Source organism: Pipistrellus kuhlii, unplaced genomic scaffold, assembly GCF_014108245.1.
Source record: "Pipistrellus kuhlii isolate mPipKuh1 unplaced genomic scaffold, mPipKuh1.p scaffold_m20_p_5, whole genome shotgun sequence".
Classification (NCBI taxonomy): domain Eukaryota; kingdom Metazoa; phylum Chordata; class Mammalia; order Chiroptera; family Vespertilionidae; genus Pipistrellus; species Pipistrellus kuhlii.
This window is the reverse complement of record NW_023425551.1, coordinates 79343189-79487064: the sequence shown is the minus strand read 5'-3', so window position 1 is coordinate 79487064 and position 143876 is coordinate 79343189. Positions and strand designations below refer to the sequence as shown.

The following is a 143876-nucleotide window of genomic DNA, read 5'->3' as shown; positions in this document are numbered from 1 at the left end:
CGGCTCGCCATGCCATGTCCCCCCCCTGGGGGGTCGGCTCGCCATGCCATGTCCCCCCCCTGCGGGGGTCGGCTCGCCATGCCATGTCCCCCCCCTGCGGGGGTCAGCTCGCCATGCCATGTCCCCCCCCTGCGGGGGTCAGCTCGCCCTGCCATGCCCCCCCCCTGCGGGGGTCGGCTCGCCATGCCCAGGAGGCTGGCGGGAGGAAAGGGCCTTAGCAGGGGCTCCAGGATCTCTGGGGATTCACACCCCGTGTCCAGCCCCACCCCCAGGCCCTGCTCCCTGAGCAACTGATGTGCTTCCTCCCTCCCCACCCCACCCCACAGGGTGAGGTCACCGGCTGGAGAGTGTGATCACATGACCAGGGGGATTCCCTCTCTGACAGACTGCTGGGATTTCAAGAGTCACCCGTGGAATTCTGGGGCTTTCCGGCCGGAGCACTGTCAACAGCACACGGCACGCCCTGGCGCTGGGTGCTGAGGTCTGTCCAGACTGTGATCTCCTCGGCCCCAGCTGTGGCTCCCCCGCGGGCAAAGGACAGGCTCCGGGCCCGCTGGTCTCCCTCCAGCCTCCTGCCTGGAGCCACCCCCCTGCACCTGTCCTTGTTCATGCCCATTACGGTCGCACTCGGTCGCACAGAACAGCAGTGCTATCAGGCGGGCACCACAGCCCGGCAGGCGGGGGCGGGAGGGGGCAGACAGGCGGCCCGGGGTGGGCGGGAGGCGGGGGGAGGTGGGCTGATGCGGGGAAGGGGACGCTCCTGCTCTCACAGGCTTCTCACCTCTCTGCAGCTCCACCGGACACCGGCCCCTTCACACGCCTCTTATCTTTCTCCATGGCACGTATGCCGTCACGTGTTGTTTACTTATCTCGCTGGGTTACCGCTGTATTCCCCAGTTTCTACAACACGGCCCGGCATACACAGGGTGGGGCAAACGCAGGACTAGAGCGGTGAGTACACAGAACAGCTTGGTCTGGTATCGTTGTTTCTTATGGTGCTGTTTCCCCCTGGAACAGCGGTAGGCCTCCTTTGGCCCCGCAGATGCTGAACAAACATTTGTTAGACAGAAGCACACGCTGCTTTATTGGAAGGTTCTCGGCAGCTCCGTGTGGCGCGTGGGGCAGCGGGCGCTGCCAGATGTGCAAACAGCGGCCCTGAAGTCAGCTTCGCTGCGTCAGCAGGGAGCGGGGGAGCCTCGGCCTGAGTCCTGACCAGGGGCTGCGTGGGGGGCGGCGGGAGAGGCCCACATCCCCTGGCCTGGGTCCCAGACACCTGCAGTCTCCCTGGCACATGCAGATTCAAACCACCGGCGGCGTCTCCTCACACCTGTCAGAATGGCCGCCATCGGCACATCAGCAAACAAGTGCTGGCGAGCGTGTGGGGAAAAGGGAGCCCTCGTGCACTGCAGGTGGGGCTGCAGACTGGGGCAGCCGCTGTGGAGAACAGTGTGGCGCTACCTCCAAAATCTAAAAACGATTCAGAATCAAAAGACTCAAGAGAATGGGTGCACCCTGGCAGCTGGTTAGAGCATCGTCCCAAAATGCCAGGGTTTTGGTTTCAATCCCCAGTCAGGACATATACAAATAGCAACCAATGAATGCATGGATAACAGATCTATGTTTTGCTTTCTCTCTCTTAAAAAAAAAAAATCAAGAATATATTGGATACATTGAAGAGTGATTTACAATGCCAAGATTTGAAGGCAGCCCAACTGCCCATCAGTGATGAGTGAATAAACAGCTGTGGTCCCTGTATACAGTGGGTTACTACTCATGGATAAAGGAGACCTGACTTGGGGTGATAAACACACAACATGATATACAGACGATGTATTCTAGGACTGCACACCTGAAACCTATACAATTTTATTAGCCAATGTCACCCCAATAAACTCAATAAAAAAAATAAATGAAAGGTCTCATTGGGGCCTCTGCTCAGAGAGTAGATAAGCTACTCAGAGACGCAGTGGAAAGGAGGTCAGTCATTCCCAGCACAGGGTCTTGGGAGACAGGCATTTCAGAAAACACTGGCCTGTGGGTGGGAGAGGAAGGGTGACATCAGGCGGCTTTTCGGTGCCTTCAGTTCCACCCTTACTCACGCTGTTTGCCTGCCCCAGAGGTGGTGAGCTCCCTGTCCCTGGAGGTGTTCAAGCCACGGCTGCATGTCTATTTGTGGAGTTTGCCTGAGTTGGAGAATAGTGCTCACATCCTAGCAGAGGCAGGCATGCTCCATCACCGAGCAGGCACTGTGCACAGACAACAGTCCCAACGCCAACACAGGAGGCTTTTCGCCACCTGGTGGACATGGTTTTGAACTGCAGACCCTTCCATGGACCGAAGCACCGGTGTCCTCAGGAACCAGGGCTGTGAAGCCAGAGCAGAGCCCCTCACAGTGTCAGGAGGAGGCACAGTGTGGAGAGCTCAGCCGGGCCCTGCACTGGGCAGGAGCCAGCAGGCGTCAGAGAGGCTCCACAGGGAGGGTTTGTGAACGGGACGCGGGTTGCTGAGCGTGCCTTGGGATCGGAAGGGACACATCCTTCCCAACTTCATTCCAATGGAGGAGGGCGGAAGGCTCCTTCGCTCCTCCTGCTCATCTCTGTACCATGGAGTGACCTGAGCTGTCTCTGCCCAGAAGTAAAAGTTCCCAACATGTTCAGTTCTGCAGGAACCTCCAGCGAACCACACCCACAACCCCCAAAAACGACCACCACAAAAAAACTCTCCTAGTTTTTGCCCCACGGACATCAGATTCTGAAAGATACTGTCTAGCATGGTGCATGTTTTCATCATATTGTCATCTGTGTTTATTATCTTACTGTAGGCCCGTTGCATGGAGATTCGTGCAATAGGCCTTCCTCTCCCTGGCTGCCGGCACCCGTGTTCCTCCAGCACCTGGGACCCAGGCCTGCTATCTGGCCAAAGTGGAGAAGACAAGCCTCTTCAGTCTTCACTCATCCTCAGTCTTCATTCTCCATGGTTCGCTTGGGCCAGAGCCTTCAGTCTTCGCTCTGCACCTGTGAATGCAAATTAACCTGCCATCTTTATTGGTTAATTTGCATACTCACTCCTAATTGGCTGGTGGGCATCTCGGACATACAGTCAATTTGCATATTTCTCTTTTATTAGTGTGGATTTTGTCATTTGCTGTCGTTGAAGGCCTTTGCACTGCCAGGAGAGCACAGTGAGCTTCGTATGTGAGCATGTCCTCACCGAGTTCGCTTCATTTGAGGGAAAACAATAGCACTGACAGCCCAGAGGGCCTGGGCGCAGCTGAGGTGAGAGGGTGCTGCCGCTCCTGCATGGCCAGGCCTCAGGGCACCCTGCCCTGCCTGCCTGAGCCTGGCCAGCTCAGCTGCTCCTCCCTCCAGTCCTCCTTCCGGCTTCATGTCTTTCTGAGGAAAAGGGCCTGGTTGCAATCACCCCACGCCTAGACCTGGGTGTCATGGCAACCAGGCTCCCGGGAAGGCGCAGGGAGCTTGCAGCACAGGCCTGGCCCGGCTCCCCAATACAGCTGTGGGGTGCCCCACTGCTCCCCGAGGTTTCCCCCAGAGTTGCCCCGTGATGTGGGGAGGTGCGGGGGGGGGGGGCTGCTGGGTCTCCTGCTGCTGCTCCTCACGGGTCCCTCTCCCTGAAGGCTCCTCCTCTCCCACAGGAGGTCCCAGCCCTGACTTGGGGAGCCAGGTCCGCAAGCACAAACCTGAGGAGCCCTTCGCCCCTCAGGGACCTGCCTCCGCCATCGGGAACCCCTCCCGGTCCCACCCCCAGGGGTGGGCAGTTAGGGGTGATCGGGCCCTCAGGGGAGCAATTATGCATCAATCAGGCTGGCAGGGGAACAGTTAGGGGTGATCAGGCTGGCAGGCAGGTGAGTGGTTAGGAGCCAGCAGTCCTGGATTGTGAGAGAGATGTCTGACTGCCAGCAGTCTGATATCTTCCTAGGGGTCCCAGATTGGAGAGGGTGCAGGCTGCACTTCCTTGGCCCCTGGTGATGGTGAGACCCACCACCTGCCACACCCCCCACCTCACCCCTCCCGAGGGAAGGGGGAGGCAGAGCAGCCTGACGCTCCTCCTTAGGGACGCTCTCCCTGGCGCCTGCCAAGCCGGATCCGAACGCACCGTGCCACTTTGTCACCAGCACCGGGTGCCTCTCGCCCTCCCAGGCCTGTGCCAGCCGCCAGGGCCTGCTCTCCTCTGCATGCCCCTCCCCCATCAGCCGGTAACTTACCAGGATTTTGGAATTTAAAAAATTAAGATTATGATTAAAATATGTTTAAAATACGCACAGACTTCAGGACAACCCACTTTAAACTCCTCCCCCTAGCTGGGGGCCGGTCCCAATGGCCATGGAGCCAGGGGTCCCAGCAGTGGCCAGCCCCTTCTCCCCCTCCCCACCCCCCGCCAGCACCTCTGCACCTGCCTCAGACTCCGGGTGCTCTGCAGGCCCAGCCCTCGCTCTGGGACAAACGTGTTTTCCCGGCGCCTCTGAGGGCGCTGAGAGCACCTGAGCAGAAAGCACGTGGGGAGCGGCCGGGAAGGAGTCACGAAGGCTGGCACCACGAGCGTCCGCACAAGCACGGTGGGTGTCACACCGCCAGCCCGGCTTCCTGCTCGGACCCGACCTGGCAGGCCCTGGGGGGCGGAAGTGCTGCTCACGGTCTGCCGAACCCTCCACAGTGCTCCGTGTCAGTCGTAGCCCCGTGAGGCTGGGGCAGGGGAGCCCGAGCTTCTCTGTGAGGGAGAAAGACCCTCTCTGCGTTGTGCTCAGACACGGAGAGCGGACTGGGTTCCCGGGGGAGGGGCGGGGGCGGGGGCTTCGTGGAAAGGGGGGGGGGGATTAAGAAGCACAAGTCGGTAGTTCCAGAACAGTCACTGGGATGTGAGGTGCAGCCCAGGGAGTCAGTGTCAATCACCCTGTAATAACTAGGCCTGCAGGGAGGGAGGCTGGCCCAGCAGGCGGGCACTGGGGATACTTTGCAGAGTGTACAATTGTCAACCACTATGCTGAACACCTGGAACTGATACAAAATAATACTCAATGTCAACTGTCATCGAAAAATAAAAATTTAAAAATAATCCTATAAAAAGGTAATATGCAAATTGACCTTCATACCCTCGCATCAAAGATGGCCCCCCAACATCATCACAAGATGGCCTCCCCCCGTCATCACAAGATGGCCACTGCCACAAAATGGCCATCAGGGGTGGGCAGTTAGGGGTGATCAGGCCCTCAGGGGAGCAATTATGTATCAATCAGGCTGGCAGGGGAACAGTTAGGGGGTGATCAGGCTGGCAGGCAGGTGAGTGGTTAGGAGCCAGCAGTCCTGGATTGTGAGAGGGATGTCTGACTGCCAGCAGTCGGATATCTTCCTAGGGGTCCCAGATTGGAGAGGGTGCAGGCTGGGCTGAAGGACACCCCCTCCCCAGTACATGAATTTCGTGCAACGGGCCTCTAGTAATAATAATAATAATAATTATTATTATTATAATAAAGAATCTGTGTCAAGAAGTGCAAGGATTAATGCTGTAAATGGCTTGACTGAATAGACAGTGACTTGTATAATTTATTTCATGAACTTCTTAATATACCACTTTTTCCCTAAACTCTTTACTGTTGACATTCATGTAATCCAGCCCCCAAAAAAGGACAACACCGTCTACTTTATCAAACCGTGACAATGTGCTTCCTGCTTGTTAAGATCATGTGTGAGGAAGTCCCTTTGACAGGTGTTTTTTCAGTGACCCATGGCCTTTCAGGAGTCTGATTTGTAAAAAGTGGCGGGAAACCCAGAGCCTCGCCTGATGCCAGGTGCTCAGTCACTGCCCCTGGAGGGAAGGGCTGGGAATCCCTGTTCCTGCCCCAGGCGTCCGTCCCGGAGCACAGCCCCCGGGCCTGGGCGGTGGGGGAGGGTGGAGCTGAGCACAGGGCTGTGTGGAGAGTCCAGGGACTGGGGTCTGGGGTGGTGAGCCCTGCCCAAGCCCAGGGCCCACTCCTGGCCCCGAGAGCCCCGGGTGCGGTGAGAGCCGTCGCCCTGGAGGAAGACACAGCCCCTGGGACGCGCGGGTGTTTTCCACCAGGGACACACAGCAGGCCGATGTCAGCACCCTGCCTGCGGGAAGTGGCCATGACTCCACTCTCTTGTCTAAACCTCTGCATCGTAGGCCCGTGGAGAGGATGTGGGACCAGCCGTGAAGAAATGAGGCAACACGAGGGGCGGCCGGCGCTGGACCCTGCGCCTAGGGCACGTCCGTCCGTGTGTGTGTGTGTGTGTGTGTGTGTGTGTGTGTGTGTCCCGTCTCCGGCCTCAGCTGTTACCTACAGAGGGAGCGGCTGGGGGATCCCTCCCCTCTGGGTGTGCAGTCTGGTGGGGGGATGAGAAAGGCTATGGGATGAGCCCTTCCTGGGCCGGTGGAGGAGACAGCAGTCCCAGGGGAGATGGGGGGGCAGGACCCCCTGCCTGGCCCTTTGGGGGTGACGCTGTCAGAGCCCCTGACAGACTCAGCAGGCTTTTCCCTGCTCCTGAGCGGCCGCAGCTTTGAGTCCCAAAGGCCAAGCAGCCTGGCCCCTGCCTCCGGCGGTGACGGCTCAGCAGACGGGAAGGGCGTTCTGACCGGCTGGAGGCCAGAGGCTCCGCGGTCTCCGCCTCCGGAGGAAGAAGATGTGGATCCACGCTCTGTTTTGTGTGTGTGTGTGTGTGTGTGTGTGTGTTTAATATATTTTATTGATTTTTTTTACAGGGAGGAAGGGAGAGGGATAGAGAGCTAGAAACATCGATGAGAGATAAACATCAACCAGCTGCCTCCTGCACCCCCCCCCCCCCCACTGGGGATGTGCCCGCAACCAAGGTACATGGCCTTGACCGGAATCGAACCTGGGACTCTTCAGTCTGCAGACCGACGCTCTGTCCACTGAGCCAAACCGGATTCGGCTTTTGATGAAGTGAAAGGGGCTGCGGGGAGGGAGGCTGGCCCCGCGGGCAGAGGCCGTCCTGTGCTCAGAGCCGCTCAGGGTCGGGGAGCGGATGGCTCCGGCGGAGAGCGCTCTGGAGCCGGCGGCCGCTGGGACTCCCAGGCCGTGTCTTCAGGAAGCTTCCCGCTGCCCGAGGGTCCGCCAGGCAGCGCCGCCTCACAGAGGGGAAGCCTGCGGGCCGGGGGGACGGCTGCCCACGGCCGCCTGCAGGCGCACGGAGCCACGGAGCCACGGCGGGAGGGAGGCCGTCTCTCTCTCACCCCGGGCCGCGGTCACGGTCACCAAAGGACTCCGCACGGAGACAGGGATTGTCCGCGGAGACCGGGCGGGCGGCGAGGAGGCCCTCGGAGTCCCTGACGGGAACAGCAGCACTGGCTCGGGGTCGTCCCGCTCTGCAGCTGCCGAGTCCAGACCTGACAGCCTCACGGGGGCGGGGCCGGGGGGAGGGGGCGTGGGAACCGAGCGAGATGGCTTGTAGGTGGGACCCTGAGCGCAAGGCCGGCACCGTGAGCGCTTACACGCCGGGGGCCGTCGCTGTCACTGTCACAGAGGTGGGCCGAGCAACAACCCTTTCCCCGTCCACAGAGGAGCCCGGGGGCGAGGGGGCTTTCACAGCCGGAGCCGCTGGAGAGCGAGCTGAGGCCGAGGCCGCTGCTGCTGTGGCCTGGAGGCTGGGCTGGATGCTCTCAGGGCCCAGCCACCCCCGCCCCCTCGCTGGGCAGGAGAGCTCAGGCCTGTGCCCGCGTGGCCCAGGGCTGCCCACCACGTCCTGGGCGAGCCTCCCGGTCCTCCCAGGGCAGGTCCTCAGGCAGCTGGGGTCCCGACAGCAGGTCCCGAGGTGCCCTGGCCGGGATCCCTGCTCCGGGGAGGAGGGCGGAGGGTGCAGCTCGCTGCCCTCATGAGAGACTCGCTCTCTGTCCGTGGTGCCTCGCGGAGAGACTGCCAGCACGTCCGCCTCGAACCCCGAACCCCGCCCGGCCCTGCTCCCGGCTCTGCAGCTGCTCCGGGGCGGCTTCCCGGGCAGCCTCAGGAATCCGGAGTCAGAACCCAGTCAGAGCCCCACCGCAGGCCTCCCTCCCACCCAGCGCCCCCCACCCCCCGGCCCCCGGCCCCCGGGCCCAGCTGCTCCCCGGAACAGCAGCTGCTGCCCGGCTCCTTCCTGAGCGTGTTCCGCTTAGGATGGTGGCGCAGGGCACGTGACACCTTCTCGTAGGTCATGGTCACGCGGTTCTGGGGGCAGAGCAGCCACATCACCCGCACCCCACCTGGTCCTCCCAGGCCCCGGTCGGTCCCCACCTGCAGCCCGGGCTCTGAGGTCTCTCTGGGTTGGGAGGAGAGAGGCAGGGAAGGTGGGAGACCTGGGGCGGTTCTCCCCTCTGCCTGGCTGAGAGCCGGGGCAGGAGCGCGCACGAGCTGCTTTTAAAAGGCTAATGTCACTGCAGTAACAAATAATAAACACGCAGTTGGCAACGTAACCATAGCGATGGCCTGGCCAGGGGCCACGTGACCCCGGCGGTGACCTTCTCCTCTCTCGGCGGGGCGGGCGGGGCGGGGCGGACAGAGCCGCTGGGGTCAGTGTCAGTTTAAACCCCAGCTCTGCCCTTGGACGGGGTGCGTTACCTCTGAGCCCAGTGCCCGCTATGACGTGAGGACAAGGACACAGATTAGCGGCAGGAGGAACTGCTAATCCGTGAATACTTAGCTCAGCGCTTGGCCTGTAGTCTGCGCTCTGAGCCTCAGTTTCTCCCCGGCGCTCCGCAGGGGTTGGGCCAAAGAGGCACATCCTAACGTGAGTCATTTGCACCCCTCCAGCCTCGGGCGGTACCGAGGGGCCAGAGACAGAGAGGGGCGCAGAGCTGCGGTCCGAGCTCCAGCCCCTGCTCTGCCACCTCCTGGCCGCAGACTCCCGGACACGTGGATAAACCAGTCAGCGCCTCAGTTTCCCCATCCGATACCTACCTGCCCTCACGCGGCTGCTGTTGTGAGGAGTAAAAAAATGAGTTAGTAAGTATAATATAACCCCAGAGCAGTGCCTGCCCATCAGACGTTATACCCTTTTAAGAAGTGCTACATATTGCAAATTATTGTCATTATTAATCGTTTTCTTTAAAAGACTCATTTTCCACCCTAGCTGGTTAGGCTCAATGGATAGACTATCAGCCTGCGGACTAAAGGGTTTGATTCCAGCCAAGGGCACATGCCTGGGCTCGATCCCCAGAAGGGGGCATGCAGGAGGCAGCCAGTCAATGATTCTCATCACTGATGTTTCTCTCTCTCCCTCTCCCTTCCTCTCTAAAATCAATAAAATATATTTAAAGAATAAAATAAAAGACTCATTTTTCAGGTAAGTGAACTAATTTATAGACAAGGACACTTGCTTTGTGTCACCACTGTCAATCATGAGGCGGCCAGGATAGGTTTTGTAACCCTAATTCTTACTGAAATGAGTACTTGGCGCCCAGAATCCCCCGCAGACTCCCGTTTAGTGTGGGCACTCCTCGCGCTGAGAATGCTGGTCTCAGCCCTTCCCCGGCCTTCCCAGCCCCGAGGGCAGATGACCCTGCAGGGCCCGAGACCCGGCTTCTGCCCGGCCGCCCCCAGGGAACCCGGTCCCATCTGGCCCCCACCCCACGGCGTCCGAGAGGCAGCTCATGTAAACGTGCCCTGACAGGTCCCCGTCTAAGCCGAGGGGGGACCACGCGGTGAGAAGGACAGATCCCACCTCCAGAGGCAGTCCCCTCCTCCGGACCTCCCAAAGGACAAGGCCCCACACTTCCTGGAGCTGCTGGGAAGCCCCCGTTAAGGACTGTGCCCTAGCGCTGAGGGCTGCACTCTGACCCCCGCCCGGCCGGCTTCTGGGTAAGCTGAGGCCGCCCCGCCCGCCGGCCGAGGCTCACCTTGTGGCTTCCCCGGAGTCTGGCCAGCCCGCTGGGATCCACAGCGCAGAAGGTCCTGGCGTTCTCGTCCTTTCACAGGATGATGGGCAGGTACCTGGTGCACACAGTCCCCCAGCAGCCGGCCGTCTGCAGCGGAGCACGGGGGCGCGGGCGGCTTTCCTGGCGCCATGCGGGCAGCATCAGGGAGGCACTCGGGCCTCGAGGCTGGGCCCCGGCGTGCAGCAGGGTGGAGATGGCAGCGGCATTAACAGAACTGGGGGGCTGTTACTCATCCTCTCATTCAATCACCCAACTCTAGGGGTGTTACCTTTATCCCCAGGAAGAGATGCGGCAATGAGCTCGGAGAGGCGGGCAGAGTCTGACCCAGCTCTGCAGACATCAAAGCCAGGGCCCCACCCTTCTGCCCCTGGCCCGGTCACTCAGCCCCTGGACCCTGGTAAGTCAGGCGTTAACATCCACCCTCATTCTGAGAGAGATTCAGGACACCCGTGTGCCATTGCGGGGGGCAAGGAGCAGAGGGAGCCCAGGAGCCTAGGCCTCACGGAGCCTGACGGGAACATGAACTAACACAACAGACAAAACCCTGCACACTGCCTGGCACAGGGTACGTGCTCAGAGAATGGTAAGCCATTAATTATTATTTTAAAAATCAATAATTGTGGTCAGGCCACTGTAGCTCAGTGGTTGAACGTCGACCTGTGAATCAGGAGGTCACAGTTCGATTCCCGGTCGGGGCACATGCTGGGTTTTGGGCTTGATCCCCAGTAAGGGGAGTGCAGGAGGCAGCCAATCCATGATTCTCTCTCATCATTAATGTTTCTGTCTTTCTTCCCTTCCTCTCCCTTCCTCTCCCTTCCTCTCTGAAATCCATAAAAATCCTATGTAATAAAAGCCTAAATGCTAAGTGTCCAGTCATTGGGTCATCCATTCAACCAATCAAAGTGTAATATGCTAATGATATGCTAAGGCCACTCAACCGCTCACTATGATGTGCACTGACCACCAGGGAGCAGGCACTCCAACTGGTAGGTTACCTTGCTGCTGGGGTCTTGCTGGTCAAGACTGAACGAGAGTGGGTCAGACATGTCCTGGAGCCCTCCTGCAGTCCCTCCCCAGCCCTGATTGTGCACCGATGGGGTCCCTTAGCCTGGCCTGCACCCTCTCTCAGGAACCCTTCAGGGGATAATGGAGAGCTGGTTTCGGCCCAATCCTGCAGCCTAGACCAAGGGACCCCACTGGTGCACAAATTCATGCACCAGGCCTCTAGTATATATATATATTTTTTTTTTTAAATAAAACAATTGTGTTTCAGTGATTCCCAGTCATTTCCAACCCAGAAGCCATGCTTCTTCTGCCTCAGTGGTGTCTTAGAATAAGTATAGTGGCCCCTTTGGTGCTTAACAGTCAGTCTGTCTGCTTTCCTGTCTGTTAGTCAATCCTTTAACAAGTGTAAAGTGGAAGTGTGTCACCTGTAGGCCCAGGCTCTGGAGCCACAGCCTGCTTCACATCCAGCTCTGCCACCTGCTGCTGTGCAAACGAGGGAGAGTCACTCAGCCTTTCTGTGCCCCGTTTTCCTTGTCTGTGACTGTTGTTAAATAATAATAATTCTGCCCTCAGGGGCTGTTGTGGGATTAAATAAAGAGCCATGGCTGGCACATAGTAAGTGCTCAACTATTTAAAAGTAAATACGGGTTTTTTAAATAAAGTTTTATTGTTAATAGTATTACAGATATCTCCCAAATTCTACCCTTTACCCCTTCTTCCCAACCCCTATCCACCCTCACACACACACCCCTCCCCCAATCTTCAGCACCCTATTGCCCGTGTACATGGGCTATGTGTGTAAATATGAGTTCTTTGGTTTATCTCTTCTCATCCCCCTAAAAGTAAGTAAGGTTTCTGATGCTAACTGACGAACTCTCTGACTGCGACTGGCTTAACTGTCTCTGCTCTGGAGATGGGGTGGGCGTGGCCATCCCGGGCAGCACTGCTCTCTGTGGCCCGAGTGTGGCCAGCACACAGGACAGTCACCCACACCCTCCTGCCCAGCACAGACAGACCCCTCATCTCCCAGATCAAAGCTGGGCGCCTGTCTAATGCCCACCCTCACCGCCTCTCATCCCCCAGAGCACAGCCCCTGCCCACCTGCAACCCTGCCGTCCGTCCTACCGTCCGTCCTGCCGTGGACGGGGGCCTGCGGCCGTTTGGGGAAGGAGCAGACTCCTTCTGCCCTGCAGCTGGGGCCTCCTCCCTGCGGGGGGCCTCCCGGGGCTCCAGGAGTGGGTGAGCTCCCAGGCAGGTGGCCGCTGCAGGAGGCCTCTCCGGGCCCCTCTACAAGCCAACGAGCCCTGTGATTCTGTGGACAGAGCCTCCGGCCAGGCCTCCTTCAGGACATGCCGGGAACCCCGGTGCCAGGGGGCGTGGGTGAGGACAGACAGCCCGCCGCTAACCCCAGCCCTCCATGAGCAACTCGTCACTCAGACCTGCTCCCGCACCTGGAAGACCGTTCACAACACCAAGCGGGGGGCAGCCAGGCCGCAGCCCAGGGGCCCATCTCAGTGATTTCTCCACCCACCCAGTCAACACTGACTGAGAACCTTCCATGCGCCAGCATTGTTCTAGAACACATGTGTCAAACACAAGGCCCGCGGGCCAAATCCGTCCCGCCAGGCCTTGCAATGTGGCCTGCACCGCGCTGTCATCACTGCACTCCGCTGCGTTTCCATCACAATGACAGTTATGACTGTTCAGTAAACCATTCGGCCCGCGATTTAGGCTGGATTTTAGATTTTGGCCCCTTCTCTGATTGAGTTCGACACCCCTATTCTAGAATCTAGAGGACACATCACTGAGCCCCAAGAAACCCCTGCATCAGGAGCTTACCTTCTAGTTGGGGGTGAAAGGAGGTAGATGATTAAAATAAAAAGGGAAGCCGAGGCCGGTTTGGCTCAGTGGATGGAGCGTCGGTCTGCAGACTGAAGGGTCCCGGGTTCGATTCCGGTCAAGGACATGTGCCTGGGTTGCGGGCACATCCCCTGTGGGGGGTGTGCAGGAGGCAGCTGGTCGATGTTTCTCTCTCATCGACGTTTCTGGCTTTCTATCTCTCTCTCCTCCTCTCTGTAAAAAATCAATAAAAAAATATATTTAAAAAAATAAATAAAAAGGGGACTGGAACAGTGTGTGACATGGTGTGTGTGTGTGTGTGTGTGTGTGTGTGTGTGTGTGTGTGTGAAAATAAGAAAATAAAGCTCCGGGAGGCAGTAGGACACCCTGGGCAGGTGCAGATGCGTTCTGTCTGGCCTCCCGGACACGCTGGCACCTGAGCAGACACCCAAGGAGGCAGAGTGGGCCCCGTTGGCACCCGGAGAGAGAATGCCAGGCAAAGGGAACACCGTGGGAAGGCCCCGCAGCTGTGTGGCTGGAGCAGCGGGAGCGAGGAGGAAAGGGGGCGGCAGGGGACGCAGGGGGTCAGGAGGTCAGCTAAGGACTGTAGCCGGGGCTCCCAGTGAGGCGGGAGCCATTGGGAGGTTCTGAGCAGAGAAGTCACATGGCGAAGGTAACGATTCTCTCCAGCTGCGCTGTGGAGAGCAGATCACAGGATGTCGGGAGTAGAAGCGAGGAGACCAGGAAGGAGGTTCAAGGTCGGGAGAGAATGAAAGCAATCACGGATGGCGTCCAACCTTCCAGCCAGGGCAGAGGAAGGCGCAGGAGGCCGTGGGGGAGGCAGGGCTGGGGGAGGCGGGGGTCGGCGTTGGCTTCGGGAGCGGCGCTGCTGTGGGAGGGGACCTCCCCGTGGGGGTGGGGCGGGCAGGGTGGGTGCTCAGGTGGGGCGTTCAGAGAGGTCCGGGTGTGCATGGGGGTCGTGGCCACTAGATGGCGTTTCGAACCGAGACGAGGGACGCCCCCCGCCCCCCCAGGTCTGGACGTGGGCAGGGAAGAGGCCCCCTCAGCCCGGGACCCACGATGGTTAGGAACCAGGGGTGTCCTAGAAGCCAGCGAGGGGTTCGGGGAGGAGGGAAGCCCACTGCAGGGAGGCTGCGAGAGGTCACGGTGAGTGGCTGGGTCACCCCTGAGCTCAGGTCCCTGGAGACAGACAAGAACGGTTTCCCGGGGAGCCCCGCAGCACCCCCCGCAGGGAGGCAGAGCAGCACGGAGAGCGCCTCGCCTCGCCTCCGGGGCCGGGCCGGGCCGGGGGCACCTTCTCCTGAGGCCCTCCGAAGAGCGGGCGCACACCCGCTGGCCGCCGGTCCGGGTGGGGCGTGCGGGCAGATCGGGGCCCTCACTTACTATCAAACGTCACCTCCTCCGAGAAGCTCACCCTGAACTTACCTGAGCAGGTGTCCTGCTCCCACAGCCTGCCACTGCCTGTCACTGTGCCCTGTTCTCCCCTCCTGGCCCCTGGCCTTCTCTGCAATGCACCTCACACCTGACATGATTATATATTGATCATCATCTCTGCACTTTTTATGTTTCACTCATTTACCTGCGCTGCCCCAGCCCGCCACCCCAGTGCTCCAAGTACTCATTCAGCAAATGTGCAGGGAGGCCAGCGCTGTGCCAGGCACTGTGTGCGCCTCGTGGACTCCGGGCAGGCCTGCACATGGCAGGTGCTCAATAAACACGCACTGCACGATGGTATGAACGGCCCACCGGACCCACAGAGAAGGCGTTAGCATTGCTGTTTCCCAATTAGGAACCGGAGGCCCCAGAGGGTCAGTAACGCAGCAGCACGAGGCCCAGCCGGGCAGAGCCGGGCCGTGTGGCTGCTGTTCCCGGCCCCGCCGTGGAGACGGCTCAGATCTGGGTTTGCTCAGGGAACAGCGGGGGCAGAGGAGTCTCCCCCACCTTCCGTTCGGGTGTCTCCCCCCGGCAGCCCCCAGCGAGCGGCTGCCCTCTCCCCCCGCACTCCGCCTGCCTTGGCCGGGCTGCCCCTGGGGGGACAGCACTAAAAACTGTTGATATGTTTTATGGCTGCATCGGCATAAGGTGAGTTTGCTGTTATTATTAAAACATTTTCTTCTACCTAAAAGTTTTTTCCTTCTGATTTCAAAAGAAATTGGCATATTCTCACGGGCCCCCGAGAGTGCTGGGCCAGCACTGTGCCCGTGATGTGCCTGCGATGAGTCTGCCTGGTGTTTCCCTCTTCGTCCCTCTGGTCCCCCCTCCCCCAGGCCCGCCCACCCCCTCCCCCCCCTCCCCCCCCCCCCCCCCCCCCCCCGCAGCCATGGGCGTGGGAGGAGCTCGGGGCTCACCAGGTCCCTGTACCGGTAAGAAAATGGAGGCAGAGGAGAGAAGCAACTGTCCCAGGCTGACCCACACCCCCCCCCCCCCCCCCCCGCCCCGCCCAGGCCCCGGCAGGGACAAAGGCGGAGCCAGCCTCTGGCTGCTGCTCCCTAAACAGCAGGAGGGATGAAAGCAGTTTTCACGTGAAAAAGAAAAAGAAGAATGTGCATCACCTACTGGTTCATTCATTCATTCAGCATCAAACCAGCACTGCGGGGCGGGCACAGCGCGGGCCGTAACTGTCACATAACAATCCCAATCTCCGGCCGTGTGGCCCACTGAGGACGGACAGAGGGACAGCCCTGAGTGTCCTTTGTGAGCTGAACCGCATCCGTCCGCCCAGCGGGCCTGTCAGGACGGCTGTGTCCGGAGCGGGCTGCCCGCGCTCCAGGCAGAGGCCTCAGCGAGTGCGACTGTGTGACTCACCTCCGCTCGCCGGCTGGTTGGTTTGTTCTCCTTCCCGCCGAGAACATCAGCTGCTGGCGGCAGGGGAGGCGGAGGGGGGACGGGCTGTGACGGAATGAACGTCGGGGATGCCCAGCGATAGGAACCCAGTTTCTGGAAGTGTAAGCACCGGGTGGCGTCACCCCGGGCCTGAGAGGTCAAAGCCTCACAGGAGTCAGCGGTTTGCTCACTGGGGACGCTGCTGGCGGGAACATGAGTCATTTCGTGTGCTCTGTCTTGGAAGACGGTCAGGTGTTACTAAGGGCCAGACTGAGATGTTTAGGAGGAAGTGTGAGTCACGGAATCCACGGTGAGAGATACAGAAGGCCTCTGCTCTGCACCTGACTCAGCCTGTGTCGGGGCAGCTTGAAAAGCTGGGGTGAGAGGAGGATCAAGGGGGAAGGGGGAGGCCCATTCCCAGGAGGCAGCCGCCGTCCACCAGGATGAGAAGGGAGCCGATGGAGACCAGCGTCCTGCCCCCTGGCTGGGACAGCTCGGCGAGTGCTCCCTCTGTCCGGAGAGGTCCCCATTGCGCCCCAGGCTGGTGGCCTGAGAGGACACCGAATTCCCGCCCCCGGTGAAGCATCGTGTCTTCTGGGGACTGTAACCCAGGGCACAGGCCTGTGACAGGAGCTCACCACGGGTCACGTGAGTCACCAGCTGGTCAGGAGGGGGGAGGGGGAGACTCCTGCCCCTGGAAATGCTCAGGGAGACCCCACCGAAGGGGCTTCGAAAAGTGAAAAGACGAGCATGACTGCTCTTACCAACGCAGAGACGAACCTGGCTGAGGGCCCACTTGTGCGCCCGCTCACCAGCAACCTTGAGCCAGGCACAGCGGGAGGCGGGGGCTGAAGAGCACTTGACCTTGGGCAGAACAAACTCCGAGCCTTGGTTTCCTTATTTGGAAATGAGGGAGTTTGAAGGTGACATGGGAGCCTCTATCAGCTTTGACACCCTAGGACTTGCTGAGCCAGGGGCTTCTGAATGCGGGGAGGCCCTGGGGGACAATCAGAGGGCCGGGCCTGCAGGGAAGCCCTCCGCGGAGGCTCAGGGTCCTCGCTGCCCTGAGGGACTGGGTCGGGTGGCCTCCCAGTCCTGCTTCCAGCAGCGCTCAGGGTCCTCCGGTCTGACCCCGGCCTGTTCCAGCACCAGGGCGTGGGCTGGGAACGGAGCCCTAACCCTGCCCCCCGCCGCTGCTGCCAAGTATCTCCCCGGAGCAGCCCTGAGCCCAGGCTGCCGGTCAGGGTTGGCATCTGAACAAAATGAAACGGAGGTTCCTCACGGAGCCCCTCCCCCTCCTCCCCAAACACAGGGCCACGTCCCCCCACCGCTGCTCCTGGCACAGAGGCTCCTCCAACCCGGCTCCTCCCCTGCCCTCGCGCCCAGGCCTCCGTCCCACTTCTGCACCCTCCCCCTGGAAAGGCAGGCCTGCTCCCCATTGCGCATGGCAGGCAGCAGAGGAGAGGACTCGGGGGCAGCAGGGTCTTCCCACCCCACATCCTGGCAGCGCCTGGAACCGAGGGTGTGGAGCCCACACAGCATGTGCCAGCCCTGGGCCCGCCGAGCAGGCCAGACGGGCCTCCCACAGCTGCCCCGACCCCCGCCCCCCACCCCATCGAAGAGCCCGCCCGCCTCAGCCAGCGACTCTGCATTTAAACGTCTCTTAGGAGATTATCAGCCCTGACGCGGAGAGCGGTGTGAGCCTCAGCGTGCGCTGGGCTTTTCTCCCTCTCCGCTCTGCGATGGGAAATCCAGGCGTAAGGAACGGCAGCCGCCGCCCGCTGCGGCTCTGAGCTCCTCCGGCAGGGACAGCGCCCAGAGGGTGGGATGAAAGGACGCGGCCAATGCTTCCCTGGGCTTCCTTCGGGGTGGATGTGACTGTCCTGTAGATCCTTATGCTTCTCCCAATTTTTGATAATAAGCAGATGCTTCTTTTGTGACAATAAAAAGTAGACACAGTTATTTAAACAGGATCCTATATACACACAGCTGCCCACTGGTTAGCGCTGTCTGGCTCCCTCACCGGCAGCATCTCCAACTCTGTCTTTAGGCTGGAAGGGACCCAACTGCCCATCGGACCCCAACCCTCATCTTCCCGTGAGGAGACTGGCGGCCCCAGCTTGGTCCCGTCAGCTGTGTTCTCTGCAGGGAGGATCCACATTCACCTCCTCTGTCTTCCTCGCCAGGGAAGAAAGAAAGCCCTAGGGCAATGGAGACTAAAGAGAAAATAAGCTAATGGGACTACATCAACACAAACGGCTTCTGCACAGCAAAGGAAACCATCACCGAAACAAGAGAGCCCACTGCGTGGGAGAACACATTCGCCAATGATATTTCCGATAAGGGTTTCATCTCCAAAATTTACAGGGAACTCATACAACTTAACATAAGGAAGATAAACGATCCAATCAAAAAATGGGCAAAGGATCTAAATAGACACTTTTTGAAAGAGAACATACGGAAGGCCAAGAGACATATGAAAACATGCTCAAAGTCACTAATCACCCGAGAGATGTAAATCAAAACAACAATGAGGTACCATCTCACACCTGTCAGAATGGCTATCATCTACAAATCAACAAACGACAAGTGCTGGTGAGGATGCAGAGAAAAAGGAACCCTCGTGCACTGCTGGTGGGAATGCAGACTGGTGCAACCACTGTGGAACCCAGTATGGAGTTTCCTCAAAAGGTTAAAAATGGAACTCCCATTTGACTCAGTAATCTCACTCCTAGGAATATATCCCAAGAAACCAGAAACACCAACCAGAAAGGATATATGCACCCCTATGTTCATAGCAGCACAATTTACAATAGCTAAGATTTGGAAACCGCCTAGGTGCCCATCAGCAGATGAGTGGATTAAAAACTGTGGTACATCTACAGAATGGAATACTACGCCGCTATAAGAAAGAAAGAATTCTTGCCGAAGCCGGTTTGGCTCAGTGGAAGAGCGTCGGCCTGGGGACTGAAGGGTCCTGGGTTTGATTCCCGTCAAGGGCATGTACATTGGTTGCGGGCACATCCCCAGTGGGGGGTGTGCAGGAGGCAGCTGGTCAATGTTTCTCTCTCATCGACGTTTCTAACTCTCTATCCCTCTCCCTTCCTCTCTGTGTAAAATCAATAAAATATATTTTTTTTAAAAAAGAAGGAATTCTTACCATTTGTAACAACATAGATGGAAGTTATTATGCTAAGCAAAATAAGACAGTTAGAGAAAGATAAATACCATATGATCTCACTCATATGTGGGATATAATGATCAATATAATTTAATAGATCCAGAGACAATGGTGGGGGGGTTGGGGAGAGAGCAAGCAAAGGACTTGTATGCATGCACATTAGCATATCCAATGGACACAGGCACTGAGACGTGGGGGCTTGCCTGGGGTGGGAATGGCTGGGGGGGCGGGGAGGGGGGAGTCAATAGGGGAAAAAGAAGACATATGTAAAACTTTAGACAATAAAACAAACAGAAACAAGGATCCTATTTAGAAGCCCCTGACAGAGAAAGAAAGAAAGAAAGAAAGAAAGAAAGAAAGAAAGAAAGAAAGAAAGAAAGAAAGAAAGAAAGAAAGGAAGGAAGGAAGGAAGGAAGGAAGGAAGGAAGGAAGGAAGGAAGGAAGGAAAGAAGGAAGGAAAGAAGGAAGGAAGGAAGGAAGGAAGGAAGGAAGGAAGGAAGGAAGGAAGGAAGAGCAAAGGCAGGGACATCAAATCCTTAAATAAGAAAAGTCCCTGCACTGCACGTATGCCCTTTGCAAACATGGCCCTCTCTCCTCCCCTCTACTCACCGCGTCTTCTTGGCAGCCTGCAGGTGCCCGCTTGCCCAGGAGGTCCACGTGGGCGTCACGTCAGGCCTGGGCCTGGGTGCCCGGAGGTGGTGTGGCTGCCGTAGGGGTCATGGGAGGACCGGCCAGTGCTCCCTCCTAGAGAGGAGAAACCAGGAGTCCGAGGTGAGCGCCCTGGTGTAGGCTCCGCATCCCGAAACGTGTGAAGGATTTTTTCGAAGGGAAAGGGCATCCATCTCCGTGTGTGGGACCACATGTGCCTTCACCTGATGCCCTCACATCCCATGCACAGTGGACACCTGAGAAACGCCATCTTCCCCAGTCATGCTTTCCGTGCCTGGCCTAACCCACCAGAAGGCCACCCTGGGCCTGACCTGTAAACTGTTCGTCTGGAGGCCTAGTAATACTCAGTGGAAGCCTGAGGGGCCAGGGTAAAAGGCCTTAAATCAGGAATAAACAAACAATGAAATGCTATTTTTAACAGAGAGAAAGTCAGGCTGCATTTCTGCACCCCAGCATCCCAGCAGGGATGTCTGAATCTTTACAATTTTCCAGTCTCCTAGTCCCCAGGGAGGCTGTGGCTCACTCCTCAGGATGAGGGGATGAAAAGTGGCCCTGGCTGGTTTGGCTCAATGGATAGAGCGTCGGCCTGCGAACTGAAGGATCCCAGGTTCAATTCTGGTCAAGGGCACATGCCCCAGGTATGGGTTTGATCCCCAGTAGGAGGCTTGCAGAAGGCAGCCGATCAATGAATCTTTCTCATCATTGATGTTTCTCTCTCTCTCCCTCTCTCCCTCTCTCCATGCATACAAGTGAGATTCCAGCCAGGATCTGATGAAATGAGTGTGGAAACGAGGTGGAGAGGGGCTGGGGCAGGTGGCTCCGAGGGCTGCGGTGGAGGCTGGGGGCCGAGGTCCTTCCCTGCCCTCCGAGCCGCACTGCCATGGACAGCCTGTAGGCAGTCTGGCCTTGGCTCCCAGAGGGATAAAGGGGGAGGGGGGGTCTGCGGGATCTGGGGAGCTGAGGGACCCCTGGTCCTGAGCTGGGGACCAAGGAGGACCAACTTCACATTGGTCATGTGCGCCTTCGCAGATGGATAGGAGGGCCTGTCCGTCAGGACCAGGTGCTTCCCCTGGGGCTGGGTCACTTTGTCCGCCTGCCACATGGTGCCCCCCTGACTGGGACTCAGAGCTCAGCGACAGACTGGCACCCATACCCAGGCTCGGGCTGCCCCGGGTGAGCGCACCTGCCTCAGCTCCCTGGGGCCTGAGGGGAAACAGAGGTTGTAAGCACTAAAGCAAACCAACATCCCCGGGAGAAAGGAGGGAGGAAGCCCAGGCACCCTCCTGCTGACAGCCGCCCGAGGGTGGCCCTGCGGTAGAGGTTTAGCACCGGGAGCCAGTGAGAACAAGCGGATCGAAGGAGCTGAGCGGAGGGTGCGAGGGCGTCCACAGGAAGCAAAAGGCTGGAGGCCCAGGGACAGATGCTCAGAGTCACTGGTTAATAAAAGCCGTCAGATCAAAGCTTCTGAGAGATCCTTTCCACCAGGAACTTAACAAAACCCCAGAAGTTTAACTACATCCGCTGGAGAGGCTCAGGCACTCCGCTGGCTGCATGGCCCCACCCCAGGGAGGCGGGGGCAGGATCCAGCACAGTTCCCAGTGCATCTACCCTCCACCCAGCACGCCCGGCACCGCGGAATTACACACTGCTGTGTGTGTGTGTGTGTGTGTGTGTGTGTGTGTGTGTGTGTGTATGTGGTGAGTGTGTGTTTATGGGTATGTGTATGGTGTATGTGTTTGTGGGTATGTGTGTGGTGTATGTGTTTGTGGGTGTGTTTGTGTGGTGTGTGTGGTATGTGTATGTGTGGTGTATGTGTGGACTGTGGTGGGTGTGTTGGTGTGTTTGTGTGGGTGTGCTTGTGTGGGTGTGTTTGTGTGTGGTGTGTGTGTGGTGTTTGTGTGTGGTGTGTGGGTGTGGTGTGTGTATTTGTGGGTGTGTGTGGTGTGTGTGTGGTGTGTATATGGTGTGTGCGTGGTGTGTGTGTTTGTGGGTGTGTTTGTGTGGTGTGTGTGTGTGTGTGTGTGGTGTGTGTGTGTGTGGTGTGTGTGGTATGTGTGTGTGTTGTATCTGGAAGGATGTGTAACAAACAATTGAGATTCAAGATAGAAAATAAGAAGAAGGGTTTTCATTGCAAACTTTTTAATATCGTTTTCATGTGTAACCATCTGATTACATACCTGTTCAGAGTAGTAAAAGGAGAAAGAAGTTCAGGGTCTGTTCCATGTCAGCAAGCCGAAGCCACCGTGATGATGGAAAAGCAGGCGCTGCATGAGGCAGCCTGAAAAACGGGCGTTCCCCTTCGGAAGGACAGAGTGGATGCTGCATTGTGGGAAGCTGTGTTCCGTGGGGCCCGAGGGCAAGGATGGAGCATAGGGTAGGGACGCCTACCTGCACTCCCATAAGCCTTCGGGGTCAACTAGGGACAGGGCAGACCATAGCCCCATTGTTAGGGAGTGCGCGTGATGCACGGCTTATCTGGATGTTCTCAGCTAGGCTGTTCTCAATGATATCTAACCAGACGCTTGCTCTACGTATTTTCCAAGAATGTCTTGAGGAGCTGTCGGGCTGCCTTGTCCTGGGAAAGGGGCACTTGGAGAAATGCCCAGAAAAGCCTCATAAATGTACGCTTGCAACTAATAAAGTTACTGCAGTCTCATCGTGGACTAGCAGTCCTCCTGAAGTCTCGCTTTCTCTTGTCTTTATTTCTCTTAAAACCTCCTAGCCCTGCCTCCAGGACCTGTGATGCCGGCTGGATCCGGTAATTGGCGCCCGTGAACAGGGACCTGGAGACACTGGGTCGAAGTAGGAAGGTCGCCGTTGGTGAAGGTCACGACGGAACAGTGAGTAACGGCGGATTGAGTTTTTTTTACATTCAGGAGTAATAAAATGGGGCAAGTACAGAGCAGGGATCTTTTTATACAGGTCCTGCACAGCATGCTTGTGTCTCGCGGAGTGCGAGTAGGGAAGTCTCAGTTAGTAAAATTTATACAGTTTGTACATACAGTTTGTCCGTGGTTCCCTGAGGATGGGACAATTAGTGTTGAAGTATGGCTGAAAATTGGGCAGAAAAATAAGGAATTTTTTAGTGCGCATGGGTCAGAAAAAGTGCCTGTAGATGCTTTTACGTTGTGGACGTTGATTTGTGATTGTCTATGTGTTGATTCTGAGCTAGTAAAATGGCAGAAGGCCAGGAGGGAGAGCTTTCGAGCCTGGTCCTGGTCACTTTCATCCTTAAAGACCCCACTTTCTGCACCGCCTCCACCAGTGCCTAAGGCTCTACCTGATATTCCCTCACCTCCACCCCCTGTGTCAGCAATTGAGGCCATGGCTGCAGAGCCTCCTAAGTGTGGGCAGCCTGAGGGGATAAAAGCGGAGGGGGCACTCAAACTTAGGAGTTGTTGAAAGAGGTGCAGACGGCAGCAACTCAGACTTATGATCAGTTTCTTCAGGCCTTAGGCCAGGTCCCCAAAATATATCCTGAAGTGCCTAAAGCAGGGTCCATGGCCATGAAATCACAGTCTGGGGGAAGCGGCCTGGATCCGGGGGAGTGGGATGGTTTAGAAGAGCAGGCTGCGAGATATCGCCCGCAGGATGAGTATCCCCTTTTAGCAGCAGTCACCAAACAGGAAGCAGTGTGTTCGGAGCTGAAACAGATACAGCAGGACTTGAATGGGATGGCTGACCTTATGCGCCAGCTGATGGGGGAAAATGTAAAGATACAGAGGACACTGCTTCCCGCACGGAGGAGGTAGCCCCTGTTGCTACTCAGCCACCTCCCCTGCCGGAGCCGAATGTGCCACCAAGGTTCTCGTCCATTATAGCAAAGGTTGGGGTAGATCCTCACAGGCAGACTATACCCTCTGGCGGGCTATCTTCCCACCTGGATGATGTAGTGTCACCTTTACAGCTGTCCTTGAGAGAGGCCCGTAGGGCTGGAGAGATGCTAGAAGGTTTTCATACATACCCTGTTGTGCAGAGAACAGACAAGTAGGGCAATGTAAGGGGAGACATGAGGCGATCCAATATAGAAGCCGCTCTCCTAGTATAATAAATTAAAAATTTCCTTTCTCGCCATAAAAAAGTTTTAAAAATTTAGAAATGAGTCTGGGATATCTGTACACGTGTAAAGAGAAAGCTAGTATAAGACAGAATGCACACACGTCCGATTTCGGATATTAGATAAGTCTTGAACTAGCCTTAACTCTTTACAAGAGCTACAGAAATGAAAAACCCAGAACTGATTCTTTTTCCTGAGAAAAAAAGCGAAAAAAATCTTCTTGAAAGAAATTCAAGCTAATTCCAGCAACAAGATTTGCATTTCCGTAATAAAGAGTAGTTTTCAAAATGCTAGTGAACCTTATTGAAAAGTTAACTTTTAAGGCCTTCAAGAAAATAAATAAATTTGTCTCTGTCATAGAATTTGTCCAAAGTAAATACTTTAAAATAATTATAATTGATTCTAGAATCTCAAAGAAATTATTAAAATATAGATGAATAAATAATGCATTAATACTAAAGATCTAAGTAGCCCAGGTAACTGGCTACATCCTTTGTTGAGGGAGGAAAGGGTAAAGGCCCTTCCCCCAGCAGACAGTTAATATAGTGTCCTGCCAGTAGCCATCTGAAAGAATGTGATCATTTACAGTCGAATAAACAAAACCTAGATTCCCAGAGCCACTGGCAAATAAAAATTAAAGTTTAAATTTGCCTCATAAAAAACCTAGAGGACAAAATTGAATCTATCAATTGATTATGTCTTGTATTTTTCTTAGAAATATAAAGTGTTATTAATCTAAGAATTATTAAATATATTTGACTTGCCAGCTTTAAAAATTCAAAGTAAAAAGTAAATTAGGAGAAATTATAGAGTTGTAGTAATTAAATACTTAAAGCATAAAAACTTATTTTTAAGAAAATAAAATGTTATATTTCCTCTAATAATTAGGAATTCAAAATAAGTTACTTATTATTGATCTAATTAAAAAGAGGATTAATTCTATGATCTCAGCCAAAAATTTTCTATACAAAAACTAGTCTAAATCTAATTGATATCTTAAGATAATAATAGATAATAATAACAAATATTAAAATATTTAAATCATATATAGATATTTATTTGATGGTTTTTTCCATGTTAAAATTTCAAGGCATTAACAGAGATGATTCTTGGAAAGCTCCAAGGGCCCGGAGTAATACAAGAAATTTATTCTCTCTTCTTATAGGAAAACTTTTTAAAACAGATCTCATATACTTGAAATTGCATGGAAAGCCTTATCAAATAAAAATTAAGAGATATATATTAAATATTATAAAAGTTTTCACCTGTAAGAAAGACAAAAACAATATATCTCTTAAATATAGCCAAATTTTTTCAACAGCAGTGGAATTTCAAGAAAGACAAAAGCCATGCTTTTGGACCAGACCAATAAAGTATCAAACCTATGTTTTACTGAATAAGTTTCTTTGCCATTTTTTTTTAAAATTAAAGATACCTACTTAAGTTACTTTATAAATTTAGCTTTTACAATATAATCAGTATCATATAAATTAAGTTACATGAGAAGCCAATGTTTTATAAATAATTGAATCCTGACTGTATATGGCCGCCTACATTGTAATTAAGCTAAAGGCAAGGCATTGTGGTGCGAGCTCATCAAGAACTCAAAAATCAGCTTTTTAAAATTAAAAAGGGGGAGTAATACCCCCTAACTCCTCAAAATATACTTAATCATACTATATTCATTTTAAATTTTCTGCAAGTGGATAACGAGGGCCGGTCGGCAGCCCAAAGGTTCTGGAATCCACAGGCAAGGACATTCCCTGAGGTGTATTGGAGAGACCCATTGACTAATGAAATGCATGGTCCTGACCCCGTACTAATGTGGAGGAGAGGCTATGTTTGTGTTTTCCCAACAGGAGACGAGAACCCTCGGTGGCTACCCAAGCGGTGTGTGCGCCATGCCTCGGAGTCAGGTGGCAAAGCCATCTAGAAATGAAATGGGACTAATGTAGCGGACCTGCCACAGTAATGTGACAGTGTACCAGGGAAAGCTGTGCGACTGGGCAGACACTGATAACGACTTTTGCCCCCAGAACCTGGTGACTGGACTTTGGACAATGGACAATGTTACTTACCAAAGAGATTTGTGGAAAATGGTGGCTGCCATGGACTACATCACTGTCGGGAAGGAGAATGTGACGGTGCAGCCGCAAAGGGGAGTCATTAGTGGCTCGGGGAGCAGCTGGAATGTGAGCGTGTCCGCATGTGTACCTGAACCTTATGCCTTGTTACTGGGCAATTTTAGTATTAGTCTAGATAATGAAACTGGAATAACCAGCATCGCTTGTAATAATTGTAGTCTAACTAATTGCATTATTGGCACTACCCCTTCCTTGTTAATCTTGTATCAACCTGTATTTGTTCTCCTGCCAGTTAACACTACCCAAGAGAGGTACTCTGACACGGGGCTTGCTGTACTTCAGACAGCAGAAAAAGCCTTAAACCGAACGAAAAGATTTGTAGGATTGTTAATAGCAGGTATCACGGCCTTAATCACTTTAATTGCTTCTGCCACTGCTTCTGCCATATCGTTAACAACTTCCATTCAGACAGCAGACTATGTGAACAACCTGGCCTACAATGTAATGCAAGCACTACAAACCCAAGAGAACTGGGACAAGAAAATAGAGCAAAGGGTGAACGCTCTCTATGATGTAGTACAGATCCTAGGCGATGAGATTGTAAGCTTGGAGGTGAAAAGCTCTCTAAGATGCCACATCGCATTCTCATGGATTTGCATAACACCAAAAGAGTATAATGATTCTAGGTTTCCATGGGAAAATGTCAAAAGGCATCTTCAGGGTATATGGCATGATGCAAACACCTCCCTTGATTTGAGAATGTTGCATGGAGAAATCCAAGATTTGCTGAGCGCACCAAAGCTTGATATAGATATAGCCAGAGAAGCCTCGGAGTTTGTATCCCGGCTAAGGGACAACTTCCCAACTATAAGTGCTTTCCTTCATGGAGTAATAGGCCTAATTGCAGTAGCAAGTTTCCTGGTACTTTTATGCATGTTGTTGTCTTTCTGTATAAGATTAATCTGTAAGCAAATGTACAAGTTAGCCATGGACATCCGCCTGCTTCAGCTGCATCGAGAGAAGGACAGCATCCTGCTTGAGTTGTAATAAATTAAAAAGGAGGAGCTGTGGGAAGCCGTGTTCCGTGGGGCCCGAGGGCAAGGATGGAGCATAGGGTAGGGACACCTACCTGCTCTCCCCTAAGCCTTCAGGGTCAACCAAGGACAGGGCAGACAATAGCCCCATTGTTAGAGAGTGCGCGTGATGCACGACTTATCTGGATGTTCTCAACTAGGCTGTTCTCAATGATATCTAACCAGACGCTTGCTCTACGTATCTTTTCCAAGAATGTCTTGAGGAGCTGACGGGCGGCCTTGTCCTGGGAAAGGGGCACTTGGAGAAATGCCCAGAAAAGCCTCATAAATGTACGCTTGCAACTAATAAAGTTACTGCAGTCTCATTGTGGACTAGCAGTCCTCCTGAAGTCCCGCTTTCTCTTGTCTTTATTTCTCTTAAAACCTCCTAGCCCTACCTCCAGGACCTGTGATGCCGGCTGGATCCGGTACTGCATGAGATCTGAAGCCTGTGGCCCTGGCTGGCGTGGCTCCGTGGATAGAGTGTCAGCCTGGGGACTGAGGGGCCCAGGTTCGATTCTGGTCAAGAGCACATTCCCGGGCTGTAGGCTAGATCCCCAGTAGGCAGCCAATCAATGATCATCATTTTTGTTTCTATTTCTCTCTCCCTCTATCTTCCACTCTTTATAATTTAATAAAAATATATTTTAAAAAATAAGACTATGCTGAAACCGGTTTGGCTCAATGGATAGAGTGTCGGCTTGGGGACTGAAAGGTTCCGGGTTCGATTCCGGTCAAGGGCATGTACCTTGGTTGCGGGCATATCCTGAGTAAGGGTTGTGCAAGATGCAGCTGATCAAAGACTCTCTCTCATCAGTGTTTCTAACTCTCTATCTCCCTTCCTCTCTGTACAAAATCAATAAAATATATTTAAAAAATAAAAATAGCCGAGACCGGTTTGGCTCAGTGGATAGAGCGTCGGCCTGTGGACTGAAAGGTCCCGGGTTCGATTCGGGCAAGGGCATGTACCTTGGTTGCGGGCACATCCCCAGTAGGGGGTGTGCAAGAGGCAGCTGGTCGATGATTCTCTCTCATCGATGTTTCTAACTCTCTATCCCTCTCTCTTCCTCTGTGAAAAATCAATAAAATATATTAAATAAATAAATAAATAAATAAAATTTAAAAATAAATAAATAAATAAGAGACTATGAAATTATGAACCCAGGAATAAGTGGAATCCCTTCCTCACAAAAGACATACGCGAAGATGTTTCATGCCTCAATAAAATAACAACATTTATTTCATTTAAATAACAAATAACTCAAACATATACAGAACTTAAAATTTATAACAACGAACGTCCTTAATACCCGTAATGCCTCTAAAAGGGGGGAGACAGGGAACATGAGGTGGACAGAGAGGAATGAGAAGAACGGGCACCCAGAGTGGCCCACAGGTGGCTGAAGTACCGGGCAGGGCCAGGAGAAGCGTCCACCTCTGTGACAGCTGGTCTGAGGACGAGGCTCGGGCTCCCTCAGGGGAGGGGAGGCTCAGGGACCCTCGCAGGCCTCCTGGGTGCGCCTGCGGCTCTGCCACGCGGTGAGACACGCAGACAGCGCACCGCGGCTGCGCCGAACGGGCAAACGGGCCGCGAGTCTGCAGCTCTCCAACGGCGCCGGGAAGGACAGGGGCAGAGGAGGGCTTCCCCCGCCCGCGAGGGGCTCGTTCTCAGCGGGAGGGCGGCAGAGCCTGGCACGGACGCTCCTCTTACAGCCAGTGGTTGTTCCAGAGGAAGCGCAGCAGCGCCTGGCCTCCCGCATGGAAAACCAGGACGAAGGGAGCCTGCGCCTCTCTGCCTTCCCGCTGAAGATTCTGTTAAAGGAGAGAGGGGTGCTTTTAAGGCAAAAGAATAATCCCAAGTGGGGAATTCAGCATTAATATTCATTCAACCAATGCCAAGAGCAAGCTGGATGGGGTGTAGGAGCTGCAGGAGGCTATCTCGGGGTGAGTGATGGCCACGCCCTCCGCGCCACCCCGGAGCGCTCCCCTGCACCTGTTCTCCCATCTTAGCCCCCAGCAAACGGGGACCCTCTCTTCAGGCTGATAACCGCCTCCTCTGGCTTCCCAGAGCACTTTCTTCGTCCTCTCAGGGAAGCAAGGAAGCTTGCTTTGGGGTTGGAAGAACTGATGGGACTCCGATGGGTATAAACGCTTAACACACCTCCTCCTCTTCCTTGCTTTATTTTTCTCCAAAATATTATGACTGTCTGATAAGCTATATACTTTATTTATTTATTACTTTTTCTCCCTTGAGAATATAAGCTCCCTGATCTCAGGGAGTGTGTCTGTCTTGGTCACGGCCCTGTCTGCAGTCCGGGAACAGCCCGACACACCAGGTATCAGCACCCATTAGCTGGCTGAATGAATGATAAATCATTAGCAGCAGGTTAAGGACTTTAGACTTTGTCCTGTCAGTAACGGAATCACTAAAGGATTTTTCTTTTATAATTTATATCTGCCAGGAAGATGAATGAATGTCCTTCTGGCCAGGCAGACAAGAAAATGAGCGCTGAGCCAGGTGCTAGGATAGTGACCAGATCTCTCTGAACCTCAGCTGCTTCTCTTGAAACACCTGAACCACGAACTGATAGGGTTCCTGTGAGAATTAAATGAAAGGAAAAGCTGTTTTCCCTCTGCCCTCTGAGAGTGTTTGCAAAGAGTACCTGGAAGAAATCCTATATACTAAAACCCTAGTATGCAAATTGACCAAACGGCCAAACGACTGGTTGCTGTGATGCACACTGACCACCCACAGAGGTGCGCTCCCAGAGGCCGGGCCAGAAGCCGGGCTCACAGCTGGCGAGTGCAGCAGCGCTGGCGGGAGCCTTTCCCAGCTCCACAGCAGCACTAAGAACCCCTGGGGGATGTCCAACTGCCAGCTTAGGCCCATGGGGAGCAAGCAGTCATACATCCCCCGAGGGGTCCCAGGCTGCTAGAGGGCACAGGCCTGGCTGAGCGACACTCCCATAGCCCCACCCCCAACCAAGTGCATGAATGTCGTGCCTGGGCCTCTAGTTCTTTAATAAATGTTAGTTTCCTTCCCCGCTTTCTTACAAACTAAGAGGTTCCCTATGATTACTGTATTAGTAAGGGTCCCTGAGAAAACAGGTGGCACCACAAATTAGGATAATTGAGGGCGGTTTAAATAAGGAGACGGTCTACACAGTGGGAAGGGGCCACAGGGGGCTGGCAATCAGAGTCGGTGCCACTCCTAGGCCTATAGGGACATGGAGGGGGCAGTTTCTAGAACCCAGAGGGAAGAGTCATTCCTGTAGATAAGCATTTAAGAAGACTATTATAAAACATACTTTATATCTAGGAAAACGACATGCCCTGGATAAAAAATAAAAAATAAAATTAAAATTAAAAAAATACAGTTCCTTGAATCAAAACCCTATATAAATCAATAGCAAAACATGTTATTTTGAGGACCAGGCTTTTTGAAAATACAGAATGCTTGCTTCGGTGAAAAGAACAAGAGAGCAGATGTGTGGCAGTGCAAGGGCAGTCAGTTCAGCAGACAAAGCATGGCCTGCTGAGCCCCTTGCTCGGCGGTCCGAAAGCAGAATGAAAGTTTCTGTAAATATATCAAAAGCAGGAAGAGGCCTGGTGAGTCCGTGTGACCACTTGATCAAACAGAGTACAAAAGGTGAACGGATAATGACTACCCATAAAGGAAATGAACCGTGCCAGGTTTGAAATTCTGTTCAAGTTGCTGGATTTAAGCCTGGAGGCAGCAGAGAAAGGGCTCCAGCATTTCAGAACCAAACTTAGGAGACATTTCTAAAATTATTTTAACAGTATGATGTGGTCTATTTAAAAGTGTTCTAAAATGCAATTTTGTGGTACAGGACAAGAGATCTTTAAAAGTCTAGGTCAAAGCCCGCTTTGTAAAATCCTGCATGAAGAGCTAGGGCAGCAGCAGGATAGGATATAGACAGATGGAGGAGAACTGAGAGACCAGAGATAAACCCCCCATTTACACGCCATTGGTTTCAACATGAGTGCCAGGGAGAGGATGGTCTCAACAGCCGGTGCTGGGCCGACGGGATGCGGCATGCCAAAGAGTGAAGACAGACTTTTAACTCACATCACATACAAAAGTTAATCCCTAATAGATCTGACACCTGAATTTAAGAGCTAAAACTAAAAACCTTTTAGAAGAAAACATGGGTGTGAAGCTTCATGACATTAGATTAGGCAATGATTTCTCAGACAAGATGCCAAAAGCACTAGAAAGGAAAGAAAACTGAACTTCCTCAAATTAAAAAAAAAAAAATTGTGCTTTTCAAAGAACACCACCCAGGAAATGAAAAGACAGCCTACAGACCAGGAGAAAACATTTGCAAATAGTATTTCTTATAAGGAATTGACATCGAGAACGCATACTAGTAAAGAACTCCTACAATTCAATAACGAGAGACCAATAACCCAATTTTTTAAATGGGCAAAGGATCTGAACAAACATTTCTCCAAAGAGATACGCCAATGACCAATGCACCTTGAAAAGATACACGTTAGCCAGCAGGGAAGTGCAAATTACACCAGAATGAGATAACTCCTCATGCCCCCGGCTGGCTATGAACAAAAGACAGTGCATAACTCGTGTTGAGGAAGATGAGGAGAGACTGGAGCCTGTGCGCTGCTCCTGGAATGTAAAGTAGGTCAGCCGCGACGGGAAACAGCCTGGATGCTTGGATGCTCCTCCAACCGTTAAACATAGAATTCTCATCCAGCACAGCAATTCCACGCCTAGGAATGTACCCAAAAGAACTGGAAACACATTCTACACAAAAAACACGTGTAGACGTGTTCATAGCATCATTCTTCATGATAACCCAAAAGTGGAATCAACCCCAATATCCATCCAGGGTGACTAAATAAGCACAATGTGATCTACACTGAGCGGCCAGATTATTACGCTCTCTGAATGCATAATAATCTGGCGACTCAGTGTGTCCGTGTGTATCCGTGTGTGTGTGTGTGTGTGTGTGTGTGTGTGTGTGTGTGTGTGTATTAGAGGCCCGGTGCATGAATTCATGCATGGGTGGGGTCTTGAGCGCCTGGCCAGGGGGAGAGCACATGGGTGGTTGGCCGAACTGCTTGCTGGTCGAACTCCTGATCGAGGGGGCAATTTTCATGTTAGCCTTTTATTATACAGGATATACACTGAGTGGCCATATTATTATGCGTTCAAAGATCATAATAATCTGGCCACTCAGTGTATACAGACAATGGAATATTATTCAGCAATAAAAAGAAGTACTGACATGTGCTGCACATAAAACAGAAAGAAAAGCTGGGAACCCTTCAGTGTGACTTATGCAGCTGCAGAGGCAACCTTAAGACTTCTGAGTACATTACAAAGGTAACGAAAAGGAGACAACGTGGAAAAGGAGGCTCACTGTGTCCCAGCCTGGTCTCTCCTACTCAGAGAAAACATTAGCAGGACCAGGAGTGTTCGAACTTAGCTGATCAGGAAGCAGGAAAGGTGAACTAAGGAATTCCTGGAAGGAAAAGTGAAAACGTTCCTACTGAAGAACCTGGCCTAAGAAAGGAGAAGACAAACAGCTGAAAGAAAAGAAATATTCACCTCCACGTCCTGGAAGGGCAAAGGCAAAAAGCACGTTAATTTTTTGGTTTAGATAACATTAATTGGCCATTTTCTGTGGGCAGGCTCTGTTCTAAGTGACTATACAGGTTTTCTCACTTAATTCCACAACAGCCGTATGTTTGAGGCAGGTGCTGGCGTGACCTCCAGGCTACAGAGGAGACACAGTGACAGTGGGGAGCCGGACTCTGGATCCAGTACTGGGACCCTAGAGCCAGCACTTTAACCCCTTAGACCACAGGAAGACTCGGTGAGCAGGCAGTCCATGTGAGTGTCCCTTCTGTGTACGTTAAGCTTCTGGTGTGGCACTGGGACATGCAGTCCAGTGAGGCCACAGAGTGAGGCTGTGGGGTGAGGTTCTCTTTGAAAAGGGTCCTACACAGAAAATGGATGGAGGTCAGGAGGGAGTCCCCCTCTCTCTGCGCCTCAGGCTCTTGGGTCCAGATGTAAAAAAGAGGTGACTCCTGGGGGGCAAGGGGGGCGTATAGTAGAGACAGTATTGGGGTGGTGCATGTGTTTTGGAACCAGCAGACGTAGTTCGGGTCCTAATTCTGAGATTTACCAGCTGTGGAACCCAGGAGAAGTTACTTGACTTCTGGTCATCAATTTCCTCATTTGAAATGTGAGAACAGTAATACTCCCAACTTCGTTGGTGTTTGTAAGAATTAAATAAAATAATACAGCCCTGGCCTGTGAGCTCAGCTGTTTGGGCAGCGTCTCATGCACCCAAAGGTTGTGGGTTCAATTTCCACCCAGGACACATGCCTGGATTACGGGCTGGATCCCCAGCCAGGGCTCGGTGGGAGGCAACCAATGTTTCTCTCCACCCTCCCCCCCTTCCTCTCTCTCAAAATCAATAAAAACGTATTTAATAAATAAGTGAAACTGTTAGCATGGTCCCTGGCAAACAGCAAGCCCTCAATAAGCACTAGTTATTGTTACATAGCTTCAATTTATCCTCCAAATAGGGTTGAGCTGGGAGCACGGTCATTATTGAGGCTGTGAGCCAGGGAGAAAGCAGCACTTTATAATCCAAATTCTTTTTTTTAAATAGATTTTATTAATTTTTTACAGAGAGGAAGAGAGAAGGATAGAGAGTTAGAAACATCGATGAGCGAGAATCATCGATCGGCTGCCTCTTGCACGAACCCTACTGGGGATGTGCCCGCAACCAAGGGACATGCCCTTGACCAGAATCGAACCCGGGACCTTTCAGTCCGCAGACCGATGCTCTACCACTGAGCCAAACCGGTTTCAGCATGATCCAAATTCTTATCTCGAGCTTCATCGTCTCCTCTAACTCCAGACTGGCTTACAACCCCTGCACAGCTTTACAACGCCTCAATCTGCATGTCAGACTCGCGTGTCCCAAATCAAACTCTGTATTTCCCCCAAAACCTGTTCTTCCATTTCCTCCATTTCAGTAAACGGCGCTTCCACGGATCCTCCAGAGGCTCAGCCAAAACCACTGACTTACCGGTTCCTTCCCTCTCCCTCCGCACACCCAGTGCATCGGCCAATCCTGCAGGCTCTGCTTCTAAATGCCTCCGGAGTCTGACTGATTGGCCTTTACCACCTCCATGCTGCACTGGCCCCAGCCTGCGGAGTCTTCTCTGCCTCTCTGGCCCCGGATATGGCGCACTCTGCATGGAGGCCAAGTCCCAGACCTCACTCACTCCAGCCGTTCTGGCCTCCTTACTGGTCCTTGAGCCTGTTCCTGTCACAGGGCTTTGCGCTCACTGTTCCCTCTGCCTGGAACACTCCCCCCCAGAGTCCCATGCCTCCATCCTCACTCCCAGGCTCTGCTCAAACATCACCTCCCCAGAGGTACCGCCTTCCCCGATCGTCCACCCAGTCAGTCTCCATCACTATCTTCCCATGCTGCTTCCAGTCGGCATCCTGCCTCACGGTCTGCTGCCTGTGTGTCTCCCCCCTAAACTGAGACCTGTGAGAGTGGGCTCATCTGCTCCAGCTACCAGCGCCTGCAGCTGAGCCTGGCACATAGTGGGTGTCCAATAAATATTTGCCTTAATGAAATCGGTCTATCAAATGGCTTATTTGACTGTCTCTGTTTATTTCATCTTTGTTTCCTTCTTGCTTTTAGGAGTGTCATTGTTGGACCTCCCATTCATGTTTTGTCTCAGAATGTTCTATTGGAGGGAAAAGCTGTCCACTGTCCACATTTGGACACGGCGCTCCCTGAGCCGGCGCAGTGGCGGCAGCAGTGATGAGAAGAATCCTCACAGGAGAGGGGAAGCGAAGGGCAGGAAGTTGAGCCCGAGGGGCAGCCACCCTTCCCATCCCAGAGCCCACGTGACCATTCTCTCTCTGCTGCCAACTCCAGGTGGTTCGAGGAAAACTAGTTGGCTGTGAATTTCATTACCCCTAAGATTTCAAATGGCAATCATTATTCTTTCCTGTTCGCCCCCAATATCTTTTATAAGCGAGAGAAACTAAGAGATCAGTGAGCGTGGGACTTACTGCAGATCATACCTCGGGGTTGGTTCAGGAGGATTAGTACAGTCTAAGGTAGAGGTTGTCCTCCCTGACTGAGCATTCAATTCACATGGGGAGCTTTTAAAATGCCTGTGCCCAGGTCACACCTCATGCCAATTAAACCAGAATCTCTCAAGGTGGGGCCTAGGCATCTGTAATTCTATAATTAATACACACACACACACACACACACTAGGGCCCAGTGCACATATTCTTGCACCTTGAAAGGAACTGTGGCTGTGAGGCTGCGGTAGGCACAGGGCGGGTCTCAGCTCATCCTCTGCACCCCCGCCCGGCCCCTCCTGCCACGCCCCCTGTACCCCCCACTCCTGCTGCCGCCGCTCCCACATGCTAACAATGCCAGTCCCACTCACACTCGCTGACGGCACAGAGCGATTGGGACTGGTGCCATCAATGGATGCAAGTAGCAGCGGCTGCTGCCCTGATCACCCCTCAGGAGCAGGGGGAGGTAGAGAAGCCTTCAGGGGTGATCAGGGCCCGCAGCCGCAGTTCACACCCACGGATGGCACAGAGTAATCAGGACTGGCACCAGGCACCTGCAGCTGTGTGAACAGCGACTCTGATGCCAACTGTGGGTCCAAGCGGGGCCTGCGCTTGCAGTGAGTGTGAGCAGAGCCAATGCCGGCAGTAGGTGTGAGTGCCAGGTGGATCCGTGGCATATGGGAGCAAAGAATTTTCAGTAACCACTAGAGGCTCACCCCGATAACCACAGCCGGCGCCCTGCCTTGGTCTGGCACCCCTGCTCACCTGCTCCACCATCCCACCACAGTCAATGCCTGCCATGTTCTGCACACGCCCCCTGGTGGTCAGCACATGTCATAGCAACTGGGGGTTCAGTTGTTGAGTTGTTCCAGTTGTTCCACTGTTCCGTCTATTTGCATATTAGCCTTTTATTGCATAGAATTTTAAAATATTTTTATTTATTTCAGAGAGGAAGGGAAAAGGAGAGAGAGAAACATCAATGATGAGAGAGAATATCTGATTGGCTGCCTCCTGGAGATCAAGCCCACAACCCAGGCATGTGCCCGGACTGGGAGTCAAACTGTGACCTCCTGGTTCATAAGTCAATTCTCAACCACTGAGCCACACCAGTCAGGCCAGCATCTGTAATTCTTAAGATTCTACTAGGTGATTCCAAAAGGCATCCTAGTTTAAGGGTGTGCAACCAAGTTTCTCACATGCTAATATGCACACAAATCCCCTGTGCAAAAAAGTAGATGGTGTCCTAGCCAGTGTACTCAGTAGTTAGCATGTTAGCCTGCACACCAAAGGGTTGTGGGTTCTATTCCTGATCAAGGGCACATACATTGGTTTCAGGTTCACTCTTCACCCCCATTTGGGGTACTTGTGGGATGCAACCAGTTAATGTGTCTCTCTCACATCAATGTTTCTCTCTCTATCTGTGGCCCCGACCCCCATTCTACTCTCTCTGAAAAACAATGGAAAAAGATATCCTCAGGTGAAGATTAACGACGACAAAAAGGAAGATGGTGATTCAGCATGTGGGCTGGATTTTGCACATAAGACCCACTGCTGAGTGATGCTGAGGCTCCCAGTCCATGGACCACAGTTTGAGCAGCAAGTGTGAAGTCGAATCCTGACCTTGAGTCAGACTCACAATTTTCAGATTGAATACTTGGTAATCTAGACATTACTAATCCATGTGTTCTGCTATTTCCTGGGCATCCCAGACACTTAGCAGCCATTGTTCTGCCTGCTCTTTCTCCTTCCTGCCAACCCTTCCTGGACAAACAGAGGCCTCACCTCTTGAGCCACCCAATGATCAACGCTGTCTCCAATGTTCTTCAGCTGCATGGCCAACTGGTGGATCGTTTCCTCCTGGTGACGGTTCTGGCCAAGGCTATTTTCCTTGGGCTGAGAAGGTGAATTGTGATCTGCATTAAGAGAAGAGAGTTCAAAAGAGATACTCCATTAACTGTCTGTGAAATTACTCACCACTAGTTACTAAAAAGCATCTTAGACAATGAGAGGGATGAAAACCCATCATTATAATGATTATCAAAAAACATGCCCTAGCCAGTGTGCTCAGTGGTTAGAGTGTTGGCCTACGCACCAAAGGGTCATGGGTTCAATTCTGGTTTGATCCCGGCCCCAGTCAGGACCCATGCAGAAGGCAACTGATCAATATGCCTCTCTCACATCGATATCTCTCTCTCTTTCTCTCTATTCTCCCTTCCTCCTCCCCTCCCCTCATTCTCTCTAAAAATCAATGGAAAAAAATATCCCTGGCTGAGGATTATAAATAATAATTCTCCTTCTTATTATCAAAAAAACAAATCCTTGAATTGAAATAGATTAGTTCTGTTCAATAGAAATATAATTCAAACTATGTATTAATTTTTAATTTTCTAGTAGTAAAATCAGATACAATCAATTAGTAATATATTTTATTTAAGCAAATATATTCAAAATATTACCCTTACAACATATAATCAACATATATGAGTGTGGTAGGCAGAATTTAAACCCAGGTATGGACTAGCAGTACGAACAGGGGTGGGATGGTGAGAACAGCTCCTATAAACGTTTAGGAAGCATAATCATCTGGAATTTGGTAATAAATTAGATGAGAGCCGAGACCGGTTTTGCTCAATGGTTAGAGCGTCGGCTTGGGAACCGAAGGGACCCGAGTTCGATTCCGGTCAAGGGCATGTACCTTGGTTGCGGGCATATCCCCAGTAGGGGGTGTGCAAGAGGCAGCCGATCGATGACTCTCATCGATGTTTCTAGCTCTCTATCTCTCTCCCTTCCTCTCTGTACAAAATCAATAAAATATATTTTAAAAAAAAAATTAGATGAGAAAAGTGAGGGAGACTCCCACTTTTCTAGCTCCGCAGACTGGAAGGGTGATGGCACATCAGCCTATCAGAGAAAGGGGGTCAGGGGAGCACATGTATGGAAGGCAGAAGAGGTGCGTAGGGAGGAAAAAAGCTTTTCCACTGCCTGATGTAATAAGAATGTTTTGTTTTCTCATATGGTGGCCATCCTTTTATAGTCCTGATTGTGTTCGCCAGCTGGTGTGGCTCAGTCGACCTATGAACCAGGAGGTCCCAGTTTGATTCCCAGTCAGGGCATGTGCCTGGGTCTTGGGCTTGACCCCTGTTAGGGGGCCCCCATGCAGGAGGCAGCTGATCAATGATTCACTCTCATAATTGATGTTTCTATCTCTCTCTCTCCCTCTCGGAAATCCATTTTTAAAAATTATATATATATATATATATATATATATATATATATATATATATATATTTATTTATTTATTTTTCCCCCAAAACAAAGAGAGATCTAGGGACTTCTGGCTCAAGTCTGAGACAAGCAGTGGCCTCTCCAATCCTTCTAATCTCTCCAAAACCCCTCCAAAAGTAAAAAATAATGAAACCACACGATGAAGAGAAAGGACAGCCAAGTCAACAGCAGATGAGAGGTCTGTACGTGTCTGTGAAAGGCAGAGGGAGATGAGACAAAATACGGTCAAATGAGCCAGGCGAGGAAGCACCAAGAACCTACCCCGGTGGGTCTGGAGCCTGGAAGTGGGTCTACCCACCAAGACGGAGAGGCTGGGAGAGGGAGACACGCCATCCACTGGAGGTCTGATGGAGATCAACTGCACCACGTGGTGCCCTGGACACCCAGCCCACTACCCCCAGCACAGATGTCAGGCAATCAATCAATCAATCAATCAAACCCAGACCACTCTTCTCTAGTGGAAGAGAACAAATCTTATGGAGGAAGCTGAATCTTCTTTATGAATGCTGCTACCTCAGATTACATGTCTCTTTGTTGGGGTATTGAGGAACCTGGGGCCAGAAAGCTAGCCCCCTAACTCATCTCCCCAAAGCTTTTCCTCCCCACTTCAGAGCCCTCCTGTGCATGTCCCCGCTCACCTGGGACCTGGAGGAGAGGCACAGGCACAGCAGTAAAATTCTGAAGCCAGATCACTTGGGTTCAAATGTAAAATCCACGACATATAAAACTAGATGACCTGGCCTAAATTATTGAATCTCTCTAAGCCTCGGTTTCAACTGTAAAAGTGTGAATATTAATGTGTTATTTCATCAATCCTATGGGGTTTTTTAATGCCTCCAAAATCAGAATGTGATTTATATCATATTTTAACTGCCTTTTTTAGTAGTAAACAAAATAATGGTACATCTTACAATTGCTGAAAAATTAAACTTAATGAAAGACCATGGTAACTGCCTCATAGAGGGGTTGTTGAGATGCTGTTTAGCCTGCTCAGGACAGTGCCTGGAGCCTGGATAAACAGGATGTAAATGTTAGCTACTGTCCCACCCGGAAACCGTGCTGCTCACACAGCAGCAGACAAAAACCTCACCCAGTCCATATTTCTTTAAAATAACAAAATATCACCAGGCAATTGATAAGAATCCCAGAAAAAGAGATGCCAGATAAACAAAACAGTAATCCTGAAGATGACACACAAAATTCAGGAGCAGAAGAGAATGTGTGCAAATTCTAATGTATATGTTTAGAGAGATTTTTAAGAACATACCACATCCATGAAACAAAAAAGGATGTGCTGAGAAAAAGAATAATTCCAGAGCAGATTCTTTCAGATTTACCAAATATAATTGCCAAATTAAAGTACAATTGATGTCTTGCAAAAATGAAGTCAAGGAAATCACTCAGAAAAATGTGAGAGAAAAGACAGGTGATGCAGAGTACCATTATGGAAAGACCAGCATCTGCTTCAGAGGCGTCCCAGAAAGAGAGGAAACAGGAAGTTATCAGAACAGCCTCGGACAGCCTCCCAGACCTGAAGGACACCAAACTTCAAATTAAAAAGTCCCATTAAAAAAAAAAAAAATCCCACCAATGTTTTAGGACAACAAACAGGGAAATAAAAACTTCACCTCTAGAATTTATTGAAATATCAAAACTCCAAGCATAAGGAGATGCTAAATATCCCCAAAGAAGAGCACAGATTAGTTGGGTGCTGACTTCCCATCAACAATGGATACTAGAAAGACAGTAATACTAAAAGAATGAATAGCCTCTAAAATTATTTTCAAACTAGAATTCTATGCCCAGCTGCACTCTCAATAGCATGAGAGATGTGAATAAAGACATTTGCAGATATGCACAGACTCTGAACGCTTTTCTCCCACACACAGTTTCTTAGGAAGTCTTTTGAGGAAGCATTCCGGTAAAACATAGTAAACAGAGGATGACTAAGCCCAGAAAAAAAGACGGGAGATTTAGCAAAAGGTGGATCCAGCCCACGTGAAGGGAAGTCCCAAGGAGGTAACGGCGCAATAGGCCTAGAGAGCAGCTGGACGGGAGCGCAGAACAGCTGTGGCTGGAAGCCCCGGGAAGGAGATTTGATAGAAGAGACGGTGTGGTTGAAAATTTGGGGAAACTACAAAGGCAAAGAGACAGTCCAGGAATCAATAAAAGGTCACACAGGAAGTTTATGGTCCATGTGAGAAGCACATTAAAATGTGGCTTACCTTTAGAAATTGATTTTACGTGTGTTCTTTTTCTAAAACGATACTGTGTTAAATCTCGTGGCATTTGACCTATACGACTGGGCATAATTTAAGCAATCGCAGCGTAGGTCCCTTGTTTACGGGGAGACGATTATTCTCGGGGAAAATCATTCCGAGACACACAGTCTGTGTTGCTGGTAGCCACCACCCCTGGTCCCGGGGCGTTCAGGGAGTTTGCAGGACCTTTTACTGTTGGAGCATGATGCCACAGTGGACAGAACTGAGGACAAGCGTCCTAGAAGTCCCTGCCTCCCCACCCGCGGGACCCTCCGCTCCCAGACTGGAAACGCGTGCCTCCAGGCGGCAGGAGGGCCTCTGCTTGTGGCTGAGGAAAGGGGCTTCTGTCAGCAGGGCTTCTGGGCATTAGCTGGTGCTTCAAATTCAATCACTCTGAGTATTAAATCTTTCAAATACAAAATCAACCGTAGTGGCCCCGTCTCGAAGGAGATGCCCTCTCATAATCAAACATTATTAATTCAAGGCCCACGTCTCTTAGCTGGGACAAACGGATTAAAGGAGATTGCTGGCGTAGCCGGGATTGAATTCGGTGCAGGAAGGGTAAAGGGAGGTTTGCAGGGCAGTGGAGTGTGGGTTTGAGCTACCAGACCAGGTGAGGCAGCACAGGGTAGACTCCTCCTCCGAGGGAGGCAGGAGAGAGAAAGGCTGTAGCAGGAAGAGGTGTGTGGCAGGAACTTCCCAAGTTGAGAGCCTTGAGCAGGCTTGTAGGTCGAGCGAAATTAGAGCAGGAATAAAGAGTAGAAGATAGTGTAGGTCAAATTTTCGAGGCAAAGTCCTGAAGGTTAAGGAGGAACAAGAATGAGAACTGCCCTCGCTGGGAGGTCCAGTTGGTTGGAGCGTCTCATACACCAAAAGGTTTCAGATGCGATTCCCAGTCAGGCTCGTACCTGGGTAGTGGGTTTGTTCTCTCTCCTCTTGTCTCTCTGGTCCCTTTGGTTTTGCTTCTGCCCGTGTTCCCTCCACAGCCCATGGCCCACGGTCCTGTGGACCCCACACGCAACAAGCTGATGAACTGCGGTGGGAAACGCAAACCAAGCCAGCCTGGTGCTGGCTGGACCCTGCCCTAACGTGGAGCAGGGACTCTGGACTCTGGCTCTGATCTTGGCCCCGCCGAAGGCAAATGGAGCCTCCTCCTCGGTGGGACCCAGGGAAATGGGGCCTTGGACACTCAGGGGGAATGCCACGGAAACAGAGCTTTCTCCAACACCTCCTCTCATTCCGGCGGCACATCCCGAAGCCACTTCCACTGATCACTGATAACACTTCCACCCCTGTCAGGGCATGGACGGCAGGCAATGATGGATGTTTCTCTCTCACATCTCTATCTATTAATCTATCTTTTATCAATCTATCTATCTCTGTCTGTACCACTCTATCTCTCCCTTCTTCTCCCTCTAAAAATCAATAAAAACATTCCTCTGGTGAGGAAATGAAAGAATGAAAACACGTGGAAGAATGAGCTTTGACAGGATAGGAGACAGGGTGTGATGCTCACACAGGAAGTCTGGAGCAAAGGGGAAGGAGAGCCACATGTTGCCCATGATGACAGCACCTCCATACATGGAGCAGAAAACGAGGCCTCTGCTGAGCCAGACGGGGATGCCGAAGAGGCTGAAATTAGTCACTAACAGGAATGGAAGAAAGAAAACGACGGGAGTTGTATAATAGGAGCTAAAGACAACCATCACCCCCTCAAAAAAGGAGGGGAAGCAATGTATTTGACCTTGATGTGCACCGTCTCTTCAGCTGGCAAGGGGACTAAGCTTAGGACCTGAAGAAAAAGAAAATGTACCGTATCCTCCCACGAGGAGAAGTCAAGCCTTGCTCCGTTTGCTCCTAATTGCCTGTTCTTGGGCAAGTTACTTCACCTCTTTGTGCCTCCGTTTCCTCATTTGCTGAAGGGGAATTTAATATTCTTATAACTATTAAACAGTGGTATTCAGAAAGCGCCTGGATTTACAAAAAGCCTTACATTATATGTCTCAGCTACTACTACTGGACTTGGTGTTAGGAATATTTACATAGATACAGCGATGTAAGCCAGGGTTATTGCTTTTTAACTTTAGAATCAACTGATGGACAAAGTATGGGAGAGTTGGTTGTGAGTGGAGGGCAGAATGAAAATATTAACAACTGTGGCCACAGAAAATTAAAATGTAAACAAGACCAACAGCAGGCTGTGGTAGGCTGAGTGAGAAGAAAGCAGGGACGCTAGGATCTTCACTGTATAAAACACTGGGTCCTGTGATATTGCTGAAAATATATGAAATAAAAAAATAGAAGTTTAAATTATTTAAGTTAAGACAAAAAGCAGAAATATTAAAAAGAATAATTTAACTATCAAACATGAAATAGAGGGTATAAGCTGAACTTCACTGTCATGCCAAGGAAACGATGGATGGCATCAATAAGTGAAGAGATAGCCTTAGCTGGTTTGGATCAATGGATAGACTGTTGGCCTGCGGACTGAAGAGTCCTAGGTTCGATTCCGGCCAAGGACACATACCTGAGCACTCCAGAAAGGGGTATGCAAGAAGCAGCCAATCAATGATTCTCTCTCATCATCGATGTTTCTATCTGTCTCTCCCTCTCCCTTCCTCTCTAAAATCAATAAAATATATTTTTTTAAATAAACGAAGAGACAGAGGAATAAAACAGTTGTTCTCAACACTGCTGCACATGACTATCAGCTTAGAGACCTAAAAATAAAAAATAAATTTAAGAAGACAATCTTGTTGGTCTGGAAATCAAACAACATGGAGCTATTTTTTAAAAGCTCCCCAGGTGTTTCTAACACACAGCCAGGGCTGAGAACCACTGCCCCAGGAAGCTGGAAAGCAGCCAATTAAAGAGCTGCCCTCCTAGGAATGGGACAGTGGGATGGGGTGGGGTCAAAGGGAGAGGCCAAATACTGACCTTGCATTCACGCAATCATGCAATTATTCATTCATTCGTTCAACAAATATTTACAGAAGCCCTTGTGTGTGCCAGGCGCTTTAGGCCTTTTCATCATAAGCTCTCCAGTTCATGTTTCCAGGAACATGTAAGTTGTTTTGATTACATTTTTTAATGCAACACAAACGCAGCATCATTACCTAATCCACACTTTTAAATACACTGAGCAACTAGCAAGAACCACGCAACCTGAAAGGGCAACCACTTATGCGAGTTGATACAGTTGGGAGAAAAACAAACTTGTACACTGGGGGAGGGGCCAGGACAGCCGGGTTGCAAGCTGACTGGGAGAAGACAATGGGAAGAGTGCCTAAGTCACAGCACCCCCTCTCCCCCACCAGATGCCACCGAGCCAGGGCTGCCGGCTGAGTTTGAAAGTTAACTCTGAGGGCGATGGTGTCCGAGCTCCCGGACCCTACAACAGAGTGAAGAGTAGGAAGGAGAGGACAGGAAGGAACGAGGTCTCCATGCATTAACCCACCCCAGCCGAGGGTAAGCCCCTAAATAGGCGGCTTAACTATTGTAGTAGGTGAGATATATGGCCTGTGACCAAAATTGCAAACTGATTTACTGCCTGTCATTGCAGGGTCTATCCTTGTTTTCAAGAGGACCTTGAAACAGACACATACTCTCTCACCTCAAGCCATTTTGAAATGACACATTAACGATTACTTAACACCCCAGCAAGGATTATTTGACAGTTAACCTGAGAAAGGGTGAGGCACCAGTGAGGGCTGAGAACTCACCCAGGAGAGAAGGTGGCGGAGAGAAGGTGGCGGAGAGAAGAGGGAAGCAAGTGGGGAGACCCTCCCGACAAACGTCACCTAATTCAAAAGGAGTTTAGGGCCAGCCCTGCTCGTGCCCAGCAAACCAAAAAGGATTTGCAACCAGTTAAGTGATGAACTAACAGTCATCTGGGAAATACAAGCCTGGTACATTATTTGCATTAGAAAGATGGACTGCAAGAGAGGGGAGGCGGGGGAAGGGCAGAGCAGAGAGGAGCTGGGACTGGGATGCAACAAGGGACTGAAGGTGCCCCACGCGATTGGTGTGTTTTGCTTTCTGGAACTCAACATAATAACTATTTGTAGTTTGTGCACGTCTGACCAAGCCAAGGATGAAACCCGGGAGGACGTGTATCTATTTCAGAACTCTGGGGCCCAACTCAGTGCCCTGTACGTCTGTGATTGTAAACAAGCAGCTGCAGAGAAGAGAGTAGCAGTTGGGTGAGAAGTTGGCTACTCTGTGAGTTCACCTAAGGACAGCCCCACCTTTTAGTTTGTTTTGAAAACAGCTCTCCTTTCACTTAAAGTTGTGAAATGGCAACAATAATGCACATTCCCGTGTTTGGCACAGAGCCTGGAACACGCAAATTGGTACAATCTCTCTAGGGGGCAAGGTATGTTTTTACCTAGTTTTACAGATGCAAATACAGGCAGGGTTCTTTGTTGTAAACAACCCAAATACACATCAATAGGAAACTCTTTAAATAAGTGATGGTGTATCCACACAGTGAAACATGGGTGCCTGGGGTGGCTGGAGCGTTGTCCCAGACACTAAAAGGTTCGGGTTCGATCCCGGGTCGGAGCACATATTTAGGCTTTGGATTCAAGCCCAGGTCAGGGAGGCAACCATCCATGTTTCTCTTTCCCCCTGCCTCTCCCTAAAAATCAACTAAAATGTTTTTAAAAAGCAAGAATGAGGAAGCTCTCTAAAAATTAATGTCGAAAGATCTCCAAATCATACTGTTACGTGAGAAAGCAAGCAAGAACAAGGTAATAGTCTACTAAAAAGTGCGAGTATAAAAATCTATATTCACAGTTGTTAAAATTGAATTAAAAAAAAAACACAAAACAAAATCCTCCAGAAGGATATCCAAGGATGTAAGGACAATGGTTGCCTATGATAGGGTGTGATGATGGTGGGAACTGAGCAAATGGGAGACAAAAATGCCAGAAAGAGTTTTCACTAATGCTTTTTCATAATCTTTAGTTTTCCAACCATGAGAATGTATTTTTAAGCAAACACTTAGACAGCTCTTTGTCAGCCACTGTTGCAAGCCATTTAGTAGAAACTCATTCATTATAATTGCTGTCTCTTAGATGCCTTTTTGAATCTTCCAAAATAATGTGATCTCTCGGCACTTTGAATATCTATTTTCTTTGACTTCTATGAGCTACATCACATTCTAGATTTTGTTGTAATCGCTGCATGTTTATAATATGTAAAACATAAATGATAATGCATATTAGATGTATATGTAAGTATACTTAACTCCTGGATAAAACGTTGTCTATAGCGATAATGACAGGTTACAAGGTTCTTCCTGAGAAAGTGGGTTGGGAGAGGAAAGTGTGTGCTCTGAGACCAAGGGGCAGGCTAATGTGTGCTCAGCAGGGATGGCTGAGACAGGCGGTGGGCGGAAAGGGAGAGGCACCAGCTCGCCTGGCCTCTGCCCAAGCTGTCCCCTCTGCCGGTAACTCCCCCTCCCTCCGCCCCTCCAGGTGTGGGTCGGGAAAGCCCTCTCTGACCTCCCCGCTCGGTCAAACCTCGGGACAGCATCTGGACCTCTTGGAACTGGGTCTGTGCCAGGAGCTGCGGCCTGCCTCCTGGTCCAGCCTGCAGCTCCAGGGAGGGAAGGGGCTGTGACGTTGCTCAGGTTGTCACCCCAGAACCCAGCTCAGTGCCTGGAACAGAGGAGGCCCCAGTGCGCTTCTGAATGAATGAAAAGAGAATGCTTCCTGGAGAGGCAGAAGGTGGTGAGCCTTAGGAGGAGGAGGAGGCACAGGGAGCCTCTCCAGAGGAAAGCGGCCAGTGGCAGACTCCACTGATTCTACATCACACACCCTTCCACACTAGTTGTGCACGAGCATACGTGCACCTGTAAGTATAGATGCGGCTTTCTAAAATTCTTCCCTTTCACACGAATAGGTTATTACATTTTTATCGGTGGGTGAGGTCTCTTTTGCTTTTTCTCATTTTCATTTTCCCAAGAGTTTCTTACTTCCCTTAAATCAGGATGGTTTCTCTGGGCTTCCCTGGACTTTTCTAAGAAACCGTGGCTCTAAGTTCCTCATACAAACATTCTGCCTTCTTTCCCCAAGACTCGCTCAGACGCGTCGACTTCCCCAAAGCGTCGGGCACAGTCTGATTTCATGGCTTGTGGCTTCCATTTGTCAGTCCCTGAGGCAAAGCCACTGAGGCGGATACTCAGTCTCTCACTCCGGGTTTCATTTGGGGCAGTCTGGGGGGCTTCGGTTTTAAGGTCGCCGGAAGGGGAGCGCCCCGGCCCTCCGAGGGACCCCCGCACCCCACAGCCTCACGCCCCCAGCTCTGGGCTCCCGGCGGGGAAGGCGCGCGCGGCGCCGGGCGCCGGGCCTAGCGGTCACGTGGGCCGGCTGTGGCCAATGAGGAGCGAGCACGGCCGCCGGTGGTCTCGGGCGCTGCCGGGGCGCTCGGGGCTCCCGCGAGACCCGGAAGGGGGGGGGACCCTCGAGGGGACCGGGGACCCCGATTACGGAATGCACCGCCGGGCGCCTCCTGTTCCCCAGCTTTGGCGTTCCCGACGCCTAAATAACCCCGTGCCCCGCTCACGCCCCCCCTTTCAGCCTGCACACCCCCTTTCTTCGGGGAGATCGGGAAACGCGAGCGAGAAACGCGCGGCGGCCTCCGGGGCAGGAATGGGAGGCTGGGGACCCGCCAGACTAAGATTCACACAGGAAAGATGGGACCCGCGCAGCACAAGGAGTTCTAGGCACGAACACACCCGTGTGGCTTAGGCTGCAGGTGCCGCTGCATAAGTAAGGTGACCAGACGCCCCGATTTTCAACAATTTGTCCCGCGTCCCGCGGCGTTTTAAAGTAGTCCCGATTTTTGGAAAGATTCTTAAATCGGGACTTTTTTAAAACGCCGCGGGACAAATTGTTGAAAATCGGGACGTCTGGTCACCTTAGCATAAGCCAACGGTCACTTCTTCACCCGGTTTCTCCTTCTGAGTGAAACTAATGGAGAGAGCGTTTGGGGTAAACGTGGCAACCGCCCCCGGTCGAGAGGTTCCATCAGCTTCGCAGGAATCTGAGGATCAGCGGTGTAGTGAGGGTGAGACCCCGGGAAAGGTTTACAATAAATTGTGTTCTAGAATAGGAGTGACTGCACAACTTTGTGAATATACTAAAAACTATTGAGTCGTGCGCTTTAAAAGGCTGCACATTTTATCGTGGATGAATTACATCTCAATTAAAAACATGTTGACTGGCGACAGAGCCTCGGGCTTTGAGAATTGTCACTGCGCAGATGAAAGTTCAGCATTTAAGTCCATTGAGTTCTTTTTGGAAAATGGACTCCGTATTTGACATGGATTAGTTTTAATACCTTTCGTGTGCCTAGCATATTTTAATCCAAAAGTCTAAAAACCCATACATTTGACACCAACACTTGAATGCTGTTCAAAACCTAAGACTTAGTTTGCCACCAATCTGAGACATTTAGGAATTATACATTTTTCGAAGACAAAATTTCAAGTTTATCTTTCCTTCAATTCTTTCCTGTCCTGGCAAATCAAGAAGGCATTTAATCTGAATTTTTCCTACCTTAACAATGCAGACATCAGCAGGTCAAGTTTAAAGACAAGTTTCTCTAAAAAGATAAACGATCTATTTAAATTGCTTTGGGGTCATCTAATTAAGATGACCCCAAAGCAATTTAATTGTTTTAATTAAATTGCTTAATTAAATTGTTGTCACCTCAATGATTCAGGGCTAACAGAAACTTAAAAAATCAATACCATGGAGCAAAGAGCGAAGGCAGTTTAACACATAGAATTTTGATGAATAGGTTTACCACTGTCTTCTTACCGTTAATGTTTAGGCGATCTATTTAACGCCCCAATTTGTGTCCTCAATACCAAGAAAAATGCATGCTAAGTAGAATATTTCTTTTGGTTTAATATAAATATCTTACCTGGGTTCCTTGACATGGCTGCAAGTGGCTGGCTGCTGGCAAGTCTGGTCACGCATTCCTTCTGAAAACTGTATTTCACACGCGGCGATTTGCAACAATTTGTTACTTTGGGAGAGGGATTCGGTTCTTTAGGGTCACAAACAATGGCATTAATTTTTTTCTTCTTCATGTTTCTCCCCTGTTGGAAAATAGATTTTCAGAGGATTTCTCCCACTTTTCAGAATATATTTGGTATGTTATATGAATATTGACGTTCTAACAATACAAGCAGCTGTGTTCCATGTATAAAAGGCTATGGATTTGGGTGAAAGACGGAACAGGGTGATCTCTGAGGTCTTTTTCAACCTAGATAAACATCTCTCTGTGCTGGGTGGCCTTTAGAGCTGAACACCATCCCACATCCTCGTCTCCCAGCGGTTTTTCTTCATCTTTCAAAAGCCACGTTCCCTCACCGGAAGTCTACATCCATAAACACAGATAAAGAGAACCCGAAATGGCATTATCTGGAGGACGCCCTCATCAACTGATCTACCCTTCCAGGGCCTTTAATTCTCTTGACTTTAGGCCTTGCCACAGAGTTCAACTTTTATATTTTACCTTCTAAATTAAGATGACCAGACGTCCCGCTTTTGGCGGGATAGTCCCGATTTTTACGATTTGTCCCGCGTCCCGCGGCGTTTTAAAGATCTTTCCCAAAATCGGGACTTTTTTTTTTAAAACGCCGCCAGACGCGAGACAAATTGTTAAAAATCGGGACTGTCTCACCTTATTCTAAATCTATCGTAAGCAGTTACTGGAAATAAAAGAAATGGATGCGAGGCTGGACCATAAAGAACAACTGAAGAAGGTAGCAGGGGAGGGTTTGGGAAGCCTCAGATCAGTGCTGGCCAATAAAAATACATGAATCAGCCCTAGCTGGTTTGGCTGGGTGGATAGAACCTTGGCCTGTGGACTGAAGGGTCCCAGGTTTGATTCCGGTCAAGGACATTTGCCGGGTTTACAGGCTCAATCCCAGGGAGTGGGTGTGCAGGAGGTAGCCGATCAATGATTATCTCTCATCATTGGTTTTTCTCTCTCTCTCCCCCTCTCCCTTTTGCTCTGAAATCAATAAAGATATATTTTTTACAAAAGCAAATGAATCACATGTGTAATTTTAACTTTTCTAGTAGCTACATTTTAAAAAGCAAAAGAAAGGCATCATTCATTTTAATAATATAGTGTTTTACCCAAATATATCCCAAAATCAATCCAAAAGTCTTTTCAACAGGTAATCAATATAAACATTATTAATGAAATACCTTATATTCTCATTAAATAAGTCTGCAAATTCTCATGTGTCTTTTACACTTACACTACATCTCCATTTGGATTGGCCACATTTCAGATGTTCAGTAGCTACCTGTGGCTAGTGACTGCTGTATTCGATAGTATATACGGTAAGGCTGTACCTCAGCTTTGGAGGAAGAAGCAAGAATTAAAAAGATTGAGAGAAAGGCAATAAGCAGCTATCCTCAGCTATACAAGCCAAGACAAGGGAAATCCTCAGGTAGAATTCTGACTCATCATTTTCCAAATGTGCCACATTTTCCAGTGCAGTAATGCTACTTCAACATTTTGATTATTGCAATTTGGGCCAGATTAGGGGAAAGAGGGAACTGGGATGAAGGGTTGTGAGTTTCTTGGCACTGTTGGTGCCTTGGACAGCCTGGATTTTAACTATACTCATCAGGCACCTTTCTGGTCTTAATTTGATTTTTCAAGCAAACTTTCCATTAGGAAAAGGGGATGCTCTCCAGCTAATGCATCGGAACCAGATCAGCCCTGAAAAAAATTATTAAGTTACTAAGTGGGCAAAGGTGATAATTAAAATGCAATTACCAGGTGAAGTTCTTATCTAAAAAAGTCAGCTGACAGCTTTACCCATCAGCCCATATGAAACTGTCACTTTGTACTATCCAAATGGCATTGCTAGATAACAGAATAGAAAATAGCTAACCACGGCCTTTTAAAATAAATGATCAAAGAAGGTTGGGCTTGATTTTCCCCAAATAGGTTTTTATTATAATTTTCCCAAACAATTCTGCCGAATGTTAAGAAGTATTTATTGAAAAAATAATCAATGCTAATTATATTTTTCACCTAAAATTTATTTTTATTTTTTAGTCTTTATTGTTAAAAGTATTGATTTTTTCTATCTCTCTCTCCCTCTCTCTTCCTCTCTGAAATCAATAAATATATATATATATATATATTTTTTTATTTATTTATTTTTTTTTAAAGGAAGTATTACATATGTTCCCTTTTTCCCACATTGACCTCAGGCCCTCACCACCCTATTGTCTCTGTCCATGGGTATGCATATATGCATGCAAGTTTTTAGTTGATCTCTTCCCACCCACCTACCCTCTGCTGTCTTCTCTCTAGGGTTTGAAAGTCTTTCCTATGCTTATATGTCTCTAGATCTATTTTGTTTATTTGTATATTATTCAGTTTATTTTTTCATTAGATTTCACATATGAGTGAGATCATGTGATACTTGTCTTTCTCTGACTGGCTTATTTCACTTAGCATAATACTCTCCAGGTCCATCCATGCTGTCTCCGAGGGTAAGAGATCCTTCTTTTTACTGCTGCATAATATTCATTGGTGTAAATATACCACACCTTTTTTATCCACTCATCTACTGATGGGCACCTGGGCAGTTCCAGATCTTAGCTATTGTAAATTGTGCTGCTATAAACATAGGGGTGTATACGTTCTTTCTGCTTGGTGTTTCTGGTTTCTTAAGATATATTCCTAGGAGTGAGATCACTGGGTCAAACGGCAGTTCCATTTTTAATTTTTTATAGGAAATTCCATACTGTTTTCCACAGAGGCTGCACCAGTCTGCATTCCCACAGCCACCTAAAATTTATTTTTAAATATATGTACTAAAATATTTCTTTATGTAATTGTTAATTGCTAGTATTATTGGATAATTGCCTTTAGGAAATGGTAAGCCTACCTGAAAACACCAGGAAACCAAAGGGTCAGGGAAAATGATAATGGGTTTGCACGTGGAAGCCTAAGCAACCATTGAGCCATGGTCTATTTAACAATCATTGGTTTCCATTGGTCATCCTGTCTTTTTGTTGTTGTTAACCCTTACCCGAGGATATTTTTCCCATTGATTTTTTTTAAATATATTTTATTGATTTTACACAGAGAGGAATTGAGAGGGACAGAGAGTTAGAAATGTAGATGAGAGAGAAACACCGACCAGCTGCCTTTTTCTCAACCAAGGTACATGCCCTTGCTCGGAATCGAACCCGTGACCTTTCAGTCCTCAGGCCGACGCTCTATCCACTGAGCCAAACCGGTCCCGGCTTCCCATTGATTTTTTAGAAAGAGTGGAAGGGGGTGGGGAGAGAAACATCGATGTGAGAGAAACACATCGACTAGTTACTCCCAGGTGCGCCCCACCTGGGGCCAGGAATGGAGCCTGCAACTGAGGTGTGTGCCCTTGACCGAAATTAAACCCAAGACCTTTCAGTCCACAGGCGGATGCTCTAACCACTGAGAAAACCGACAAGGCCTGTTATCTTATCTTATTGTTTCAATATATAGACGGTATTTTTCACTTACAGTTATTTTTACCTATTTGTTTGGAGGTTCCTCTCATATAAAGTTTATAATATTTGAGTGAAGTTTTTATCATTTCTTTCAGCAATTAATCTATAGACTCTATTGCACTGTCTATGTGAACTGCTGAATATTGGCCTTCCAACGATGTCCACATTCTAATCCCAGGATTTAGGAATATTTTACCTTGTGGGGCAAAATAGGCATGCAGATGTGATTAAGTTAAGGTTGTGGAAGCAGAGCTTCTCCTGGATTATCTGGACCCAACCTCATCATATGTGTCCTTAGAAGAGGGAGGCAAGAGGGTCAGACTCAGACAGAGTGTGACAGGGGAAGTAAAGGTCAAAGTGATGTGAGAAAGGCCCTGTGAGCCAAGGAATGCGGGTAACCTGAAGCCAGAAAAGGCAAGGAAACTGAGGGATGCAACCCTGCCAACCCTTTTTAGCCTTCTGACCTCCAGAACTGTATAATAATGTATTTGGGTTATTTTAGGTTCCTCAGTCTGTTGTAATTTGTTACAGCAATAATAGAAAATGTATACACTATATTAATCTGAGTACGTAAATGTGTTCACTGTAAAATAAATTTGTAGATAGATAAGAATCCATATTATTGTACTAGAGGCCTGGTGCACGAAATTCATGGGGGTGGGGGTCCCTCAGCCCAACCTGTGCTGTCTCACAATCTGGGACCCCTCGCTTCTAACCACCTGCCTGCTCGCTCCTTACTGCTTGGCGTGCTGCTCCTTAGCACTGCTGCAGAGGCGGGAGAGGCTCCCACCACCACCACTGTGCTCACCAGCTGTGTGCTCACCAGCTGTGAGCCTGGCTTATGGCTGAGAGGTGCTCCCCCTGTGGGAACACACTGACCACCAAGGGGCAGCTCCTGTGTTAAACATCTGCCCTCTGGTGTTCAGTGCATGTCATAGCAACTGGTTGTTCTGCTGTTCAGTCTATTTGCATATTAGGGTTTTATATAGGTAATGTATTCATAACAATAACTAGACAATAATAGTAACTAGAATTGTTGAATTCTAAATAACTACTTATTGGTGGTAGCAACTATATTCTAAGGTATAAATCTTCCTAGTGAGCAATACATATTGATTAACAATGAGAAAATATATATTGACTCTCTACTGCAGGGGTGGGGAACATCCAGCCTGCAGGCCATGGGAAGTCACTTGGTCTGGCCCTGCCAAGGCATTAGAGGTGAGATAATTAAATATTTGGCCAAAATACCGGCTAATTTTTAAAGTGATAATTTTGTATGGCCCATGGATGGTATTATAAATATCTACATGGCCCTTGGCAGAAAAAAGGTTCCCCATCTCTACTCTACTGAATACCAGGCATTGCACTGGACACTGGGCTCTAGCAGTCAACAAGATAGAAATAGTCCCTTCCCTCACAGAGGTGACAATCTACAGGGGAAATAGGCATATGGACTTAGTTAGAGGGGTGGTGGGTGTTATGAGACTATATCATGGGGAGTGGACCTCATTGGGCTAGGTAGTACGAAGGCTCATCTAGAAATGATGTTTAAGCTGAGACATTAGGATGACTTGGAATTGGCCGGGAGGGAAGTCGAGGAAGTGAAAGAGCATCTCAGAGCTGGAACACTGAGTACAAAAGCTCAACTCAGTATGGAATTCAAGGCATTTGAAGAACAAAAATAACAGCTGGGGCCTTCTAATTCAAGACAGCTGAGATTTTATGTCAAAAAAAAATAATAATAACAAGCAGGAAAAGAAAAACAAGAAACATAGATTCCATCTTTACTGCACTAGGAGTCCCTCCAGAACACAATGCACGAAAATAGGAAATGATGGAGGATGGTAAAGAGCTCAGGAGACACAGGAAGGTCAAGCCTAAGTGTGCAGAGGAGAAGCCACGGAGAAGCAAGGCAGTCACACCGGGGACTCCGGAGCAAGTGCAGCACAGAGGAAAGCCGGAGCAGTGGGATGCGAGGTGTGCATTGAATAGGGGGGTTTGTTTGAAAAGCTACTTATTAAGTGGTCAGATCCTCCCCTCCCCACCCCACCTGATCAGGCTACTACATCTCCCTCCATCGGAAATAGGAAAAGTCACCTCTGGAGAAAGTAAATCAAAGGGGTTCTAGATGTGCCGACGCCAGGCGTAGATCAGGGTGGGAGTGAGATATCTTACTGAAAAGAGAGTAAATCTAAAATGGAAAATGCATCCCCCACCCGCCAGGCCTCTTCTGCTGCTCAGTTACAGAACGCCGAAGCCCAGTCTGCTCTCTAGCAGAAAATAGGGGGCACTTCTCAGGAGAAAATGAACCATGCCAGAAAAAGAGCCGCAGATACTGACATTTAGGATTCCCCGTAGGAAAAGCCTGCAGCGAATACCTTCAACTGACAATATTCAAACTCACTCAGAGCTTTTCCTAGGCTCTGAAAATATGAATGAACAAAAATCACCCGATATTGGTGGAAAACCTTCAAAATGAAAAAATTATACACACACACACACTCCAACATGTAAGAATGGAGGTGGGAGGAAGGAATCATAGGAAACAGAAATAATGAAGGGAGCATAAAAATAATTAAAAAACAAAACAAAAGTATCATCAGAGAAATACTGTATCTATGAAACAAGATCAAGATGCTAAAAGAAGGAAAAACCTAACAGCAAGAAAGAGCAGTTAGAAAGTACAAATAGTATAATTAAAATTCAGTAAAAAAAAATTATATATTGAAAGATAAAGACAATAAAATCCTCCAAAAATAAACTTGGAATTGTTTTAAGTCAGAAAAAGTCATGAGAACATTCTCTAAGAATTGGCCTGATCTCTTTAAAAATTTAGTGCTATAGGGGGATGAACTGGTGGGCAGATGGGGAGATTGCTCTAGAATAAAAGAAGCTAAAGAAATAGAACAACCAAATCCAATTAGTCAACTTTGGATTCTGTTTTCATTTTTTAAGGAATGTTGGGGGTGGGGGAAAAAGCACTCTAAGAAAATGGGATTAAGGAATTATTGTTACCTTTTCTAAGCTAATAATGCTATTATTATAGGCATACAAGGAATATCCTAATTTTTAGGGCTTTATTGTTTGAAGTATGTTGGGATAAAATGTCATGTTGTCCGTCACTTAGTTTCAAATAGGGAAGCAAATAGTTAAATAAATAAAGCAAACAGGAAAATGATCACAACTTTAAAGTGTTTAATCTAAATAGTGTTTAAATAAAATTGATTTTGAGAGAGAGAAACACATCAGTTTGTTGTTCTGCTTATTCATGCATTCATTAATTGATTTTTTTTATATATTTTATTGATTTTGTTCAGAGAGGAAGGTAGAGAGACAGAGAGAAACAGCAATAAGAGAGTCATCGATCAGCTGCCTCTTGCACACCCCCTACTGGGGTTATGCCCAAAACCAAGGTACATGCCCTTGACCGGAATCGAACCTGGGACCCTTCAGTCCCCAAGCCGACGCTCTATCCATTGAACCAAACCGGTCTCGGCATTAATTGATTCTTGTATGTTTCCTGACCAGGGATCAAACCCCAACCTTGGGGTATTGGGACAACACTCTAAACGGCCAGGGCTAAATTAATAGTTTTGATTATAGTATTTCTCTCAACTTTACTTTATATTTTAAATAGTTCATAATAAAAAGCTACAAAAAGAAAATATGTCAAAATGTTGGTTATTATTGCATCTTAGTAGTGGGTATACTAATGTTGAATATACTATACCTTCAACTTTTCTTTGTTTGAAATTTTTTATAATAAAAACTTGGGGTGGAGAAATAATGAGATATATCTAAGATTTCATAGGATTCAATGTTAATGTCTACAAGAATTGTGGCCTGTTTTGAAAAAAATTCAAAATGGAATGAAGAAGTAAATAAATTAGTTAAATCTAATTAAGTGAGGTAGCTATTACAGGCTCTAATCCAATAGGAAAATTAATTAATGGTATAACTGAAATCCTCCTTAGTTTTGGTGGAGTGATTTGAGTGCATAAAGGCCAAGTAAAATCCAAGAGAATTTTACAGAAGAGAATTAATAATCACTAGTATTTATAAGTTTATTAGGCTTACTATAAATATCTACTTGAAAAGGTTTGTCAGTTGGACAATGATGATATGTAAAAGAGAAATAAAATATTTTGGTTTGAAAAGATTTGTATTTACTTACATGGCAAAGGCACCTTTTCAATTAATTTCTAAAATTTGCTACTTTTTATAAAAATCCTTACCCAGGATATGTTTGTTTATCTGCTTGCTTGTTTTAGAGAGAAAGGGAGGGAGAGGAAGAGAGAGAAATATCCATCGATTGCTTCCTAACCAGGAATTGAACCGTGACCTTTTGATTTATAGGATGATGCTCCAACCAATTGAGCACCATGGTCAGGGCTAAAATGTGCTACTTTTAACAAAAATAAATAATAATAATAATAATAATAATAACAATAATAATAATAATAATAATAATAAAATTTATCAGTGAAAATCTTACAATTTTCTTGTCCAGTGTGGCATAGTGTTCAGAGCATCGACTCGCACACCAATGGGTCTCCTGTTCGATTCTGGTCAAGGGCACATACCTGTGTTGCAGCTTCTATCCCCAGCTTCAGTTAGGGCACATTTGGAAGGCAACCAATCCATGTGTCCCTCTCACATCAAAGTTCCCCTCTCTCTTTCTCTCTCTCTCTCTCTCTCTCTCTCTCTCTCTCTCTCTCTCTCTCTCTCTCTCTTTCTCTCTCTCTCTCTCTCTCTCCTTCCCTCTTCCTCCCTTTCTTCCTCTCTTACCCTTCCTCCTTATCTCCCTTCTTCTCTTCCTCTCTATCTCTCCTTCCCTTTCACTCTCTCTGAAAATTAATGGTAAAAATATCCTTGAGAGAGGATTAAAAATAAATAATTGTTATAATTTTCTCTTTATTCTTTTTTTTTTTTAACAGCTTAGAAAGATTAACTTTTGAATGGAACTTTTATTCGGTTGAAAACCACCCCTGAATATGTTTTTAAAAACTCATGTGTATCCCTAACCGGTTTGGCTCAGTGGATAGAGCATCAGCCTGCGGACTGAAAGGTCCCAGGTTCAATTCCGGTCAAGGGCATGTACCTTGGTTGTGGGCACAATAGGTCGCATGCAGGAGGCAGCTGATCAATGTTTCTCTCTCATCAATGTTTCTATCTTTCTATCCCTCTTCCTTCTTCTCTGTAAAAAATCAACAAAATATATTTTAAAAAATAAAATAAAATAAAAACTCATGTGTAGAAGACAAACATGGGAGAACAGAAGAAAAGGATAAGACGAGAAGATATAGAAGGCAGAATGCCTAAATAATAGTAAGTCCAGGGTGGGGGGGGGGGGGGAAGAGAAGAAAAAATCACAAGCCTTAGAAAAGAAATTGCCATATAAATAAATGAGAGAAAACTCACTAAAATAAAAAACATGTCTCCAGAATGAAAAGGCCACTGAATTCCCAGAATGACAAATGAAAAGAACTATGCCAAGGTTCACACATGTCTTGAAATTTCGAACATCAATAAAATTTCAAACCTAAAAACTTCCAGATTGAAAAAAGAAAATGAATTAAAACAGACTCAGCAGAACTACTGATGCTAGAAGAACCTTTGAGTTCTTGAGAGACAATGTCTTCTAATCTAGGACTACACAGCTATTTAAATCAAAAGTGGGACTAGGATAAGCCCCATATTCCTGCAACATCTCAAAAAACTAGCCCCCTTTCTCATGAAACTCCTGGAGAACGAAGGGACTCTACCGAGAAGAGTGAACCAACAGAGATGAAGGCAGGGATGTGGGTGAGGGAGGGGAGTTTTTGTGACAAACTATTTAGCAATGATTGGCTTCTAAATTATGTGTTTACATCAGTTTTAAAAAAATAAAAATTAATTTAAATAAAAAGAAAAAGCCAGTGTGATTGGAGAATAGTGGGTAAGTGCAAAATAAGAAAAGGTGGATAGGCAGAGGCCAAATCATACAGGAGGTTATATGTATGCCCTGTTGAGGGTTTTACATTTTATCCTAAAAGATGTGACAAATCATTTAAGGGATTTAAACAAGAGAGTGACATGATGAGATTTCTATTTTATTTATTTTTTATTTTTTTATTTTTTAAATATATTTTATTGATTTTCCACAGACAGAAAGGAAGGGGGATAGAGAGCTAGAAACATCGATGAAAGAGAAACATCGACCAGCTGCCTCCTGCACCCTCCCCCCCCCCCCAGGGATGTGCCCGCAACCATGTACATGCCCTTGACCGGAATCGAACCTGGGACCCTTCGGTCTGCAGACCGACGCTTTATCCACTGAGCCAAACCGGTTTCGGCAAGATTTCTATTTTAAAAGATTACTCCGATATTGGTGTTCTTCACTTCTGACTGGTCCTTCTTCATGCTGTTGAAAAAGATCCGTTTGGATGATGGAAGATGGTTTGGAAGCACGAGGCCATCATAGTGATTAGCGGTCCGCTGGGGTGGCAGCACCGGAGACGGAGAGAAGTGTGTAAATTTGAAAAGACGGAAGGACTAGAATTGATTGATTAGAAAAGGGGATGATAACAGGGAGTGATCATGGATAATACCCAGGTTTTATGAGCAAATAAGTGGATTACCGTTGCATTAACGGAACCAGAAAATAACGGCAGTGGCTTTTACTTGGGAGAGCAGTGTGGTGGCAGGAGATGAGGAGTTGGATATATTCCAGTGGAGATGATAAGTGAGCATTTGCCAGAACACAGCTGGAGCTCAGCAGAGAGATCAGGGCTGGAAATTTAAATTTGTGAGTCATTATCGTAGAGAAGATGAAAGATGTGTAAGAACAAAGCACATCCTTGTGTTCACCCACTAAAGACATCTTTATTAAGTTCCTACTGTGTGCCAGGCACCGTGCTAGGTGCTAGGTTATAATATAGGCAAAAACTTGTTGGTACAGGACATGTAAGTGAGCTTCCCTGCGGCTGGTGACAGGACTCAGTCTGTGGATAGCAGAGCTGTTGTTGAAACATTGTTTAGTGATATTAATAGGGGGTCATCTTCAGATTGAATGGGTAGAACAGGTAACCTAGACCTACTCCTATGACAAGGTACTACCTGACAAGGTTCTCCTCCCCTCCCCCCAATTGTACTGCATCCTATGTAACTCTGTGCTGTTCCTCTGAATATTCGTGTAGGAAAAAAAAATCTGGTCTGGCTGGCATGGCTCAGTTGCTGAGTGTTGATCTATGAACCAGAAGGTCACAGTTCCGTTCCCAGTCAGGGCACATGCCCGGATTGCAAATTCATTCCCCAGTGTGGGGTGTGCAGGAGACAGCTAGTCAATGATTCTCTCATCAGTGAGGTTTCTATCTCCCTCTCCCTTCCTCTCTGAAATCAATAAAGATTATATATATATATATAATTATATTATATAATTTTTAATATAATAAAAATTATATTATATAATTTTTTTTATCCTCCCTGGCCAGGTAGCTCAGTTAGTGAGAGTGGGTTCAATCCCCAGTCAGGGCACATACAAAAATCAAGTGAATTCAAGAATATGTTGAACAACATGTCAATCAATGTCTCTCTCTCAAATCCATAAATAAAAATTGGAGAGGGGGGATTGAGTGTAGACTTTAAGTTTGTTTCACATGTATAAACACAAAGATTTATTTTTTATGGGTTTTATATACACTGGATTTTCTAGGAATTCATCTACAGTGTAAATTGAGAGAAACTTATACTTTTATTGTTGTTTTTCTAAACTCTACCAAGATTTGTTTATCAGAAAACTGCTTTAACATGCCTTACCACGCAGTATTTGTGGCCTTCACAGTCACAGTGACCCACGTGGAGGTGCGAGCAGATGACTACTTAATTGTCATCGCTTTGTATGATGCCTGAGTTTTAGCATGCTGAGACACATATTGTTTTGTGGTAACTATTATAAACCCCCTTCCTTTTCATTCTCCTCTATGGGAAGGGCATTATACAGATTTTTAAACCGAATTTGTATGTGGTTCCTATTAACCATGCATGTCATTCCAGGATAGAAGAGGTGTGGCAATATATTTGTTTTAAAAAGTGACTTTCCAAGTGTCTAAGGTTCTTGCACTGTCCCAGAAGAGGTAAAAATACGGATTTAAATTTATGTTATGCTTGGACAGTTATGCTTTCTATCTGACACACAATTAGGGGCACGGTTGGTGGCCAGTTCCTCACCTGCACCCACAGCTCTGCAGTGGCGCCGGGAGCTGGGACAGGAATGGCGGTGCAAGTTCCAAGCCGAGGCCCGAGGAGGTTGGTGGGTTCTGTTTGCCCCTTTATACCCCACGTCCCGGGAGAAGGGGGTCCCGGGTACCTGCACCCTTTAAACTGGCACCAGCAAGAGCAGTGACATGTCAATCACCTGAATTAGAGATCCATTTAGCCTATCCTTTCACCCAGAGGAAGAGCACTAGAGATCCTTTATTCCACTACTTTTCAAAGTTCCTAAATGAGCATTAAATACTTTTCATTCTCATTTTTAAGGTATCTAAAGAAATGAAATCATTAACTCTTCTTGCAGCGTATTTTTTCTCCCAGGACCTTAATTTATCAGAGTGCCTTGCAGCAGTGGATGGAAAATAAATGTTTGTTGAATGAAAAAATAAACTCCCTTAACTCATCTCTCCAGGCTTTCACTGTGATTCTCCTTTGTTCAGTGTTCCTCTCACTTCTAAGACCAGTTTCCAACTTTACTTGACCACACCCGGTTTCTCTCCCTCCAACTCCTCCCCACACAACTCTTCCTCGTGATCCTCTTTTCTTATCCTTCTCCCCAACTCTAACATCTTTCTTCCCATGTTTCTCTCCCTTTTTTCATCTCCTGTTTTCCCTTTAATTTGGTATTGCTTCCCCCTTCCTTTCTTCTCTCCTGTCCCCTTCTCCTCCCATGGGCTCTCCCCCTTCGCTAGCCATAATAAATACGTATTATGTTCATTGAAAGTTTATTGTTTACAGAGATTGCCCATTTTTAGTGTTTAAATAATTTTAAAATGTAAAAATGTACTTATATTTGTGCTTAATTTTAAAGAACTATTTTAATAACATATTAAAAGCTAAATTAAGTTGCTTTTTAATTATGTGTGAATCTCCTTTGACTTTTCGGTGTTCTGGGTGGAAAAGTTTCACCACCCTATTTTACACCTTCCAAAGAAAAGGAAGGACATTCCACTTATTTGGATGGACAGTATTTGCTCACAGAACAAAGTCGTCTGTAGGAAGCTTTTGGGGCCCAGGCCAAATACCACTTCTTGACCCAAATTCTATGTATGATTCTATGCAGGTAGAATCTGGTTACAATGAGCATTTTGGGCAATACTGTGAGGGAAACTACAATATATCGCAGCCGTGGGCTGGTCATTTATCCTATTTGGACCTTAGATCCCTTCATAAGTGAAAACCTTGGCCCTAACTGGTTTGGCTCAGTGGATAGAGCGTTGGCCTTTAGACTCAAGGGTCCCAGGTTCGATACTGGTCAAGGGCATGTACTTTGGTTGCGGGCACATCCCCAGTAGGACGTATTCAAGAGGCAGCATATGAATGTTTTTCTCTCATCAAAGTTTCTAACTCTCCCTTCTCCCTGTAAAAAAAAGTTTCTAATTCTCCCTTCCTCCCTGTAAAAAATCAATAAAATATATTGAAAAACAAAAACAAAAAACCTTGACACTAATGATCTTGAAGGCTCTTTCCACAATTGGACTTTATAAGTGAATCCTAAACATAACTTCTAAAAGGGAAACATAAGCCCAAAGGGTGGATTTCCTCTCTATGGAATCCTAGAATTGCAATGCTGAAATGGTTCTATGGCGTTCACTTACTGTGACCTAAAATGATAGCTTTACCTATATGAGTCGATTTCTGTATCTGTAATATGGGACTCACAGGCCTATCTTGCCAGGCTACCAGGAGAACTAGCGCTAGCACCTGCCTACCGTTAAAAATAAGACAAGAGGCCCAGAATGATGGCGCTTCTGCTTAGGCCACGTCAGCAAACAGACACTTAACTGCTGTTTGGACTCTCGCAGAGACAGAATCTTAAACCAGTCGGCCTGGCCACCTGGTGAGCACGAGTTCGGAGATCTGGCAGAGACTCTGCCATCCCTGTAGGAAAAAGTAACTGCAATAACCAACCGGCTTTTTTGCCAGGATAACTTCCCTGTTCGCCCTCCCTTCTGCCTATAAAAGTCTTTCATTCTGTACAGCTCCTCAGACCTTTCTTTCTGCTAGATTGGATGCCGCCCTACTCAAACTGACTTTTGCTCAAATAAACTCTTAATATATTTAATATGCCTCAGTTTCTCTTTCAACACTACCATACAGAAGGCAGTTAACAAATGACAGCTATCATTTGGTACAAACTTCCTAATTTTTATTTTATTTTATTTTATTTTTAAAATATATTTTATTGATCCTCTACAGAGAGGAAGGGAGAGGAATAGAGAGCTAGAAACATCGACCAGCTGCCTCCTGCACACCTCCCACCCGCCACCAATGTACATGCCCCTGACCAGAATCAAACCTGGGACCCCTCAGTCTGCAGGCGACGCTCTATCCACTGAGCCAAACCGGCTTTGGAAAACTTCCTAATTTTTAGATTAAAAAAAAAAATGAGACAGAAAGGTAATTAATAATTGACCCAAAGGTGGCCAGGCTGGTCTGATGCCAGACCTCCTTAATCCCTGTCCAGCCTTCTCCCACCTGACTCCTTCTCAAAGGCAACTTCTAAGTATATGATTTCTACCCCACGGCAGAACATCTACTAATTTTAGCATATTAGGGGCCACCTCCATTGATCTACAATAATAAAAGTGTAATATACTAATTAGACCAGATGTCCTTCTGGACATCCTTCCTAACGAAGCAGGGGCTGTGAGACAAGCCAGGGTTCCAGGAGCCTGTCTTCATTGTAAATAAAGAAAAAACTGGACAGTCTATGAAACATCTGTTTGCAAACATTGACAACTGGCAATGCAGAATTTTGATCACTGAGAGAAGGGAAAGAAAGGGAGAGAGCCCTAATATGTATGTCTCTGATTTTCTGCCTGGAGAAACTTTCTGGGTCATACACAGTACGTGGAAGGGGATTCTAAACAGAGCATGGTGGTCTCACTGAGTTGGGGAAACAGACCGGGGATCAGAGAGGCTCAATGGCTTGACTTCGTGGGCCAGTGTATCAGAGAGAAGGGCATTGCCCAGATAAAGAGCCCCGAACATCTGCATGGGGTCTCATTGGGTCTCTAGCTGAACACTGTGCCCTGCATGTTTATGAGATTTCAAGTGGTTGGTCAAAGAATAATTACTGAGAACAGAACAAACTACTAGGAAGCTGTAGGCTGAACAAGTCCCAGCACTAACAAAGAACTGAGAGGTGGTAGAGTTCTGATCCCACACAGTAATGAGGCCTTTTTGAACATCTGGTGCAGTTAATACAGAACCCAGGAGGGCCATGCCTTGATATTAAGCCTAAATAATCCTAGATTAAAGGCCACCATAAGTCCATACCAACAGAGCTGTGGCCAATTTAACCATCTTCCAAGTAAAGCTGCTCTTTAAAAGAACAAAAAATGTAGACACTTAGCAATTACTGCAAAAAACAGGAAAGTGGGAATCAAAATCAGGAAATATAGACTAAAAAACACAATAATGATCGAAAACAGACAAGAATTTTAGACAGCTATTATAAATATGTTGAGGAACTTAAAGGAAAGCATGAGCAAAATAAGAAGATATATAGAAGATGTCGAAAAGAACAAAGTATGCCCTAGCTGGTTTGGCTCACTGGATAAAGAGTCGCCCGTGGACTGAAGGATCCCAGGTTCAATTCTAGTCAAAGGCATATGCCTGGGTTGCTGGCTTGATCCCCAGTGGGGGCATTCAGGAGGCAGTCAATGATTCTCCCTCATTATTGATGCTTCTATCTCTCTGTCCCTCTCCTTTCTCTCTGAAATAAAAATATAAAGTTCTTTTTAAAAAGCAAATTGAAACTTCTAGAAATAAAAGATCCTATATAATAAAAAGATAATATGCAAATCGACCGAACAGCAGGACAACCAATTACTATGACATGCAGTGACCACCAGGGGGCAGATGCTCAACACAAGAGCTGCCCCTGGTGGTCAGTGTGCTCCCACAGCCAGAAGCCCTGAGCCGGGCTCACAGCTGGTGAGCGCAGCGGCAGTGGCGGGAGCCTCCCCCACCTCTGTGGCAGCGCTAAGGATGTCCCACTGTCAGTCCGACATCCCCCAAGTGCTCCCAGATTGTAAGAGGATGCAGGTTGGGCTGAGGGACCCCCACCTCCCAATGCACAAATTTTGTGTGCCGGGCCTCTAGGCCTATCTAATAAAATAGTAATATGCAAATTGACTGTCACTCCAACACACAAGATGACTGCCCCAAGTGATCAAAGATGGCTGCCCACATGTGGACACAAGATGGCTGCCACAAGATGGCCAGCAGGGGAGGGCAGTTGGGAGGGACCAGGCCTGCAAGGGAGGGCAGTTGGGGGCAATTAAACCTACAGGGAAGGGCAGTTGGGGGGGACCCAAGCCTGCAGGGGAGAGCAGATAGAGGGACCACGCCTGCAGAACAGAGCAGTTAAGGGGGACCAGACCAGCAAGGGAAAGCAGTTAGGGGCGATGAGGCTGGCAGGAGAGGGCAATTAGGGGTGACCGGATTGGCAGGGGAGGGCAGTTGGGGGTGACCAGGCCAGCAGGGGAGGGCAGTTAGGGGCAATCGGGCTGGCAAGGGAGCAGATAGGCATCAATCAGGCTGGCAGGAAGGGTAGAGGTTAGGGGGTGATCAGGCTGGCAGGCAGAAGCGGTTAAGAGAAATCAGGAAGGCAGGCAGGTGAGCAGTTGGGAGCCAGCAGTCCTGGATTGTGAGAGGGATGTCCGACTGCCCTGTAGGATCGGGCCTGAACTGGCAGTCGGACATCCCTCGAGGGTTCCCAGATTGGAGAGGGTGCAGGCTGGGCTGAGAAACACCACCTCCATCCATGAATTTTGTGCACCAGGCCTCTAGTAATAAATAAAAACAAGAGAGAACAACCCAATTACTAGTGAAACTTAGGTGTTATGTGCTATAAGATTCAGAGCAAGAAGCGGAACTTCCTGAAATTGCTTTCTTCAACCTTGTTCAGATGTTGCTCTCATATGATTTAAAATCAAAGAGCAATAAGGAAGGACTGTTGGCAATTCCTTCCAGATCTAGCCTAGGGGTGTGTGTGTGTGTGTGTGTGTGTGTGTTTGGCAACCTTTTAAGAATAAGAATCTTTGAGGGCAATTACTTACAGTACCATTTTTAAAAATCATTAAAAAGAACACATTTAATAGAGAACCAAATGTCCCCTTAAGAAAAGATGTCAAGCCGAAACCGGTTTGGCTCAGTGGTAGAGCATCGATCTGCGGACTGAAAGGTCCCAGGTTCGATTCCAGTCAAGGGCATGTACGTTGGTTGCGGGCACATCCCCGGTAGGGGGTGTGCAAGAGTCAGCTGGTCAGTGTTTCTCTCTCATCGACGTTTCTAGCTCTCTCTCTCCCTTCCTCTGTAAAAACTCAAAAAATATATATATTTTTTAAAAAAAGATGTCAAATTCTCTCTAACATAGTAACTCTATTGTTATCAGTGATTATGGATAAAAGGAAAAAATATTGAAAATATTTAATCACTGTAACATGTTTTTATATTCATTTAAACTGCATAATAAATGTTAAAGGAACTAGTATATTTTAACATACAACTTATAGATGACATTAAGAGGGCAGTTTTATCTCATAAAAAAGTCTTTGGGTATTCCTTTTAGATAATATCGGTTTGCACGGAGTGTGTATATAACATTAACGCTAATGGCACCTTACATTTCTCTAGTGCTTTGAGGTTAGAAAATGCTTTTACATAATTTTGATTATGTTTTCTTCCTCATAACAACCTCATAGCAAAGATAGGTCAGTTATTATCTTACAGATTAAGAAACCCAAGCTTACTCATGGCTTGCTCTGTCAGTAAGTGGTGAAATGACCTTACACCGAGGTCATTTGGCTCTTTTTCCAAGTTTTTCTCACTACATCACACTGTCATATGAATGTGATACCACTTCATGCTTTTATATTTCCTTTCCAGGTGCCTTTACATTTGCAGATGCTGACTTATTTCCAAGAAGGCAACACGGCTCCAAATGAGCAAGAACACTGGCTCCTCAGAAAAACCTTTCTGGACTCGCTAGTTCCCATTCTCTGCTTTTCATTATAAAACGACTGGATGTAAGGGGTCAGGCCGCATGCTTTGGTAAACAGATTTGGCTTTTCTCGGTTATTGGAAGTTTGGGGAGAGGAGGAGGTGTGATGCGAACAAGGTAAAGGAATCTCATGGCTGTCTGCGGCGGCTCAGGGTGACTGCAGCCCGTTTCATCATAAGCCCCAAGTCCGCTGTTGAGATCCTAGTATGAAGAATACATATTTTGGGGCTTGTCTATTTATATACTTTTTTCAAGTGCAGTTTATTTTAAATTCATATATTAAAAAAACTTCCCAGCCTGGCCAGTGTGGCTCAGTGGTTGAGTGTCACAGTTTGATTCCTGGCCAGGACACATGCCTAGGTTGCGGGGTGAGGGGTGTGCAGGAGGCAGCCAATCAGTGATTCTCAGTCATCATTGATGCTTCTCTCTCTCGCTCCCTCTCCCTTTCTCTCTGAAATCAATAAAAATATATCATTAAAAGCTTCCCAGAATTCTTAGTAAAACTTTCCGGCATTGGGTTCAAAATTGAGACTTGTGTGTTCACAAACAGGCAACATGAGCCGGCAGCGCTGGGGCCCCGGCTGGGAAGGTCAGAGTCTGTGTGTAAGCTGGTAACAGGAGGAAGCGGAGATAAACATATTATCAGTTTACACCCGCGCTCGCTGCCGCAGCCTGTGGCAGCATACTTCCACCTTTCCTGACTCTCCCAGGCTGACTGCCCCCAGGACCACCACTTACAGAGATGCGTTTGATTCTTGAATTCCAAGCTGAGCATTCTATGTACTTGTAAAAAGCCATTCCATCCTGAGACATGAGACATTGTCCTGGCAGGCAGGTGGGGAAGTAGGGGCGCTCATGCCCTCATCAAAGTCTCAATGGGAAATGTTAATGGGTTACTTTCCTGCTCGCTACTGAAATTTAACCATTGAGCTCCAAGTAACTATTCTTGTCCCTTTATCTTTCATCATTCCATTTTAGCTTTCCTCTCTACTATCTACCTGTTCCTTAGCTTCTAAAAAGCAGACTGAATCTATAATAAGAGCATAATATGCTCATTAGGCGGACAGCCAAACGACCTTCTGAACCACTTTCCAGAAGAAGCTGGGGCTATGAGGGCTGAGGCAAGCTGCTATGACTGTGAGGGCTGAGCCTCTTTCATGAATTTCATGCATCGGGCCTCTAGTAGCTGAATAAAATTCCAAAATTGTATTACAATGTGGAATATCTTTCAAAGGATTTGCTCTTTTTAAAGCATTTATTTTTTTTCTTTTTAAAGTAATTTAACCTTGCCAAAACCGGTTTGGCTCAGTGGATAGAGCGTCAGTCTGAGGACTGAAAGATCCCGGGTTCGATTCTGGTCAAGGGCATGTACATTGGTTGCGGGCACATCCCCGGTAGGGGGTGTGTAAGAGGCAGCTGGTCAATGTCTCTCTATCATCGATGTTTCTAGCTCTCTATCCCTCTTCCTTCCTCTCTGTAGAAAAATCAATAAATTAATTTAACCTTAATATTGCCCCAGGAAACCAAATGGATATATTTGCAAATAGCTCTGTGTGAAGAAAATGTATTTACACTCAGGTAGGACTGGCCTCACCCTCCAAACTTTTCTTTGAAATCTTTTTATTATAAAATAAAACAAAGGAAATGTCTGCCTTAACGAACTTTTTAAAGGCAAACACCCTTGTAACCACCACCAGGTCAAGAAACAAAACTTCATTGCCCTTCCTTAGAAGCCCCTTCCACGTGTCCCTTCTCAATCACAACTGCTTCCCTACCACTGCCACCTAATACGTAACCACTACCTAACGCCCATAGCGCTGCAATTCCTTTCCCTTCGCTTTTTCTTTAATGGTTTTACCACCCAAATGCTCACCCCAGAACAGTAGAGTCCCTGACCCCCACACACATACACACACTTAAAATTTTTTATAAAGCTCTTAAGGTGTTGTTTTTTGTTGTTGTTTGTTTTTTGTGTGTGTGTGTGTTTTTGTTTTAATTTACAGTTTGTCTTTTAAAGAGAGGCCTGTAGACCAGCAGTCTTCCATAGGCAGGACTTTGCAAACTGCATGTTCATGGTGCAGTTCAGCATGTTCCTCTCTCCCTGTGTTTCCTACACACTGGCTGGTGGATGGCAAGTCTTGGTGAGATTGGGGTTTGATTCTATCAGTGGTATTTTAGGTGGTGGCATGGCTGCCCCTCAAGAGGTAAAGAATGTCCAGTTCTCTCTCTGATCTTTGAAAACATTGATGTACAACGCCTACATCTACTGATTCACGGGGGGCTGCAAAACTGGGATCTTCTATTATTTCTCTTTCACATAATAGTGGAATGCTTTTACGTAGATTCACTTCCCTTTATCTCGTATTTCGTTACCCAAATAACCAAACTTAACTTTTTAAAGTTCCTTTAGAGGAGAGATCTCAGCATCATCATCTACGTAGTTCTCTTGGGTTCCTAAATCGTTGAACTGTGGCTACTAATTTGCATATGAGACATTCCCTATAAATGAGACTAAGAGGCACACTGAAGTTGTTTGTAAGGCAGATGTGTATTAATGAAGATACCATAGTAAATTCAAGCCACTAAGAAACTTAAAATTCTTGATTCTCTGGTTGAACATGTATTCAAGGTCCAGTGTGTTTGCTGCTGGTAGCAAGCCTTTGTGGCTTTCATGAAGAAATTGTTAACACAGATGAACTGATGGAAGTGAGAAGGGATTCTTCTGAATCTATTTGGGTTCAGTATGCAGGGTTCTGGCCAGCTTCCCTCTAGAAAGTTAGAAATTAAATAATTATTTCCATCTATATCTGAGCACAACTTGGATTTCAAAGGAAAGTGATTATTCTTTCAGTCTCATATGATTTGTCTGCAGGGATCTAGAGATCATATAACTTAGCCAAACATTTAGTTTAAAAATTGCAAGTGTAATTACTTTGAGAGCTTAAAAACATTGGGATTTTTGGGTTGCTTACTATTGCACATATGCTGTAGTACGTAGGAAGAATAGTTTCTTATTAGATCCTTGATAACAGCTATTGTTTTAAAAACATTTCCATTCTTAGAGTCAACCTAAAATTACTTATTTGGCTTAACAACTGAAGACATTTAAGATGCCTCCTGGAGTGCAAAGGAGCTCACCGGGATGCGGTTAGGTGGGAGGCCACACCTGGGGGGAGGGAGGGCGGTCAGAAGGTTTGGGTTCTCAGTTCTTCAGCACCACTTAGTATGATAGTTAATGAGCTTGGATACTTCATGTCTTGCCTTCCTCATTTGTGAATCTGAGTAATCAACTCCATCTCCCAGAGTTGTTGAGAAATTTAAGTGATATAAAATATTAGGGAAAGTACTTTGTAATGATTACTGTTAAAAGGTGTTATATTTAAGGAGACTTAAGTAAGTTAATGAGATGGATTGGCCATTAAGACAACTGACTTTAGGAAGGGTTTCAGTTTCAGATATAAGTATATCTGAGAGATTCAGGTTTTGGAGATGCACTAATGTAGAAATAAAATGATAAAAATCAGCATACACATGTGCTTTCTGTGAATATACGTTATACTCCATCTCCTTGATGTCTACTAAAAAAAAAAATCAGGTCTGGTATGCTATTCATTCACTATATAAAATTCATTATATAAGATCACAGATAAAAGTCTTAACTATTAACTAAAAGAGAGTAGTTCTCCTGGTTCTCCAACCTTTGGGTCAGATTTTTGTATATTACAAATCTGCAGAGTGCAACTTTTCCAGAAAAGGTTTTGGTGCAAGTATTCTTGCAAGAACATTAGAAGGGGTTGTTGTTGTTTTCCCCCTTTTCTTCCTTTTTATTTGAAGGGCATAACACTGTGTACATTATAGAAATGGAAATAAAGGCATTTGTTCGAATAATCCTCCGTTTTTACTTCGGGTGTGAAGTGTGAATCCTATTAACACTCCAATTGTTTATTTTACTAATCAGCAGCATAAACTACCCATCCAGACTCAAACACAATACTGGATTCCTTACAGTCACTTAAAGAGAAGTGAGAGTAGAAATGGGGAATGACCTCTAGACCTCTAAGATCAGATGAGGGATTGTTGCTATTTCTTCCCTTTCATGTTTTCTAGCATTAGTTTTATAGGGTCATACCTAGATGTTTTTGAATGTTAAAATGTTTTTCTCGTAACAACCAGTTTTCCAATAATTTGTTTCCAGTTCATTTAAAATTTGTAATCCAACTTTGTTTGCTATAGCATGTAGTTTCATTACACTCAGGTTTGGGGGGGAAAGTCTTTACCCTTTCTTTTGGTCAGAATGCGTACTCAGGATGGGGGTTTCCAAGCAGGACGTGTTGGAACAATTCCTTTGTTCTTACCACCTCCTTCCCTCGAAAGGAGAGGACAGGGCTCCACCGCGTTCTATGAGCACTGCTGTCCTGGGGCGGCGCGAGTTTACTTCACAGCTCAGGTAACTACCGCCCTTTCCGCTTTACATCTCTCATGGGAGAAGCTCTCCGGGGCTCAGGAACGGCGTCCACCCGGCCGTGCGGGGGGAGCGGCCCGGCTCGGTCCGGCTGGCGCGCGGGGAAGGGAAGGGCCGCCCCCGCGTGGGGCCGGGGCCGCGGCCCGCGCCCCGCCTTCCCGGCGTGCCCCGCGCGCCGCGGGGACTCTTAACGTGAAGCGCCGGTGACTCAGCCGCGTGGGCGCGCCGGCCGGGCAGGGGGCGCGCGCCCTGGGCACGGCGGTCCCCGCGGAGCTCCTCGCGGCGCGGACAGCGCGCCTCGCCTCCCGGGCGGATTCGGGCAGAGGCGGGAGCGGCAGGTGAGTGGCGGCGGCCAGAGACTTGCCTTTGTGTCCGGGTGGCGGGGTGCCTGGGGGGGTGGGGGGTGGAGGGCGTCACCTCGGGGCGCCGCTGGGCGGAAGTCCTCTTGGTCCGACCCCCACGCGGCACCGAAACCCTCGCCGGGAAGACGGGTTCCGGCGCCGTCCTGGTGCCAAGGGCGAGGCTGGCCGCCGGGAGGGGTCACGGCGGGAATGGAAGCTCGGTCGTGGGGGCCGGGCAGTGTGACTGGTGTGCCTCCCGCAGGCCTTCGGTGTTTCTGTCCCGCCGGGAAGGACGGGAACTTGGCGGTGTTTATGGATGAGCGTTTGCAGACACGATTTCTTTCTGGCAATTAATTGAATTCGTTAAGAATCACGTATCCGGTCGGTCTTCCTCCCAAACTGGAGCGGAGCGCCTCTGCCCGCCCTCCCCCGGCTTCCGCCTTCCCTGTCACCGCAGGCACCGGCTTCCCGGGCTCTGCCTGCAGACGAGCCTTAGCCGGTCATTTCCTTTTACACAAAACTCACTTTCTGTAGCAGGCAGTGTCTTCGGGTTTACACCATCAAAAAAAAAAAACCTCTTCTGTTTTGGAGTTTGTTGATTCTCTCTGAAATTTCCTGGATTGAAACGTTTTGTTTATAAACAAACCAGCCAGCAGAATAACGGGATAAAGAAGGCTGCGGAGGAACTGTTGGCCAGTTTGTGAAAATGCGTGTTCCAAGCCCTCTAGTTGTGCCTCTGTTGGCTGCTACCTGAGAAATGGAGGGTTTTTTAATGGTTCCCAAAACCAAATATTATAAGAGTGTTGTATAATATTAGTGGAATATGATGAATCCAGAATCAAAGAGCTTCCCTCTCAACTGCCCCCCAACCCCCAAATGCTGGCGCAGAGCTTCTCAAACATAAAGTTGCTCCTTAAGAATGCCAGCACCACTCCCAGCAATCCGACTAGCGTTCTGGGATGGGTCCGGAGTATGCCTTTACGCAAGCAGCCCCTTGGTCTGGTCCTGGTGATCCAGGGACCCCTCTTGGGGAAACGCCGCTGGAGGGCCGGCCTGGGGATGCTTGGGCCGCCCAGCTCCCTTACCCCTTTGTTGATTTCCTCTTTCCTGCCCCCTAACCAGCCTGGAAGCTCCGAGCGGAAGGAAACTTCAAAAAAGAGAGTGTTTTCTTGGACTCTGACACCAGGGTAGGAAATGACTTCCATACATATTTCTAATATTGCGTTGGTAGTTGAGAGGTAGCCAGTGCCCACAGACCAGTCCTTTTTCCTTCTGGAGGCTATTCAGTATCAACACACCCAATTGCTACCATCCTCACTCCCCTTGCCCCCTTTCAACTAGCCCAGTCTCCTTCCTTTAGAACCAGGGCAGCCAGTGCCATCTAATTCCCATGGCCTTGAGCTCTCAGATTTCCTGGTATGTAGCAGCGGCAGTAGCACTTATAAGGGCTTTCCGTGCAGTCATCACATACTTCCAGTAATGCCTGTTTTCTGCAGAGCGCTGTGGCGGGCCATTGCAGCCTCAGCATTGCAAAGATGGCGCGTTACAGGCTCCCCTGAGGATCGCCTCTGCTGCCGAAAGCTCTTGCTGTTTCTTAGTCCCTCCTCAAACAGGTGTGTTGGGAGAAGGTTAAGGTACTAGGCTGCGTGTTTCTGACCAATTTCCTGTCTTTGTAGTGTCTGAGTTCTCTTATTAATCCGTCTTTTTCTATTGATACATAAAGCATCATGTGTCGCCTTCCATGGTCCTGGGCTTCCTGGTTGTTGCATCATTCTCTGTGCCCAAGTCTGAACATGCCCATGCCTCCTTGCCTAACCGGAGTAGAAAGTTTAGGGAAGTTGTTGGAAAATGAATGATTTCTAGTTGGGATACCCAGAGTCATGGAAAGATGAGACTAAGAGAAACCTATTACAGATGTATCCAGTGCAATGCTCTAGTCTTCCAGAAGAGACTGAGAGGACATATAATAGATGGCAGTGAGGACTCCTGGCTCCTAGCCCACTGTTCTTTCCACTACTTCATCTCCAGAAAAATTCTTCAAAAAATGAAAAGGTCCAGGAATTTAAGTTATAAGGAGATGAGGAAAATGGAAAGACATGTCTACAAAAGCAGTTTTATTTGGGAAAAAATGAAGCCATATAAATCATGAAGAGTGGGAGTACTAAAATAAGGAACTCTGAAGCTTGAAAAAAGTAGTAAAAGGAAAAATAAGAGCAAATCGGTAGTTATCTTGTAATCCCAAGAGATTTCTTTTTAAAGATTCAGTAAAGGTTAGGATAAGTACATTGGTGAATTTTATTATATTAGATGTTGAAGCAATGTCCAGAATCTTTTGACGTCACATAACTATACTTTGTCCTTACCAAAGTTATTAGGTATCTGTTGGAGACATATGCCAAAGACTGCTTTATGTGAAGTCTGTAATTTTTAAAATAGTTCTCTCAAATAGATACTATTATTATTCTTAATTTACAGGTAAGAACATTGAGGCTCAGAGAAGTTAGTCATGTGCCCAGGTTAACACGCTAGAAAGTAGTGGAATTAAGAACCAACTACTGATTGGTCCCAGAGCATTTACTGGTAAATATGGGCGGCAGTGTAGCTTATGGTTAAATATAGCTTCCCTTCTAGTAATACAAATGGAAAAAACATTTATAGCATCAGTTGTTTGAAAAGAAAAAGAAACAAAAGAGAAAGGGTGTAGGAGAAGGAGATTGATCTTTACTCGGGGTTAATTATACAGATGCTTAAGCTCACAGGGAGAGTATGTATGGAAGGCATGTGTGGTGACCTTGACCAGTATTCAAGAAATGCAATACCATGAGTTCTTTTTCTGCACAGAAAAAAAGTCTTCTGCATAGCTGCTATATTAATCTAGGCATATAATTTATTTTTAAAGTATATAATGTATACTTTATATAATGTATGTAAGTGATTAATATAGGTGAAGTAAATTTACATTTTGCTTCATGAATTAAAATTTTGATTAAATGCTGTCTTAACAGTAAATATCAAATTTCTTTAGTATTAATAGTTTAAATTATCCACACATATTTTTGTTAACATTTCACTGGAATGAGTTATGACAGTAATGTTTTTAAGTAAAGCAAATTTTTACTTCTGTATAGTAAGAGTTGGAACAAACAGAACTGCATTCTGGGTCATAAGCTAGTACATGGAACCTGAGTGTGTGCAGTTGCCATCTTCATTAAATTTAATGTTCTATGAGAGTCATCACAAGAATTCCAAAACCGATAAAGCTGGTGTTATTCATTGCAAAAGAAAAGTATAAATGAGTATTTAAGACAACTTTAAAGATTAGAAGGAAATTTCTCTATTGGCAACTTACCACTTAGAACTTCTAGATAAGTGACATAGAAAAACAATGGGAATATGTCAAATTACAATTATGTATGACATTGACACAGAAATAGATGGCTCAGTGGAACAGTTTAAAAACCAGAGTAAGCATATATTATAAGTTAGTATTTGAGAAAATTAACATCTCAACCACTATGTTGGGGGCAATGGACTCTGCAGAATATATTGTTAAAGCAGTTGGTTAACCGTTTTAATTTTGTTAGATCTTTACCTCATGCTAAATGCCAAAATAAACTCTATGTGGGTTAAAGTTTAAATTTTGAAAAAGTAACTATGAAGTGGATTGAGTTAAATTTGATATAACCATACAGTGGAATAGTATGTACCATTGAAAAGGATGTAAGACTGTGATTATTGACATAAAACCATGTTCATTGTATGCTAGAATACAAATTAGTATTTACAGCAGAATTTCAAATTGCAAAACTAAAAAAATATATGTATTTATTTATATTTAGAAAGTCAGGAAGAGGAGCTATGATTGATTTTTGTCTTTTCAGTGTTTTCTGCCAGGAATAGTAACCATGTTACCACCCAGTGCAGGATTATCATTTCTTTGTTGTTTAAAATTTGACAGCAGTAAAAAAGCTAAAAGAACAGACCGTTTGGAAGAAGAAGAGAAAGAATATGGCATTTTCCAGAGGGAAGAATGGAAAGACGCAGAAAGTCAGGTGCAAATGAAAAGTTAGGCAACTGAGGCAAAAAATAATTCAAAGAACTCCAAAAGCAATGCAGTGTATAATTTCACCAAATCAGAATGAGAAAGATAGCTGAAATCAGGAAAACTATACAATAATCAGAACCTAAAAAATATAGTTAAAAGTGGAGGAGGAGTGTGATGAATTTAAAGAGTCAGATGAATGCTAAGTAATCATACAAGGGAGATTCACATACCCACATTCATCTCATGTCTTTCTATAGCTTTTTGAGGGCTTTTCCATATATTATATTTGAGAAAGGATTATCTAACTTTGTAGTGGAAGATATCATCCCATTTTTATGCTTAAACCACTGAAGTGTAAAGGACATTTTCTTGGTGACATGGCTAGTTAATGACAAAGCCAAAGCCAGAACCTGCCTTGCTTCAGTCTACTGGGTGGCCCTGTCCTCAGATCTTGTCATCTCACAGACTTTGAGGGAGATGTGAGCATGTCCTGGGAGACATTGAGTAATTCTAGTCAAGCCTGACAAACTTGATGGGAATAAATCACTGCTATTACCTACTATCCACCTGGCGTGGGCTTTTCCCCTCCCACTCAAAACCTTTAAGGCTCTCAAAGGTGAAATTTTGGAAGTATTGCTGAAAAGGAATGGCTTTTTAAATGACCACATTAGAATGAGATAGTATTTCACTTATTAGATTAGCAAAAATAAGGAAGACTGAACATGTTAGCAAGAATTCTGGAGATGCCGAGACCGGTTTGGCTCAATGGATAGAGCGTCGGCTTGGGGACTGAAAGGTCCCGGGTTCGATTCCGGTTAAGGGCATGTACCTTGGTTGCGGGCACATCCCCGGTAGGGGGTGTGCAAGAGGCAGCTGATCGATGACTCTCTCTCATCGATGTTTCTAGCTCTCTATCTCTCTCCCTTCCTCTCTGTACAAAATCAATAAAATATATTTTTTTTAAAAAAAAGAATTCTGGAGAGTGGATACTCCTTGCTGCTGGAAGAAGTATAAATTGGTATATTTATAAAGGATAAGCTGATAGTATATATACCTTTCTCCATAGCAGTTTTAATTCTGTTTTATTCCAAGGATATAATACGGTAGATGCCCAAAAATATGCATGCAAAAGTTTCACCACGGCGCTGTTGATTTTTAAAGTATTTATATCTATGTTGACTGAATTTTTTTCTGTTAGCACATATTACTTTTTATTAGCAGTAAAAAAAAAAAATGCTATTTTTATATATGGAAAAATAAAACCATCTTATCACAGGATTCTTGTATCACTACCATAACTCCTACTTGATAAGAACTTCAGCAATAATGACCCTGGAAACTACTGTTTTTTTCTTTCATCTCTGACAAGTAACAGAAGGAATAATTCCTACAGTCAATAAGCCAGCATGGTTTGGGAGAAGCAGTGGGATTGGTTGGAAAGAATATAATAATCCAAGGATCTATCTTTGCCTCTTAGCTAGAGTGTGATTTGGGGCAAGGTGCTAACCTCTCTACAGCCTCTTCCCTTTCCCCCCTCCCCCCCAGCAGTAAAGTGAAGATAATGAAAATCTCCTGGGGTAGTTTTAATAACAAATACTATTAGGTTTGTAAGATCTTTGTAGACTCTGTGGTTCAGAAATAATAACAATAATCAACATTTATTGAGTGCTGTATGCCAGGCATCATACTGAGCACTTCAAATGTATTAACTCATTTAATTCTTATAACAATCGGTGTGGTTTATCCTCTTTTACAAGTGAGCAAGTTGAGACAGAGAGAGACTTAGGAACCTGCCCAGGGCCAGAGGTATAAAAGGTAGAGCCAGAATGGAAGATCAGACTTGGGGGCAAATGTAGCAAGAAATCTATAAAAAGTAGTTACGTCTCACCATCTGCCAGAGTTCTTTTTTTTTTTTTTTTTTTTTTAAATATATATATTTTATTTATTTTTTACAGAGAGGAAGGGAGAGAGATAGAGAGCTAGAAACGTCAATGAGAGAGAAACATCGACCAGCTGCCTCTTGCACACCCCCTACCAGGGATGTATCCGCAACCAACGTACATGCCCCTGACCGGAATCAAACCCGGGACCTTTCAGTCTGCAGACCGACGCTCTACCGCTGAGCCAAACCGGTTTCGGCTGCCAGAGTTCTTTGAGGAAGACGGCAAGTATGTGGGAAGGGAGGACCAAGTGGAAATAACTTACAAGAGTTTCTCTCTTTACAGAGTCAGACAACTAAATTACTATGGGTTTGGGGATATAAAACAGGAAAGTTCTAAGATTTAGAAATGTTAAGAATAAAATTTATATGGGCTTAATCCTAGAGTGGTCTTACTCAATATTTTTAGAAATAATCTGGAAAAGGAAAAAGGAAAATCAGAAGACCTTAAATAGTCAGAAGACAATTTCTTCTGAGACTGGAACATTAGGGCTGTACAGGCAAAGGGAGAAAATAGAAACGTGTCAGAAAAGCTTCAGCAGAGTTGGTTTAAAAACATTTCACATTGATGTTTCTCTTTGCCTCTCCTCCTGCTTTCCACTCTCTCTAAAAATCAATGGGAAAATATCCTCTGGTGAGGATTAACAAAAATAACAATAATACATGAATTACATATAGCGAGATAGATATAGTTATGTAGATATAAATATTTAAACACACACACCCAGAGTACATTTTGAAGATGGTAGCCTCTTAGCTATCAGTCAGTAATATCCTAGAAGGTGATCATGTAGACATTTTAGATTGTATTCTATCACCTCTGTTGTCTCTCCCTCTATTTTAACAAACCCTTTTAACCAGAAATCCTGGGTATGACCAGAGAGCACATGAGAAGCAAATGGAATCTGTTCACCTCTGATAGAAAGCATTAGCAGGGCTCTCATTGCTCTGATAATGGAACTAGACCAAAGTCAATAGGCCCCTGGAGCAGTAAAGAAATGTAGGTGTTCTCACATAAGAGCAGACTGGAAAAGGACTAGGATTTGTATCTGAAATGAAGATCTGGCAAAGATATAATTACTTTCTGAATTATGAATTATAGATGGAGTTGTTTATGTACCAATTTCTATGGCATTCTACCACATCTTCACCACCGAGCTCTGACAAAGAGGGGACTTGGCCCTGAAATAAAAGATCAGATGCTGTACCATTAACAGTCTGAAAGCATAATGCTTTTGAAATGCATCCATGTTAAGTTTAATTGTCCCCAACCCTATTCCACCTGGATTTTTAAAATCTGAATAGTTCAATGGCAAGTATTGAACTTAATGGAACAGTGATCTAATTATCTTCTCTTCTTCAGAAATAATCAGAGGAAATTGCAAATAGAAAGAAAATAATTTGTTATCTAGAGATTATTTTGAACTAATACTCAAGATGACAATGTTCTAGAGAAAAACCAGTGTGTCCTAAGTGCAAGGAATATGTGGAGATAATTCCACTAGCAAAAATTTTATGTAAATTTTCCAAGATGGGGAGATGATGATTCTAAATGTCTTGCTGTTTCAGATCAGCAAAACCAAGACTTAAAATGTGGGCCTTCATAGGAGGCCTGTGAAATAAATAATAAATATATTTGTGTAGCTCTTCGGAGTGTATAAATTCTTTTATGTGAGATGTGGAGGTGAATCTTGAGCTGGTTTGCTTCTTAGCTGAACAGTTTCATTAATACATTTCTAACTCCCAGTTGTGTTCTGAAGCAGCCTCTCCAATGACTGTTAGGTGTGCCAAGGATGTCATGATCCTTTGCTTCTTGTATTTGACCTTTAGGACTGTTGGCCAGAAATAGTGTTGTAGCAATAGAGAACTATATTGTTCAAGTACTTTGCTCAGTTCTTTTATTTTTTTCCCTTCCGGACAAAACTGGGGCAGCAGCCTGGCTGCGAGGGCCGAGGCAGCTGGGGCTGCAAAGGCCTACTCTTGCACGAATTTTGTGCATCAGGCCTCGAGTATCTTTTATATTTATTAATTGACTGTATACAAGTTAGACTGAGTTTTGAGCTTCAGTACTATAAAATAGGAAGAAAGTATTTTTATTCTAGTCCATTACAATGAAATTATTTTCCACATATTATAAGGAATAAATGAAGTAACATATACAAGCAGTCTACACTGCAAATTTTCAAGAGATAGGCTTATTTAAGCTTATATTTTGGTCCAAGAGATCTTTTGAGAGCAACAAAGAGAAGTTTGAACTTGGTTCTTGAGCTGTTTGTTGAGAAGCAGCAGCTATAGGTTGAGTGAAACGTTATAGTTCAAACCAGTTAAGCTTAAGAAGCAAATCCTTTTTTGATCTTTCAGTATTGGTAGGAAATGTGCTTTCCAGTTTCATGACTATTCTTTATCCTGTTCTGTAGACCTGATTTTGGCATCTTCTGAAGTGAACTTGAGAGCAGTAGTGGTTCTGTTTGACTTTACCAATCTCCAGGATAAATTTTAAGTGGCTGCATTTTTTGTGTGTACTAAAATATGCTTTTTCTTTAAGAAAGGTTAATCCTAAAAAAAGCTGTACCCACATACCAGGTTTTCTGTCAGAACATTCATCTATTGGCTCAATTTGCCTAATGTTTATAAGAACCATGGTCTGAAAAGATTTCATCAACTGAAAGTATCTCTTCTTTAAAAAAGTGTGTTTTCAGGCACATGTATTGATTCATCTTTCCAACATGTTCATTTTTATATTTTATCCAAGTTAAAACAAGGATTAACTGATCAATCAATGTTATGCTAAAAAATGTATCAATACAAGCTATGAAAGGAAGAATTCAATTCACAATACAAATATTTATTAGCACATGTACATACTTGCATGTCAGGGAAATTAAAAGTATTAAAACATGTTACTGCCCTTCATGACCAAACTTCTTTCTAAATTGTTGTTAGCCTGCAATCCATATGCATAAAAATTGCTGGTGATGAAGATGATTCTTCCACCAAAACAAGTAGAAAATAGTAGAGTATAAACGGTGGAAGTCCTGGGGAGGGTGGACTTCAGGAATGTTTTCAGTAGTTGGATAGCCCCCAAGGTGAAGGGCTGCCAGCATGACGCCCTGGAGGGAAGGTATATCGCCTCCTGTCTCTGTCCTGCCTCATTGGCGAATACCTTGCACATGGCATTTGCCAGTAGGTGTTATTCATGATGATAGTGCACTGCTGAGGAGGAGTTAGCCTGTGTCCAGTGACATCGTGGTATAATTTTGAGGTAGGTCTTGGGGATTGAGCATAATTAACAAAGTGCGAGAACTTTTTTAAGTGCAGGTGACTTCTGGTTTCGGCTCTCATGCTGGCATTATCGTTGTGATTGCTTTGCATTTCTTTTTGCTTCACTGTTGCAGGAGTAGGTGTGTCTCAATTTTAAAAAATATATGGCAATAAGGGATCAACAAGAAATAAAGAATACATTGTCTGAAATACAAAATATTATACAGAGTCCTAAAAACAGAATGGAAGATCACAAGAATCAAGTCAAAGATTTGGAACATAAAGAGACAGAAGACACTCCTCTGCAGAAGCAAGAAGACAAGAGAATCCAGAAAGTTGAAGATAATGTAAGAAATCTCTGGGACAACTTCAAGCGAACCAACATCAGAATTATGGAGGTCCCAGAAGATGAGAGAGAGCAAGATAGCAAAAACATACTGAAAGAAATAGTGACGAAAACTGCCCCCACCTGGTGAAAGAATTAGACTTACAAGTCCAGGAAGCGCACAGAACTCCAAATAAAAGGAATCCAAAGAGGACCACACCAAGACACATCATAATTAAAATTCCAAGAGCAAAGGACAAAGAGAGAATATTAAAAGCAGCAAGAGAAAAGCAGGTAGTTACCTATAAAGGAGCACCCATACGATTGTCAGCTGATTTCTCAACAGAAACCATGCAGGCCAGATGGGAATGGTAAGAAATATTCAAGGTGATGAATAGTAAGAACCTACAGCCAAAAATACTCTACCCAGCAAAACTATCACTCAGAATCAAAGGCCAGATAAAGAGCTTCACTAATAAAAAAAAGCTAAATGAGTTCATCACCGCCAAACCAGAATTATATGAATTACTGAAGGGGGTTCTTTCATAAGAGAAAGAAAATAAAGAGAAAAGTTATGAACAAATACGTAACTATCAACAAGTGAATCTAAAAACCAAGGGAATTAAAAAAAAATCTGATGAACAATAGTAACTGTTGAATATAATAGAATCAGAGGTATGGAAGGGGAGCGAACTGACGATTCTCAGGGAAAAGGGGAGTGGGGGGGGTGGGAAGAGACTGAACACAAACTGTGCACCTATGGATGAGGACAATGGGGGGTGGGGAAAGGGCAGAGGGTGGGGTGGGGACCTAGTGGAGGGGAGCAATGGAGGGAGGGAAAAAAGAGGAACATTTGTAATCTGAACAATAAAGACTTATTTTAGAAAATATATATATGGCAGGTTTTCTTTAAGTGATCAATTGCACTCTTCTCCTCCTGTGTCTCTGTAGTATAAATACCACCATTTAACATGTAGAATTGTTCATGAATGTGGGCAAAGTCAGTGAGTGCATTCAGTGTCTGTAGATAAAGCTTAACATTATCCTATATTAGGGGTGTCGAACTCAATCAGAGAAGGGGCCAAAATCTAAAATCCAGCCTAAATCGCGGGCCAAATGGTTTACTGAACAGTCATAAACTGTCATTGTGATGGAAACGCAGCGGAGTGCAGTGATGACAGCGTGGTGCGGGCCACATTGCAAGGCCTGGCGGGACGGATTTGGCCCGCGGACCTTGTGTTTGACACATGTGTCCTATATAATAAAAGGGTAATATGAAAATTGACCCTAATGGTGGAACAACCTTTTGCTATGATGTGCACTGACCACCAGGGGGCAGATGCTCAATGCATCAGCTGCCCCCTGGTGGTCAGTGCACTCCCACAGGGGGAGCTCTGCTCAGCCACAAGCTAGGCTGATGGCTAAGAGGGCAGAGGCGGTGGCGGGAGCCCCTCCCAGCACTGCGGCAGTGCTAAAGATGTCAGTGGGGAGCAGGCCTATGCTATCAGTCAGACAATCCCCGAGGGCTCCCAGGCTGCCAGAGAGATGTCTGACAACCAACTCAGGCCCGATCCCCTAGGGAGGGGACCTAAGCTGGCAGGTAGAAAGCCCCCCCCCCCCCAGTGCACAAATTTTCGTGCACCGGGCCTCTAGTTCTCTAATAACAGGTTTCTCAAGAGACCAGTTCCTCTCAATATAAATCACAGAGATGTTTATGATGTCATTTCTTCTCAGAACAAGAATGAGAGCTGCCTGTTAGTTCTCTAGTTTGGCTTTCATGCCATGGAAGTCCTTGGAAACCTGTTTTGAGAGAGTTCTAAATTATGCATATTCCTGTCTTGCAGGTTTTTTTTCTGATCAGGCGGACAGATCAGCATAGAGCCCAAGGATGAATGTTCATCGTGGCAGTGAGAGTGACAGGTTATTGCTGCAGGAGGCGAGCTGCCTGATGGATGAAACCTCAGCTGCAGCCCAAGAAAAGGAAACTAATAGCCTGACTTCTGGTCTTCAAAGTCTTGCTTATCCGCTAACTCCCAGGAGTGATGGTACGGAGACTAGATACTGGCTTAACGTAAAGGGCTTTCTGACACCTGAGCATCCACTCTGCCCAGAAGACATAAATATCCTTAATCTTTATAAATAACATATCCAGTTAATTGGCTTAGCTTACCTTTCACAATTACATAAAGCTAACCGTCACAGAAAATCTCCACTTATTCAGTCAATCTAGAACATCTAATCTAGTCATAATGGTGGGAGAAAAACAGTCATGGGTTTGCAAGCAAAAGACCGGTTCAAATTCTACCTCTGCTACCTATCAGCTGTAACCATAGGAAAGATGCTAATCTTTCTGAGCCCTGCTTTCTTAATCTAGAAAACAAGGATATAATATTCTTCTGACTTCATAAGGCTAGAATATTAAGAGTTAATGCATGCGAAGGGTCTTGTAAACTTAGAGAGAGGGAGGGAGGGAGGGAAGGGTAGAGAGACAGAGACATTGATGAGAGAGAAACTGATTGGCTGCCTTCCGCACGTCCCCCACTGGGGACGGAGCCTGCAACCTGGGCTTGTGCTCCATTGGGAGTGGAACTGGGGAACTCCTGGTCCACGGGTCAACCATTGGCCCATACTGACCGTGCTCTTTTTAACTTTTAAATAAAAACAGCGACAATAATAGCAGTCACCACTTATTGAGCGCTCACTGTGCTAGGAATTGTACATACATCCAAGAGTGGCAGACTGTGGTCGAATCTGGACTGCTGCCTACTTTTTTCGATAAAATTTTGAAATACAGCCGTCATGCCCGTTTACATTCTGTCTGTGGCCGCTTTCTTGCTACAATGGCAGAGACTGACCCATTAAGCCTAAAATATTTACTTTTTGGGTCTTGACAGAAAGTTTGCCGACCCCTGCTTAGAGTAGTTCTCCTTTTAAAAATGACGAAATGTGCCGAATCCGGTTTGGCTCAGTGGTAGAGCGTTGGTCTGCGGACTAAAAGGTCCCAGGGGCATGTACGTTGGTTGCGGGCACATCCCCGGTAGGGGGTGTGCAAGAGGCAGCTGGTCGATGTTTCTCATTGACATTTCTAGCTCTCTATCTCTCTCCCTTCCTCTCTGTAAAAAATCAATAAAATATTTAAAAAATAAAAAAATGACAAAATGTGGGTAACTTGCTGGGATTCGCACTGCTAGGATGTGGGGGACTGAGAGTTGAGCCTGTGTCTATCAGCTGTCTATCAGTGATATATACATACAAGAGCATGCCTGATTGTGTGTATATATATCAGCTGATAGACAAGCGAAGTCACTGCCCCCTAGAGTGCACCATTAGAGAGAGGTTGTGCAGTGAGTTTCTTTTCCTGTTCACCTGTTTAAGGATAGAACCTGAGGCATCCTTCAGGAATCGACCTAATTTAATTGCTTCATTGCTGGGGGCAAATCAAGATTTCTAGAGAACTGAATTAGTGATTTAGATACCTGCTTTCATTTCTAAGAACAGCACTGCCAGTGTGAAAGCCTGTCTGGTGACTAAGGTGTTTCTTGACACAAGCCTGCCTGTGGATTGTGTGAGGACTTTGGTAGCAAAATCAGGGCCACATTGAAAATTTAGGTCCTGCAGAAGCTGTAGGATATAAACCCTAAATTGGTTTTCGGGAGATTTTGGGTTCCTTTTCTCCAGAAACAAGTGGGAGGGGGAGAGGGGGGTGTTAATCAGACTAATTCCCCAGAAGTCACGGGCAGTAATCACGTTCATGAAATATTGTATGCAAATTTAAAATATAGGAAGGGTGGGAATGAGAAATTCAATTGTATCTATAATATTTTATATCTTTCCAAAAAAGGTTTGAAGAAAGGAGAAATGTTAACTGAGCTTGCCAAATCGAAGTAATGGCATATACGTGTGGTATTAACTCTATGCTTTGGTATATTTGAAATTTTTTATTAAAAAATATTTTTTATATTAAAATAAAATATATTAGGAAAACTACCTATTAAAGCATCCTCTGAGCCCTGGCCGGTGTTGTTTAATGGGTAGAGTACTGACATGGAAAATGAAGGGTTGAGGATTCGATTCCTGGTCAAGGGCATGTACCTGGGTTGCAGGTTTGCTTCCCATCCCAGTTGGGCTGCATGCAGGAGTCTACCAGTCAGTGTGTCTTCCCCTCCCCTCCTCTCATTCACTCTCTCCCCTTCCCTTCCACTCTGTCTGAAAAGCAATGGGGAGAAAATATCCTCGTGAAGATTAACAAAAAATGAAAATAAATAAAAAATAAGAGCATCCTCTGGGAATCCTTTTGTAAACACTGGCTCCTTGCAGCCAGAATTATGATAAATAATATGTTACGTCTCATTCTCAATCTCCTGTGTACACCAGAGTTCATTTATTCCATATTAAGTCTCTTGCATGATGTGGTATTGTTTGTTTTTAAGTGCTCTCACATTCTTTCAGTTGCTAGTCAATCCTTTGAGGTAGTTGGAATGAACTATTCTAGAGATGATGAAACAGGTTTAGAAAAATAAATTACTTAAAGAAAATAGCTTTTTGGTGATACAATAACTGAGCATGAATGCTAATCCAAGGCCATTTGCATGGGGATTTTGCAGCTGATTGCAAGACCTGCCTGTTCAGAGTGGTGTTGGTGACGTTAGGATGCTCCTTTGCACAGTGAACATGCATTTCTCTGTGGCTTCTAGGACAAGTGAGGCATTGACAATAGACTATCATTGTCTTTCTGGAAAATAAAATTTGGAAACATTTTTTTTTAAATGTAGAAAGTAAATGGTTTTGGCACACCATAGGTAGCACAAATACAGCACAGGAAACGTAAGTATTACCGTATTTTTCGGACCATAAGACGCACTTTTTTCCCCCCAGAAGTGGGGGGGAAAAGTCCCTGCATCTTATGGTCCAAATATAGCCTACACATATACTTTTTAAAAAAAAGTTTTTTTACTTGCCCGGCTCTGTGTGGTCTCTGTGTGCTTGCCCGGCTCTAAAATGGTTCTAAATGCTGCTGTTTACTTTACAGGGTTGATTACATGTGTTTATGACTGTGATGTTGGGTTTTAATGCACATAAAATATTTTAGGATACTATTTGTTTCAGAATCTTTTTTTCTTCATTTCCCTTCTCTAAAAACTGGTGCGTCTTATGGTCCGGAGCGTCTTATGGTCCGAAAAATACGATATTTAGAGAAGTGAAAACAGAAGTAACAATACTGTCAATACTGGGGCGGCCATGGGGTGTGCAGGGGATTGCTGGTTTTCCACAGAAAGTTGTCTCTAGTGTTTTAATTTTTTAAAACCATATTGAAGTTTACTTTTAAATTTTTTACTCATTTTATTTTGAAATGTGGACATTACTACCGTTATCCCCCCTTCTACACACACACACACACACACACTTGGCATGAGTGGAAAAAAGCTCAGGGGGATCCAATATAAGCCTCTTGTATATTTTTTCTTTATTTGCTCTAGGCAAGAGTTTTTGCGTGTTTGCCCCCTAAACACATATGGGGGTTTTGTTTAATCTCTTATTGTTTTTTAAAGAAAATGGTTTATTTTCCCCCAAGGCTTTTACGATTGAGTTATTTTGGTTGGTTTGTATCTTTTAGACCTTTCACTGGACTATGCCCCTCAGCCAGCAAGTCTCCAGTTCCCTCACATGATGCCACATCCTGAAGACAGCAAAGGCTCCTGCTTCCCAAGCGGGAACAGACGGAGCTATGAACCTTTCATCGCTCCAGAACGATTTGGAAACAGCACTACCGGCTTTGGCGGTAACTTTCACGCCCAGGCGCCAGAGAAAGTGACACTTCTTGTAGACGGCACACGTTTTGTGGTGAATCCGCAAATTTTCACTGCTCACCCGGATACCATGTTGGGAAGGTAACTGACGATACTTCCCTTCAAAATGCACTCTGTTCTCTGTGACTGGAATGCCTGCTGTTTATCTTGCTTTAGATGTGAAAATGAAAAGGTTTGCTGATTTCTTGCCTTCCTCCTTTGGTGAGAGGAGGGCAAGCTGCTACAAAACGTACATATGTTGGTAATGTAGGGGGCTGGGTATCTTATTTATAAAGCCGGTATAGTGAACAAAAGAAGGGAGTGCAGCCAGAACTGTGAGAAGTAATCTGTTAAATCTCACTCCCTGTTCCTCTATAAACTCACTCTAAAACGGAAGTCAATACTTAATTTATCTTATTCACAATTTGTATAACCTCCTAAAAGCAATGTTTTCTGAGTTCTCTGAGTCAAAGATCCTGGGATAAAGTGAGAGCTGTAAATCGAGTTCATCTTTCTTTCGTCTTTTGCCTTTTAATAAAAAAATAGAATTAGACAAAGGTTTCACAGGACATAACAAAGCCATTTCACTGAAAAGCAGTATTTTGCCTGCCTTCTATTGCTAGTTATATTGGAAATAGATGTTTTACTGTCATTTTCTGATGCCTTCATCACTACTTGTTTTCTGAAACTGAATCTTTTATCTGGTTTTTCTGTTGTTTCTTTATTCTTCATGTTACATTCAGACTAAAGTCCTATCCTCTTCTCACTGCCCAGCTTTTCAGGGTTAGAATCTCGGGAATGGAAAGAGCCTGCCCACAGGAGCACTGTCCACAAGCTCTTGGAGCCTGGGCTGGAAGTAGGAGACCCTCTTTCTGGCGGTCATAGACCTTAACGTGAGGAGGAGCACATGGGATAAGAGTAAAATGATTGTGTGTGTGTGTGTGTGTGTACACACACATTTGACTCTTAAGGATTTTTATCTACTTAGAAGTAGATGTTATTTTAAGATTTAATTTCACTCAGGATATTGAACTAATTTGAACTGAATTAGAAATCAGAGTGACTACACTAATTTTCCTGAATCTTAGGCCAAATGGGATCCAGCTATTCAAATATGTGTTTACTTGAACATATACATACAAATTTATGATGAGCCATTTTTAACCAAAACCAAACCTATATGTTTCTCAAACATCTGAATTAAGATTAAATGAGAACATTAAATCATTTTCTAAATTGGCCCTGTATTTTATCAGACTTAACTTCCTGTGCTCAGTCTTGGTATCACCACCATTAATGTCTCTCCTCCCGCTCCGGGGGGAGGGGGCAGTGTTCCTGTGTAATTCCCTGGGGCAGGCTGGCTGAGGTAGGCTTCCTCTGAAAGTGGTGATAAAGAGGAGAAGGCGGCCAGCATTATCTGGGTAATAGATTCTTGGCCAGCAGTGGTTCTTTGGTTCTAGGAATGGGTTGTCCCAAGAAGAGAGTCGGATTTCTTTATCTAAGTGGTTCATCATTTGAGTGCCAAGGTCATGAATTCTGAGAGTTACTTAGGTTTGTTGTCCTGTGGCTACATAGCAGTATTAGTAAGCCCAGCCATTGTGCTTACAGATGTGTGACCACTCACTAGCCACAGAGGATACAAGTTGAGAGATCAAGGATGGACTAATGCAGATCCATGCCACTATTGGAGAACTAAGTCCTGCGGATGGAAGGGGTTCATACTGCATTTGTTTACTATTTTGATTCATAGCTGACTCAGCTAGACTTTAGCCAGAATGGTCCAGAGAAATGTTAGCATTCTTTGAAGACAGTTTTTACCAGGATGGATTTCTTATGTATGGTCTAGTGTAGTGGTTGGCAAACTGCGGCTCGCGAGCCACATGCAGCTCTTTGGCCCCTTGAGTGTGGCTCTTCAACAAAAACCACATGCGGGCACACACGTACAGTGTGATTGACACTTCGTGGCCCATGCGCAGAAGTCGGTTTTCTGCTCTCAAAAGAAATTTCGATTGTTGTACTGCTGATATTTGGCTGTTGACTAATGAGTTTGCCGGTCACTGGTCTAGTGATTTGGAAAGCATGTGGAATGGAGTCTTTTTCAGGCCTTTAAAAGTAGCCAATTCAGAGGGAGGCGAACGGTTTTGAGCAGTTGAGCAGCAGAGCTTACCAGCAGGTTAAGGAAGGAAACAGCAGTGCGTCCCCACTGAGCACTCAAGTCCGGCTGCTGCAGTGGCACTCTGCCCGCCCTGTGTTCCCTTCCCACCCAGGTGCAGCAGGAGCCAGAGTCCTGGGGCCAGTTTTCCTGGGTGTCTAAGAGGAGGAGGAAGAATGGGGGAAGGGGAATGAGGAAAGCAGTCTCCTCCTCAGACCCTCATGACCTCTGAGCTCATGTCCAGGTCAAACTGCTGAGCCTAGCGCCTCCCCTCCTTGTCCACTGGACCTGAAGTTCCCCTGGTCAGCGTTACTCCTTGGCTCGGAGAAGGGCATCGTCCCCAGAGCTCCGCCGTTGAAACGTACCAGGAAAGGGGAAGCATTAACACATCTGTACCTATTAACACAGATTCATCTGTCACATTAGAGGTTGAAAAGCAGAGCTCAGGAATATTGAGAATTGGTAAATCCTGATAGAGGGAAGGGAATCGGAAAGGCAGGAGCGTGAGGCCCTGTGTCTCTGAGCTGCGGGCACACACAGGCAGGTTCCCGGCGGTGGGAGCGCAGGAGGGGCAGCCTCACAGGCTGCAGACACTTGCCCAGGGCTGCGTCATGCCCCCGCTGAAAGCAACGCTGCCTTCTTTTCCAGTCTGAAGGGCGTTTCCTGAGACCTGAGTACGTCCTGGGGGCTGCGTCCCGGTGCTGTTAACTGACGCTGGGAGAGGGGGAATCTTGCTGGAGGAGGTCACGCTGTTGCCTGGTGTCTTTCAGGATGTTTGGACCCGGAAGAGAGTACAACTTCACACGGCCCAACGAGAAGGGGGAGTATGAGATTGCAGAAGGAATCAGCGCAACTGTCTTTCGAACGGTGCTGGTGCGCAGAACCTCTTTGTTACACCCTTTTCCCTGGGCCCTTCCCTGGGCCCCATGGTCAGAAGCCCTGAGAGTCCAGACTGGTACTGACTTTACGGTCTCTAGTTTCCAGTGACTGGCTTTCCCGCTTTACTTTTTATTTCTGTAACTTAAGTATTCTTGCTGTGTGAGCTCAATCAGGTATCAAGTTGTGATTTACCATGTCAGGACACCCAGGAGCCACTTTGCCATTAGTGAATCAACCAACTTGGTAACAGTGCTAGTAACCCATCACTTTAACAGAGCCAGCAATGAGTAGGTGTTGAAGAGGTAATTTTTCATCTTATTCTTTACCTAATTTCTTCCTCCTGATCTATTTACAGGATTATTACAAAACTGGTATCATCAATTGTCCTGATGGCATCTCTATCCCAGACCTTAGAGATACGTGTGATTATCTCTGCATTAACTTTGACTTCAACACTATCCGGTGTCAGGATCTGAGTGAGTACAGGAGCAGCTGAACTTAGTTGGCCTGGAATTGATTTGCTTTTTTTACTGCTAACCAGAGATTCTCAGGTACGAGTGCAGAGTCATCTGCTGGGGCAGAGAGGTGCTGTCCCTCACGCTTCAGAACACTTTGAGGACGTGCAGTAAACAAGAGAATGTGAGGTGGGCTCTAAACCTAGCTTGGCCCAGGAGTCACCAAGCTAATTCCTTCCCCTCTTAAGACCTTGGTGTCTCAATCTTTTTAACAAATAAGGGTACTGATTCTCACATCTGTGGGAAGTCTCACTAGGAAAGTTAAACAGCATAAATTGGCTGGATTCTTAGCAATTATATTTATCATTATGATTAACTTAGTGTTTGTTAAGTGCTTTAGAGATGTGAACTTGGTATAAATCCTATAATCCTAAAAAATGGGTGATAACCCCATTTAACAAAAGAGACTGAGAAGTTAGCTTGTTCAAAGCTCTAAGCATTAAAAGCTGAAATTAGAACTGATTAACTACCAACTCCATGCTCTTATCATTACCTACTAGGCTCCCTGAAATTGTTTTTAAATTATTCTATGAAGTTCATGATACTTTTCCCTGCAGACTCCATGAAGTTCTCTGGACTTGTGGATTCTCTGCTGGGTCTAGTATTTACTTAGAGCAAGTCCCTTGGTGTCTCCCAGCTTCAGATTCTTCTTCTGTGCACTCTTAACTCCATGAAATTGGGATCTAGAGGATCGTCAGAAGCAGTCCTACAGAGAGTCATCCCAATTCATGGTTCTATCTCTTGTAGAAATAATTTTTATGATATGACACTGATGTTCAACAATACCTTCATTGATCAGAATGCTCAGGGATTATTAAGCATTATAAAGGGAAGCATGGTAGAATGTGAAATACATCTAATAAAATCAGCTTAATTACCATCTTGAAGCAGGAAGCAGTCTCTGCCTTAAAATGGGTCACTTCTCTGGACCCTATCAATGATAGCAGCTATTACCCCGTAATCTTTCTCACTCCAGTAACATACTGGTATGCACTGGCAGAGAGGATGCTCACCTGCCGTTTCTCTCCCTAGGTGCTTTATTGCATGAACTATCTAATGACGGTGCTCACAAGCAGTTTGATCACTACCTCGAAGAACTGATCCTGCCCATCATGGTGGGCTGTGCCAAGAAAGGGGAGCGAGAGTGCCACATCGTTGTGCTGACAGATGAGGATTCTGTGGACTGGGATGAAGACCACCCCCCTCCCATGGGAGAGGAATATTCCCAAAGTAGGCGCCACCTGCATGATGTAGATGTTTTTTGCAAGAAACATGCTATCCAGAATAGCAGCTAGATGCTAGAACCAGCGTGAATATCACTGTTGAGCCAGTGCTGAGTAGTGATGGTCAGTGCAGAGTAGTGATGCAGGTCTAACTGTTATGCTGGGGAACATGGTGAATGTTATACCTTCCATGCTGCTGCTGTGCCTGGTACTGTGTCAGTGCTGAGGTACCACGTTAAATGGTGGTGTCATTCATGTTTAAATCCTTTTGAATTGATAATACAGAATTCAAAAAGTACAGAAGGATGTATGTAGAGAAGTCTTGTTCCCACCTCTGCCTCATCAATCTAGTTTTTCTCCTCAGTTTTTCCTTTCTTTCAAATGACACTGTATAGAATACAGACTATTCTGTAAGATTTCTTATATTAAAAGCCCCCATGCTCTTTTTTATAGCTGTATACTATTCCATTGCATGATTGTGCCATGATTGATTTAACCAGCCCTGTTGATGGACATTTAAGCTATAAATTATAAGTGATGCTGCAGTGAATAGCTATGTATTTATTTATTTATTTATTTATTTGAATTTTTATGAGTTTATTTGAGTCAAACTGAAGACATATGCCAGAGAGCAAGATCGCAAATGCTCCATGAATATTTTTTAAAACAATCATTTCATATGTGCATATCTCTGTAGAATAATATTTCTAGAATAAAATTTCTGTCAAAAGCTTTGTGCTTTTATAATTTTGTTACATGTTGGCAAATTATACTCCATAAAGTTTGAGTCAATTTACACTCACAAAACATATGAAGGTTTGTTTTCTGCAGTGTTTTACTAAAGTTTTATATTTGCTATTTGAATTTTCGTTTTCATTTCTCATTTCATGAATGAGACTGACCATCTTAATTTTAAAGAACCATTTTAATTTCCTTTCCTGTTAAACTGTATTTTTTCCTTTAGCCCATTAAAAAATTAGATTGTTAGTGTTCTACTTAGAGATTTGTGTAATCTCTATTTGTGACCTCTGTTTATTAAGGAAGTTAGCCCTTTGTATCGGGTCTAGTAATAATTAATGTCGTTTTTAACATTCCTTTAAAATCTTGCTTGGCGTTGACTTGTATTGACATAACCTTCAAACACGTGGTATCTACAGAACGTGTGAAGTGCAATTAACAAGTTTTGCTTGAAAAAGTTTGTGTTTGGTTTGGTTTTTGTTGCAAAACTAGGGCTAAGAAGATGGCGGATGAAGAGCATATTCGGCACTGCATGCTTTACGAGTTCCAATTAGGAAGAAAAGCAAGTGAGGCTGCAAAAAACATCTGTAGTGCTCTTGGTCAAGATGCAGTTAGCGCCAGAAAATGCCAGCGTTGGTTTGAGAAATTTCGCGAGGGAAATTTTTCGTTAGATGACAAGAGTGGTCGAGGCCATGTGTCCAATTTTGATCAAGAAGCTCTTCAAGCTCTTTTGGTGCAAAATCCTCAAATTACCCAACAAGAGCTTGCGACAACTTTAAATTGTTCACAAAAAACAATTTCCAATCAATTGCGTGCACTTGGCAAAGTCCAAAAGTTTGGAAAATGGGTTCCTCATGAGTTGACCGACAACAACCGTAATCAAAGAGTCACAATTTGCAGTTCGCTCCTCTCTCGTCAAAACCGTTTGCCGTTTTTAGAGCAAATTGTTACCGGAGATGAAGAATGGGTGCTGTATGTTAATTTGAAAAGGCGGCCTCAATGGTTGGACAAAAATGAGGCTCCGCAGCCCACGCCAAAACCTGACTTGCATGCGAAAAAAGTGATGTTGTGTGTTTGGTGGAATTTTAAAGGAATTCTTCATTATGAACTTTTACCATCTAACCAAACCATTACAAGTGCAGTATATAGTACCCAATTGGAAAGGTTAGCCCAAGCTTTAAGAGAAAAAGAACCCGCGCTGATTAATCGGAAGGGCGTAATTCTTCACCACGATAACGCACGGCCGCATACTGCAAGAATCACTGCTGAAAAACTGCGCCAGTTGGAATGGGAAGTTCTCCCTCAACCTGCATATTCTCCTGATATTGCCCCTTCCGATTACCATTTGTTTCGTTCTTTGCAAAACTTTCTTCTTGGAAAAAAATTTAATAATGAAGAATGCCTCAAAAATGCATTGACCGAATTTTTTGCATCAAAATCACAAGAATTTTACAACAGAGGGATTAAAATGCTTCCTGAGCGTTGGGCACAAGTAGTAGAAAACAACGGCAACTATATTGTTGATTAAATTTTGTTGTATTGTTTAAATAAATTTGATTTTAAAAAGTATTAGAAAACGACATTATTACTAGACCTAATAATATGAGTTGCAAATATTTCAGTTGATGGTCTTTTTAGCTTTAATAAGTGGTTTTAACTAAGTAGAGATGTATTTTTATGTAGTTGAATGTATCAGCTTTTCTTTTATGGCTTCTAGGTTTTATGTTTTACCCAGAAAGGCCTTCTATATCCTATTTATCTGTGACCCATCTGGATTTTTTTTAATATCAGGGCCAAAAGAAATATAACTTTCATTAGTCTGATTCTGTTAGCTCATCTCCTTCCTCTTATGGAGTCTGCTTCATAACTAACTCCAGATCTTTTGTTTTTCATTTTTCCCACAGTTCTTTATAGTTCCAAGCTCTACAGATTCTTCAAGTATATTGAGAATCGGGATGTTGCTAAAACAGTATTAAAGGAACGGGGCCTGAAAAACATTCGCATTGGAATTGAAGGTAAAAACATTCCAATCAGTATTAGCTTGCATAGCTTACGGGGGTAGCCTGCAACTATGGTCATAGCTTATGTCCTTAAAACTTCCAGAGGACCTAGACCACATGTGTCAAACACAAGGCCCGCGGGCCAAATCCGTCCCGCCAGGCCTTGCAATGTGGCCCGCACCGCGCTGTCATCACTGCACTCCGCTGCGTTTCCATCACAATGACAGTTTATGACTGTTCAGTAAACCATTCGGCCCGCGATTTAGGCTGGATTTTAGATTTTGGCCCCTTCTCTGATTGAGTTCGACACCCCTAGACAGTAGACATACGAAAACTGCATTTCTACCCAAGTTTCAAGGATCTTCATTTTCCTTTTGTCCTTATGTTTCCTTTTCACTTTGTTTCCAGTTGAAAATGCTTTAAAGCAGCTGCAGGAATAAGTTCCAATTCCTGCCTTGGGATACAGAGAGCAGTGAGGGCAAAGGCCTCTGGGTAACTGGAGCAGGTCTCGGGGCTCACCAAGGGGACAGGCGTTCTGTCAGCAGTCTTGGTGAGGACTGGAAGGGTCCTTTCTGGGGTCTGGAAGGGTCCTTCTGAAAACTCTTGGAGGCTCTGAGTTTGTCCCATTACATGCCTTTGAGAAATGCCTGGACGTTGACAGAATTGCTTCAAATGATCTTGAGCAGTGACAGCCTCCCGACCTGTGGCCTCCGTGGGAGGGTCTCAGACTGATTCTAGCTGAAGCCATCCTGGTCTCCCTCCACGGGACTTGGACTCAGGTTTTGCTGTTCTTACTCAGTCTTGCCCACAGAACCCATCAGGCCTTCATTGAGTCTGAATTAGGTGGGGATTTAAAGTTGGGAGACATTTTTGAGATCATCAGTTAAACCTCTTGTACTTCCTTTGTCTCTTTGGAAACCTCGGGGACAGGGTGACAGGGGTCACTCCATTTCCCACACCAGCCCCAGGGTGCTCTACCACCAGGACATCCTTCCGCAGAGTACGATTTCTCCACTTCCGTGGGACAGCCTTTCAGATACCTTCGGCAGCACCTGTTCTTTCTTTAGGCTGAACATTCCACATTCCCTTAACTAGTGCCCTCTGAGCAACAGAATTAAGAGGGCGGAGTAGCCATGCCCTAGCAGGCGTTTCATTCTGTAGTGTTGTTGCCAGTAACTAAAGCCGGGTGGCGAACCTTTTTTCTGCCAAAGGCCGTTTGGGTATTTGTAACATCACTCACTTAATATAATTCACTTAATATAAATATATGTTGCTATGAAAAAACTCCTAGATTTACTGAGTTTCACTTCCTGCCTGCGGTTGCCTTGGCAGGACCAAACCAAATGATTTTGCAGGACGTTCCGCACCCCTGAACTAAAGGCATCTGAAATTAATAAGTTTCTCTCCCCCTTCCATTAGAAGGGATAGAATTTTTGTTACTTCCCTTCTAGGGATAAGACGGACTAACTGAGCAGGAGGGAATAGTGTGTGAGTGATTGGGGCTGGGAGGACATGGTCAGAGGCTGGTCGATTCCCCTGTAATTTTCATGCATAATCTTTGCATTTGGGAGGAAAGTGATGTGGTGAGAAGTATGGAAGCTGAAGTCATGAGAACGGTCTTTTTCTGTTTCAGGTTACCCTACCTGTAAAGAAAAGATTAAGAGAAGACCTGGTGGCCGATCTGAAGTCATCTATAATTATGTGCAGCGCCCTTTTATCCAGATGTCATGGGAAAAGGAAGAAGGAAAGAGTCGCCATGTGGACTTCCAGTGTGTTCGGAGCAAGTCCCTCACTAATCTGGTAGCCGCTGGAGAAGATGTCTTGGAGGACCAGGAGATACTGATGCATCACCCACCCCAAGTGGATGAACTTGACCGGCTAAATGCCCCACTTTCTCAGATGGCTTCTAACGACTTTCAGGATTAGGGCCAGCTGGGGGTCCACCTCTCTGCGAAGCGTTTGTCTGACCGAGCTGCCGAAAGCCGGCTCTCCCATCCTTTTCCGTTCTCCCATAATTCACCTGCATCCTTTTCGGTATATCTGCACCTCCGCAGGGGATGAGAAAGCCTCACTGGTAATGGCTCCCAGCTTTGCAGCAGCCTTGGTAACTTGAAATTTTAGGTCTGGTGCTGTTCACTGAGCCTTTGCATAACTGCAGAGCAGAAAAGGAAGTCAAGACTCCTGTTGCCTCATTTGGCAAAGCTGTTCTGATTCTTCGTGCTGTGTCTTGCTTTGTGTGTTTTGTTTTACACCAAGCACTCACTTAGCAGCAAAGGGACCAAACCTAGTGGAGACAATTCCTATCTCCTCCAATAGCACTAATGGCATACTCAGAGGGTGATGAAGATGCCATTCCTAGTAGCATCTGTGCCCAGATTGCAGCAGGGTAGAAGTAGGCTCATATTCAAAATGTTTAGAAGGAAATTCTTAGGCGCTAAAATTCAGTTTGTGTGTTTTTTTTCATTAATGCAAGAACAATCCAAAACCATATGGATCCTGTGACAGGAAGGAAAGTGGCATAACAGTGTTTATGGAACCCTAGCGTCATGGTGTTTATTCGTTAGGAGCAAACTCCAGAAGAACCTCTCCCGACGGGGCCACTTGCATTGTCCTGGCTTGGAATTGGTGAGAAGCCACAGGTCTTCGCCAGGAGCAGCTGTTGCTGTGGGTGTGGGTGGGCGACCTGAGATACGACTTAAAGGCTCTAGACGTGAGCAGACATTTCTCACAAGGGCCGTTTCTCAGCAGGAAGCCTTGAAGAGCTCCGTGAGGGGAAAGCTGGATGGGGAAGCTTCACCTGCTCAGGCTTTGTCCCAGTTCAGGATTCTTTTCATGTTTAGGGATTTTTATTTTTTTTTTATACCAGGATATTTTCATTTTGAAATAGCCTACCAGCTGCTCACACTGAATAAGAAACCACATTAATATCATCCCCAAAGGAAGGATGAGTTGAAGGGAAATGAGACTAGTAATTGCTTGCTCTGTCACTGTGTGTTAATGCACAGTGTGTGACACCCAGCTCACCCTCCCAGCACTGAACCGCCTTCCCCTGTGTCCCTATGGCTACAGCCGGATGTGTCATGGGATCATCTCCCCTTTTGTGCTTCAGGCTGGCCTCCCAGTCACCTGCTCGGGGTATTTATCATCACAACTTACAAAGAGGCACATAGTTTTCTTTAAGAGCATGACTGGCTTTCTTAAACCCGTTCCCATAGATGCTCTAGGGCTAGCTGCTTGATTCAGTTTGACCATGCTAATCCCAAGTCCTCCGAGGGTGAAGTCGGATGGCGTTGAAAGCTGCTCTCCAGGCTGGAAGAGCAAGTATCTTCTAGTAAGTATATTCTCTGCATGTGGTCAGCATCACAGTGGAAATGAGTGCTCTTCCTCTGAAAGGTAATTGGGGTTAAACTGAACCACCCCCACCTGCAGAGTTCTGATTACCATTGGCACCCATTTGTAAGGCTTATGGCCAGTGGGTGGCTTTATTTCTGTGAAACTGTTGGCTCATATTTGAGGTCAGGTTTGGCTATGACCTCACCAGTATACAATTGTGCCCATTAGTCGACCAGCCCAGTATTGTTTAATGGTGCTTCCTTTACTTGTCAGTTGACTTCCATGTCATCACATTGACTGTGCAGTCTGGTATATGTATAACTTCGTTACACAGCTAATGTATTGGTTATGTTAGTAAGTGTCAACACGCTGATTCTCTAGTCCTTGCTTAGTTGGAAAGCCAGGTGTGAAAGTATGGCATGTAGTGAACACTTCTGTATAAATGATTAATTCTGACTTGTAAGAACTATATCTTCTTTCCCCAAATTGGGTTAATGTGCTTTTGGCCCCAACCCCATGGGAAATCTGGGGAGGTAAATCTGCCAGTGTCACCAGGTGGTGATGACTGAGGAGGAAGCTGAGCGGGAGGCTTCTGCACTCCGTGCCCTCCCAGCCCAGAGCTCGGCATCATTGTAATTTGGTGGTTCCCCTCAGTCAGAGCTGCTGTTTCCAGGGCCAGGACATTCTGCTGTGGCAGGACCTCAGCCAACACACGCTGGGTTGTAGTCTTTCCCTTAAGAATCAGTTACTGGCCACCTGGGCAAGAGGTGTTTCTAATACTAAAGGTAGGACTCAGGTTTGGTATTTTCTTCTAAGTGCCTAAATAAGTAAGCCAGGTGATTTATACAGAAACATTTTCATAAGGAGGTATTGTAGTTTTAGCCAGACTGTCTTACTCCGAGTTATCTCAGCAAGCCAAGATGAACCTGAATTTGAAGTTTAGAATCAGTTCCTGCCTGCATCCTATCACGTATGGTTGAGTAGGAAACATTTGCCATAGAGACTTGGAGAGTACTGGGCAAGGAACAGTGTTAAAATGTGGTGATATTAGCGATTTATCAGGCTGAAAGAATGACAACAAAAGGTAAAGCTGGAAAGTAGCTGGGTTTACTGCACACAATAGCCAATATTTTCAACTAAATCCCAAGAGAACGTGATAATGTAATGTACACAGTCTAAGGAAATGCTGTGGAATAAGCCCAGGAAGGACAACTGTATTTGCATAGTGTTCCAGCAGATCCTTGTGTAAGTAAAACCAACCAGAACACGGGCCTTCATTCACAGTCAAAGTGTGACATGGAGCCTTCTTTCTCTGGTGAATCTAATGTCATCTTGAAATTGTTAAACGGGCATAGTGAGTTCAGAAAGCAAACCTGATGCCTTCGTGGGAGATGGAGCCAAGTCATGCTCTGGGTGGGACCACCACTGCAGGACATTTTCTCTTAAAGGCAAAATGCTTTGTTTTGCCTCTTTACTTTGTATTTAAAGTTGCACATGTTTACCTACCAGTGTTTACGAAACCCTATATTTGGGATGCTTTTTTTTTTAAATAAAATATTATAATTCGTGTCCATGTTGTTCTTTTGGCAGAAAATAAAACTAGGTTTAAAAAGGGACTGGAAGGAGCAGCTGTGGGCTTGCCTCAGGCCTGTGTGTTTCCCGCCCTGCTGTTCGTACGTCTAGGTTCCAGAGCCCTAATGGTCTCCCTTCTCTAGTTCCTGGTTAACTTGCATTCGAGACCCCTCAAACCCTCAAGTACAACTAAGTAGGACCTCGCAAAGTCAGATGTAAGTTTGAAAGAGGACGCAAACTTTGATGTCCCAGTTTAGGTTTAAGCCAGTGAGGAACCACGGCATCAGTGAAAGGTCCCTTGGAGACATCATAGTAGAGCCTCTTTCTCATCCTTAGCCGTACTCGGGGCTGGTGTCTACTGAGGCCCCTCGCTCAACCTGGGAGCCTACTGCTGGTGACACTGAATTTCAGGGGTGCAGAGCAAGCCTGTGCCTTCCTAGCAGGCCTGAGGTTAAGAACATGCTCTAGAAGCATGGCCTGCAGAGTATGTTCTGTGCCAAGCACTGCTGGGCCATGGGGACACCCTGACTAGGACACAGTTCCTCCCACCAAGGAGCTGTTGGGATCACACAGAGAAGACTTCAGTAGACAGTCCAGGTCACTCAGAAGTCCCATAAAGATAGAGTAGCCAGTTTTTACTGTGAGGGAAGAGGTTACAAGACAATTCTACAGGTGACCATGAACCAAATTGTGAAGGATGAATACAAGTTTTGGATCCATGAGTATGAGGGGAGGAGGTATCCTAGGCCAACTCAACTGTAAGCAAAGATGGCATAATGGCTTACTGTCATCAGGGAAGTGGGCGTGGTGATGCAGAGAAGAGGCCAGAGTAAAGAAAGGCCTCAGACAACGGTGTACTGGGATGGGAGCCCTCAAGGTTTTATGCAGAAAGACACGGTCAGACTTAAAATTTCAGAGAATTTCTTTTGACAGCAGGGGGGAATGACAGGCTTCAAAGGACCGGAAAAGGTCACTTTGAGATCACTGCAATGTGTTCAGCACCGAGTGGGGAAGGCACTGGTAGGATAGTGGCCAAGCTCCGGACCTGGGCATGCTTACTTGGGAGGCATGGAAGAAGTTTGTGGTTTGGATAGCTGAGTAGACTGAGCTAGAAAAAAGGCTATGGAGGCAAGGAGTCTTGGACAGCCTTGGCCTGAGCCTGGTGAAGGCCATCCAATGGCACTTCTAGTAGGCACTTGGCTCCATGAGACCAGGCGATCCGGGGAGTGGTCGAGGTAGGCTGGTCACTTCGAAGACCTCACCACCAGAGCATGGCAGTTGAAGCCGCAGTATGGGGCGGGTGGCCTGAAGATCACGAGTGAAAAGAGTGCAAAAGTGATTGCTCTAAAAAGCACCAGCATTTAAGTGGTGGCAGAGTAACTGCAAGACAGAAGTCGGAGAGGTGGGAGCTGTTTTTGAAGTCAACGGTGTAGTACAGGAGGCTGATTAAGATTAAGGAGTCAAGCCCTGCTGCTGTGACTCAGTGGATAGAGCGTCAATTTCAGCCAGGGGCACGTCTCAGTTGTGGGCTGTCCCCAGTGGGGGGCATGCAGGAGGCAGCTGATCAATGATTCCCTCTCATCACTGATGTTTTCAACTCTCCCTCTTCCTTCTCTAAAATCAACTTAAAAAAAAAAAAAAAAAAAAAAGATTAAGGAGTCAAGAAGCCAGTGGGTATGGCAGGACCCAGTGACCACAGGAATAATAAAAATACTAGCATGCTTTATACATGGAATAATACTAACATTTCACACAAGGAAGAGGCACCAGACTGGAGTGGGTGGAAGTGGGAGAAGGAAATGACAAAGTGAGTGCAGTGTTCTTCATAAAGCAGTTATTACTCAACTCCGTGCCTCTACCACAGCACAAGACCATACCTTCCTGCCGCCAACATCCTGTGGCTCACTCCTCCCTGCCCAATCACTGCTGTTTGCAAACATCTCCGGGGGCTTCCCTAAGCTTCCCAGCAACTTCGGGTTGGTTTAAGAGTACTGTTACATCGCCACTAAAATACTAACTTTTCAGCCGATGCTGCGTTGTTAGCCCCTTGGTGGGAATTCTCCCCACACTGCTGTGCAGTTCAGAACCACTCAGCCCTCACTTCCTTGTCCAAGCGCCTGGTATTGAATTCCATATATTATGGTGCTTAAATGTTATTTGGGCAAAATGTTTTTCTCTGAAAATATGCCCAAACAAGCATGTGAAGGTTAGTTTTAAGTCAGTATTGGCTTTGATAGATAATTCCGGGAAAATGTATACTACCTAGCAAAGGAAAAGAGCATTCACTGAGTCCTTCTGAGTTCTGATAACACCATTAGGTTATATACAAAGGCTCAGGAGACAGGAAAAGATGATCCAGGAAATATACTTTTCAAGGAAACAATTCAGAGAAAAAGTATTAGTAATAAGTAGAAGAGGAGTCCTATTATGCCATATAAATGTTTTAAAATTAGCAACCTACTATTTAAACCTTGAATATTAATCCCAAAGGAATTTGCCTGTATGTTACTTTCTAAAGTAATTCTACAAAGCAGTGGGTGCCTGGCTTGAGTGTCGACCTAGGAACCAGGAGGTCACGGCTGATTCCTGGGGGCACATGCCCAGCCTGAGGCCCAATCTCCAGTTTTGGGGCAAAACACAACTGATCAATGACTCTCATCGATGTATCTTCCTCTCCATCGCTCTTCCTCTCTGAAATCAATAAAAATATTTTTAAAAATAAAGTAGGAAACAGAATAATCTGTGACCAGAACCAATATTGAGCCAATTCCCACATGTCTGCGACCAGCCTTGGAAGGACAGTCCACATTCTAACGATTTAGCTTCCCTCGCTGCGGGTCTGACCCCGATTTTGATCCCTTCCTTCCTGCCACTTTCTCAGGCTTCCTTCTCTAACCTAGAGAAGGGGTAAGTGGGACCCAACAGGACCCAAATACACACGATCTGGAAACAGAACCCTGCTCTGGGGAACATGGGGGCTGAGAAGTCCTGCCCTGAGAGCTTTTGAGATTCCTGGCAGCGCCAGGCTGGGGAAATTAATGGACTGAGCTGTAAACAGTCGTACAAAGGCTTCTCTCTGTCAGAAAGGTCTCCCCGTGGCCTTAATTCTGTGACACAGGTAGGAATCAGGTAGGAAGAACATGCGTGGGGCCGAGAGAAGACAGTCTCTTTGTATGGACAGCAAATCAGAAGACACAGCTGCAGCTTCCCCGAGACAGAAAAGCACCCGGTCTGCAGACGACGATGCAGTTAGCATTCTGCCTCTTTGAATTGGAAGCCATACTGAATTAGAACACAGTACACTGCTTTTTCCACACAGTTTATTCAAAAGTGTAAAAAGTGGACATTTACCCCAAAAACAAATTATCCCCCGCCACTCCCCAACACACAATCACCACTCCTTACCCATGCTTACCACATACTCTTGCAAAACACATGGGGGTCAACACCCCAACTATTTGGTAATACAAAGAAACTACAAAGTTACACAAAAGAATCTCATTTACTTCCTTTTCACTAACAGACCATGAATGAAAGATTAGGGGCAGACACATTACCTTCATCCAGTTAATACTTCCTTAAAAATCTTTTATCTTTCTCTAAACATGGAAACCCAAAGCAATTTCATTTACTACTGTAACTGAATTCCATTCTTCTTTTCCGAATGGCTAAGCCAGGACAGACTTTCCTCTCAAAGCTGATCTTAATAACATCAAGACTGGCAGGAGCGGTCCCGCTGCAGCTGGGCCAGGATGCTCTGCACAGGTAAGTTACCACCCAGGTGCAAATGATGCGTTCAGAGTTATTACAATTTAAAATAATGCATTACTATGGAGCCTCCACAATTTTCTGACACAGCAAACTTCCTATAAAGGTGGTGGCAGCTGTAAAAGAGAAGGCACTTTGTGCTAAAGTTCCGAGGGTGTCTCATGAGAGAATCCTCAGCAGGAGCCTCAGCCCCAGCTGCAGGCCACCCTGCAGGGTGGAGAGGAACATCCCCCAGGAAGGCATCTGCAAAGGAAATATCTGTAATCATGATTCCAAGGCAAAATGGTACTGAAAGATGGGAGAGAAGAAATACAGAGAGAGAAGACAAAACACAGTTGAGTTGCACCAAGGACTGAGGAGTGGACGTGACAAAGCGCTGAGGCTGGCTCTGCGCTTCCCACTGGGCCGGCTCCTGCCCACTTCCAAGCAGGTTCTGGAGACCCGTGGGAGCAGCACCTCAGCCAAGGGGGTCCCAGGCTCCTGCCTGTGCCTGGCTCTCCTTGCTGTGTTCCCAGGAATAAGCCAAGTTCCTGTTGGCAGCACTTGTGGGAATTGCTGGTCCACAGCCACATCCGACTCAGGGATGTTGTGAGCTAGCCGAGAAGAGAAATGAGGTCTCCCACGTGATCCGGACTCTGGCAATGCCCAATGGCTTTGGGGCCTTTGAAGAGCAACAATGGATCAAGCTGGTGCCCCCCATCAGCACTCCAAAAAGCAGCATGAGTATTTCAGATGGCGGAGGATACACGGCAATGGGCGGTCTGTATCCTAGTACCATAAATAAAGTGCACCACGAATGGAGGCTGAAGAGCCTCTCGTCTGGGAGAAACTACCATCACCCCATCAGGCTTTCCTTATTGCTTTATTTCCTTAGTACTATGGAACCTTCAGCTGTAAAGGAAAAGGAAATACTCGGTGGGCTTGGCAGAAAGCATATCACAAAACCACGGGGCTTGGTGGAGATTCAGTAAGAGTATGTTAGTTTTAATAATGCTGGATGATGGCTGTTTTTTCCCTTCGTTCTGTGAACTTAGGAAAACTCAAGTGTTGTGTGTGTTTATTTATTTTTAAACAAACATCTATCAAATTGGCTCGTGACACTTAGAAGTGTCTGAAGAAGCTGCGCATGGCCGAGTGGTGGAACTGCTGGCTCCGTTCTACAGCTTCGGTGCGCTGTGAAGAGAATCCTCACTGTCACATTTCAGGCGAATTTCCGGGACATAAGGGTGGGTTCCATAAGCTTCTCGGAAGCTTCCAAAGTGTGTGAGAGGAACACGCGGTGTTGCACATAGAACTCGGCTCCACGTGGGGGGCCATCCAGGGCGCTATTTTGCTGCTTTCATGTAGGAAGGGATTGCCCCCCGCGCAGTCAGGCCCTCAAAGCGCTTGTAGGTGTAATTGATGAAGACCCAGTCCTTGTTCTTGTAGTCAGTCTCAGGGTGATTACTGGTTGCCACTGGGAAAGAGACAGATGTGAAAGTTGACTCCCTGCCTTACCCCGACAGCCAGCTGGGTACTGAAGGCGTGGCGTTCTGAAGGACATACCAGTTTTCCATCTGGGAAAAGCTATTTTTCACTCAGTGTGAATTTTCTACATTGCTTGCCAATATGTTCCTTGAACCTCATTTTTTCCACATATATTTAAAGCGGTTTATTTCCCCATTTCTGTCATTCCAGGTCACCCAGCCTTTACTGTAATAAACAGCAACAAGAGAGCAGACCCTTGTGACTGACCCACCCGCTGGGCAGGCTAAGCCCGGGAGTGTGTAACCATCTTCCATGTGGCAAGGTCTCTCTGCTACCCAGCACAGCACCGGAAATACTTACCACGCACCCGAAGACCTGAAGTTCCTCTCCATGTCCTCTACCCTGATCTGTAAACATCACCCCAAAACTGGGGGGAAATAATGCAATAGCAAGGCAGCAGTAGGGAGAATTGGTGGTATTACCTGTTGGCTTAAGAATATCAGATTCTGGAAACTCATCGAAGTTTGAGGTATCGTCAATGCTTTTGATTTCAATAGATATTGCAGCAGGTCTCTCTCTGCCAAGAACAGACATGCCAAAATTACTACGGTTAGTAATCAGATGGGTCATAACTAACCAGCCTTCCACAGAGAAGACCCGGATCCGGCAGCACTCATTTTCTCTGAAAAGCTTCTGACCACGGACCAATCACACCAACTGACTACAGCCAAACAAAATAAATCACAATGAAAACTGTAACAACTATTCATAGCTAGAAAGAACACTACGGGGAAATTAAAGTCCAAGCTATGTGCTCCCCGATGACTTGCCCTGCCTGCTAGAAAGGGTGCCTGGGCCTCAGAGAGCCCCCTCCGGTAGGGCTCTGCCCATCCATCAGAGATGCCAACGAGGAGGCAGCACAAAGGAGGCAACGGTAAAAATCACAAGGATGCAAGTCAGAACACAGTCAGCAAACAGGTAACAACTTCACCTTCTGTTCAGCAACCACAAACACTGAGCGGCCTGGGCCCGGGTGCGGCCCGGCAGGCTGCGCAGCCTCCCGCTGGGCTGGGAGTGCTCCCCACACCAGACACTCTCCCTCTCCCTCCACCCCTTCTTGCCACGTCCTGCCCAGTCCTTCCACCCCTCCTTCCTCCTCCACCTCCCGGAGGCAGTCCCTTCCCTCGGGCAGGGACAGTCGGGCTGGTGGTCCCCAACACTGAGAGGTTGGAGTGCTCCCAGTAAAGGCAAGGACAACACCCTTCTTAGATGTTCCCTTCCCCATGGAACCCAAAGTCCACTTCACTTTGGAAGTAGCTGCTGGCTTTCACACATCCCATGACTCAGGGCTAGCAGGAAGCTCCAATTCCCAGTCCTCAGCAAAAACTTAAATCAGGAAAATATCCTGAATTTCTAAAATGATCTCTTCTCTGACTTGGTTTGCCAACAACAGTGCTTCCAACTTAGTATTAAGTTAACTACAGAATTTCTAAAACAATCCTTTAGCTTTTATATGGATATACCTGATGTGTTCCCAGTCAACACCTTCAAAAAAAGAATTACTTTTGATTTCCTCCACTCCAGGGGCTCCAATCCTATGTTCCCATTCACAGCAGAATCTGGAAGAGACAGAGGCCTTCAGCATACCTCACGTGGTTTCTTTTCAAAAAGAAAAGGGATAACCTCCCCTTTTCAGAAGGAGAAACAGGAGGAAGCAGGGTGCAAACCCAGGAAATCACCAAAGATGTAAAAAACGGGTTCACTGATGTCAAAAAGCCTGGGTGGGGCGGGGGAGATGTTCTCTGACCAATACCTCAAAATCAGATCCTTGGCTTTCTCAGAGATAGGAACTTCTGGAGGGAAAGTCAGAGTTTCTTTCCAGTTCATCACCTTCTTATATGTCTCCTGAGGGGTCTCAGAACAGAAAGGTGGGTAGCCTGCAATAAAAAGGAACCTGGAGCTTTTACACTGCAGAGCGTTGAGTAGGAGATTATTCTCCTTAATAGAATTCCATGTCTTTAATGATCTTGTTATGTCCTTCCCTCCATGACATGGACAGGATTTCACTCATCCCAGAAAGCACCTCAACAGCCTTTATCTTCCCCGAGCCCCTAAACCCAAAGTGCAGTTGTGCTCTTGGAACCTCCTGGGAGCCAGCTAATAACTGGATCAGAAAAAGAAAGGCGAGTTACAGATGTGGAACCACTGTGCCAAAGGAAAACTGAAAGGATGGAACGTTAGTAAGAAGCACCTCACCCTGGCTGGTGGCTCAGTTGGTTGGAGCATCGCCCCAAACACCAAATGGATTCAGATTCAGTTCCCGGTGAGGGCACATACCTAGGGTGCGGTTTCTGTCCCAGTCAGGGAGTGTACAGGAGGCAACCAATCAATGTTTCTCTCTCACATCAATGTTTCTCTCCCTCCCTCTCCGTTCCTCTCTCCAAACTCAATAAACATATCCTCGGGTAAGGATTTTAAAAAAAGAATAAAAGAAACTACTCCATTCTAAGAGCATCCAAACAAGCACAGTAAGGAAAAAGCGTGGGTTTTGAAAGAAACCACTATCCCTCTTTGAGAACCACAGGCAGGAAGATAAATACACACACACTCCTCTACCTGCCTCCACACGTGACATCCACTCCAGTGGCCTCCATCCAATGCTCCCAGAGACATCACAGTCAGACAGAGGCCATGCCTGTTGTCCACAGACACACTCAGTGCTGCACAGACATACTGACTCTCCTATGCTCTGGGGCATGGAGCCACCCCCCTGATGTGTCCCTAAAGGAGACATACCATCTGAATAGGAGGGACAGAGATCAGAGAGTCCCATGCTTTGAAGACTTCGAGAGACGAAGGGGACAGCAAATAGAAAGTAGGAGTGTATGAGGCACTGCCCAGGTAAATCTCTCGGCATGCAATGAATGTTTAATAAATGCCAGTGACGGAAAGAGCTGCTGGATGGAGAGGGAGAAAAAGCAGAAGAAAAACATGATAAATGATCAGCAAAGCAACCACAGGGTATCACTGTGCCAGCGAATACAGCAGGTTGCATTTTTTGGCCAAGAGTTTTCTACTTAGGAAACTATTTTGAAAGATGGGAAGGGGAGAGCACTCAGATCAGCCTCAAACTGAAATGGGAGTTTATTATCACTGTAGGACTCCTTCCCGGCCACACAGAAAATGCCAAGGGAAAGCATACAACTTACCAATGAGCATCTCATACATGATCACGCCAAGCGACCACCAGTCACAGAGCTTGTTGTACCCGGTCTGCATGAACACCTCGGGAGCAATGTAGTCAGGCGTCCCTACTGTGGAGAAGGCCTGAAACACGTACCACATGTCAGGAGGCCCAGCAGGCAAGAGGGGCCAGAGTTCTGTTCCATAGACCAGAGGCCCAGCACCATCTAGGGCAGGGGTGGGGAGCGTCGGCCCACAGGCCATAGAAGGCCCATGAAATCATTTGGTCTGGGCCTGCCAAGGCATTAGGGGTGAGTTAATTAAATGCTTGACCAAATACGGCAGGCCAGTTTTTAAGTTGATCGTTTGTATGGCCCGTGAATGATGTTATAAATATCCAATGGCCCTTGGCAGAAAGTTCCCCAACCCCGGTCTACAGCTGCCCACAAACTAAACACTCAGGAAGGCCTCGCTGCTTAACGGCAAGCCTGGTTTGCCAGAGCACTTCCAAGATGAACAGTAAAGCTGTCAGTGAGGTGAGGGGCCCAAAGCCTACGAGTGCCTGTCAGGACAACTCGTCCTAGTTTACTAAGCAGCCGGGAAATGCCAGGCTCTGGACTTCTTAATGCTTATGGGACTGTTTAGTCCTGAAAAAAACTTAGCAAAGGGGACTTTAGGACCTTATTAATCCAACTTTGCAGATTAAAAAAAAAAAATCTGACGCCCAAAATGGCTTTGCCCAAGGCCTCAGAACGAGTTAAGGGGCAGAGTGAAGTTTGGAAATTCTCTTGCTCCAAACCATCCCTCTTTCCACCATATCCATTCTTTAAGAAAATCATAAAGAGAAGTGTATTATTAAAAGCTACAGACATATCCTACAGGTCTAAGGTTTATGTGTCTATTTGCCAAACGGAACTATTTATACGACGAGCTGCTAGAGGAGAGTTTGTAAACGAAGGACGCTGTCTCCTGCCCCGGCTGCAGCCCTGGGAGCGCAGCACCTCCCGGAGGCCTCGGCACCGGAGGCAGACCAGCCGAAGGCTCCACTCAATGCTTCCCATTATATAACCTCCAACATTAAAAGCACAGCTGTGTTCTTTTTTAGTATTTATTGTGAAATACTGCAAACATACAGAAACAAAACAATACACATGTAACCATTACCCATATTAAAGAGAGGTTAAATAATCTGCCATATTTGTTGTAGATCATTTGTCTTTTTTTTAAAAAGTGAAACTAAAGATAGACTAAAGCCAGACCCCTGGTCCCTCCCTCACTGCAGTTAAAGACAGCCTGAAGTTGCTTGCTATGCTGGTGTGAATATTCATGTAACTGACATACTACTTTCTGTATGTAAAGGGTTCACACTGATCTGTATTATTTTAAAAGGCTTGCTTGTTTTACTCAATTATAGACGAGATTAATTCACATAACTCTTTCACTCATTTTACTACTGTATACTTTTTCATTACACAAATGGATTTTTTTTTTTATTCATTCTCCAGTAAATGGACACTTACATTGCTTCCAGTGTTTCACTATAACAAAGACACCTGAATGAACATTCTTGTACCACTTCCTGGGCATTTGAAAATGTAAAAGAAATAGCGTCACTGTCTTCTATTGTACTTAATAAGCCGTCTTCCAATTGTCCTTCCGGGCGGCTATGCCTACTTAACCGCCCCCAGGGGAGGAGCTCCTGATGTTCCATCTCACCCATACTTGGCTCTGTTGAACTTTTTAACTTTTACCAATCTGATGAATATAATATAGGATCACACCGTTTTAATTTGTATTTTCCTTATTTTCAGTAAGGTTGATGCATATTCCTATGTAAATTAGCCATTCAGGTCTTTTTTTTTTTTTTTTTTTTATAAATTCCTTGGAGTTCAGATCCTTTGCCTATTAGTGTATTTTTTTTGTTGTTGTTGCATTTTCTTTTTTCTTATTGATTCAGAGGAATTTTTAAAATAAATCCAGGGCATTAATCCTGATTCAGGACATTAATCTTTTGTAGTTTCACATATTGCAAATATCTTCTCCCAGTTGGAGGCTTATCATTTATTTTTTTTAAACGAAGCAATATTTGTCACATATCAAAAAGGTGTAATTATTAAATTATAAAGCATAATAATGAAAATAAATAAGAGTTCAACTAAAGAACCAAAGTATTACCAATACCATTAAAACTAAACGTGTACTCCTCCCATCCCATCCCATTTCACCCCGTCCTTGGGCTCTCCCAAACCTCATATGCTTAATTTTATGTTTATCATTCTTCTGCTTCTAAAAAGCAATTTAATTTTGCCATGTGTCTCTCTAAATCTTTTTTAGTTTTGTTTCTGAGTTTTGTAAAAACAGCATCATTCTACATGTGGCCTCTACTATTTGATTTGTCTTCTGAATGTTTTGTTTCTAAAATTGATCCATGATGTCATATGTAACTGTAGTTCAATTTTTTTCACTGCTGTAAAATATTCTATTCCAAAATGTAACCATTTTCCTGTAGATGGACAGGAACCACTAATTTCTGTGTTTTGTTTTCTTTTTGCTATTATGAAAATGCAATAAACATTCTTTGGCATGTCTCCTGGTTGACAGGGACAAGTTTCTTCAAGGCACATGACTGAGGGTGGAATTGCTGGGTTGGAGGATATGCACATGAACTGCAATACAATTCCAAAGGAGTTGGACCACAGGACTTACCTTCCCCTTTATATCTTTCAACATACAGAAAGTTGTGTGTGTTTTTTATAAGTAGTAAGTAAAATAAAACACACTTTTCTTTATGATTTGTACTTCTTTTATGACATTTGAGAAATCCTTCTTTATTCTGAGGTTCTAAAGATATTACAAGTATTTGCTTCTAAAATGGTCAAAGTTTTACTTTTCATCTACAATTTATTTTGTGTATACTGTAAGACAGAAGTCCACCTTTTCCATATACATAATTGCATAGTATTTTCTTTAACTACACATTTAAATAACATAAATGCCAGTTTTATTTTGTTTTAAAGCTTGAAGTCTGAAACGCGGATTGGGCCCAAGAAGAAGCCCTTCAATTCAGAGACTAGATTTATTCCAGCAAAGCTGAATATTAAATAAACCTTATTTGTTCAAGATTTCTATTATGAAACCAGAGATCTACTGCAACCGGAAAAGAATTACTTCAAGGTACGAAGGCATTAAAAGACTTCTAGGTTACAAACACAGCCCACAGCAGGCACAACCTGTGACTTACGGGCTGGAATCCGGCCTCAGGAGCTCACCCTCCTTTTAACAAACTAGCCGAGGGAGTGCCCATTTCCCAAACTTTTGTCAAATCAATAACCTTTTTCTTTTTATTCTCTGGATATCTTTAGTGTTAATTAGAGCTGCACTTTTAAGAGCTTTGTCAGTTGTTAATAGTCATTTTCAAACACAACATGTTCCAACATATTATTTCATTTAGGATTTGGGGGGAAAATAAAGCAATTTCATTTCCTACTCAAACACTTCGATAACTTCTGCACTAAAAAAAAATAAATAAGTTGGCAAAGATCGAATGCCTACATAGACTTCAATTCCTACCTCTGCGGTTAGTAACTTAAAGCTGACTCAGACCTATTTCCTAATCAGTTACTAGGCCTAAGGTTACCCACATAGCTGTTTAAAACATTACAATTTAAGCAGCCAAGGAACGATCCTTAACCTCTACTTGATCCAGTAATTCTCAATGGATTGAAAGGTAACAAGACTGCCAAATCCCAGATGGAAGGCAGGGTGGGTGGGTGGAAACGTGTCTGCATATATGCATAACCCTCGGACACAGATAAGGCGGTGAAGGCCCAGGGCAGGAGCGGGCTACATGGGGTCAGTGGGAGTGAGGGAAAGGGGACATGTGTAATATTTCAACAATAAAGATTTTTAAAAAGGAGAAGAAAGAACAGTAAGAGGGTGGGTGAACAATATGACAGGCTTTACCTAGAGCAGTAAATCTACATTAAGCATTAACTAGTATTAACTTCCTGTTTGGTTCTGGCTGGATGGGATCGCCTATGCAATGTCAAAAGCACAGGGTTAATTGACCTTTTGAAGACTGAAAAGTGGTTTTAATTTAAGTTATCAAAATTGATAATATGAGGATGATTTTAATATATTTCCATTTCTAACATAGATAAAATAAAAAGATCTGAACATTAATCACAGCATGAGAACCTTAGTTTACTAAGATTTTAAAAAACTACAAAACATTTTAAACTATTAAAGGACAGTAAATTCCAAATACAGCAACAGTGAGACCCCCTTCCTTATAGACCTGTAAGTGGTTCCTAGCAAGCTGACATGACCTTTTGAGTGTCAAAGAGCATAATGCCTGTCTCAAAGTATAAGAATAATTTAAGGCAGTTAAGCTTAATTACCCCCAAAACAAGTATTAGTATAGTGGCCAAAGGTTAAATATTAGCTTGCTTTTATTTTAAAAAATTAAAAACCAAACAAGGTTCCTTACCTTTTATTAGCTTCCAAAACATAGGTAAATGTCCATGTCCCAATAATGCAGAAGCTATTGTTAAGAAATAGGCTCTTCCTTAGAGGGTCTCAACCTTCACTGCACAGAATCACCCGGAGTCCTTTTAAAAATCAGATACCCAGACTATCTACCTGAAGCCAAGCCAATGGCATCTCTGGGGGTGCACCCAGACGTTAGTATGCTCTGAAGTTCAAGTGATCCTGATGTGCAGGGAGTTAGAGCTGCTCTATGGAGAGCCACTCAGAAGCACCTGCCAGAGCTGTCCCAGCATTCCCTAGCCCTCTCCACGCTATGGAACCGTTTTCAACCACAAAGGATCAGACGTTTAAAGAACATCAGAGTTCCTAAGCAAAAGGGACTGCGATGTCACTAACTATTCCTGATTATCAAAGACTAATTTCAGTCACAGTATCTCCAAAAGTGTTTGGGTTAAGTTATTGCCTCTCCCAGGGCCCAGGTTTAACATAAAAATCATAATACTCAGCATAGTCTGAGCCCACATAATGGGCTTCAAGTAAGTTAAAAAAAAGAAAAAAGCAAGCCTTCTTTTGATTCTTTCTTAAACAATTCTACACGCTTCCATTTTCACAGAATAGGATAGCTACTTACTAGTGACCTATTAAGTAAGGCATTAAAAACACTATAGAGAACTCTAATTCAGTATTTTACCAAGAAATGTGGCTGAAAACTAGTATTCAGCACTCCTGCCAAGCGACCTACTGTATCTGTATTTGTCACAAGCAGAAGTGCCACCATGTCTAGGTAATACGCATGTGATCCTCACTCCGAGCTAGTCACAGCTTTCCATTGCTGCTGCTCTTGCTTTCTAATTATTAGCTATTAGTTCAGCTCTGCCATCGCCAACTTCATTTGCTGCAGTTCTAGCAAAGCCTAAGTGTGCAGTGATTCACATTTCTATTTCTATTAATTCCCAATAACTAGACAGTAAGACATGTACATTACATTTCAAGTATAAACCAATTAATCAGAATAAAAGCTTGCTAGATAGCAACATTTCACTGGTGAAGTTTTATTATTTAAATAACTTCCTACTTACTATCAAGATAAATCCAATGTTAATTTTTAGCTTGTGGCACATTTTATGTGTATTTGCTCAAATATCTATAAAGGAATAAGCATTTCCCTTAAATGTCTCTCCAATTTTTAACACCTGGTTCTTTTTTCAACCACAAAATAGAAAAGGGTGGGGCAGGTAAATTGAGGAGTAATGACTTGCTGAAGTGAATCAAAATTTTAGAAGTTTGTGAACCATTATTGTCTTAAAACTCTGGGTAGATGTATATGCTTAGTTTCATTTTGAGAGACCTGGAGCTTAAATATGACCCCTTTGCCATCATAAAATAGGGAAATGGTGGGAAAGAAAAGAAAGGGGTTTTCACCAATGTAAAAGGTCAGAATGAGGTCATCCACTGAAAATGACAACCAAAACGAGCTAGTATCACCTGCTTCCAAATGACAACTTTGGTGCTACCGACGTAACAACAGCACGTTGTTAGGTCATCGTAAAAGCATGGGAGAGATGTGCATGCAGCAGAAACTTATTAAATGCAAATTTATGTGCATGTTTTAACATATTCATACTTGGCTTATAGCATTTAAGAAGCTACAGAGATTACTTACTAGCTGACGTCTATTTCTTTTCCAGGTTTCTGCTTTCCTTTTGGAATTCATGTTCTGGAAAGCTAAAAGTAGAGAAAACAAGTTCTATTCGAAGTCCAGACAGGAATGTTTACTACTTTTTTAGGCTCTGGTTCAAACCACATGAGCCCCAAAGTCTGCCAACACATCAGTAGCTTTGGATGACACATTTCCCAGCAAGCATTTGTTCAAAGAATCACACAATGGGATCAAACAGCACTTCCATATGGATCATGTGGCTACAGAGAACACAGGCAAGCCTTGCTCAGAACTACAGGGAATTTCATCAGAATTACCGGAAATTCAGTCTCATCAGAAGCAAAGGTCCCAAAATGGACCTAAAACATTTATAATTTCTCAAAATGACCATCAAATTTCCAAGAGCAGTAATTGTTAATCAGAAACTCCTAGGTTTATAATACATTATTTGACATATGCTCTCTAAGATGAACTGTAATTTTACTATATAATTTCAGTGGTTTGATTGATAGTGAAAGTAACACTCATAAGGATAAATTTCTTTCCATCACGAAAGAAAGAAGCATGTAGGGTAAATCTAATCTGTGTGTGTGTGTGTGTGTGTGTGTGTGTGTGTGTGTGTGTGTTTTCCCAGGACTTTTTCCTCTACTGCCCCCAATCCCTCCCCAGGAACCTTCTCAGTAGAGCTCCAAGGCAAGGTCTTTATGACATTCGTCTTAACACGTTTGGGGGCACTGCTATACAAGTGCAAATCATTTAACTCTCTAGTCTCAAAGGGCCCTAGCTGGTTTAACTCAGTGAATAGAGCATCAGCTTGTGGCCTGAAGGGTCCCGGGTTTGATTCCGGTCAAGGGCATGTACCTCAGGTGCAGGCTCTTCACCAGTCTTGGCCCTGGTCAGAACATGTACAGGAGGCAACCAATCAATGTGTTTCTCTCACATCGATGTTTCTCTCTGTCTTTCCCTCTCTCTTCCACTCTCCCTAAAAATCAATGGAAAAATACCCTCAGGTGAGAATACAAATTAAAAAAAATACTCAAAGGGAGACTCTCCTAATCTGTCCGGCATATTCTGGTTACCAGGGGACCAGCTCTCCTAGGCCCAGTTAAGGAATAAAAAGGCTAATCACTGTTAACACTTACTGAAATCACTGGGAAGGCTGTGGTTCAAATTCCTATAAAATTCTGTCCTGTGTGCTTTCTTCAGGCCGGTGCAAAGGCCAAAATCAGAAAGTTTCACATGGCCCTATAGGAAAGAAGAGACCAGGTAAAGGATGAGCATTCATGGATGTGGAACATAGCAGTATTTTCGTAAGATCACCCCAAGTTCTATTACACTAATAAAAGTATTTTCAATTTTGCATATTATCTTTATTTTTGTCTAAATATGTACTTTTAAATATAGCTGAACCCTCCATAGCATCTAAAGATAATTTTACTTCATATATATATATATATATATATATATATATATATATGGTCTAAGAAATTACCATTTTTAATGTTTACAGATAATACTCAAATGACTTAGTACATCACTGCTTACCTAACATCCCCCTCATATTGTTGCTCACTTCATCCCCAATTCTTCCCTCTCACTGCAATGTGGACTACAAGCACCTCGGCGCTGTCTCATTCATAACTCTGGGGCAACACTCTCAGACTCAGAGTTGTTAAATGGCTTGCTGGTAACATGGCAGAACCCAAGACAGAAATCAGCACGCTCTTTCTCCGCAGACCAGGATCAGCTCACCTCTGTAACCCCCGATCCATCCGGAAAGGGGGACAATGACATCTGCCTGGCAGGAACAATGAGAATTAACGCACACCAGGCTCCTAACTTGGTGCCTGGCACATACTGGCCCTAAGAAAGAGGTACGTGTTCTTGAGAGTGGTTAAATGTCAAGTAGAGGAGGTAAAACCAAAAACAGGGGAGGAAATCCTAATGCTCAGGGATCTGTGCTGCTCAAGGTCACACCCTTAGAAGCGGAGTGGCCGTTTGAGCCCCGATGACATGTGTGGTCACTGATACCACCTTCCTTCAGGCCCTAACGTAAAACTCCCCAGGGGACAAGGCTACGGCAGCCCTGCTCAGAGGGTCAGGTTCTATTTTGTTTTGTTTTTAAAGAAATCCCATTAGCGCCCGGCTGGCATGACTAAGGGTTTGGGTGTCCACCTTGAATCAGGTCACCGTTCAGTTCCGTCAGGACACTTGCCTGGGTTGCTGACTTGATCCCAGTCAATGATTCTCTCTTCATTGATGTTTCTGTCTTTCTCTCCCTCTCCCTTCCTCTCTGAAATCACTGGCGGGGGTAGATATAAACCCCATTAGGTTTGGCTGTGTGTGTGTGTGTGTGTGTGTGTGTGTGTGTGTTCAACTGCCAAACAAAGACAGCTTTGAGCTTATTAACCTGATATCTTTGTTTTCAGATCTGCACATAACTTGTTCTACAAGTCAAGGAACAGAGTTTAATTAGTAGTTCTCATAATTACATGTTTTACCTGGACACCTCTAAGAAAGGAGTGTGGCTTAAAGAGTAGTGCCTAGAGCAAATGTTATGCAAGCCTACATTTTCAGGGAATTCTGTAGCTATTCTGAGTATAGAGCAGAAACTCAAAACTGCTACATTTTCACTTCAACAAACTATATGGCTGAACACATAAATAATGAACACATAAATAAGCTTGCTTATGAGTACATTTATTCTCCAAGTCAGAGCTAGCATATTACAGAGAGCAAATGTGCCCCTAGCAGGGTCCCATTCCTCCTCAGCCAGATGGAGTCCTTAAGAGTTAATCTTCACTGTTTGCTGAACCTGAACCTAGACTGCAGGGTACAACTACGCCAGCACTAAGGCATCTGAGGTACAGGACCAGTGCCTGTGAACCCAAGACCACTGCCTTATTAAAAATATATCTGGGCTTAATGACACAGAAAAATATTCTCTCATATATTAGCATTTTAAATACCAAGAATATCAAGCTATTTACTTTGAGGATCTAATTGTACAACAATTATTGACACAAACAGAAAAGATATTGATGCTATATACCAAAACAGTGTTTATCTTTGAACGATAAAATTATTAGTATTTTTCTTCTTTGTAACTCTGTTTTACTCAAATTCCTACTGTGTATGTACATTATTCTTATAATGAAGAAAGAGCTATTAACCAGAAGAAATTATCTGACAAATCTCCTGCCCTCTTGAAACAGAAAGATAAGGGTTTTTAAAGAAAAAAATTCAGGTTTTTTTTAGCACAGCAAGAAGTTATAAATTGACTTTTTTTTATTTATTTTTTTAATATATTTTATTGATTTTTTTACAGAGAGAAAGAGGGAGAGTTAGAAACATCAATGAGAGAGAATCATCGATCAGCTTTCTCTTGCACACTTCCTCTTGCACTGGGAATGTGCCCGCAACCAAGGTACATGCCCTTGACCGGAATCAAACCTGGGACCTTTCAGTCCGCAGGCCATGCTCTATCCACTGAGCCAAACTGGTTTCAGCTGACTTTTTTTTAAAGGAAACAATTACATGTAACAAAATGGAAGGAACTCAGGAGTGTCTCTTGATTAATATGTTCACTTTACAGGTAAGTAAGGCCCAGAGGTGGAGAGACTTCTAAGAAGGACCCAGCAACCACCCAGCACAGGGAGTTCCCTGGGGATTTGCTGTGAGCTTAAGAACCAACAATGAAGTTCATTTGCATGTCTAAGGATGAATATAAAAAGGCCATTATAGGGGCTGAGCAGCCTCTTTAAGCAGAGGCATAAGATCTGGAATCTAAACTTTGTGACCAAGTGCTGTGGTAGCTGCCCTTGTGCCTTACTTCCTGGTTTGCAGCTGGGTGCCCCAACTGATGAGGCTGCCCAACAGAGGGCTCTCAGTAAGTGATGCATCAATATAAATATCTGCTGAGGAAAGATGATGATCTTTGGCTTTATTACAAAATAATGTTCTGAATTAATTTTACTCTATCATTTTCAAAATGTCCTTTTTTAAAAAAGCAAACAAACTATCCTGCACCCAAGTAAAAGAAGTTTGTGTCTACCAAAAAAAAAAACATTAAATCAAATAACAGAATCATGCCCTGGCCAAGTAGCTCAGTTGTTTAGAGCATCATCCCAATATGCCAAGATTGTGGGTTCAGTCCCCAGGCAAGGCACATACAAGAATCAACCAATGAATGCATAAATATGTGGGACAACAAATCCATGTTTCTCTCAAATCAATAAATAATATGCTTTTTAAAAAAAAATTACAGAATCATGAACCTTTCAGAGAAAGGAGGTAACAACAAAACTTACCAGTTGTTTTTTGTTTTGTTTTTTGTTTTTGTTTTTTAAAAAAGAGAGGTCCAGACGGTGTGGCTCGGTGGTTGAGCGTCAACCTATGAACCAGGAGGTCATAGTTCAACTCCCAGTCAGGCACATGTCTGGGTTGCGGGCTTGATCCCCAGTTAGGGTGTGTAGGAAGCAGCCAATGATTCTTTCTCAGCATTGTTCTCTCCCTCTCTTTCCCCCTTCCTCTCTGAAATAAAAAATGTATTTTAAAAGAGAGAGAAATGCATAAGGTAGTTCACAGCTGCACAGCTTTCCTACAGTGACTGCCATGGACAGTGCAGGTGTTAGAGCAGAGGCTGCTCAGATTGGTAAGTACACCTGGCTGCTACCCACCCGCCCCACCCCCGTGGTACCTTGCTGTCCAGGAGAAGGTTGTCTGGTTTGATGTCTCTGTGGATGAATCCAAGCTGGTGAATAGAGTCTATGGCTAGCACTGTCTCTGCGATATAAAACTGAGTCTCCTCCTCTGTCAAAGTATCTTTTTTCATCAGGAGGGTCATCATGTCCCCTGTAAACAAGGAGATACAAACCACCACACACACAGCACATGAGTAAGCCAGTTTTCAGGTGTGCCTGCCCCCCTATCTGCCAACATAAGGCCTCTGCCTTGTTCCAGAGCCTGACACACACTACCACTATGGGCAGAAATAGGAAGCAGTTTCTAAAGGTAAAATTCACAGCCACGAAAGCACAGCACTTCCACCTCAGCTAACTGAGCTATGGTTTCCACTTTACTTTGAGAAAGAAAATTTCTCTCACATTAAAAAAGTAAATTTGCTTACGATAAATTTTTGAACTGGGAATAGAAGCTACTTCACTTTTAACTTTGCACAAATATCTGTAAGCTTCTCTATACCTGGGACCAAGTGGCATTTCCACGCTGAAATGCCGAACAAGGTAAACACTGGGGAGGCTGAGAACAAGCTCTCCTCTCTCCTTCCAGAGGAAGCAGAGTGCAGGTCCGCAGAGCTAAGGTAAGCTGACCATGCTCCAGAGACCGTGGGAGAGCTGCCTCCCCAAAGTGCAACTGAACATCTCCCAAGGCAAGTGGGTTTTTTCATCCAGTGTTTTATTGTATATAAATATACACTAATATACTTTATGCAATTTTTACAACACAGCATCAATAGTTCGGCAATTAGAGATAACATCCTTATTTTCAGCAGTCAAATTTTAATTCTTTCTGCAATACCAGCAACATAAAATGACAAAACATAGGTCTTATCCTAACTCAACAGTTAGACAACAGGAAAGCAAACGTGTATGAGTAGCTAAAGCTTAGAGAAACAGGATAGGTTCAGTTTAGATCTCATAAAAAGCCATCTGTTAGAAAATAGGGAAAAGAGAAAGAAACCTGATGTTAACAGAGCATCATGCTGCTTTTTACATTTAATTTCATTTATAACTTTTGGGGAACTTTATATTCTTAAAGAAAAGTGGGTATTTTACCCCCAGGCAAAAATAATCAAACCTTTTATTTATTTATTTATTTTAAATATATTTTATTGATTTTTTTTACAGAGAGGAAGAAAGAGTTAGAGGAAGAGTTAGAAACATCGATGACAGAGAAACATCGATCAGCTGCCTCTTGCACACCCCCTACTGGGGATGTGCCCGCAACCAAGGTACATGCCCTTGACTGGAATTGAACCTGGGACCTTTGAGTCTGCAGGCTGACGCTCTATCCACTGAGCCAAACCGGTTTTGGCTAAACCTTTTATTAAAATGCTCTTTTTTGACCCAAGACTTGAAAAATGTGAATCCCTACTCACTCCTGGCAGCCACACATTCAGTCTGGGGACACACTAGTGGCACAGGGACAGTGTCCTCAGGCCAGCTCTAAGTAGCCGCAGGCCTTCCACTGGCCTCACCTGGGCCAGCCTGTCCAGACAGAGAGCTCAGGCCAGATGGCCTATGGCTCTGCAGGCCAGCTCCACCGAGTGCAAAGGGCAGGGTCCAGGAGACACGGGAGGCTAGGGAGAAGGTGCAGGGAAGGCCTGAGGAGCACATGTCCAGGGGCTGGTGACTATTTAACAACGGGCATCTAAATAATAAAGTTTCTCCTCATGCTATCAGTCTCTTTTCTAATCTTCACCAATTGCTAATAAGAAAAATTACTGATGACCCTGGTTCTAACTAAAGGCTGTCATAAGATCAGTATGTTACACCACAATAGTTGCTTTGCTGTGGAACCAAAAAAAGAAAAAATTCTTTTCCCCACCCGTCTGCTCACAGCTCATCTGCTCTCTGGGAACAGATGCGTTTCCAGGAGAAATGGCATGTCCTGTTCTGGGTTTGTTTGGAGCTGCCTTAGGAGATACTCATGCTGAGTTACATAAAACTTAGAACTTCAGAAATGAGAAATCGATGCTGGCTACTAATACAAGTAATGAGAAATTCACTCTTATTAATATAAGTTATAGAAAAGGAAACAAAAGAATTGAAGCAAAGAATGTTATAGTTTCAATTTTGTCAGTCAGGTAACTGATTATACATGATTCCCATTGACAGGAGAGCAGGCAGAGTCCCTAGTTTATTCCTATATATTTAGAAGAAAAAGAAAGAAATGTCCATCTGAAATCATGAGAATGAATGAGGTTACTTTTATGGCACTAAGAATTGTAGAAAGGCACCCAGCACAAGACAGGTTATTGAGTTCCTTTACAGGCCTAAAAAAGATAAAGTACCTTTGTGAGCACAGATTAGAAAGGAGGGTTAATTGAGGTGAGAAAGAAACCACAGAACAAAAAGGAAAAATGACCTTTCATCGTCAAGTAATTACCTCCAGGCAGGAACTCCATGATTAGGTAGAGGTTTAGCTTATCCTGAAAACTATAGAACATTTTCACAACCCACAAACTGTCTGCCTCCACTAGAATGTCACGCTCCGCACGAATGTGGCCAACCTGGAGGTATATGCATTTGATTAATGACAAGACTTGCTCTGCTTTATTAGACTGTATATTTGTTTAAACAACTTAAATACTATTTTGAGTATTAAATTGTGAGGATGCAAAAGATCTAATTTATACTTAGGCAAACTACTAACTCAAAATTAACAACATTTGTCTTCAAGATATTCAATAATGAAAAATTAAGTGATGAAAGTTTTTAAAAATGACAAAATGAATGGCTATAATGCAAATGGCAACTTTAACAGTGCTAAAAATTAACCCTCTGATCAGTTAAAATTACTATTTTTGGCATCTTTTTGTTCTAATACAGTAGTCCCTCCTTACCGGAGAGAGATGCTTTCCCAGACCCCCCCCCTGGATGCCTGAAACCAGGACAGCATGGAGCCTTATATATACTATGCTTTCATACTTACGGTAAAACTTCATTTGTAAATTAGGCACAGTAAGAGATTAACAGCAATAACTAATCATAAAAGAGAACAATTATAACAATATCTGTGATAAAACCTGTGTGAATACAGTCTCTCTCACCAAATATCCTGTTGTACTGTACTCACCTTTTCACTTAAAGGAAGCGCTGTTCGGCTTCTCTTTGGCATGCCTGACTTGCCAGCATCACTACTCTTACGCTTTAGGGCCGTTATACAAGCCCTGCTACGCACATTAGTCAGTCCAATCACCGAGATGGCCACTAGGTGACTAACAGCACAGCGTAGATACACTGAGCAAAGGAATGATTCATCTTCCAGGCAGATGGAGCAGGATAGTGCAAGATTTCATCACACTACTCAACGATGCTCAATTTAAAATGTATAAAGTGTCTATTTCTGGAATTTTCCATTTAATGTTTTCAGACCTCAGTTGACTACAGGTAACGGAAACCACAGAAAGTGAAACTGCAGACAAGGGGGCGACTAATGTAATCTTTTATGACAAAGGTAAGTCTCAAGATGAGACTCTCTAAACAAGTCCTGGCTCAGGTGTGCAAAGGTATCTGCAATGATGGTGCCCCGGCTAACAATTCTAGAATACTACGACACCATAGCATTTAATTCACTCCTATACACAGAGGGTGTGCTCAATACATTTATTGAACTGAAATATGAGAACACCTCGGAAAAGTTTTAGGTTCAAATTTAAGACATTTCCCATTTTCTATTCTTACTGAAATATCTAGCTAAGGAGACTAATTGCCGAAGGTTTGGAGAACAGGAATTCATTAAAATAATGTTTTATTATGAAATTTCCCTTATCTAATTTTAATATATAATAGTAATTAAAACAGTGTTGCATATTATCAAACCCCACACCCTCTCTTCTTATATAAGTGTCACAAGATGCAAAGTTGTGTTGAATAAGATTTAAATTTATTAAACCCAGTCCAATCCTTGAAGAGACATTTTGGTCTTAACAGGGCTTGGGTTGAAGTATGTTCAGAGGCTAAGATGTATCAGGGTTCACAAACCGCACTCCTGTTGGCAAACTCAGCCCGTGGGTGCTGCTTTGTTTGTACAATGCTTACATGCTTGTTTGTTTTACTGGAATGTCGTTAGCAAAGCCAGGCACTCTTCCCCGTGGACACATATCCTACCCTCTCTGCGGTCTTACACCTCTCCTGCCTCCTTCCCTGCTAACTCCCAGGGGCCTGAGGCAATTGAGTTTATTTACTATCCTAGTTTTCATTGCTACTAAAATTGTTCGAGACATTTTTAAATAGCAGAAAACACATTTTTACATCTCACTTGCAGCATGAGGTGGGAAAAATGGAACACAGAGTGATACGGAACAGTGCTGTGAATCATGACAAAGCCCAGCAAAGCTACTGCCTTTACTCAGCCTTCATACAGGACAGCGCTTTTAGAAAACACGAATGCCACTTGAACGGCAGCCGTGCTCTGACGCGGTCACTACCAGACACAAAGACAGCACAAGGCGGCCCTCACCTGCCTCTGCTCCCCCTGGCTCCGCTGAGGCTGCCCCTCCTGCAGAGAGCCGCTCGCCTCGGAGGACAGATGGTGACTACACCTCCCCTGGCTGTCACGGGAAAGCTACAGTCACTATGAGCTCACATCGCCCTTCTCTCCTGAGGCTGAATCAGCAGCTGAGAACCTCAAGGTCTAGGAGTGGGTTCAGGTGAATACAGGGTAAGGGACAGAAGAGCCAGAGGCACAACTCCCACCAGAGGTTCCCCTTCCCCTTAAATATCCTTAAATATTTAATGAGATGCTACCCTGGGCACCAGGAAAGGAGAGATATAACAGTCTTTTGTCCGATCCTAACACTAGATTGGCATCACAACTGGAGGATTTCCTTTTGTGCTGGGAGAGAAAATGAAGAAACTAGCTAAATGCTGGTCTCTTATCCTTTAATATTTATTTCCCAGGTAGCAAAAATGTCCCTCCTGTGGGACAGAATAACAACCTGAACGCTCAGTGGGCAACTTTAATTCTTCTCAGTTTGGTAAAAGCAAGCAAAAACTTTTCCTCTGAATAAGGCACCTACCTGCCTGCAAAAAGTTAGCTCTGAGCCTACACTGTCAGCCACACTCAAAAGTGATGGGCTTGCACTGGTCTGCTTCCACTCCGACCCAGCACAACCAGGTGCTCCTCCTGCAGGATGGCTAGCCAGGGAGAGCCTGGGCTCGTAACTTTAACTTACCACACGGAGGTCAAACCGTAGGGACCTACGTCCAACGGCAAGATGGACTCAAATCCCAATAATAACCAACGTTTTCTTTACTTTCATGTAGAAACACTTTAGGAATTAATTCTGAAGAAGGTATAGTCTTTGAGAAAATGGTTTACAGTGTCCAGATCATCTCTGTCACCAGGCTACGGAACTGGCACATGCTATGAAGGACTAACAACTGAGAATATGATGTGCGTTCTTTACAATGTTAACTGAATGTGAATTATTTAATAAAGACAGGTTTTGAGCCTTGGATAAACCTATGGGAAACATGTCTGGTAAAAATAAAATGTACTTGTGAAATACAAAATATATTGACTGATCAATAGAGTTTTACAGTTTCCTTTTCAGGATCAACTGAAATTCTTTTGGTGCCTCCAGCCAGACCACACACAAATTTCTAGGGAATATAGTAAAATAGGGTGTGTGCATTTTTAATAGGTTGGTGTTAGCATAAACTATAGTGTCTGAAGACTTATGCCAGGGTATTTGATACTCTCTATCGAAATTCCTGGGAGTCTAAAGCTTCTGGGTGACATGAAAATTGAAGAGAAAATATAAATTCCAAGTGTTGAGCTGGGACTTAAATGAAGCCTCGGTGACTGTACCTCCTCTCAAGAGGCAGAAAGGGCTGAGGGGGGCCAGCCTCCAGCCCTGCTGCGGGGCTCCGTGTCCAGAGCTCTCCGGGGCCTCCTGTGGCAGCGGGTCTTTGCAGGCTGTCTGCAGGCATCACCCCACAATCTGTTCTTGAACAACCAGCTAACTAAAGCTAGATTTACAGAATGTCTGCAATCTCCTTCTTAATACACTGACCAATTTTTAAAATTTATTTTGCATAAACTATTTATGTATCTTACAAATCTATTTGCAAAGTAGGCTTAGGCTTTAGAAAGTGTTCTTATTCGTGAATGAAGAATCTACACTGCTCTGCCATTTACTTATTTTATGAAATTCATTCAGAAAGAAGACTGTGCTCTTTTAGGTGATAAGCTACTCAGAAGACCCCACTTTGGTGTCAGTATGGAATAAAGCTCACTAAGTCACACGAGATGGCAAATCCCAAATCCTAAAGCCTACACCTCAGTCCCAATGTGTACATACAGTTTCTCTCTCTCAGCTTTCAGTAGGAAACACGCCACCACGTTCAAGTGTAACCTCAAAACAGGCTCCTGACAAAGACAGCTTGTGATCAACAGGGGCTTCTCTAATAGGCTTTCCACTTTTAGAGATTGCATAAACACACAAACATTACTTGTACTTTTAAAATATATGTAACTACTACTTCTTTGTTGATTTAAAAAAAGTAATACTCTACATATATTCATACATGACAGAGCTGAAGAAAACTGTAATCAGAATATACGTTTCAAATAAGCAAAAAGAACAGTTTTAGGAGACAAAAAGCTCACCAGCTAACTAAAATCCCAACTATAATCGTGTTTTACCTGCTCTTTTTCAAGCATATCTGCTTTACGGAGTATTTTCATTGCATACACATGCCCTGTATCTTTCTTCTGAACAAGCCGAACCTAAAAGTTATTAAAAGAATACCAAGTTAGAAGTTCACAATGCCAAGCTAATGCTTTCATGTGTTTAGGAAGCAATATCTAAACTGAAAAAGTACAAAAATATTTTTAAATGTATTTTCATTGATTTCAGAGAGTGAGAATGAGAGAGAAACATCAATGATGAGAGAGAATCATTGATTAGCTGCCTCCTGCATGCTCCCTACTGGGGATTGAGCCCACACCTGAGTATGCATGTGCCCTGACTGGGACTCGAACCATGATCTCCTGGCTCATAGGTCGACGCTCAACCACTGAGTCATGCCAGTCGGGCAAAAAGTATAACAATTTTAAGTTAAGCAACTAGCAAGAACAAAGCAAAATAAAATGCTTTTTGAAGTTCCAAAATAGATATTTTACACCCAGTGAAGTCAGTGCTAGAAACATCTGCTTTGGCTTCCTGGTAGAACAAAGCAATCTAACCCAGAACCCTTACTTTCAAACTTAAGAACTCATTAAACCCGTGGCTCATGTCATGCATTCAGCTCAGAAAACCTAAGTAAGTGATTACAGCAACGTTTAAAACAATAGCAAAAGCTCATGCGTAGGAAAAATGCCTTGAAGGGAAACAGCTTCATTGGGAAGGCTGTCTGGAAGGATGTCTGGTCTAATTAGCATATTACGCTAATTATATTATAGATAATGAAACTGTGGCTCTCTGGATGTATTCCATTAATGGGAATGATGTTGCATGGGCTCATGCACACCCTCCCCACCAGACTGCTCTTGTGACCAAGCAGGATGAAACTGCAAGACTAACTTGGACAAAGCTACAAATCCTCTCAACTCTCTACCACTCCCTATATAGCTCATTTCTACAAATCCTGTCCCTCAGGGCCATCTTTTTTGAGCTGTACCAGTCTGGCAGGAAAAAAATAAAGGGTGGAGATATACTTTTAGCTCACTCCTGGAGAGGTGATGTGTTACATGCTGGGAAAAACAAGAGCTTTAAGATCAGGAAACTTGGACTGACTTCTGGTACCAATGGATATATACTGCAGGGTCAATGGCTCTTTGAAATGCAACATATATCCTCTCTGAGTCACCTATGAGTTACTGTCATGATTACAGGAGAAAAACCACAGTATAATAAGTATTGGTTCTCTTCTACCTTTCAACTCTCTCCTACATCAATATTTAAAACATCAACATCACCAGAGAAGAACAATCTGAGAGCTGGGACAGTGGAGCAGGGAAGAGGAGGCAGACAGAGCCGTGAGGGTGTGCGGCTGGCATGCTGAACCCACCTACTCATATTTCAGTTTTATCAACAGTCATGAGCTCATGGCACATTAGAAGCTTTGAGTGGATAAGTAGCTGTAGCTGAGGGGTTTTTACCTCACCAAATGCTCCTCTGCCTATTACTTTTAAGGACTCAAAATCTTCCAATCCAAGTCTTGTTCTCTTCAAACGAAGAAACTCTGTTTCCTTCCGAGCATGAGCTGATCGCCTGAGTCGTTTCTAATGTTTAAATAAAGGGGGAGAAGGGTTGGGAGGGGAAGAATTGAAATTCCGCAAAGAAGTCATATTTGTGACTTTACCCATCTGGAAACCAGAACCACACCAGACTAAGCATGATCTCCTCACCCACCAAAGCACCAGAGGATGCTCACTGCTCCTTCTCCCTCCCCGGCCTTCAGACACAAACCACACCACCCTGGACAGGGAGTGGGTGCTTCTGCTCAGGACTCACACCCACCTCTCAGCAATCTGCTATTCTATCCTTTCTAATGAAGGAGGGATCGCCAACATTTCCTTTAACCTTCGTTGTATAAAAGTGTGTATGTTTTTAATTTCCCTCTGGGATTTTTACACATTGCAGTTCATCTTACGATCTAGTTTTCTATTATCTCTATAAGTCTGGGGTACTTTTCACCATTTCCCTGGGCTCTGTAATTTATTCCTACTTTTGAAAGCATTTCCACTGCCATTTCAGTTCCTTACAGTTATTAACTGTATTTTCCCGCCCCCCACCATATCTGAGGCATTAAGAGGAAAGGGTTGTCTTTTTAGTTATTTCTGTAAGTATACTATACTTTGCTTTTTAACATTTTAATTTGGTTTCATCTCTTCCTTTTCTTGGAATTCTAATTCCAATTGATCTGCTATGTCTGTACCTGGAGAAGTTCCTCTCCTGACTGCTTACTAATTAACTTCTCCCTCTGCATGAACACCTCCGTCTCCATGCACACCAGCCGCCTAAGGTTCTGTTGCTGAGCCAGAGCCTTCCCCGTGCACTAAGACTAACAATTTGCTGAACAAGATATAACCTGCCATGCTGAGTTTCAAGAGAAAAAAATTCTGACTTTAATTACCTCTTCATCCTTTAGGCCTTCTTCTTCCATCACTTTTTCTAACTTCCTTTGCCTAAAAATAAATAAAGATGTGAAATAATATTTGAATGTAGTTTTCTGGAAAGTCCATACAAAAGTTAAGAATTATTTTTGATGACAAAAACAGATAAATCTTAAAAGATCTCATTAAAGTAACAAATTACAGTTACTAAGACAGTGAAAAGATTCCCACTCATTAGTTCACCATTTTGAAACAGATTGTATAAGATGTTAATGCAACAATCTTATTTCGAAATAAAAAGTTCTCTCTCTCTTTTTTTTTTTTCCTGTCAGAACTGTATTTCCTCCTTGACAAACCACAAACAGCTGGTGTTTGATAACCTCATATCAGGGTGTTTCTCTCCCTCCCTCCCAGATATTTACTTCCTTTATTTTCACATCTTCTTCCTCCTCCTTGCCACAAAGAATAATAAACAACAAAGGTGAAATGCAGAATTTGGATATTCAAGGAAGGTAATTGGTGGCGGGTGGGAGGGTGGGAAAGGATGTTGAGAGGTGAGGCGGGGAGGGAGAGATTGAGAAAAAAAAAAAAAAAAAACCCACAAAGGAGAGAAAAAAACTCATGAAGACAACAACAGGGTGGTGACTGTTGGGGGCAAGGGGGAATGGAGGAAGGCAGAGCAGGGTATGGGGAGGATAAATGGAGATGGGCAGAGACTTGACTTGGATGGTGAACACACAATAGTGTACATATGATGAGTTGTGGAGCTGTGCACCTGAAACTTGTATAATCTTGTTAATGTCACCCCAATAAATTCAACTAAAAGGGAGGGGAAAACCTTAAGAATTCTAAATCATTGGAGTACTATATTTGGAAATTGTATTCAAGAATATTTTTATCTATTTTAATACTGATTTGATAAAACCAAAAGAAACAATTAAAATTTCTTTATAACCAATTCCCTATAACCTTTCCTTACTCAGCATAATCAATGAAAGCATATGGGCTGGGATCTCCCATCCACCGCTTAGCATTCTAGAAGACAGGCAATGAGGGCAGGGCAAAGAAGAGTAAGAGTACAGGGAACATGAAGTAACAGCATATAGTCTAGCGTGGCTGAGGCACACAGCACTCCTGTGTGCCTGGCTCTTAGTCTGCAAACGACTAAGAAAAGACAGAGGCTTGTGCACAAAGGATGTGATGAGATTTCTATTTTAGAATGGCAACCAGCAGTAATGAGCTAATGGACTAGCAGGAAAAACACTGACAGGCAATTAAAAGCTATTGTAAGGATTCAGCTGTGCAGTAAGGATCTGGAACTAGGACTGGAAACCTAGACTGAAGAGAACAGAGCTATTGCAAAGTTGACCAACAGGCAATAGAGGTCAAGGGAAAAGTCTTAGAAGTATTTGTGTGGGAGGACAATGCCACTAACCAAGATAAGAAACACAGAAGAGGAACATGGACAGACAATGAATGTGTATTACAATAATAACGTTTAGTGTAAATGAATATATTGTTAGAAATCATATTACAAACCCACAGGATCAGATGATAAGAATTTGTGTCTAAACACTCAGGATGTAAAAAGATCTACTCTGCCCCCATGGGAAGAAGTAAGAATCTGCTTCTTCTAGTTCCCAGGACCTATGTGTGCTCATGTATTAGAGTGAGAAGGCTGCACTACTGGTAGTTTCAGGACTGTAAATTAATTGCATTTCAGTGGTTAAATAGTTGAAGTAGAGAAGAATAAGAATCAAACAATCAATAGCAAGAACTATAAGAACTCAACCATGTTCAGCTCTTTTTGTGCCTTGAGTGTCAAATATTATCATATCTTCCAAAACTACCTGTTTTCTGAATGACCACACTAGACTGGGCTAGAAGTCAAAAGTGTCACCACACAATGTGTGTCACAAAGACAGCTCCTTCTGACTACAGTTTATTTTTAATTTTTAAAACATTTATTGAGAGAGAGGGAGGACCCTGGCCCTAGTCAGGATGCATGAAGGAGGCAACCGCTCTGTCTCATATTGATGTTTCTCTCTGTGCGTCTCTCCCCCTCCCTTCCACTCTCTCTTAAAAAAATAAATAAATAAATAAATAAATAAATAAATAAATAATCAACGGAAAAATATCCTCGGGTGAGATTAACCAGAAAATAAAATAAGATAGATAGCGAAGCAAAAAAATAAAATAGAGAGCAAGAGAGAAAAGGAGGGAGGTAGGGAGAGAAGAAAGGAGGGGAGAGAGAGAAGGGGAAACATTAATTTGTTTCCCTGTTTTTTTAAATACTTTTTTATTGTTGAAAGTATTATTGTACATATGTCCCTTTTTTCCCCCACTGATCCCCTCCAGCCTGCCCCTGCCCCAGGCCTTCAGCACCCTATTGTCTGTGTCCATGGGATATGCATACAAGGTCTGACTATATTTTAAATCTAAATTCAAGCTGAGATGTTTTCCACAGCTTTACTGCAAGTGTAACTAAACTGGTTTCAGAACACCTGACTGAGAGTAAAGTTGTCAGAATCAATCCCTTGAACACAATCAGATTCTTTCATTAAAGAATCTATCCTAATCTAATAAGAGTAATAAGCAAATTGACCATCACTCCAACACACATGCCGGTCGCCCCTATGTGCTCAAAGATGACTACCCCCTGGACACAAGATGGCTGCCACAAAATGGCCGGTAGGGGAGGGAAGGGACAGTTGGAAGGGACCAGGCCTACAAGGGAGGGTTAGTTAGGGGTGATCAGGCCTGCAGGGGAAGGCAGTTTAGAGGGATCAGACCTGTAGAGGAGGGCAATTTGGGGAGACCAGGCTGTCAGGGGAGGGCAGTTAGGCATCGATCAGGCTGGCAGGGGAGTGGTTAGGGGGTGATCAGGCTGGCAGGCAGAAGTGATTATGAGCAATGAAACAGGCAAGCAGTTGGGAGCCAGCAGTCCCAGACTGGAGAGGGTGCAGGCTGGACTGAAGGAGGGAGACATACACACACACGTGCATGAATTTTGTGCAATAGGCCTCTAGTATATATATAAAACCCTAATATGCAAATAGATCGAATGGTGGAACAACCAATTGCTATCACATGTGCTGACCACCAGGGGGTATGCGCAAAACATGGATGGGGTTGACAGCAGGCGGCAGAGCATGAAACATGGCATTTGGCTGTGGCAGGATGATGGTGTAGGTGAGTGGGGGTGCCAGACCAAGGCGGGGTGCCAGCTGCTGTCACCTGGGCAAGCCTCTGGTGGTTACTGAAAATTCTTTACTCCTGTGCACCACAGTCCCCCCCACCGCTCTCACCCACTGCTGTTGCCCGGTGCTGGCCCGATTGCTTGGTGCTGTCAGCGGGTACGAGCAGCAGCTGCTGGCTCCAAATCACCCCTCAGGGCTTTTCCACTTCCTCCTGCTTCTGAGAGGCAATAGGGGCCAGCAGCCACCTCTTGCACCTGCTGCCAGCGATGGCCCCACTTGCATCCATTGCTGGTCCTGGCCATCAGTGGATACAAGTGGGGCTGATACCAGGTGGCTCGAGTGGGGCTGTCGGCAGACAGGAGACCAGGGACCGAGATGGGAAGGGCCAATCAGGGGTGCAGAGGATGGGCCAATACCTGCCCTTGTGTCCACCACAGCCTCACAGCATACAGTTCCTAGTATATCCAGAAAAGGCCTATCATACAGAATAATCCCTGGTAACGATTTACTGGGGCCAAGTCAACAAAGACCTTGAAGAGAACAAAATGGCAAGCACAGCCTGAAAGGAGGCTTGACATCCTCTGTGAGATGATACCATGGACTTACTGGACTTTGTTAGATTCGTGGTGTCATTGTGATATAAGAAAATGGCCATATTTTTCGAGATGTATACTGAAGTACACAGGATTGAAATGGCAGATGTTTGAAATTTGCTATGAAACACAACAAGAATAAAATTGATTAAACAAATTTAGTGAAGTCTTGATAATTATTGAATCTGAGGATGACTATATGGTGATTCACTGTATTAGTCTTTCTATCTGTGTGTGCATTTTTTTTTGTTTTGTTTTGTTAATTCTCATCCAAGGATATTTTTCCATTGATTTTTTTTTTAATATATATTTTATTGATTTTACACAGAAAGGAATTGAGAGGGATAGAGAGTTAGAAACGTCGATGATAGAGAAACATCGACCAGCTGCCTCTTGCACACCCCCTACTAGGGATGTGCCCGCAACCAAGGTACATGCCCTTGACCGGAATCGAACCTGGGACCTTTCAGTCCGCAGGCCAACGCTCTATCCACTGAGCCAAACCGGTCTTGTCCATTGATTTTAGAGAGTGTGGAAGGGAGGGGGAGAGACAGAGAAAGAGAAACATCTAGTGAGAGACATACATCGATTGTTTGCTTCCTCAACACACCCCACCAGGGCCAGGAATGGAACCTACAACAGAAGTACATGCTCCTGACCAGAACTGAACCCAGGACCTTTCAGTCCTCAGGCCAATGCTCTAGCCACAGTACCAAACTGGCTAGGGCTTATGTGTGTATTTAATGACCCTGGCTGGGTGGCTCAGTTGGTTAAAGCTTCATCCTGATATGCCAAGGTTTCGGTTTTGATCCTAGGTCAAGGCACATACAAGATTCAACCAAGGAATTCATAAATAAGTGGAACAACAAGTCAATGTTTCTTTCTCTCTCTCAAATGAACGATTCTAAAATTTATAAAGGAATATAAAGAAACTAAAATATCCAATGCAATCTTGAAAAAAAAAAAGAAAAAAAAAAGAACTAAGTTGAGGACTTACACTACTGACTTCAAAACTTACCACAAGGTTATAGTAATCAAAACCGTGTGATACTGCCATAGGGGTAAATAGAACAATGAAACAGAATAGAGAGCCTAGAAATAGATATACACTTATATGGTTTTAATTTTCAACAAGTGTCAAAGCAATCTAAGGGGAGAAAAATAATCTTTGCAACCAATAGTACAAAAATAATTGGATGTCCATATGGGAAAAAATTCATCTCAATTCCTATTTCATATCACACACTTATCAATTCGAGAGGGATCATTGCACTAAATATAAAAATTAAATCCACAAAACTTCCAGAAGAAAACATAGGACATCCTTATGACTTGGGGGTAGGCATAGGCTTCTTAAAGGTCACAAAATGTATTAACTACAAAAGAAAAAAATGCCAATATTGAAAACTTCTGCTCACCTAAAGATATCATTAAGAAAATGAACTGGAAAGTCACAGACTGGAAGAAACTATTTGCAAAACTTATATATAACCAAGGGGCAGTATCTAGGATATATAAAGAACCCCCTGCAACTCTGTGGTCAAAAATATGAATAAACACTTCACAAGAAAATATACAAATGGCCAAAAGCACACTGAAAAATGTTCAGTATCATTAATCACCAGGGAAATGCAATTAAAACAACTAAACATCCACGAGAACAGGTGTAAGGTAAAAGACTGACAAATGTAAAGCAACTACAATTCTCATACACTGTAGGTAATATTTTGGGAAAAGGTCTAGCAATTTTTTATAAAACTAAACATGTGCCTACATATGTTTATGACTCAGCAATTCCACTCCTAAATTTACCCAGGAACTAAAAACAAATGTTTGCAAAAAGATCTATAACAAATGTGCATAGAAACTTATTCAAAATAGCAAAAAACTGAGAGGAGCCCAGGTGTTTATCAACAGAATGTATAAGCAAACTGAGGTATAGTAAAAAAACAGAACGGTACTCAGCAATATAAAGGAACAAACTACTGACACAATAGCAACATGAATGTATTTGTAGGCATCAGGATGAGCGAAGGATGCCTTACTCAAATGAGCACTTATTCTATGGACCTATTAACATGTTCCATTTCATGGAACAGGCAAGACCATCAGTGGTAGAAACAAAGTCATAGCAATGGTTCCTGGGGGTTGAGGAATATCCCAGGAGTGAACGAACTTTCAGGGACAATGGTTTATGTCTTGACAGAGGTTTAAGTCATACAGGTGTACTAGTATGCATTTGTCGAAACTCATTGAATGGCAACCCTTAAGATTGTACATTTCATTGCATACAAATTTTATTTCCTTAAAATATTGAACTCTAGTTCCTATACAAGCAGAAACATACAGAAGTAAAATATACTGACATCTGAAGCATGTACAGCAAAAAAATTAAAAGATAAAATGGATAGAGGAATGGATACATGAATTTATGATAAAACAACAAATTATTTTTTAAAACAACAATTAATTGCAGAATCTAGATGAATTATTTTTGGGTATCCACTGTACAATTCTTTCAACTTATCTACACTTTCAAATATTTTCATAATAAAATACTGGGAATCAACTGTAATTATGAGTTACTACATGAATAATATACACCAGATCAGTAACAACAGCTGCTACTACCACCATTAACTACGTGATTATTATGTGTAAGCATTATGGCAGGTACTCACATATGTTAAGTCTAATCCCCATTTTCCAAATGGGGAAACTGATACAGACTAAGGAACTTGTTCCAACCTCATACAGCCTACTACATGGTAACGGCAGGATTATAATCCCAAATCTGACTACATAAGAGCTGCTCTTTCCATTATATCACGCTGACTTAATGAACTCGACGGATTTGGCCCAATTAATTGTTTTATCCTACCATGGAATACTGAGTTACTGACTTAGTAGTAGAAATGAGTAGTTATAATAGCAAGGGCTTTGGAAATCAATGGCACTGTCATTCTACTGTAATGGGATAGCCTATAAACATGGCTGCTGTTATTCTTGTCTCCTTTCAACAATATCATGAAGGTGCTTTATGATACCAGACATAAATGCCAAAAACATAACACAATTTTCTTTAAATTCTTTACCTCATTTCTCGTTCTTCATGTTGAGCGATAAGATTGCTATAAAAATTCTCCAGTGTCACTTTGGTCATTGTCACCCTTTCTTTTGTGTGGTTACTCATGGACGAGCAAGGTGTTGAGCCGGTCATTGCCATGGCTGCTAGAAACAAAGAAAAGAAGAGTTTTTAATCTTGGAATTAGAACCTACCAATTATGTGCTCTCCTACCTTATAAGTAGAAATGTAAATTCATACTTTTATGGAGGACAAACAAGTAAATAACAAAAGCCAGAAAAATACTTAGTGAAAGTAAGTATATACTAATGCCCCATGACCCAGAAATACATCCCTAGGTAAAAGATCTAGAGAAATTGTCACACAGGCTCTTAAGGTAGCATCCATAAGGATGTACATTACAGAGGATGTTCATTGTGCCATCATTGGTACCAAAAAGTGGCATCAATGTATCTTTAAAACAGTTTTGCATTCTTAAAAAGAAAACAAGATCACGATACCATATGTGTAAATTAAGAATATATACTATAGACAGTATAATTCTTTGCCATCTAGGAAGCTACCTTGGAGAAATCAAGACCCATAAGATTCATACATAAGAAAGTTCAAAAGGCAACACTGTAAACAAAGGAAAACTAGAAATACTGATAACTTGAATATCCAACAACAGAAATGATTACATTATGATAAGTCATATAATAAAATAATATGCAGATAATTAAAATATGTTCAGCCCAGCAGCGTGGCTCAGTGGTTCAGCATCTACCCATGAACCAGGAGGTCACGGTTTGATTCCGTCAGGGCACATGCTCAGTTTGTGGCTCAATCCCCAATAGAGAGCATGCAGGAGGCAGAGGATCAATGAGTGTCATCATTGATGTTTCTATCTTTCCCCCTCCCCTCCCCTGTCTCTAAAATCAATAAAAACATTTAAAATAAATATGTTCAAATGTTTAATGTGAGGGGAAATGTTTTCAATCCAGGTGAAAAGAATATGTTACAAAACAGGATTTTTCCATGATCTCAATATAATAGATCTTTTATTATTTATGCTTTCCATGTTTTCTTCAATGACTATGTACTGTTACGATTAAGTTACCAATAACTTTTAAATTTGAAATTTCTACAGTTTTAAAAAATTTGACTAAAATGCTCATCTATAGGTATGTACTAGTATGTATTCTGATATGTCTATTTGATAAATAATTGTTATATTCTTGAACTTTCTAGTTAAAACAAAGATCTATGATGGAAACAATATTACAAAGAAAAAAACTAAACCATAATTTTAGTGACTGGAAAATACCAAAAAAAAAAAAAAAGGCACCATAAGTTCATAGTTTTACATTTGACAAAGCCAATACTAACAGTTTAAATAGCTGATAGAACATTTTCCCCTAAATTTAAATCTCATTTCCCCCCAGAAAGTTTTGCCAACCTATATTGTCACACGTAGCTAGAATGCTCGCCAATCTTGACTTGTTCCAGCACTGGCAATGTTTATATTTTATCCTTATCATGTCTTCCTCCCATGCAACCTCTCTTAAGTCTGTGTTTTCATCCCAAAATAAAGCTGACTAAAAAATAAGGAGAGGCTAAGGTCCACTTTTACTTTTATTTTTGTTTTTTTTAAAGATGTCAATTCTCTTTTATTTAAAATATATTTTATTGATTTTTTACAGAGAGGAAGAGAGAGGGATAGAGAGTTAGAAACATCGATAAGAGAATAACATCGATCAACTGCCTCTTGCACACTCCCTACTGGGGATGTGCGCCCACAACCAAGGTACATGCCCTTGACCAGAATCAAACCTGGGACCTTTCAGTCTGCAGGCCAAGGCTCTATCCACTGAGCAAAACCGGTTTCGGCCTAAGGTCCACTTTTAAAGGTAGTGCATTTGATGAAAAATTTTCTCAAGATTCTCCCCTTAATACTCAGTAGGTTTTTGCTTTGTAAATCAAATTAAGGCTTTTAAGGAATGTTATTACTAAGAAAAAAGACAACATTAAACAGTTTATAAAATATACTCAGGGGGGGAAAAAACAAAGAATAATCCCTTCAGAGCAAAGAGGTTCAAAATCAAGGCTCTGCTTCAGAGTCAAACATTTTGATTCATGATGTGCCAAAATGATCAGTTTTCAGACACTGAACTCAGCTCTACCTTACTGTAAAACTAGAGGCCCAGTGCATGAATTCCTGCACGGGTGGGGTCCCTCGGCCTGGCCAGTGATGGAGGCCTACCAAGGGGCCAGCTAGCTGGGGAGGAGGGGAAGGGACACTAGGAGGTTGGCCAGCTGGTCCCGGCTGGGGTCTATGGGGGAGGGGATCAGGGGTAAGGGCTGTGGGAGTTTGGCCAGCTGGGGAGGGGAGGGGGTTCCACAGGAGGTTGGCTTTGGGAGCACATTGACCACCAGGGGTCAGCTCCTGTGTTGAGCATTGCCTCCTGGTGGTCAGTGCACATCATAGCGACTGGTTAACTGGTCATTCTGGTTGTTCTGTTGTAATGGTCGCTTAGGCTTTTATATATATAGATGTTATTTTTTTTTTTTTATGGGACGTTTCTGTTAATACCAAAGCAAACTCAAGTGCTTATAGGATATCAGAATTAAAAAACACACAAAAACCTGGCTGGTGTGGCTCAATGGTTCAGCATCGATCCAGGAACCAAGAAGTCACTGATTCTATTCCCAGTTAGGGTCAATCCCCAGAGGGAAACGTGCAGGGGACAGCCAATCAATGACTTCCTCTCTCATCGATGTTTCTATCTTTCTATCCTTTTCCCTTCTTCTCTCTCTAAAAAAAAATAATAATCAATAAAAAAATAAATTTTTAAAAACACACACACAAACACAAACAGCTGTGTATGGCCCTGGCCAGTGTGGCTCAGTTAGCAATGCACTAGCAAGGTCTCGGGTTTGATTCTGCATCAGAGAATGTATCTGGATTGCAGGTTCCTTCCCTCGCCGCTCAGGGCACTTAAGTGGGAGAGGCAATGGATTTATATTTCTCTCACATCGATGTTTTTCTCTTTCTCTCTCTCTCTCTTCCCCTCTGTCAAAATCAGTGAAAAATGTCCTTGGGTGAGGATTAAAAAAAAAACTGTTTGGTTTTGGGTGTGGTTCCTTATTTGTCAGCCCCTATCCTCTCTCCACCCACAATGAAAACCACATGCACTCTAAGTTTGGTGAAGAAATTTAGAAACCAGATTTAAAAACAAGTCTGAAGCAAGTGAGCACTTTGTACTCCACTCCTCCCCCACTCCTTCCTTGACTGTAAACTTCTGGAGATCCTTTATATATTTTAACAACTGAAATTACACAAACTTAAAAAACAACAACTAGAGAGCGTTTAAGCCTGAGACAAACAGTTACCTTCCATATAACAGGTGGAATCTACCTAACACACGTCAGTTGAGCAACTAAGTTAGTGATTTTTCAGTTGTCAATAAAGTAAAAGAACAAAATTACATTTACATTGATGAGTATATAAAAACTGGAGGGGGAATGTGACTCATTTAGTGGATGTCATAACTTACTAAACTTCTTAAAAGATCAGATTAAATTCACTCAAGGATGTTTATGTAGTAAAAGCGATGTTTTAAATTTAAAACCTGTAGTAAGGCCAACAAATTTTCCGGCAGAATGGTTTCGACCTTCACATACAGTCTCTAATGTAAGGCAAAGGTTGCATTGGCCTTCCCTTTGATCTTTCTTCAAAACTTTCTCCTGTCCTGGCCAGTGTTGTCAGTGGTTAGAGCTTCCGCCATGTGCTGAAGGGTCTCAGGCTCAATTCCCTGTCAAGGGCACCTACCAGGGTTTCAGGTTCCATTCCGGACCCTGGTCAGAGCACATGGAGGAGGCGACCAATTGATATGTCTCTCTCAGATCTATGTCTCTCTATCTCCCTCCTTCCCTCCCCTCCACTATCTCTAAAGAAAAAAAAAAAAAATCAATGGAAAAAATATCCTCGGTGAGGATATGAATGAATGAATGGAGATCAAATGAAAACCACTGTTTGACTCAATGAGAGATATACCTGATTGACTTTACAATGGTAGAGCTATCTCTATAAATACAACACTGGGGCCAAGACCATTCCTTAAGAGTCACCTAATTTCTCTTACTAAACTGGAAAGCAAGCACCCTGTCCTCTACTACTTTTAGTATCCTCCTGCCATCTGATGTGCCATACTATGCACTTGGTGAGCACCTTACAAAAAGTTTTCCAGCAGCCCGGCTGGTGGGGCTCCGTGGTTGAGGGCCCGCCTGTGAACCAGGAAGTGGCAGTTGGATTCCCAGTGGGAGGGTGTGCCAGAGGCGGCCAGTCCATGGTTCTCTCATCACTGGTGTTTCTGTCTCTCCCTCTCCCTTCCTCTCTGAAATTAATTTAAAAATATATTTTAAAAAGTTTACTAGGAAAACAGTCATCGTCTATGTCCATTACCGGGAGTCGGCCTGGAGTGTGTGTGGTGGGGAACGGTTTCCCCTCCGGGGCTGGAGGAGAGCGCTCCCATCCTCTCTCGGAGCCAGCTTGGCAGCCAATGCCTGGAATTGTGACGGTTGTTTCGGGTTCGGGGAAACCACATCTCCTGCCTGGCTGTTCTAACTCAGAGCCAAGGTGAACTGAAGGGAGAGGGGGCGCAGGGTCTGCCTCACCCCAGCCTTCCTCTGCACATTCCCAAAAGAACAAGCTTCCCTTTGGCTCCTGTAATGGACTCAAAGTGCAGCTGGGAGATGGGTCTGCCTATGGGCCGTTCTCCTCTCTCTAACAAAGACTCCCCTCTGAGTCCTCACCGACTCTCCTCTCTCTCCTCTGCACAGAAGCATCCTCCTCAGTTTCCCCGCGATGTGAGGCAGTCTGAGCCCGGCGCCCAGAGGCTGGCCGCGGGGAAGGCGCGGGTCGGAGGCACCGCACCCCAGGGTGGGCTCTCACATCCCGGCCTGGCGCCACAGCCCTCGGGGAAGAGAGACGGAGGACAGGACGGGAATGGGCGAGACCCGGACCGGACAGATGGCGGCGGGCAGACAGAGCTGGCAACGCGGAAAGGAGCGCCTGGCTCCCGCCCGGACTGCGCCCGGAGGCGGAGAGAGGACGACAGGCGGGAGCCGGACCCGGACCCGCGGAGAGGACCGACGGGGCCCGGCGGCGGGGCCCGGGCTGGGAGGAGGACGCGGGCGGGGCGTCCCGGAGAGCCGGGGAAGAAGGGGTGACGGGAAAGCGGGGCGCCCCGGAGAGCCGGGGAAGAAGGGGTGACGGGAAAGCGGGGCGCCCCGGAGAGCCGGGAAAGGGTGACGGGAAAGCGGGGCGCCCCGGAGAGCCGGGGAAGAAGGGGTGACGGGAAAGCGGGGCGCCCCGGAGAGCCGGGGAAGAAGGGGTGACGGGAAAGCGGGGCGCCCCGGAGAGCCGGGGAAGAAGGGGTGACGGAAAGCTCGGGCAGGGCTGAGGCGGCGGCGGCAGGACACTCACCAGAGCCCCGAGGGAGGCCGGGCTGGCGGCGGACGGACGGCCGCAGACGCCGGCCGGCCGAGGTCCGGACGCGCGGACAGGGCTGCAGCCAGCCGGCCCGCGGAGGGGAGGGGACGGCGGAGGCGCTCTGTGGTAGAGGACCAGGGCCGGTTGCGGGTGAGAACAACAGGAAGCGCCCCAACTGCCGGAAAGGATGGCAGCGCGGAGGGGCCAAGGCGGCCGGTCCGGGCGCCGACGGGGTCAGGGGGAGCGGCCCGCGGCAAAGACTGCGCACGCGCGACTTCCCGGAGACGCGGCGGAGATTCGGGACTGCGCATGCGCAGCCCCATCCGCCCACGCCCTCCCCGCCCGCGGGTGCAGGCGCGTCTGTGCGGACTGAAGTGTGCTTGGGAGGGCGCTCCCGGGGTGGCTGGGACGTTGGGGGAGGCGGGGTTTCCCTTTGTGTTTTGTGTTTTGACTTTTGAAATAATTAGACCCACGAAAAGTTGCAAAATTGATTAAAAAGAGATCCCTTAATATACCCATCATCTACCTCAACTTCCTTCAACATCTTACATAAATAGACTATACTATCAAAACCAGGAAATTGACATTGGCACAATACAATTATCTGGATTACAGCCCTTATTCTAATTTAGCCAGTAGGGCATGCACTCATTTCTGCAAGTATATGTGTACATGCCTGCGTCCAACTGTAGTTTTTTGTTTTTGTTTTTGTTAATGTATTTTATTAATTTTTTATAGAGAGGAAGGGAGAGGGATAGAGTTAGAAGTATCTATGAGAGAGAAACATCGATCAGCTGCCCCCTGCTCACCCCCTACTGGGGATGTGCCCGAAACCAAGGTACATGCCCTTGACCTGAATTGAACCCGGGACCCTCAGTCTGCAGGCCATCTCTCTGTCCACTGAGCCAAACCGTTAGGGTCCAACTGTAGTTCTGTGACATTTTAAAACATGTGTAGTCTGTACCTCGCCCCTCCCTGATTTTTCGCACACAGAGCAAGGTCCGCTGGAGCCATTGACCCCATCTGCTCTTCCTTCAAGTAATGATTAACATGCCATATTGGGGGGTCAGGTGATTAACATGCCATATTGGGGGGTCAGGCAGCTCTCACAGAGCTGCAGGGAGGGCAACCTAGTGCGGACAGGAGAGCTTGCTTTTTAAGGCTACTCAACCACTTAGTCTGTACCACCCTTTGGGGTTAAGAGGTCCCAAGTTTGCCTAGCCTTTGGGTACTCATTCCTTGAGAAAGGAGCTGTCCTAAACTAGTGTCAGGCTCCTGCAAACAAAGATGGTCTCTGCTGGCCTTCAAAGAGGAAATCTGGGGAGTGTAAGAATTCTGTGTGCAAATCATTCATTAGGGCACATGTGTCAAACACAAGGCCCGCGGGCCAAATCCGTCCCGCCAGGCCTTGCAATGTGGCCCGCACCGCGCTGTCATCACTGCACTCTGCTGCGTTTCCATCACAATGACAGTTTATGACTGTTCAATAAACCATTCGGCCCGCGATTTAGGCTGGATTTTAGATTTTGGCCCCTTCTCTGATTGAGTTCGACACCCCTACATTAGGGTGTTTTGTGATTTTATGGCTCTTTTTCTCTCTCTCAACTGTAAGACCATAGGTCTCGGTTTTATCCTTTAAGCTTGGGATCCCAGGCTTTGTTTCCTTAATGGTCTTAAAAACATAGGCCTTCCTTGACTACTTTCATCTTTTTTTATTATTATTGATTCTAGAGAGAGAGAAACATCAATTTGTTGTATTCAGTCAATGCTCGTCTAACCAACTGAACCACCTGGCCAGGGCTGCTTTGATCTTTCTAAACTTCAAAGCCCTGTTTCCTTTTGTCTAGTCTCATACAAAAATTACTTCACCGTTCATTCTCTCTGCCCCAAGGCCCTTCTCCCTCAATGCCTTTGTCAAAGTTCTAGACATCCTTAAAGACTTAATTACAGTGCAGGATGTTTGCGGAGAGCTTTGCCATGTACAAACGGCTTTCACTCATTTTCATCTCAGTTGATCCTCACAGCTCATGGGCAGGTACACAGATGAGTTTTTTAAGTGATTGGTTTTTTACATTCAATTTTTAAATTTTTATTTTTTTAATATATTTTACTGAATTTTTACAGAGAGGAAGGGAGAGGGATAAAGAGCTAGAAATGTCGATGAGAGAGAAACATCGACCAGCTGCCTCCTGCACACCCGCCACCAGGGATGTGCCCGCAACCAATGTACATGCCCTTGACCGGAATCGAACCTGGGACCTTTCAGTCCGCAGACCGACGCTCTATCCACTGAGCCACACCGGCTTCGGCAATTTTTAAATTTTATTTTAAAATTACAGTTGATATGTATTGTCTTGCTCTTTTCCCAGTGTCAGACCCACTACCTTTCCCTTCCCTTTAAACATCGCCCCGAGTTGTCCTTTGTCCCAAGGGAATCACTGGCTTCCCCTCCACCAGGCTGACCTTCAATGGCTTCACCAGCTGGAAGCTCCATCTTTCAGCAAAGCCCACAAACCTCTAACGGACAGGCCGTTTGTGCCCCACCCACTGGGGGCAATGACATCATTGTCTTTAATGTGCACACAGATTCTCTGGGATTCAGTGAAAATACAGGATCTAATTCAGAAGGTCTGGGCAGAGCTGAGATTCTGCACATCCAACAAGCTCCCAGGCGAGGCTAATGCTGCTGGTCCATGTACCACACTTGGAAGAGCACAGATCTTAAACACATATGTAAGTGTAGAACAAGAAGGGGAAAGTGTTCTTGATCCAACAGATCTCGGCCCCCCTCTGGTGAGGAAATGAGGCATTTAGGATACAGCTTTGAAAGAGGCAGTCAAGCCCTAACCGGTTCGGCTCAGTGGATAGAGCATCGGCCTGCAGACTGAAGGGTCCCAGGTTCAATTCCTGTTAAAGGCATGTACCTTAGTTGTGGGCACATCCCCAGTGGGGAGTGTGCAGGAGGCAGCTGATCGATGTTTCTCTCTCATCAATATTTCTAACTCTCTATCCCTCTCCCTTCCTCTCTGTAAAATATTAATAAGATATATTTTTTAAAAAGATAACATTAAAAAAAGGAGGAAGAAAGAGGCAGTTAATCTCGGTGGTGCATCCCCTGTACCTGCACAACCCTGTGAGTGAACACCTCCCATTGTGCATCTAGGCACCTCATTTAGCCACCCCTGTGCCTGTGCTGGCCACTACTAAGGAACATTTGGTCAGTATCCCTCCATACTACAATATTTTCTAAGTCCTCGTCTGCACGGAGGAAATTAAAAAATATCTAAAACTGAAAACTTAAGAAATAGCATGTTATTTAGAAACAAGGAGGTAGCCGGGACCGGTTTGGCTCAATGGATAGAGCGTCGGCTTGGGGACTGAAGGGTCCCGGGTTCGATTCCGGTCAAGGGCATGTACCTTGGTTGCGGGCAGATCCCCCGTGGGGGGTGTGCAAGAGGCAGCTGATCGATGACTCTCTCTCATTGATGTTTCTGGCTCTCTATCTCTCTCCCTTCCTCTCTGTACAAAATCAATAAAATATATTAAAAAAAAAAAAAAAAAAGAAACAAGGAGGTAAATAGCAGAAGAAACAATGAAAAGCATGGACCTTAGCTGCTTCTGCTGAGTGAATCGGTGGGATGGGTGGGCAAGGAACTGCGGTTTATCACTATGACTTGTAGATGGGCTGGTCTTTCACAAGTCCATGCATGTGTCACTTTGATACACACTCAATTCACAGGATGGAAACATGGAATAAGCTGATGAATCTGAGGGGAGAGGGAGAGGGAGGGTGAAAAGAGATTAACCAAAGTTCTTATATGCACACTAAAGGCCCGGTGCACCAGTGGAGTCCCTTGGCCTGGCCTGTGGGGATCAGGCTGAAGCTGGCAGGCTGACATCTCCCGAGGGGTTCTGGATTGTGACAGGATGCAGGACAGGCCAAGGGACCCCACTGGTGCACAAATTCATGCACCAGGCCTCTAGTACTTATATATGGTATGACCACTTATAGTATGATTCCATATGTGTTCATGCTGACCAGGGACTGAACCCCACAACCTGAACCTGTGCTCTGACCAGGAATCAAACTGGTGACCTTTTGTACACAGGATGGCCCAGGGCACGAGCCCACATAACTTTTAAGTTATTGTTTGTTATCAAAGTGACACATGCATGGACTTGTGAAAGACCAGCCCGTCTACAAGTCATAGTGATAAACCGCAGTTCCTTGCCCACCCATCCCTCCGATTCACTCAGCGGAAGCAGCTGAGGTCCATGCTTTTCATTGTTTCTTCTGCTATTCACCTCCTTGTTTCTAAATAACACGCTATTCCTTAAGTTTTCAGTTTTAGACATTTTTTAGTTTCCTCCCTGCAGATGAGGACTTCACTCACACCACAACTCGCACATAACTTCTCTCACCACCATCCTCCTGAAGTCAATATTCAGTGTTTACAAC

General features: G+C 45.4%; 2 protein-coding genes and 1 long non-coding RNA gene across 11 annotated transcripts; 1 reads left to right on the top strand and 2 right to left on the bottom strand.

The window, feature by feature from the left end:
- Positions 1–28307: 28307 nt before the first annotated feature.
- STK38 (serine/threonine kinase 38) lies at positions 28308–139667 on the bottom strand. 7 transcript variants are annotated; one of them, XM_045572920.1, is made up of 14 exons: positions 139412–139661; positions 133955–134087; positions 127087–127138; positions 126110–126232; positions 124652–124735; positions 120386–120509; positions 117957–118111; positions 114400–114502; positions 113261–113322; positions 107136–107253; positions 105740–105863; positions 105450–105545; positions 104409–104503; positions 91269–91321 (listed from the first exon to the last, which is right to left on the bottom strand). In XM_045572920.1, exons 2-14 carry the CDS (start codon positions 134083–134085, stop codon positions 91284–91286), a joined length of 1305 nt encoding a protein of 434 aa, XP_045428876.1. In that variant the 5' UTR covers positions 134086–134087; positions 139412–139661; the 3' UTR covers positions 91269–91283. The 7 variants fall into 7 exon arrangements, with proteins under 7 accessions (XP_045428877.1, XP_045428876.1, XP_036271173.1 ...); XM_036415280.2 differs by lacking the exon at positions 91269–91321 and adding an exon at positions 101995–103915 and having other exon boundaries at positions 133955–134090; positions 139412–139660; XM_036415279.2 differs by lacking the exon at positions 91269–91321 and adding an exon at positions 101995–103915 and having other exon boundaries at positions 139412–139660.
- LOC123651362 lies at positions 68117–70708 on the bottom strand. Its single transcript, XR_006740016.1, has 2 exons — positions 70593–70708; positions 68117–68888 (listed from the first exon to the last, which is right to left on the bottom strand). It is a non-coding gene; the product is annotated as an uncharacterized LOC123651362 (long non-coding RNA).
- KCTD20 (potassium channel tetramerization domain containing 20) lies at positions 70803–98688 on the top strand. 3 transcript variants are annotated; one of them, XM_036415282.2, is made up of 8 exons: positions 70806–70920; positions 82338–82538; positions 86108–86381; positions 89202–89304; positions 89666–89786; positions 90858–91055; positions 93691–93801; positions 95420–98688. In XM_036415282.2, exons 2-8 carry the CDS (start codon positions 82382–82384, stop codon positions 95710–95712), a joined length of 1257 nt encoding a protein of 418 aa, XP_036271175.1. In that variant the 5' UTR covers positions 70806–70920; positions 82338–82381; the 3' UTR covers positions 95713–98688. The 3 variants fall into 3 exon arrangements, with proteins under 3 accessions (XP_045428882.1, XP_036271175.1, XP_045428880.1); XM_045572924.1 differs by lacking the exon at positions 70806–70920 and adding an exon at positions 72089–72110; XM_045572926.1 differs by lacking the exon at positions 90858–91055 and having other exon boundaries at positions 70803–70920.
- Positions 139668–143876: the final 4209 nt, after the last annotated feature.

Coding starts and splice junctions, on each gene's coding strand:
- KCTD20 (XM_036415282.2), top strand. CDS start 82,382: ATGAATGTTCATCGTGGCAGTGAGAGTGACAGGTTATTGCTGCAGGAG. Junction 89,305..89,665: donor CTGTCTTTCGAACGGTGCTG/GTGCGCAGAACC, acceptor ATCTATTTACAG/GATTATTACAAAACTGGTAT. Junction 91,056..93,690: donor GGGAGAGGAATATTCCCAAA/GTAGGCGCCACC, acceptor TTTTTCCCACAG/TTCTTTATAGTTCCAAGCTC.
- STK38 (XM_036415280.2), bottom strand. CDS start 134,085: ATGGCAATGACCGGCTCAACACCTTGCTCGTCCATGAGTAACCACACA. Junction 124,736..126,109: donor GCAGAGGAGCATTTGGTGAG/GTAAAAACCCCT, acceptor AATAACTTTTAG/GTTCGGCTTGTTCAGAAGAA. Junction 113,323..114,399: donor CAGCCTTCCCAGTGATTTCA/GTAAGTGTTAAC, acceptor CTCTACTTTTAG/CTTTCCAGAACATGAATTCC.